Source organism: Cavia porcellus, unplaced genomic scaffold (assembly GCF_034190915.1).
Source record: "Cavia porcellus strain 051 isolate PalLab524CR breed Dunkin Hartley unplaced genomic scaffold, mCavPor4.1 scaffold_35, whole genome shotgun sequence".
Classification (NCBI taxonomy): Eukaryota; Metazoa; Chordata; class Mammalia; order Rodentia; family Caviidae; genus Cavia; species Cavia porcellus.
In genome coordinates this window covers 2300889-2445067 of record NW_026947518.1, presented here as the reverse complement: position 1 = coordinate 2445067, position 144179 = coordinate 2300889, and the positions used below count along the sequence as shown (strand labels likewise).

At 39.0% G+C, this 144179-nt stretch overlaps 1 pseudogene; it reads left to right on the top strand.

The window, feature by feature from the left end:
* The first annotated feature begins 41843 nt into the window (after positions 1-41843).
* LOC134474703 (zinc finger protein 709-like) lies at positions 41844-73870 on the top strand (annotated as a pseudogene).
* The last annotated feature ends 70309 nt before the right edge of the window (positions 73871-144179 follow it).

Here is a 144179-nt window from a genome sequence, read left to right as displayed (position 1 = left end):
TACTCTTTGGCAGCAACAGCAGGATTGGCAATTCCACCATCTCCCCACCACAGGAGATGTGTCTTTTGAGGGAAGACGGGAGCTCCATTAGTTATGTTCTTCGGATCTGGAAGACTATATATGACAGAGAGATTACATCTTGTCTCATTCCATTCAGCACATCCATTAACAAATTTGCCAAATGGTCCCCAAATAATATATCCATCAATATTTTTAGCAAACTTCCCCATACATTGTTGCCAAATTATAGGATTATAAGAAATATTATTATAAGTGAAATCAGGGCATACAGGATATGTGTTTTTATCAGACGCTGTTAAATGTTTCCAGGTAACATTAAAAGTTTGAGCAGCCAAAGCTTGAAGCCTTGTCCTTTTGCTGCCTGATTTTATTCCATGTTGAATCTAATACTGCCATCCCAGAGGGATGCAAGGTGGTTCCCCAATACAAATGGGCTTTAGATTGCCATAATAAGTAAAGTTGAACAATGTTCCATCATCCTGATTATGGGGCGTTAAATCGGCCCACGGTGCTGACAAAATTTTTCTTGCTGTTGTATATAGTAATATATCAATAGTTCCCCACACTACAGGTTCCAGTAAAGGGGGATTTGGAATATAAGCCCAATAAGAATGTTGGGGTACCTCAGTCCCCGATGCAATGGTGAGTAAGGCACATAAAGCTAAAACAAATTTTCAGGGTTTAAAGGCTTCCCTGCTTGAAGGACAAGCCGTTGTCCCTCCAGAGTTAACTTTTTTAATTGTCCCCATGTAGGGATAGGATTTAAATTTGGTTGCCGTGAATGGCGGCGGGAATTTCTTAGCTGTGATCTGGCCATGGCGGCAATAGGGACAGGTTCATTATCTTCATCCTCTAGCTGGTTTCGAGCTCGCCTCAGAGGATATGGTTCCTCGGGGAGTTTCCTCCGGGATTGGCGAAGAGGGCCTTGAGGCGTGGATCTTGATCCATCATCCAGGGACCCATTGTTGAATTCCATGTTCTGTGGAGATATAACCAAAACCTCTCCCCTTATAAAGCAATGTACCCTTCTCCCATTCTGCCTCTGGGGCTGTTTTAGTCCAAATAGGTTCATTAATCACATATGGTTGTTGCTGCTGTTCAAAATGTCTTTCAGCCCTTGTTAATATTTCACCTTGTGGTAAATTGAGAAAATTTAAAATAAACAGTACCTGATGCAGCAATGTTTTTGGACTGTTTTGCAATTTAAACAGTATTGGTATCTGAATATCCTCCTGACTCCTCCTTTTTAATTTTTTAATTTGTAACTTAAGAGTGCCATGTGCCCTTTCAACAATAGCTTGACCCTGGGGATTATATTCAATCCCTGTGACATGAATGATATTATGGAGATCACAAAATTGGTTAAATGTTCTGCTAATATAAGCGGGTCCATTATCTGTTTTGATTTTAGAGGGAATTCTCATAACTGCAAAAGTCTCCAATAAATGTATAATAACATTTTTAGTGGATGCTCCCTGTTGGGCAGTGGCCCATAGAAATGAAGAATAAGTATCAATAGTTACATGCACATAAGAAAGCCAGCCAAAAGAGGGCACATGTGTAACAACCATTTGCCATAACTCATTGGGTTGAGTTCCTCTAGGATTAACACCAGAGGGAATGATTCTTAAATGTAACAGCCTACAAATAGGGCAGGCTTTTACAATTTGTTTAGCTTCTGTAAAGGGTATCTTATATTTAAAATGTAAATGTCCAGCATTCGCATGATTAAATTGATGTTCTTCTGTGGGTGTGGCAAACATAACTAAAGAATCTACTGCTCTATTACCTGATACTAATGGCCCAGGTAACTGAGAATGAGAACGTAAATGAGTAATAAAATAAGAATGGTTTCTTTTTTGAATATGTGTTTGTAAATTTTGAAATAGAAATAGCAAATTAGGCTTATTGGAATACAACACTGCTGAATAAATATTTGCCACCACACCAACAGAATAAGCTGAATCAGCTATAATATTAATGGGTTGATCAGGGAAATCCAAAAACACTTGCAATATAGCAAAAAGTTCATTTTGTTGTACAGAATTAAAATTTGTCTGACATACCCAATAAGATTTCTGAGTCCAATAAGCACTTTTCTTTTTTGATCCGTCTGTAAAGATTGTTAAAGCATGAGGGATTGGCTGTGTAGCTAATAGAGTATTGACCACAAATTGTTGATGTTTAAAGAAATCCCACAATTTACCTTTGGGAAAATGATATGAAAAAGTTCCCATATAATCTGCCAAGGCCATCTGTAAAGTCTCAGTTATTGAAATTAGATTTTTCCATTGTTCCTTAGTTAAAGGGATGATAATATTATCTAAAACTTGTCCTATCAAAGTTATGGAGTGAGCTCTACCATTCATGATTAAGGAGGCAATGATATCTACATAAGGCATAACATTTTCATGCTGTTTAGTTCTAGCAAAAACCCATTCAACTGGCATAGCATTCTGACCCAAGACTGCAGAGGGATATTGAAAAGTATTAATAATATATAAAGTTAGAGGCAATTGAGGATCAATCCTAATTAAAAAGGCATCCTTAATTCGTTGTTCTACAAATTGTAATTCCTGCTCTGCTTCTGTTGTTAATGTGGAAAGGCTAGATGGGTCTGAAGAGCCCTGTAAAGTAGCAAACCAATGCTGTAATGTATGAGTAGGAATACCTAGTGTGGGACGGAGCCAATTAATGTCCCCTAGTAAACGTTGAAAATCATTTAAAGTAGATAATTTATCTCTTTGAATGGTCAGGGTAAAGGGCCAAACTCACACACAAATCTCTCTGTACACAACCAGGTTACTTTAAACAAATGTAAATTAATTGTCATTTTAGTTTTTTTTTTTTTTTTTTTTTTTTTTTTTTTAGCTCTTTAGCGGAGAATAGAGGCACCTAGCAGTGATTAACAGCCCTTGTTAGCTTGTTTTAGCACGGCTTTTGTAGTTTGTAGAGGGCAACAATGGTTAACATATCAATTAGGTGAGATTTTTGTAATTCTTTACAGAGGAGAGTGTTGTTCAACATATCAATTAGGTCACTTAACATATCAGTTAGGGAAAAAGGGGTAAAACAAACACGTTTAGTAAGCCACTTTACAGGTTTGTTATAATACACATATAACGAAGCTATTTTCTTAGAGTACAACGTTTTCCATTCATGAGGAGCAAAATTTCTATAATGATCTGACACCGCTAATAACATCTCTCTAGTATAATGAGCTTGAGGGCCATAGAGTGTCATGGCCTTTTTTAATTTTACTAAATCATCTATATTAAATCCTTCCCATCTAGGGGGAAGTGCCACTCAATCCGCATGTTGTAGCCTAATAATAGGGAAAGCAAAGACAGAATTTAACGATATACCATACATAGAGAGTGAATGCTTAAGAATTTTTAAGAAAGGTGAAGAAGAAGATTGTCCCAATTCCCCGTAATAAAAATATACACTCACCTCTCCTAAGCGACCATCGGGGTCCCTGTTTCGGGCACCACTTGTCGTGAGTGTCTAGTGCACTTGGAACCCCGGGAGGAGGCACACACACACTCACGAAATCAGGACACGGGGGATGCAGAGCAGAGAAAACAGCAATTGCAACTGCATGCTGTGCTTTATTTTTCGGCTCTTATATAGTGAACCGGGTCAACTCACAGTGCACCGACGATTATCTTGAAATAGCATTCTTTGTGCCATGCTTTGTGACAAACTACAATGTTTATCTAAACTATCTAAGTGAAGCAAACAAGCATAACCGATTCTTCTTGCCCCAATAACCCAGGAGGAACTCCATTAGCCCAAGAATGTTTTTAATTATATTTGTTTTTTCTAGCCACCTGAAGGTTGGCCACTTCCTACTAGCTCTGTAAACACAGCCTAGTCACACATCATGAGAAAAGAGGGGAGAACCTTTTCTCCTCTTGGGCAGACTTTCCTACCCAGTCTCTGTTCCCATGCCGGGGCTGACATTATCATAGACTATGAGGGCGCCAGACTCCTTAGGCGACACCACAGGAAAGAACCTAACGAAGAAAGTTTAAGGACTTACATATTGAAAATTATAGTACTTTGGAAAAGGATATTGAAGAGATTATCATAAATAGAAAAGTATTCCTTGCCAATTCTGGGAATTGTCTTTTCACTCTGTTAGTGATTTCTTTTGATGTAGAAATATTTGTTAATATGATGGGATCCCAGTGGTTGATTCTTTAAAATTTGTATTTTGTTCATGAAGCCTCATTAGTATTTCTGTTTTAATATTTAGATCTTTAATCTAGTTTGACTTTTGTTTGTTTCATAGTGATAGACATATCTCCAGTTTAAGTCTTCAGTATGAGAAAAGTCATTTTCTTCAGCACCATTTATTGAAGAGGCTATCTCTCTTCCAGTGAACATGTTTGGCTCCTTTGTCAAACACAAAGTAGCAGAGTGTATTTGTATTGCAAATACAGAGTGTATTGCATCTTCTAGTCTTTTTGGTAGATTCTTACGTTTGTTTTTCCACCAGAACTATGCTGATTTTCTAATAGTAGATTTCTAGTATAATAGCAAGTCAAGAATTGTGATGCTTCCTGACTTGCCTTTGTTGCCCAGCAATGTCTTTGGCAATCTAGAGCACTTCTGTTTCCAGATGAATTTTAGAAATGTTGTCTCTACATTTGTGAGCTATCCTAGTGGTATTTTGGTGGGCAATGCATTACATCTATATCACAGTTTGCAATAAGATTTTTTGAGTTTTCTCCATATCCTTGAAGATAGTTTTACTGGTCCCTTATACTCACCAGATGAACATAATAGGTATGATCTTAAGAGTTTCAAACTTTTGAGTTCTTCTTCTCAAGGATATCCACAATAATAGGATATTTTTTTCTGTTTGTTTGAGACAGGATTTCCCCATGCAGTTCAGGCTGACTGTGGACTCACTTCCTAGTCCAATCAATTCTAATTGATTATCCTACCTCAGCCTCCCAAGGTCTGGGATTACAGGTGTGCACATAAAACTTGAAAGAATTCTTGGTGTTATTTGAAACCCGAAGAAACAGTTATAAGATACACATGTATTCATTAACTGCCATTCCCTTAAAGGAAAATTGTTCAACATAACACATAACATCATTGGAGTGTAGGGAATCAGAAGATGTGTTTCTATCTCTTATGAGCCAGGATACCAGGATAGACTACTGCAGAAAAAGGAGATGTCACAAGTAGGAATATGAATCAAATGTGAGCATTAGTATTAAGAATTCAGAGAGTATTTTATTTAAGGATGATGAGAAAAAGACCAGTGGAAAGCAATGAGAGTCCTGGTGAGCTTCGCTTGTCCTGACTATAGATCACGCTTTACTTATAAGGATGAACATCATAAACAGTGAAATATTCAAACATTATGTGCTTTTGACCCTAAAAAATACTGAGACTTGGCACTGTAGCTCAGCTGTATTGTAGCTTGGCATAACAGATGCCATCTTGCACCCTGCATTTATCTAGTGCCCTGTATTTGATCCAGGAAAATGAAAAATCACTCAGGGTATAAGTTCCATGAGAAAAGCAAAACTAGCTGTACCCAAGTAAAAAAGTAACCTGCTAAAAAAAGAAGCAGGATACAGATGTCAACCAAAAATTAACTTAAGATTCTAGCTAAATTGTTTCCAATGGGATGTCTTCTGTGATTCTCTCTTTTCAAAATGCCTAACTTCCCAGTTCAGAGCCAATTGTTTAGATTCTGAAATGCAGAAGGAGGTTTGTATAAAAGTGGTTTTGAGCTCAAATATTTAAATTCCAAATTTATCCTCTGGATGCTTGGATTCCTATATTGTTGTTCACAAACTCCCCTCAAGAAGCAGAAAGATTACTGACAGAAGCAAACCTCTGGATTAAATGTCAGTGCCCCTGAAATGAAAGAATAATGTTGAAAAGGGGGGAAGAAAATGACCAACACCATGTGTTATGATGCCTACCTCTATTCCACAGCATTAAAGAGGCTGAAACAGGAGAATGGCCATGTATTCAAGGACAGTCTAACCTACGCAGTGAGGGAAAGGCCAGCCAGAACTACAAAATGAGACTACATCTTTAAAAACAAAATAAAATAAAAATTAAAAAATTAAAAAATCAAGGGAGAGAGAAAGACTACTAAAGGAAAACAAAAATAATAGAGCTGAATGAAAGATGACCTAAATTGGCAATTATGGAATGATGTTGCAGCGGACAGCTGGCCATGTAGTGGCATCCTGGTAGCTGTGACAAATACAGAGTTAGGAATGGTAGCTATTGTGCTATAGCACAACAGTGATCTCCTTCCTCCAATAAATCTGCAATTTGTTAGAATGAAGAGGTCCAAAAACTCATCGAAATCTTAAACTCAGAGCAAGCACGTAGCTTCATACAAAGGCTTTCGAACATTACTTTGACCACTAAGCTCAAAACCCAGCCCAACATCTTCAGATTCTATATATGACTATTACCAATGTTTAATTTACTATTGACATATTTAATTAAAGCTCTTGTTGATCTACATCTTTACAAATGAAGCTATTTTCTTTTTCTGCAGTTTAAAACACTGTTTTTTTTTTTTTTTTTTTTTTTAGGAACAGGGGATGAAACTCACAACTTAGCACTTCCCAGGCAGGTGCTTCTGCCTGCTGAGCTAAACCCCTGGCCTTTATTGAATAACATTTTATTAAATGTATAAGCATCACATTATCCAGTCAAATGGTATTGTGATTTTACTACAGGAGGTCAAAGTAGAGAAAAATTGATATACAGTCAGAGAGAAATTGGAACCTCAAAGGAGTCAACATAAAAAACTAAACACAACAATCCCTCTACAGGCTCAGCTGAAGAAAGCCAGACATAAAGGTGAAGATTGCAGTGACCATGTCTACATGCCTCCTGAAGAGAAAAACAATAGCTTGAAATGTACTACAGTTACCACTACTTCCTCCAGGAAGTCCAAATAGGCATCAATACCATATTCAATGATCAGAACAACTGGACTATTGTTCCCACAAAATGCCTTTGCTCTTTCAACATACTTTTTCTGGGTGACTTCTTCCCAGGTTAAGTAATATTAGTTAAGCCACTCACTACAAGCTTATAGGTTGGTTGTAGTTTGGGACTCACACTGTAGCCACATTGTGACTTTGCTGCATAAATGATCCCTGACGATAGGTCTGGGATTTAAACACTGAAGAGCAGTCCTGAAAATCCAGGGCTATTCTTCTCTCTTTTTTTCCCAGAAAACTTTTTGAACTTCTTTTGGTTTGTGACTTCATTCCTTAATGTTGTGAGCCAACAAACTTGGTGCATTTGACATCAAACAGGGCAAGATTATATTTGTCCTATTTACATTTGAATATCAAACATCTGCTAAATGTTCCAAAACCTTTGCATGAAGCTACTTGCTTGATCTGCATTTTTAAAGACATATTTTGTCTTGAGGCCTGGCCCATAACAAGAGGTATCTGTCTCACCCATAGCTGCAAGGTGTCTGGGATTCTGTCTCCCTGGCTATATATTTCTAACTAACTCAGCTGCCTGTAGCAACAGGGCTGGGCCCTCAAAGGAGCCAGAAAATAAGTTCAGATTGTTTGTAGCATTGGAAGAGACAATCACCTACTGCTGTGGGCCAAAAATCAAAAGAAAAGGCAAGGAAATGCAACCAAGTGCTAAGAACCCACAGGCCAAATAGTTCTCTGGTCACCCTGAGGAACATCAAGAGTCACCATCCCAACCCCCTACAGGATGTGTCCCTGCTCTTAAAAAGGCCCACTTAGTATGTGACTTGCTCTCCCATTTGCTCCCAATTTAATCAATTTTACCTGAGTAATTAACCATATTGGTTGACCACAGTCCTTTCCCACCTTATGCTAATCTTCAAAATTCCTATTTTTCCCCTCCTGTGACCCATCTGACCTCATGGTTTAACTCTGTACAAGCTCCTCAGAAAGACAGAGTCTTTGGCAACCCACTCAGGACCCTTTCTGTCTCTCAGAATCTTTCCTTCTCCTAATAAATATGTTCCATTCTTAAACTCGATCATTCCTAAAATTCATTCTTTAAATTTAGAGAACACAAACTCATACCAGACATATAGTAGGTAAGGAGTTTCATTACCCTATACCATTAACATGAGCCAAATTAACATGACTATACTATATAAGGTCTGAAATTTGCTCCTTCTCCTGCAGTTTTAAGTGATTAATGCAAATCACAGTGATTGTAGTCCTGGCAATATCTAAAATAGTATACATCAGTCATTATAAAAGTTAAATAATTTGTTTGAGTGTATTATTTAGCAAGATCTAGACATTGCCATTACAGTAGGTTATATCGTATTTAAGAGAAGATTCACCTATAATTGTTCAGAAAAGTTTCTACATTATTGGCTGATTGAACAATTTTTCATTAGAAAAACTGTATTTTTGTCAATTTCTAGAAGGCTTCTATTATATTATTGAAAGCTGTCTGTAGGTCTCTAGGACCTTGGTTGTATTTTGATGCATATTTGTGTTTTGAAATTTATATGAAGATTTATTTTTATCTTAGGATTAAACTTACTGCATTGACACTGATAGAGTGAAGCAACAGCCCACTGCATTAATTTCCATTGGGTCCTCGTGGCATTTAACAAGCGAATTACTGAAGAGCTAAATTAGCTTCATACATACACAAGAATCAGTACTGTTACTGAAAGAGCTTTGGCTGAGACAGGACACTGTAGCCAGTGAGGCAGAACCAAGGAGCTCCTATCTCCCCCACCCCTAGGAATTTACCTGTGACTCCAACTTCCCTGCACCTAGGAATTTACCTATGGTGCCAAACAAAGACCAATGGACTACTTATGCATCCCTAATGCCCACTCAGGTTCCACTCTAAACCGAGGTTCCGTATATGCCCCCATGCCACGAGTCCATGAGAGACAAAGCCAGACTTCATTGGTCAGGGTGTTTTTGTTTTCTCTCCTTGCATTCTCAGAATAAAGGCCTCTTTTGTTTTATACTTCTCATCTTTTGGACGTACTGTATAATCTTATCAGTTAGGATTTTGTGGCCCAATAGAGAAGCAGAATATAACTAAAAGTAAAAGTGTCCTTTCTATTTAAAGAATGTGGAGGGGAGCCTACAGCCACCAAGGGTTTGCCTTTTTTTCTGACTGATTATGGGATTATGGGGTATATGTGAAATTTTGCTCTATGTGGTGCCTGGCACTGACATTGATGTCATGCAAGGAGCTGATAGGAATTTTCTTTGGGCCCCTGGGAAAGGAACGAGGAAGTTGCATTCAGGGAAAAATAGAGGAATTAGCCATATGGGTAAACATGGCTAATTTGAACTTTAACCCTGATGAACTACCACCATGATGTCCTGTAATTTATTCTAGGGCAAAACTCTTTCAAGTACATCCTTCAGTTTGAATTACAAAATGAAAATAAAGAATTTTTGCTATTTGTCTTCTTCCACAGTTAGTGTTAAACAATTCACAAGAAAAGTTTTTAGTCATTTCCTTAATGCATTGTACAAGTAAACAAAACTACAGATCAGTTCACTTTCAGAAAACAGAAGCAGCACTTAAGGCAAGGATAATGAAAGGGTTTTGGCCCAGACAGGACTCTGTAGCCAGGAAAGCCACAACCGGAAGCAGGAAGCCCCATCTCGCCCACCCCTAGGAAGTTACCTGTGACGCCATCTTCCCGCCCCTGGAAATTTGCATATGGCGCCAAACCTAGGACCAGTGGGCTACCTGTGTATCCCTAATGCCTGCCTTTGGTTCAACCCCAAACTGAGGCTATTTACAGGCCCCCACACCATGTGTCCGCCAGAGAGATCGCCGGACGCCAGCAGTGGGGGTGCCGGTCATCTCTCTCCGTGTTCTCAGAATAAAGGCCACTTTTCATTATATATTTCTCATCTTTTGTTAATATTATTCATCTTTTGGAAATAACTCTAGCAGATAAAGCCCTTCAGTCCAAGTGTCCCTTAAGAGATGAGATTAACATTTAAGAATACAATCATCTACTGATTTCTCTGACTTCAAGAAAAAGAAAAATTTATAGTGGTATTGCTATAGGGGAATGAAACTCCCGGTCTACTATGCTGGTATGAGTTTGTGTTCTCTGAAATAAAAAAATGACTTTTAGGAACAACAAAAGTCAAGATAATATAATGATTTGGAGAAAGACAGCTGTAGGAGAGAGCAGATTCATCATGAGGGGGTTGGCAAAGACTGTCTTTTCCAAGGAATTTTATAGAGTAAAATCATGTGGTGAGATGGGTTTAAGTTGGAGAAAACTGGGAACTCAAAATGCAGATGGGCATAAGATGGGACAGATCTATGGTTGTCAATAAGAGAAATAGTCCAGGTAAAGTTAATTGAATTGGAAACAAATGGGGAAGGGAGTCACATAGAAAGCAGGCATTCTTAGGCAGCAGTGAATCTTCCCTTAGGAGGTTGGGAGGGTGACTCTTGATAGGAACTAATTACAATATCAGTCTTTAGGATATGGAACATTTATTTGAATGGTGACTCCAGACTTCCTCAGAGTGCTAGGGAACTATTTAGAATATCAGTCCTTAGAGTATGGATGAATTTGTTGATTTTCTGTCTTGAGGCTTGGCCCATAGCAGGAGCTGTCCATTGTTGTAACCTAGTTCTAACCAATGGACCCACTTTCTGTTCTGTATGTGCCATTTCAATAGAGATTAAAATTCCATCTGCAGTAAAGACTTAAATTTCAGCTCCTTGTAAATCCGCCTCTCCTCCCTATTCTTTTTAGATTAAGTAAACTTTAAGTTTCAGTTTCCTGTATCCCCCACCCCCCTTCAGCCTACCTGCAATACAATGTGCTGTCTTTTAGAAAAGTTTAACTACAAGGAAGTTATCAAACTGGGACAAAGTTTGCAACATTCCTGTGGTTTTTGGGTTTAAAACCCAACCTATTTAGCTGCAAGGCTGGCAGTCTCCAAATTGGCTCCTGGAGATTGCATTGCCAGGCCTGGCCTAAAATAAAGCCTTTGCTCCCCAAATTTTAATTTCTTGCTTCCTTGGGTTTTATTCCGGAGTCCAAACTGTCACATCCATCTTATACATAGGTGCAAGGTATCTGGGTTTCTGCATGGGCTCCTTGGAGGACCTAGCCCTGTCTCACTGCCAATAGGATTTAACTAACTCAGCTTCCCATAACAGTATTTTTCTGAAAATTGAATACAGATGTCTTGTGCTCTGGGTGAATGATCTGGGGATGACAGTGTGCAATGTATATACCAGTGTTGCCCCCTGATTCACATGTTCTGAAATTTAGTTTTAGTTCATTTTTTCTTTTTATCCTTGAAATAAAATGGATTTGGAAATGAAAAGCCTGAAGTAAAGCCCTTTGGTACCCATATTCCTCTGTGTAACTGATATCAACATTGTAGAAGACAGCCAGCTCAAGAAGTCTCTGACTACAGTCTATCATTTGGGATCCTCTCTTTCAGGAAGGAGTTCCTTTGCCGGTTTATTTTTGACTCAGAATGAGGGCAGTAGAGCAGCAGTCAATCAGTGATGAAGAGGCAGGCTATATGAAATGTCCAATTAGGCAAGCCATGACAGATGGTCTCTTGGGTCTCTTCCATTGTCTAGGCATTATTTACCTGTTTGGAGCACAAAACTGGGAGCAGAATACTTGCTGCATATCATTTCCTGGTTTTGAAGTCCTGTGGCCAGATTAGCAAAGAACCTGGGAGACCCTCTAGCTACAGAATGGTGAAGCTTTGGATGGGAGGCCAGAAATAGGGTGGAATTGGGAGAAACAAGTCACACGTGTTTAGAAGCAGTTCTGGTATCTGTAGACACAGGTATTTAGACAGCTTCAGCTCCTGATGTATTCTAGCATTGGCTTCGGGTCATCTACTGTCCCTTTGTACTCCTGCTGGGAGTAAGCATGATTTTGTGTCCCCAGAACCCTTACCTAACTATGATAGCACCAGACTGGAGTATCATCTTTGAAATTCTCTACTACCCTGGCACCTCCACTATAGGGGCAGAGGAAGGAGCTCGGGGAGACCCTGACTCTGATGCATTTTGTAGCTGGAGTTGCAGTACTGAGCTTGGTCTCTGTTCTCATTCCAGTTAGCAGCAATCTTTAGGTTCTAAAGTTTATAAATATCTGTAATGCAGGGCCTCATATCCACAACGGCTCTCCTTAAACTTGTGATTTTTTGTATTTATAGGGATCACCTAAAGTTATGGTATATTCTCACATATCCATCCTCATGACAGGTGTTGGCAAAAGTCCTAATAATTCAAAGATGTGTAGTGATGTGGCTCAGTGGAGGAAGGCTTCCCAAACACCTGGTGAACTCCTGTGAATTACACGGAACAATGCAAAGAATTTCTAAATATACTTTTTGTTAACCACCTGCTCATAGGCTATGTTTGTCAGAACAGTGATAGAAGTTTGAATTCTGACAAAAATGAAACGATTTAAAAGTGTTATCAAGTGCAGAGTAAAGTGTGCTTGCTAAGGACAAATTTAGAAAGGGCTGCCTGTTAGATCCTCATTGAAAAATTCCTAAATTGAGTCATTTGCATGAATGTATACAGGTGATATCATTCTGGATGGAAAAGAATATGGGTGTCATCTCTGAATTAACAGCTGATTTAATAGCTTGGTTGATATAGACATTGTTTAAATACGGAAATACTCTGCAATGGACTTTCCTAAGTGGTGTAAAGGAGACTCTCTAAATTGACATTGTGCAGGAATATCAATAGTTTAGTCGTAAAGGGTTTTCTGCTTAGGGGGGATCAGAAAAGTATGGAAAGGATGTGGAAGTCACTGGCAGGAAACAATGTGCCAATAGCAGGACATACAACAGAGAGCGTCCTCACTAAAAGTCAGGTATTCTTAGGGCAAGCATGAAGTTAAAGGTGGCTTAATTCTTTCTTCCTTGAGGTGAATAACACCAGCTCTGGCAACAATCATTATTCCACATCTCTGTAAACCCATGAATTCTGTGTTCTTCACTTGAGATCCAATTTTGATTATCTCTAATTATGACCCAGTGTCATGAAAGTGAAAGTTGAATTTTTTTTTGTACCAAGGATTGAATTCATGATCTCAAGCTTGTCAGTTAGGTTTTCATGCTGCTGAGCTAAATACCCAGCTCTGAAAGTGTTTTCTCTTTAACATGAATGATATCAACATTGTTCCTCAGAAAATGTTGAATATTGTGGAATTTTTCTATATTTCATGGCTATAATTTTTTAAAGCAAACCAAATGTGTCTTATGCAGTCACTTTTCAAGTTTCACATTGTCTGCAAGGTGTCTCAGTCAGGGTTTCTTTATTTGAGACAGCTCTGTAACTTAGGCTAGCTCCAAACTCAAGGCAGTTATCCTACATCAGCCTCCCAAGATATATTTATTATATCTGAATGTAAAGTAATCACTTGGAGAGACTGAGCTATAATTTGAAGCTTGTACCTGGTTTCATTGTTTATACATTTTTTACATACAGCAGTTTTCCATGAACATTTGAGTTATAATTTATGTACCATATTTGATGTTATTTATGTTTTGTTCTATGAAACCAAATTCAAATATCAAAATTCTGCTTAAGTATATTAAGAAAAAAGTACTCAGTGGCCTAAATGAGATTTGAAGAGATATCATTGGTAGTACATCAAAGGGATTGATGAGATATTTGTCTGTTTCTGTGCTTTATGGATGCTGGTCCTGCAGGCTCCCACTATAAGCTCTGCTTTAGAGAGAGTGAATAGGGACTCTTGCACTGACTCAGCACAAGAATCAGTGCTCCTATTTGGCTGTAGCATTAGCAATGAGTTCCAATCTAGTATTAACTTTGCTGTCTCAAAAAATGTGTATATACAAAAAATTAATGCATGAGACATGAAATTAAGATTTGAAGGAATCAGTCTCCATTCAGCTGTTTTGTTTGGATTTATTTGTTTAGTTTAGTTTTGTTTTATTGAGACAAGTTTTCTCTATGTACATTAGCTAGATTTGAACCCCTAACAGAGCTCACAATTGCCCTAACCTCAAAGCAGCAGTCCTGTTTCAGCCTCTTAAGTGTGGGGTTTATAGATATGTTATTTTTACCCCAGAAAATATTGAGGCTTGTAATTTAGCCGTGTTGTAGATTAGCATAATAGATGCCATTTTGAGCTTTGCATTTAAATGGTGCCCTATAGTTCACCAAGCAAAATGGAAAATCACTCAGGGTAGAAGTCCCAGGAGAAAAGCAAAATGAGCTGTACCCAATGAAAAAAATTAACCTGCTCAACAAAAGAAGGAGAATACAGTTATCATCCAAAAATTATTGTAAGATTCTAGATAAATGATTTCCAACAGGATATTTTGTGATTCTATCTTTTAAAACATCTGTAACTTTCCAGTTCAGAGCCTCTTGTTTAGATCCTGAAATGAGGATGGGAGTTCTGTATACAAGTGGTCCTGAGACCAGCTAATGAAATTTCACATTTCTCAGTTGGGTTGCTTGGCTTCCTATAACTCAACTCAAGCTGCAGAAACCTTTACTGACACAAGCAAACACCACAATTAAAAGGCAGTGCCACTAAAATGAAAGAATAATAGTGAAAAGGAGAGGAGAAAAAAGACAAATGCCATGTGTTATAATGCCCACTTCTTTTCCACAGCAATGAAGAGGCTGAAACAAGAGAATGGCCATATACTCAAGGACAGCCTTGAAGAGTTAAAACATTCAGGAAACCCCTCTTGCCTTGTCACTCGGTCAGAACCAGATGTTCTGAACTGATAGGGAAGTTGTGATCCGACGTCCCCAAAAATAAGAGCACTGTGAACTATCGACCCTGCAGACAGGATATGAGTTTTCAAAAACATCAAGCCACCTGCAGCAGATAGCTCACCCACCAGTAAACAAATGACACGACCCCTATTAACCAATGCCATCTGCTTCAGTAACCGATGCTTGCTTTCCGGTCTTCGGCTTTATATACTTTATATACTTTGCACTCCCCTATTCAGGGCTCTCTCTCTCCCACTCCCCTCTCCCACTGGAGTGCGGTCGGAGGGTCCCTCACATGCGCAGACAATAAAAACCCCTTGATTTTTCATGAGAGCTGGATCCTTGGGGACTTCTTCTCGACGGAGATCTTACAGCCTAACCTACAAGTGAGTGCAAGGCTGGCCAGAACTCCAAAGTGAGACTAGGTGTTTAAAACAAAAAACTAAAATGAAAAAAATAAACAACCAAGGAGAGAGAAAGACTATTCAAAGAAAAAAAAACAATAATAGAGCTGTGTGAAAGTTGACTTGTCTAAAATGGAAATTATTGAGTGATGCAACAGAGGAAAGAAATCCATGTAGTGGCATCCAGGAGGCTGTGACCAACACAGACTTAGGAATGGCACCTATTGTGCTACAGTGCAACAGTGATTCCTTCCTGCAATACATCTGCAATTCACTATACTGAGGACTTCTAAAAGTTCATGGAAATGTTAAATCCATGGCAAACAAGCCAGGCTTTGAAATCCAGGCTTTGAAACATGGCCTTTAGCAGACATTTCATATTCAAATTGAAATAAGAGAAATATAATCTTGCCCTGTTTGATGTCAAATGCACCAAGTTTAATGGCTCACAACATTGAAAAAGGAAGTCACAAACCAAAAGAAGTTCACAATTTTCTTAAAAAAAAAAAAAGAGAGAGAGAAGTATAGCCCTGAATTTTCAGGAGTGGTCTTCAGCATTTGGCCACAGACCTATTGTCAGGAGTCATTTATACAGGAAAGTCACAATGTGGGCACAGTGTGGGCCTCAAACTACAATCAACATATAAGCTTAAAGCTGCTTAACTAATATTATTCAGCAGGGGAACATTTCAGCCAGAAAATGTATGTGGAAAGAGCCAAGGCATTTTGTGGGAACAATAGTCCATTTGTTCTGGTCTTTGAGAATGGTAATTGAGGCCTATCTGAATTTCCTGGAGGAGGTGGTGGTAACTGTAGTACATTTCAAGCTGTTGTTTTTCTCTTCAGGAGCATGTAGACATGTTCACTGCATATTCACCTTCTGCATTTCTTCAGCTGTGCCTGTAGCAGTGACTGTTGTATTTAATTTTTTGCACTGACTCTCTGAGGTTCCAGTTCCTCTCTGATTGTATATCAATTTCTATCTACATTGACATCCTTCACTAAAATCACAATACTATTTGAATGAATAAAGTGATGTTTATACATTTAAAAATATTCATTAATATAGGCCAGGGATTTAGCTCAGCAGGCAGAAACACCTGCCTGGAAAGTGCTAGGTGGTTACTGTGATCCCTGATACCTAAAAAAAAAAAAAAAGTAATTTAAACTAAAAGGAAAGAAAATAATTTCATTTGTGAAAATGTAGGTTTAAAAAATTTATAACTAAATATGTAAATGGAAAATTAAACATTGTTAATAGTCATATTTAGTATCTAAAGTAGTTGGGGCTGGGGATTGAGCTCAGTGATACAGTGAGCTGCCTGAAGAGCACAAGGTCATGAGTTCAATCCCTCATAGAAAAAAATAATTCACAATTGTCAATGATGCAGTGCTATGAGCACATTTATTGAGACTGATACTTGTTAATTGATAGGCTCAATGTTTCTTTTGTGGTCTACGAAATACCTGCAGATTACATGGCAATTACCATGAATGATATACTGTCCCCTATAGGATTGCTATTTTCTGAATTGTTTTTATTTTTTGTTTTCCCACATACTTGAAAGTTGAAAATGTTGGCTGGTGCTAGGTAGAAAAACTGTGATAATCATTTTTTTTAATTTAATGATATATTTCCCTATATTCTTTAAGAACATTTTATTTGCTACAATTATTCCAAGTGAAATTGATAAACAATTCTTAATGTTACAGGCAGATGAGTTAGTTAGATATACAGGCAGCCATACCATGTTATAGTAGAATGAAATTCCTGACCTTCTATGTCTGTTATGAGTTTGTGTTCTCTAAAATGAAAGAATGAATTTTAGAAACAACAGAGGTGAAAAGCAGAATATATGTATTGAGAGAAAGAAGGTGAAAGTGTTTTGCCCTAAATAGGATATTTTGGCAGTGGAATGAGGAACCAGGAAACTTTTATCTTGAGATCACTTTCCCCTCCCCTATGCAACTTACCTGTGTACAGAAAAGAGTCTCAATCAAGCACGTGCATACAGCAATGCCACCTTTAAGCACCACCCAAATCAAAAACTATATTGTGCCCCACATATTTCCAGACGAAAAAGCCAGAACCCCAGTGGTCATGGGGTTGTCTCCCTGATTTTAGAATAAAGGCCTTTTTGACTTTATATTCGCTTCTTTACTACACCAAAAATCCTATTGGAAAGCTTCTGTCTGAGAGAAAGAGGAGGGGTTCTGAGCAGGCAGCAAAGGGCTCTGTCTTTTCTAGGGACTTTATAGAATAAAATCATGTGGTGAGATAGGTATAAAGTGGGTTAGATTACTGAGGTTAGTGAGGAGGTAAATTAGCACATTAGAGAAGCAGAATATAAGAAATGGAAAAGTGACCTTTTATTTAAAGAATGTGGAGAGGTTCCCACAGCCACCAAGGATTTGGATTCTTTTTTTCTGACTGACTATGTGGTTATGGGGTATATGTGACTTTTGACTGGATGTGGTGCTTGGACGCGACAGTGATGTCATGCAAGGAGCTGATGGAAATTTTCTTTAGGCCCCTGGGTAAGAAAGTGGAAGTTGTATCAAGGAGAAAAGAGGAAGTGGGCATATGAGTAAGCATCCCTGATTTCACCTTCTTCTACCTTGGACTACAACCATGAGGTCCTGTAATTGTTTCTAGGGCAAAATTCTTTCAAGTACATCCTTCGGTTTGAATGAAGAAATCAAAAAAAGAAATTTTGCTGTCTGTCTTCCTCCATGGCTGGTGGTAAACCATTCATAAGAAATATTTTGAGTCATTTCCTTAATGCATTGTTGATACCATAACAAAAAATTACAGGTCAGCTCACTTTCAGAAAACAGAAGCAGCACTTGAGGCAGGGATAAAGCCCTTCAATGCAAGTATCACTGGAATGGTGACATCAACGTTGTAGAATACAAACTACTGCTGATTTCTCTGACTTCAAGAAAGAGAAAAGTTTATACTGATATTGCTATAGGGGAATGAATTTCCCAGTCTACTATGTCTGATATGGGTTTGTGTTCTCCAAGGTCAAAGAATGAATTTTAGGAACAAAAGAGATTAAGGGAAAAATACACTTATTGAGAGAAATAAAGCTGCTTGAGAGACAGAAGGGTTTCTGAGGAGGGTGCCAAACACTGTTCTTTCTATGGAATTTATAGAGTAAAATCATGTGGGGAAATGAGTTTAAGGTGGGGAGAACTAGGAATTCACAATGCAGATGGGCATAAGATGGGACAGAGCTATGGTAGCCAATAAGATTATAAGTTCAGGTAAAGTTGATTAAATTGGGAACAAAGCGGGAAGGGAGTCACAAAGAAAGCACGCATTCTTAGGCAGCTGTGACTCTTCCCTTAGGGGTTTGGGAGGGTGACTCCTGAGTCGATCAGGATGATAGGAACTATTTAGAATGTTAGCCTATAAGATAAGGATACATTTCTTTGAATGGTGACTCCTGACTTCCTCAGAGGGCTATGGAACTATTTAGAATATCAATCCTTAGGATAGGCATGAATTTGCTTATCATTTGTCTTGAAACCAAATTTGTATTTCAAAATATTGCTTAATTATATTAAGAACAAAGTACTCAAATGAGATTTGAAGAGACATCATCTGTAGTCTATCAAAGGGATTGATGAGATATTTTTATTTTTTTTTTAATTTTGAAAGTGGTGAAATACAACAGAACAAGACAGAATAAGGCCACCTAAGATTATACAGTGAAATTGGTACAGAACTTCATGGCAGGTTAGTGGGATAATAATAATAGGTATCACAGTATATTTCATTATTTTATAATAGTTGTTCTTTCAATCACATATATCCAAATGAGATGAAATACAGAGCATTATAGAACTTATCAAAACAAAATATTGAATAAAGCAGTGCCATTATTCAGAATGGAGCAAAATAAAAATATTTGCCTTCCAAGAGATAGTAGAAGGAAGTCTCCCTTATTTGCTTTGGTTAACTTCCCAGGAGATGCTCCTTTTTCTGGTTCCCATTTGCTAACAGGAGGATGATAGGAGAAGAGGGGTTGGGGAAGTGTGATATTTGATTCTAGGCTGTGAATCAGTAGGTTCATTATTGCTTAGCAGGGAGACAGGCTGGTTGTTTGGTTTCACAGCGTCCTAAGTTCCAAAATGGCATGGATTTCAGGAGCTGCTGTTGGTTCTCCCCCTGAAGTGCCGCAGTCTGCCAAACCACCACTGCTTACCAGGGATGGCAGGTGCTTGCTTGGCTTCCAAGTGTCCTAAGTTCCAATATGGCATGGATCTCAGGAGCTGCTGATGGTTCTCCCCCTGGAAGGGCTGCATTATGCCAGACTGCCACAACTTAACAGGGAGGGGATGTGCTTGCTTGGTTTCCCAGTTGATTGATGAGATATTCATCTGCCTCTGTACTTTGTGGATGCTGGTCCTTCAGGCTTCTCACTGTGAGCTCTGCTTTAGAGACAGTACACAGGGAATCTTGCAGTGACTGAGCACAAGAATCAGTGCTCCTATTTGGCTCTTAAATTAGCAGTGTGTCGCAATCTAGCATCAAACTTGCTGTCTCCAAAAGTGTGTATATTCACACAATTAATGACCCAGACATGGAATTAAGATTTGAATGAATCAGTCTCCATTCAGCTGTTCTGTTTGGTGTTATTTGTTTAGGTTAGTTTGTTTTATAGAGACAAGCATTCTGTATGTATATCAGCTGGATTTGTACCCTGTATGGAGCCTAGAAATCTCCTGACCTCACCAAAGCCCCCTTCTCTCAGCTTTGTGAGTGCTGGGATTATAGATATAGACCAACACATTTTGCTTTTGATTCAGATCTGTAGGAGAGAATTTAAGATATCCCAAACCTGGTGTCTCAACTTTCTTTGAGGAAAATATGTATGATCCTTTAGGAGGTGGTGACCTTTGAGGATGTGGCTGTGAACTTCAGCAATGAGGAGTGGACTTTGCTGAGTACATCCCAAACAAAACTCTACAGAGATGTGATGGGCGAAATCTTTAGGAACTTGACCGTGATAGGTAAGCATGACATCTTTTTGTCACTCATGTTGTTAGAATGTTTGTTGCACATCACTGCTGTTCCATTAAAGGAATATGAAAATATTTTGAAAAATAGCTCAGATCTAGTCACATTATATCATAAATCTAAAAAAAATTCTATTAATTTGTATTTATTACTCTAATGAATCCTGGTATTTCTATGTCTACAATTCAGGAAGACTTCGGGATATCCAGGAAGCTGAAAAAGAATGCAAAATTTACTGGAGATACTTAAGGTAATTCGCACTCACAACGGGAAGCAAGGTTCCTGAGTAATTAGTTTGTGAGCAGAAAAATGACAGCCAAAGAAATGAGGCACCATTCAATTTAATGTCAGTAATATTCTCCCAAGATGTATAAGCCAGGGTATGTATAATAAGGGAATTAAATCACAAAAATGTATGACATTGCATATAGATGTGTGCAAAAGGCATACACTTTGAGTTATGACATTCTGCCTCCAGCTTTTCTATCCATATATACTTGCAAATACAACACATTCTTTATCTAACAATTGCTAAGATTGCAATAGAATTTGAAATAAAACTGAGTGCTCATGTTTCCAAGCCATGCTATAGAGAATCAGCCATTCTGATTAAAATTCTCAGTAGGCTGGTGGAATGTTAAGTGCATTCATTCTGAATATCAGTATGCAGTTATCTCTAGAAGTTGATCCCCTTATACTTGTCCTGGATATATTTTTAAAAACTCAAAATCCACATAAAATACAGATACATGCTTACTCATTTACAAAGCAGATCAAGTTATAAGAGACCAAGCCTTGAAGCAGCTTAGCAATCTATAACTGGATTTGTGGAGAAGGAAAATGTTAATAGACTCTCTATGGTTCTGCGTTCTTGTAAACCCAGCACCCTATGAATCAGATTTTGCAGAATGGCAAATTCAAGTTCAAACTTCACAGCTTAATAATCAGTGAAAATCTCTTAAAATAAATATAAAAGCTAGAGATTTTATGCTAATACCTGTTGTTCATTCCCAGCACGGAACATAAAAACATGTTACATAATGTCAAAAAATAAATAATATAATGTCATTTATGATAAGAAATGTGTGAGTCGTTCTCCCATCAATTCAGTGAAATAGCTCAGATATAAAGCCTAAAATGCCACAGGGTTTCTTTTAGATGAGAAACCAAAATATTAATTGTGGAATGAAATGAAAGAGATTGATAGAGAAAGGTAACACTAACTGTATGGAAATGGGAATTACAGGTTAAGGACAGAAAGGAGACTATGATTGAGAAATGTATCAGAATGATTTCTCTGTGATACACATATATACCCATGCCCAAAGTGAAGCTAAATGTTCTGCATTTCAAAAGGTACCAAATTTTAAGATTTCCAAATGTGTACTAGTGTTTTGGGAATGGTTGTTTTCAACATATCTTACAAGGCCATTCTGTTGCTTCATTGTCATAATTTCTTAGCAAGCATTAAAAGCAGAACTTCACGTTAATGTAGTCATTAACACAGAGACCCATTTCATTGTGATTTTTTTTTTAAATTTTATGTAAGGAAAGACTAAACAAAACAAAATAAGTAGAAATAATGTTACTTTCAAAGTGAAAATAAATGGTAAGAAATAACTAGTCGATGATTTCTTATGTGCTCATAGAAATAGTTAATCAAGATACAAAAGTGAAACATATGAAGTGGGGATTCAAACAGCGAGACTGCAAACAGTTTTGTTCAACTCTCCAACAAAAACTTAGTAATATGGTTATCAATCCTATATGTGATTTTTTTTCTTTACAGAAATGAAAAGCTAGGGAAATCCTATGGACATACACCTTGGAATCAATGTAAAGAAGTATTCCTTTGTACTGCAGAAGGTAATTTGAATGTGAAAGAAGCAGAAACACACAACAATGTTCAGATCCATAAAAAGTATTGCAGGGAAGGGAAACCCTATGTATGCAAGCAATGCGGGAAGGTTTTACCACACATGGAATTTGTAAGAAACACGAAAGAATTCACAGAGGAGAGAGACCCTACATATGTAAAGAGTGAGGGAAAGCTTTTACAACATGTACATATTGTTAAGCACATGAAAGTCTACACTCTGGAGACAAACGTTATAAATGCAAGCACTGTCAGAAAGCTTTCAGCATATGTACTTATTGTGCAATCCATGAAAAACTTCACAGGCAGAAATTGTATATATGTAAGAAATGTGGGAAAGCTTTTAGCAGTAACATTCATTGTCAAATACATGCAAGAATTCACACTGGTGAGAAACCATATGTATGTAAGCAATGTGGAAAAGGTTTCACCCAACCTGGAAATTGTAAGCAACATGATAGAATTCACACTGGAGAGAAACCCTATCTATGTAAAGACTGTGGGAAACCTTTTACCACACGTGGAGGGTATAAACAACATGAAAGAACTCACACTGGAGATAAACCCTATGTATGTAAGCAATATGGGAAAGCTTTTACCAAACACGGACATTGTAAGGAACATGAAAGAATTCACACTGGAGAGAAACCCTATGTGTGTAAGCAATGTGGGAAAGTTTTTACCCTACATGGACATTGTAAGCAACATGAAAGTTGACACTCAAGATTAATCCAGTGTATACAAGCATCGTGAGAATGGTTTGAGCACATGTACATATTGCATAATGCATGGAATCTTCACACTGGGCAAAAAAGTTATATATGTAAGGAATGTGGGAAAGGTTTCAGCAGAAACACTCATCATCCAATACATGAAAAAATTTACACTGTTGACAAACCCTATGTATGTGAAGAACATGAAAAAGCTTTCACCACACGTGGATATTTTAAAAGACATCAGTGACTTCACACTGGTGAGAAACCCTATGTATATAACAATGTGGCAAGCTTTTAATGCATACAGTCACTGCAAAACATGTGAAAGAATTCACACTGGGAAGAACCACTGGCTATGTAAGCAAGTGGAGACACTTTCAGCAGCCAGAGCCATGTATTTCACTTACATGAAGAAACTCACACAAGAGATAAATCCTATGTGTTATGGGAATCCTCTCAGCATACATGATCATTGTTACTTATCTGAAAGAGCTCACTGGGCTGAGATCATATGTGGATTAGTAATGTGCGATATATTAGCAATCCACATTTGTTGTTAAATACCTATTAAAAGCGTCACTGGTCAGACAGTTTAGATCTAAGTTTACTTTAAAATTCACTAGGACACCTGAAGAAATAATCACAAATTTTCCAGAAATGACAAATCTGAGGTGGAGCTCTCCTCAAGTGCACATGTTGTAAGGTTTTCAGTTAATCACTTGTACCTCTCTAGATTTTTTAAAGTGTCTTTATGCTTCAACATGGCATCTTGTAATTAAACATGTTAAACTGAAATGTGCTTTTCATTTTCAAGTATGGATAGTTACTGTTGTAGTCAGGGGTGTGCACAGAGAACAATTGGATCAAGACAAATGTTTATAATATTATTTTTATAATAGTCACCAGGAGTTAACACAGGAAACTGCAGGGAGTCTATCCACAATCTTTACATACATAGGGTTTCTTTCCAGTGTGAATTCTATCATGTTGCTTACAATTTCCAGGTTGGGTGAAACCTTTTCCACATTGCTTACATACATATGGTTTCTCGCCAGTGTGAATTCTTTCATGTATTTGACAATGAATGTTACTGCTAAAAGACATAGATTATTTAGTCAAGAGCCTAAACCCCATAGCAATGTCCCACATGACTCCAGATAAAAATCCAGAGCTCAGGACAATGCCTACTATTAGTCCAACTGGAGGTCCAGAGCACAAAAGAAGGATTCATGAACTGCCTTTTATGGATTTATGCTGGAAAGACTCAAGGGTCAGCGGTGGAACCTAGAAAGTCTATGCCAGCTGGATGATGGAGCTGTGCTAGTGGGATGAGTGTTCTATGCTGGAGCTGAGAAGTCAAACTCACAAGGAACAGGTCTATTCTGAAAGGCACCACAGCCTTCCTCAGTGACACAGAGACCCAGAGCTCCTCCGATGAGAAGCACAGTCGAGTACATGCCTGGAAGCAGTGTGATGAGCTCATTCTGGAGACCAAGCAGCACATGTCTTCCTATCCAAGCCCTTCCCAGCCAAGAAGTAATGGTCAGTGTGAGGACCAAGGCTTCTTCAGGAGAACCAACAGCTCAGACAGCAACTCGTAGGACAACCCACAATGCTTCCTTAATGCCTCAACCCTCCTCATCTCCCTTCTTCTCCTCATATTTATCCTGGCAACTTACCTCAGGTGGAACATCTTTGCTCAATGCCATGCTGATGTAATCCAACTGACATTAAGTTGACAGTTCTTAATGCAAAACAGTATCTATGTACTTAATGTTTTGTCTTTAAAACTTAATTTTCATATTTTGGTGAATTGTAATGTTTTTATTTAAAGAGAAAAAAACAGAAAAAAGGTAGAAATAACACTGAATTTCAAAAAAATTAACAAGAAATCTCTAGTTGATAAGTTACATATTGTCGTCTTAGAAATAGTTGTTCAAGTTAAAAAATTAAAGCATACAAAGTGGCATTCAAATAATGACACTGTGAACAGTGCTGCTCAATGATCCAATAAAAACTTAGTAATATGCTTATCTGTCCTACGTACTTATTTTTTAATTTAAGGAGGGTAAGATTAAACATGACAAAACAGTACAGAACAGTTCATAAGAAAACAAGTTAAAGAAACACAGATTTCAAAGCAGGTCCACTGGAGATGTTCACTGTTTATCTTGCTGTCTCTAGTTTTCTTTTAAATAGTTGTTCCCATATTCAAACACACTGAATATATACTGAACATTATAGAACTAATCAAATAATTACAGGATGATGTGGGCTTTTTTGGTCTTCAAGAACTGATTTTGGGGAAGTTGATAATAATTACAATAAGGCCTTTCACTCTCTTCATAGTAGCTGTCTTTATCTTTATGTATGCTGAAATTCAACATAAGAGACTAGACTACTGTCTTAGTTACTTTTTACTCATTGCTGAGACAAAATACCTGAAGCCCAAAGTTGGGAAAGGAAAGTTTTATTTCGTACAATTCTTTGAGGTTTCAGTCCACTCTTAGTTGGCTCCAAGACAGGCGGGCATGGCTGGACCACAGTTCATGGCAGCTGCCAACAGCAAGCTCAAGCCAGAAAAGAGAAAGAGACACCTTCCTGCCATTACATCACATCCTGGCTCCACCCCTTTGTGGGTGGAGCCCTGACACCATCAATCCAAGCACTAGACACTGAATGAATAACAAATGCACAATTCAAATTTATGAGGCCTGGGGTACACAGACATAAATCATGACAACTATTGTCACTCTGAACAGTGAATAATAGTATCCTGAGAAGGAGAAAGGTGAGGAATTGCCTAAAAAAAGAAGGCAGAAGGCATTGTTAAAAGTGTATCAGGATTTAAAAGCTACAGTAGATTTATTGCTCTGTTTAGTTTCATTATATTTTGTTCTGGTCTGTCTACTCATATTAGATTTGAGGGCACAAACATATAACCCAAAAATATCAGGTTATACCATGGTAACTATCCTTAATTTTTTATTAACTTAAACTGAAACCCTGTATTACTTACATTGTCTTACTATGACTGATCTTATTTGAAGCTGGTTTGTCTGCATGCTATTTGGCCTTGACTGATTTTATTCACATTTGGTATGCTTGCTGGTATCAAGTTTAAGAGTAGAGGCAACTACTCTGAAGATGACAAGATGTAAAAGATATGCATTGGGGTGCTGGGGATTTAGATCAGTGGCTTAAGCACCTGTCTGGCAAGTGTGAGATCGTGAGTTTGATCCCCAGTACCAAAAATATAAATAAATAAAAGATATCCATTCCAGGTTTGATTATTAACTGCTTTCACATCCTACAATGTCTTCAAAGTTGTTTTTATAAAAATAGCTATGCAATCTTATGCTTAACTATATAATGCTTGATAGTGTGGAAAATTCTATTGATAATAACAAGAGAAAGCATAGTAAATACTTTACATCACCCAATATTGTGGTCTTATATGTCTTTTTCATATCATGATTTTATACGAATTTGATTTGTTGTCTTGTTTTGATCTGTTTTTCCCAATAATACAAAAAGGATTGATATATACATAGAGATTCATACCTGGGAAGAATTTCTAACCTATTTATGGGAACAAGTTATATAATACATGATGTAATGAACAGATACTATGAAGAAAAGACACTAACAAGCCCAATGCAAATTCTGTTGCACTGTGATATAAAACTGAGCAATACTATTAATTAGTCTAGTCACTTATTTGTTGGTGAATTGTAATTTTAACACTGCATTTGCTTTAATCTTTTGATGCACATGCTTCACTTTCTCTTTCATAAATGATGCTTCTGAAGTGGATGCAAAATTTGGCATTGAGATATACATTTTTAAGGCTTGGAGCATGTGGTTTTGACAGTTGTGTTCTTTTCACATAACTTGCACATTAGTGAATGTTATGTTTTCCTTGTGGTGACGAGACAAGATATCTGCTGATTCCCTAACATCACTGCACATCATACCATGTACATTATGTTGGCTGATTTTCTTTCTCAGTGGTGCCAATATTTGTCATTTAACTAAACTGTTGTTTTTCTATCCATCAGAATTTTAGCTGTTATGTTTATATTGCATTTTTACTTTGCCAGTAATGTTTCTCCACATGTACCAAAGTAAACCATAGTACTGTGAATTTCTGATTGGCCCATACTGACATAACCATAACTTGTCTCTAATGGCACACCACAAAATATATTAATATCTCCAGAAATTATAAAATTTGGCATGATTTATGAGTAATGATATTTTGAAATCAATTTTCTTAAATGTAAAGGTGTTTTGGGGGAAAAGGTTGCTACTGGATGTATCATGCAAATGCCTTTATTTTAGTCCTTGATGCTGTGAATGCATTATATATTTTGTAATTATTACAGCTTTTTCCTAAAACACTGAAGTAATGGCATGAAGGGAAACCTAAATTTTGAGCTGTCAACACAGTAAAAAGTAAATTTGCTAAATTAAGATTCAGATTGTGTTCTGTTTTACTGAATTGTGCATTTATACAATGACATATCTCTTTTTTTATAAGGAACAGTGCCTGATGTTTATGGCATGTGCCGATTATCTTTAAACACATACACTGGGCCATGAGTCCCAGTTGGTTTCCTGTGGTTTTCACTTCCATTTTTACATTCATGTAATTTGTAAAGTGTTTAATGCAGTGTTGTTGAATTCAAAATGTGCTTAGGTTCCAATGGTATTATGTTTTGAAAATATGTGGTGTCAAGAAAACACAAGTGAGCATTTCATTAAATACCCCTAATCCAGTGAAGATAGCTTGCCCAAGTCTCAATTATCCTTGGAAGAATACATTACTCACCTGTTGTGTAATCATCACTAAAACTAAATCTATTTTGTACCTGAAGTACCTGACATACTTAATAAAGTAAAAGACACTGTAAACTACATTGTTAGCCTATATGTACAATAGCATGTGGCCAGATTCCTTGAAGCACATTTCTGCTTACCATCAATGGGAAAATTTGGAGTTTGCATTACAGCTAATAATAGAAGACTGAATCTGTAAGACATATAACCTGAGTACATGCACTTTCTCATTTCATCATGAAAGTAAATCTTGCTGGTCTTGTTGATGCATGCTTGTAATCCTAGTACCTAATGGAGCTTAAATTAGTGGAAGAGGAATTTGAGTAAAACCTACACAATTAGTGTGACCCTGTCTCAAAATATATCTTCAAGTTCTGCAGATGTAGCTTAATGCTTTAGATCTCTTTCCTTTCCTCCCCAGCATCAACATTTTTAAATACTCACAATTACACATCAATAGTTGTCCTTTTATCACTTGCCCGCCTAGAAGTTATCCCCAAGAATCACTTGGGAAGCACATTTGTTTATGGAGTGACCATCCTGAGCATCATTGGGGCAGTTGTCAATTTATCCCATTCATTCTTGTATTGAGTATAGTAGAAGTGTCACTTTTACATTACTTGTTATTTTATAAAAACTAAGAAAAAGTATGCAATTTTTGATCACTTTGTATTTAAATAATTGCATTGGTAAGGAGTTACCTATAAAGATTGGCTAATGGTGATTTCTTTAGTCCCAGCATCAGGAGAGAATGAGATGGGATGATCATGGCTTTGAAGCTGAATTTGGGTGTGAACTGCTAGATGATTTAGCAGAGTGTCAAGCCGTTGTTTTTATCCCTGCATTTGAAGTTTGAGGAAACAAGTAAGTTGAGGTCAAGAATAAAAATGTATGATAGAACAAAAGAATCACTACTGCAAATTGTGATTTTTCTTTCACTCAGGAAATGTACTTTTTATTGTAATTTGTGCAGCACTATCAAATATGCCTCTATTAGAGTAAAACAGTGAAACATGGAAGAGCCAGGCATTCCATGTTCTGAATGGAAACATTTTTTCTTAATGCTGTTGCTGCTGTTTTGTGTAGAAAATAAGATAGGGTGACAAAATGAGCAAAAAGGACTTTGTAAGATTTTAATCCTTCTGCATAAACATAGAAGGCACAAAAAAAGTCAAACAAAATTACAAAATAAACTACAAAATGAGAAAAATTTTACCTGTTACTCCCTGATAGCTAACATGTAAAACCAATAGGAACATGAAAGGAACACACATTTTTCAGCGTATGTACAACTTGCCAAGAAATACCTGAAGAACTATTGAGCATTTTTGCCCAATAGAGAAATTCAAATAGAGACATCATCTCATTGCAGAGAAAAGAAATCACCACAAGATCTAAGGAATGTACATGAGACTGCAGGAGTAAAGAAACTATTTAACCTTGTTGGTGGAAATGTAGGTAAGTAGTTCAACTACTACCAAAGTCAGTTTTTCAAATATTCAAAAGACTAAAATTAGTAATTCTCATTAGTGCAGTGCTTCCTTTAGTGGGTCTCTTCCTCAAAGAGTTAAGGACATATTGCAGTGATGCATGCAGATTCCTGTTACTGCAGCAATAGTCATTTTTCTATGGAGAGCAGCAGCAAGCACGGCTCCATCAACACCATATATCAATGATGAACAATAAATACTCACCAGTGTACTCCATTTGGTAAACGGTGTGATATTTTATTGTGAAATGGGCTGTAAGTTAGCTTTTCCTAGTAGACTATATATAGGTCAGTATAAACATGATAGTCATGCTAATGTCACAAGGCAATCACTAGTACACTATTATGTTCATTAGATTTGATATATTTATCTTTTTGAGGAAGCATGTTGCTATGAAGTCCAGGCTGGCTTTGAGATCACTTTATAAACCAGAGTGGTCTCAACAAGTCTCCTTCCTCAGTGTCTCAAGTAATGGGCTCCATGCACGAGCCACCAGGCCTACTTTAGATTTGGTATATTCAGTGTATTCAATATATTATACTTCAACTGTTTTTGTTGTTAAATTATTTCCACTATTTTACCTCCAGCATCTGGAGAAACCTCGGCCTTGTTGAGGTGGTGATGTGCATACCACCAGCCTCGTGACATTCTCTCTTGGGTTCAGTGCTGTCAGGGTACTGCAGTGAAACATAGGTGTACATAACTGCTTCTTTTTATACATTCCTTAGAAAAGATTTTTAAAATTTCCATGGAAAGTCAGAGGGTCAATTACCCTGACTACAGTTTCATTCAAATGACCACAGTTACGTAGTGTGTAGGACACACAGATAGAAACATATCACATATTTCGAGTGAGAGGTTTGTCAAAGCAAATGTGAAGACTACTTTGTGAAGGTTTGTGTTCCTGATTATTTCATTAGAATGAGCCTCGGGTTTTCTCACTGTTGTTTATGTGAAGCAGACCAGATGATCACTTTAATATATCAAGTGATATAAAGCCTGTTTAGATTTTAAGTATCTAAAGAACTGCTCTGGTGCTGTGGCCTGCTTAGTAATGATCAACTTGGATTATCCAGTGAATGAAGTCATCATGGTTTTGGGACAGAACATGCATTGACGGATTGTTTAAAACAGCATTAAGGGGAACTAGAGGGAAAGGAGCTGGGATGTTGATTCTCATGGTGAAGCTGGTAGCACTGGTTTTCCAGATATGAACTCAGCCATCATCATCATCATCATCATCATCATCATCATCATCATCAAAGAAGCTCAGGTCCTCATTATTGCTGTGCATGACTACTGTTCTCTATTGCCGATCTCTGGCTCTTATCTTGAGCTTCATGCCTTGGCTCCAGTAATGATCACTCAACTTTGTGGCATAGATTCTATGACCAAAGGAACAGAGTTTCTAGCTTCCAACACTGAACTTTGAGCCTTCCTAGGGTACTATCTTAACAGAGAATTTCATGACACATTGTAAGTGCCTCTAAGTCTCCAGGTAAACTTTTGATTGTCCTTGCCCTGGGCCTGAATTCTTCAGCTGTACTTGTGCTGGATATTGTCATAGCATTCAAGTACTCAGTTGGATTTTTTGGTCCCTAGTATCTGAAAAGCTCTATATCTCTCTAAATCTGACATTCTGAGGTAAATATTGTTAAATTATTTTATCAATTATAAGTTCCATGTTAAGTCTCTTTCCTCACAAACCCTGACTACAACAGATGGGAAAGGATAAGATGTGACATTTTTGAGACAGGAGAAATTTCTTTAGTTACCTAATGTTATATGTAATTTTTCTCTTGGAGAGAAACAAACCTATATCAATAGCTTGATTTTTCAGGACTGTTGATAGATTCTCCAGCAGTACCAAGCCATTACATTGTGTGTTGCATGGACAAGAAGTAGGTATGTTAGGAACCTGCATGGTGCTTCCAGTCACCTTAACATGAGCCTTTGTAGCCTATGCTGTCGGGCCTCTGTGTACCTAAATTGTCACTAAAGTATGCACTCACAGAGGCAGTAATTTTTCATTTGAAAATAATTTGCAAGTCTCTCAGGTCTTTTACTGATGTTCTGATGTGAAGAAAAATGTAGGATGCACAACCTGAGTTCCCAAAATAATTATGATAGCAGTATAGATTTATCCAAACTCATGAAAATTCATCTATATGCTGGCTTATTCCATCAAGAATTTGCCTTGAACCTAAGTGGCTCTGCAACATTTTACTAGACTTCTACAAGCACAAGAGAGATAAGTTTCTCAGAGGTTCAATCCTCCTTTTGGGTTCACATTTGGACAGTGCATAACAATGCCCTGTCTTTGTGCTCAGCAGAGCCTCATGTCTTTGCTCATGTCTACTACTTCTTCCATCAGTACTATTTTAACATTGTAGGGGTAACCTCCTTGTGTTATTCACACAACTGTAGGTAAAATGTCATTTCTTCAATTAAGTTAATGAGTTTCACATCACCTTTTCTCATTTGCTTACAGCATCTTTTACTTTTAATTTTTCATTATTATCACAATGGTGAGTTTCATACTCATTTGGTATGAAAATATTATGCATGCTGAGAAAGAGTATTGATCCAAAAGAAAAGTGTTACTCTGTCCTCACGATCTCATGGTTCAGACTGCCATATTCTCTTCTGGTGAGCATGGTGACTAAGCATGAATGTGATTAGATAGGGCAAATATCAGTTTTCAGTACAATAAAAAGGCTATGTCTGTGAGTGAGAGAAGGCAACATTGTTTGAATGAGACCTGAGTGATGTGCACTTGTGATTCATGCAGTTATTTGGAAACTTGTTGGAGCCATTGAAGCTGAGTACACATGCAGGGCTCTGGCATAGCCAGAGCATGATTGATCTGAGAATGAGCAGACACTAAGTGGGCATGATAGGTCATAGCTGAAGCCACCTGGAGACTTTCTGGATCATTTTCCTTAATTAGCATCATTTGTTGCTCTGAAGGTTCCTTAAAACCATCCCAAAACCCTGCTCAGGTTTCCTCCATTGTCCACTCAACTCTTTGCTTGTTCTGATTACATATGGGCTGCTCAGCATCAGTCAGCCAGCCAGCTAGAAGAGTTATGAGCTCTGCCAAGGATTCAATTCTCTTGCATCCCTAAAGATTGTGTTACTTGTTTCATTCTTTTGGGCCTTCACCATGCATGTGTTTGAGGGTTGGGGATCTAGGCATGGATACCAACAGCTTGCTACCTAAACAGGTACTCTGAAGTGAAGATGGCTGATGTGGATGGTGACTTATCATTGCTGTGCTCCTGGGGTAGAAAACTGCCCCAAAAGCATGTCTATTTCATTTTTTTTTGGAAAACCACCTCATTTTCTGAAAAAAAAAATCCCTTCACCTGTGAGGTCATGATGAATCCTATATCTGAAATGCAACAGAAACATAATACAGAACTGCTTTTCTTTAGGAAGGTGAGCCCTGTTACTTCCAGTGATATTTTGGTGCAGCTTTTGTGGGAATTCATGATCATTGTCTTTGAGGTGGGTGTGGTCAGTGTGAGAGATTGGGAAAAAAACAGGTAAACTGCTGCACTGAGGACCCTCGAGCTCTGATCTGTGTCTTGCACACCTGGTATCTTTGCTGAGGTGACATTCGCCACTGCCTCCACAAGATGCAAACCCTGTAAAATCTCTGGGAAACACCTTACCTTTTCTAACCCCCATGCAAAAGGTGGCTCAAGAAGCCAAACAACATGGGGAATTAACTGCTTGTCCTGTTTTGCATCAGTGACAAAAGCCACAATTTGAAGATTTTCAGTAACTGTTTAAAGAGTTAAAAGGGGCTGGGGATTAAGCTCAGTGGCATAAGCACCTGCCTGGCAACTTCAAGATTATAAATTGAATCTCGTCTTCCAAAAGAGAAAAATAAAAAAAGATAAATACCTATTAAAAGGCTGTCCGGAATATGGATATAAAAGTATTTTTGTAATTGGCATTATTGAGGGATATTAGTTATGGCTATGAAATGACCCCTTTGGAGTGGAAAGTCTTAATACATGCTATTGTCACTCAAACCCAACATCAGGTGTGGCTCTAAGAATATACTGATGTTGTGGACAAGCAAGCTACAAATAATTTAGATTGCAATATTGCTATAGGAATTACTGAATTATGGGGAGAGAGCTTTTTCAGAAATTTGCCAACAAATTCATTGCCACCCTCAGACTATTACCCTCAAATGGCTTAAATTGCTTTAAAGGCTTGAAAAATAATCCCTGAAGCAGTGCATACACAAGGTTCCTTTAGCACTGTTAAATAGGAGCCACTGAACCTTGCCTTAGCTTTATAGAATGATAAATTAAGCTAGTGAATGCCATGTGGACAACACAGCAGCAGTGTCTACCTTGTTAAAGCAATTAACATACAAAAATGCAAACCAGACTACAAAAATGCTTAGAAAGACATTTCTATAAACCTGACTCTACTTTGGAAATCCCTGATAAGTTTGATAAGGTCCCAACTACTTTTCATGATCCTCTACCTCCTGGGACAGCTGGCCTGGTTCTTTGCTGTTCACGTGCATCAAAAATAGGCACTTTTGTGATTCCTGATGTCATTGATACTGCTTATACAGGCATATTGTTGATTCAATTGTGATCTCTCTTACCCATTCAACTAAATGTTTCTGAATCTGTAGCTCAACTGTCTTGTCTTATGTCTCCTCTAAAGCTTGTCATGTTATTTGTGGAAATCAAGGATTTGACTGCAATTTGGTGTCTGCTGCTATTCCCATAGGAGATGCATGCCAAAGCCTCTCTTTAACTATTGACAATCTTTCCTTTTCATGTTTGCTACTGGAACTGATGTTTCTCTTTTACTTCACTAACTTGGGGATATTTTATTTCCATTGTCAATGCTATTCCCTCTCATCTCTTGAGATGTACTGGAACCTCTATAGTCCTTAGAATTGATTTAATCACTACTATCTTGCCACTTACCAAGGCTTACTTTTCTTTTTGCTGTCGTCTGCTGTTTCCTCTGCAAACACAGGGCTGTAGAATTAGTTCAGTTTCATGAATCCCTGCCTTGCAAGTGCAGTCATGATTTTGATCCATTGCTCTTTGAATCCCCACTTTTAAAAAAAATTAGTTAAAAGGAAAAAGAAACAAAACAAAACAAAACAAAACAAAGTGGTGTAAGGGTACACGTAATACAGACTACAAAAAAAAAGACACTAAGTAATCACCAGTTAATAGATTACACATTATCATCTTAGAGATAGTTGCTCAAGTCACAGTATCAAAGCATACAAAGTGGACATTGAAACAGTGAGACTGTAAACAGTTGACTTCAATGATCCAACCAAAAACATTAATATGGTCATCTATTTAACACCCCTAAACACACTTGCAGTTGTATCCTTTAGAGCACTTTTTTCCCTCTCTTTTTTACAAGACAATTTACACATTTTGGGTTTTATTACTCTTTAGTTCTTATTACTTTTTTTTTGGAAGAGAATAATGTCAAATATGGCAAAACAAAGCTGTCAGTCAAAACCAAAGATAGACATAGCACATGATGTAATAACAGAGTACAAGGTTATCAACAATTGTTACCATAATGCCTCTTGCTTCCTTAAAAAGAATTGTCTATCTCATTAGGTATTATAAAGTTGAACTAAACAGTGGAGAATAAGACCAATAAAACCTAAAGGTTGTAAACATTACAGGACTTCCAAAGGAGATAATAGTCAAATCAGAATGGGCATCTTAGTGAATCTTATTGCCTTCTAAGTAGTTGCCTATACCCTCAAACTTGATACTATCGTACAGAACGGAACAGAGTCTAATCTGTCAAAATAAGATAGTTGGAGTATTACAGGACTTCAAATCAAGTTAATAGGAAATCAAAAAGTTACTCTAATATTTCCTGCTAATTTCTTTTAAATTTTCCCCTTAATTAAAAAATCATAAAAAATAACTAAATAATTTTTTAATGAATAAGAGAGATTGAGATAAAAGAGGACTTAACAACATAACAATACAAGTCAAAGCATGACAGTTTCAGCAACCTAGTGCTTCAGCACAAATAACCCGACTTAATAGTAGTTACCATAGTGTCTGTCTTTTTCTTTGAAATATTTGAGTATAATTTCATATCCTATAGCTTCAAATATTTCCATATCAAGCATCCCAGAATAAAGCCATTCCAATTAATAAGTGAAAACTTTGTAAGCCTTCAAGGCCACATAATGGGGAATCATGTGAATCCCCACTTTATATAATCCACTCTTGTATCTTGAACACTTATTTGTAAGAGGACATTATGTAAACAACAACCAGTGATTTCTTATAGTTTCATTTGTCTTTGAAAGCATATATCTTTTCTTCCTGTTTTCTGTTTTGTTTAGTCTATTTTAAATAAAAAATAAGAAAAGAATATCTCTTCTCTTTGAACAATTAAAAAAGAAAAATGCACTTCCTGCACAGGTTTTACTATTCTCTTCATGGTGCTATTTACTTTAGGTCAGTTGTCTGTCCCAATGAGGCTGTTTTCTTCCCTGATTCAAATACATTCTTGCCAATATATACCTCTGACAAACTCTTTTGTATGATACAAAACTCCCCAAGACCCATGTGGGCGAGGGCTGATGCCTCTGTTGATCTGGGGAAGGGGCATCCTCTGTGTTTTTGCTAAGGCCTTGTGTGGATTTCTGCTAATTGTGTTTGCCCTGTATGGAATGAGTTGGCATCACAGGCTACAAAGTGCAATTCCACCATTTCAACTCTCCCTGAATCAGGACTTTGATCCTTTTTATAAGATCTCTGCTAGTTGGTCTAAAGCAAATCCAACTGGTTGATTCATAGTTGTAGATTTTAAATTTGTAAGAAGGTATTGTAATTTGGCTTGATTAAGGATATGCTTGAGTGCACTCCGAATTTGTAAGATGTTTATCAATCTGTCCATATATCAGTTGTCTGTATGCCCAGTCCGTTTTTAAGCAGTTGCTGGGAGTTGCTGAGCTAGTGATTGTTCACACCTGTAAAGAAGAAAGCAAAAATACTAATACAGGCATGCTCAATGGCACAGAACATCTGGGAAATACGCTGAGGGCATGGAATTCTTGAGGTGAACAGGTGTTCCAGCACTGGGAGCATGGGATTTAAGAGGGCAGGAGTTTAACAAAGAGGCATGGTACAAGTACATAAATGGCCTTTGGGGAACTTAAATATTCTCACAGACCCCAACAAGTTGTGTGCTGATTTCTGTGTTTGTTTGAATCCACACTGATCATCTGTCTGTTTGTCCATTTGTCGATTCTGTGAACAGTTGTTCCTTTCATTTTAAGCTCAGTAACTTTTCTCTTTTTCCAAGTTTGCATTGTTTGATCAAAGATATGTTTGGGTTGTGAATTTATGAAGCATGGTTTCACGTTGGTTTCCAGCTGCTCGAAATGTCACAAAGACTGGGTATATGAATGCAATATGTTGTTATTCATCACTGATTTATAGTCTCATTATTTAGAAATTATATTATTAGGATGAATAAACAAAGTCCTGCAGGAGAAAAGATGGTGATAGGTAACAGCAGACTACAGAGACTCTCTGATATGTCAACCTAGATTCCAAAAATAATACAGCATAGTGAGACCCAGTCAGAGGGAGACAGACCCTCCCAAGCCTGGAACAAATTAAGCTGAGAGAAACCATTTAAAAATACTGTCCCAGTTCTACTACTGAAGCAACTACAGTCTTGGTGCTGCCACTTGAACTTGCTGCCACTCCTACACTTGATCTCATGCAGCCAAGATTTATGGAACTACACAAAAGCTCATTAGTTTCATGTCACTGGAGATGCATTCACACTGAAGATGGGAGTCAGTGCTGTTAACTGACAGCTGAGCTGGCAGGGTGCCAGATGCTGCAGCCAGTGCGGGGAAGGAGTCAGGCAAGAGACTGAAGACACAGGGAGACCAGTTGCTCAGGAGGCAAAAGGCGATTTATTGAAGGGCTCCAGAGTTTTCATAATGTTTCAAGCAAAGAGCAGTACATGTCACTTCAGGACACTTTCTTGTGCATACATCAAAGGTAAACATGTTCTTGGGCCTGTGAGAAACTTCTATGTTGTGCAACCCAGGAGGTAAACATGTTCCTGGGTCCATGAGAAACTTCTTTTTTTTATGCTATTCCCAGGTTAATATCAGCGTGATGCTTTGCCTGGAAGCCTGAGGTTACTGCAGGATGAGGAACTGGTTGAGGTCCAGCTTCAGTGTGTGGTTTTCCATACCCGTTCACTGACAGACCCCTGGTTCCTGCTCCCAACAGCAGGGAACCCTGCATTGACCTGTGGTGAGTGACGGGAATAAACCCTTTCCATAGAGCTCCAAGCAATGACATTCTGGGATAGGGCAAATTGGCCAGAACAAGGGGCTGCGGTGACTTCAGTCAGCTTCTCCCTTCTCAAGTGGGATTGATGGGGAACACCTGACCTATGGCATGCCTAAGGCTGAGACTAATAGGCTAGCCCATACCAGCCCCGATGCCTGTAAGTTCAACTTAATGCAGTGAAGCCTTCAGCAGTCTGATTAATCCAGAGGGGCTGGCCCACCATAGGCTTCCCTGGTCTGTATCTACATAGTACACTGCACTTGGTGGGAACATACAATCAGCACTTCAGACAAACTGTAACTAACAAAGAAAGAACCTGGACCTCCCATATGCACCTATATGGAAGGAACAAAAAATAATAAGAGGAAGGAACAAGAAAGGGTTCCCATTCCCCAATCATGAGAACATGGATCCAGGAAAGGTAAATGCAAAGGAGAATGAAGACAGCAAACATGCAATATCAGACATGGCCCCAGTAGACATAAAGCAGTATCTTCAGGAATGCATAGATAATTTGAAAGGTGAAGTATTGAACTGAGTAAAGCAAGTTATAAATAGAATAATTTAAGAAATGCTAAGCACCTCTCAAGAAAAAACATGGAAAAAGAGAAGAAAACAAAAAAATGGGAGAATGTTTCATAGGAAAATAGAGAAAAGATAGAAGAAAGAAGCTGGTTCAAAGAGACAACCATGAATTTAAAAACTCCTTTGAAAGCTGGCAAAATTGACTGCAAGAAACTAAGGATAGATTATCCAAACTAGAGGAGAGGTTTGCACTGTGGGATCATGAAACGAAAAATTTCTTAAAAATGACAAGGAAACAAGTAGTAACAATACAAAGGCTAGATGATGACAAATGGATGTATAACTTAAGAATAATGAATGTGAATTAAGAAGCAGGAGTACAAACAAAGGAACTATGAATGCTATTCACAAAAATAAGGAAAACATCCCAAGCTTAGGAAAGGGAAAAGATACTCATGTGTATGAGGCATACAGAACTCCAGCCACCTAAACCAAACAGAACTACACATAGGCATATAATAATCAAGATCCCAGAAATCCAATATAAGAACAGAATATTAAAAGCTGTCAGACAAAAGAAATAGATCATTTATAAGGGAAAGTCCATCAGAATTACATCAGAGATCTCGGCACAAACCATCAAATCGAGAAGAAAATGGAGTGAATCATTCCAAGTTGTGAAAGAAAATAACCTATGGCCCAGATTGATGTATCCTGAAACATTTTCCTAGAAATTAATGGAGAAACAAGATGCTTCCAAGATAAAGAGGAACTGGGAAAATTAACAACCACCAATCCAGCCCTACAGAGAATACTATAGGACATTCAAAAGAGAAAGAAAATCACCAGGATTTCAGGAACAGTGGTAGAGAGGCCACAATGAATGGAGCAAAAAGCAAAGTGAAGAAGACAAATAGACAACTGATGACATAAAAAGAGAAGAGCAGAAATGAGACAGATAAGGTTGGATTTAATTTCTAATGCAGATGTTCTATATACACTAAATTAAGGAAAAAAAGAGAGAATCACAGGCAGAGTGGATCAAAAAATAGGGCCAAGCGAGATGATCTTTATAGGAAATATAATTGACCTGAGGAAGGGTATTTGGACCAAAATTGAATATGATAAAATAGAACTCGATGTGATAGGGAATGAGAGAGTAATAGGGGCAACTGGACCAGTATTTATGGGTAGGTTGGAAAGACAGGCTTTAATAAGTAAAAAAATACAAATAGAGATCAAGTCCAGGAGTGAGACAGTTCAGAAACACTTAGATAAATAGCAGGTTGCCCTCCACAATATAAAGCCAAGGGTGTTGGGGAGACCCAGAAATACACAGTACACCCTAGGGGAGTGAAAGGGGAAGAACAGTCTTTAAAAAGACAGAAGAAGATATTGCTATAAGTGTATCAGGAATTAAAATCCATATTACTTGTACCACTGTGCTTAGATAGAACTTATTCCATCCCAGTTTTTATACAAGCACTAGATCCGAGGGCACAGACAGCTATCCCAAAAATATCAGGATATAGTGCAGTAATCATCATTAATTTCCTGTTAACTTAAACCAGATCCCTCTATAACTTATACTGTTATATCATTACTGATTTTAGTTAAATCTGATTTGTTTGATTGCTTCTTGTTATTGCCTATTGTATTCAAAACCGTTAGGTTGGTAGTATTGTCAGAGGGTAGACAACTATACTGAAAATAGGAATTATTCATTATAATACCAATTCTGACTTGATTAATATCTGTTTTTGTAGCTCTACACTATCTACAAAGTTCTATATCTGTTAATACTGTTATGGAGTGATATATTCAATTATACTTTATCTGATGATATAGCCATTTTTATTGATGATAACAAGAGACAACACAGTAACCACACCTTCCTTGTACAGCAGTTTTATATATCTTTTTAGTTTTATGTATCTCTAGGATTATGTTTTGCTCTGTCCTTATTTGTTCTGTTTCTCCCTCTAATATATAAAGGATAGTAACACATGTTAAGATGCATGCTTCCATAAAACCTATCAACAATTTACCAGAACTTATGACACATGATGAAATGAACAAGTACTTTGAAGGAGAAAAAAAGGGACTACAGTACCCAGTGCTGATTCCATAGTGTTATGATGTGAAATCAAGCAATACTATTAATCTTCAATTAGAGTGGTTTTAATCTGCTTTGGTTTGTTTAAACTCAACAGAAATGAAGGTATGGATAAATACATACATGTTTAAGTGTATAGAATTGATTGCCATATTACTTAGTTTTTAATAGATAATTGAACAGAACTATTTGCAGTCTCCCTGTTTGAATTCCCATTTATATGTTCCACTTTTGTATCTTGAACAATTATTTGTAATAGGACAATATGTAAACACAAACTAGTGATTTATTAGTTTATTCTTTTCTTTGAATGTATGTACTATTTATGCCTGCTTTCTGTTTTGTTTTTTCTTTATTTAAATAAAAATAAATTTAAAAAGATAAATAAACAAAGTTCCTTAGCAGTGAGACTGAGGGACCAAGCTCTGATTGATAAATAAGAAAGCAACTGTCTGGTAACATTTTTAACCAGTTTTTGTCCATTGATTATAGACCTCAATGATCTCCAGAGCATTATAGGAGACACCTCAAATAAATTAATGAAATGTATTCCTAAATGTTCACATTGGTCATTATCAAGGGAAATAATACATATTTTTGGTTTGATGATGCCTATATAAAGGTTTCACATGGTTATGACAGTTGATTGTAATCAACTATATGATGTATTGCATATATTGGTAATTCTGGATGCATAAGACTCCATGATTGTAAAGTGGGGATTACTTATGGTAACAGATTTTTGTCTCATGTGCACACCTTTGCTGATAAAAAAGACTTGTGAGATTCACATTCAACTAAAGATCAATACGTTGTTCAATAATACACAAAAAACTTCTTGTGTATTAGATAAGGGTGATTGACTAAAAGGGATATTTTATGTCAAAACAGGAATTTAGATTATTAAAAGAATCTCATGATTGTCATGATGCAATACTATGTATGGTTCTGATTCCTGATATATTGTGTAAAATATGCAACTGTTAATACTGTAGGTATTCAAATGCTAAAATGTCCATGGATAGAAGAAAATAGGATTCATTTAATGTTCTAAGTTGTTTCATGTTTAGATAAAATAGTAATGTTAAACTTACTGCCTCTAATATACTATATTGTTACCAAAAACTTCTTTTGGATGTTTGACAACTAAGGTTCAGAAGCCAAAACTTAGAGAAAGTTATGGGCTAAATGGATAGCCAATATTTTGGCCCCAGGCCTTCAAGGGTGGTGGAGACCCAGGATATAAAATAACCTCTGATTGCATCATCCTAAGATATTCAGTTAGTCCCTGGTTGTCTCATCAAGAAGATGATGAGACCACAGAAGAAAGTCACCTTCAATGCAAGGTGTGCCTAAGAAGAGTCACCAGTAGAAAATCTCCCAAGCTTTCACAGAGAGCAATGTGGTCAAGCAATGATTGTGACTCTTCTAAGTGGCTGACACTGACAGAAGAGCCATGAGGTGTTATGCATGGTTCTAAGATAACTCCTGAGAAGACCCAAGTGACCTTGATAGGAAGTAAGTAACTGACTGCAGTTGTCATCGTTTATGCTTGTGTCCCGCAGGCCTCATATGTTTGCATTGTGCATTTGTGATGGTTCATTGTCTAGTACTTGGATTGATGGTGTCAGTGCTAAACCCACATTGGGGTGGAGCCAGGATGTAATTCAATGGCAGGAAGAAGGTGTGTCTTGCTTTTTGCTGGTTCCTGCTTGCTCTTTGCAGCCTCCATGAACTGTGGCCCAGCCATACCTGCCTGCCTTGGAGCCAACTGAGTGTGAACTGAAACCTGCAAAAACTGTAAGAAATAAACCTTTCCTTTCTCAAATTGGGTTTCACGTATTTTATCTCAGCAACAAGTAAAAAGTAATTAAGACAGAATTTGGTACCTAGGAGTGGGGTCATTTGCTGTGACTATACTTGACCATGTTTTTCGAGAGGCTTTGGAAAATGCTTGTGGGCAGAGTTTGGAAAAGTTTGGACATGTCGCCTGGATGGGTAGAGTTGGAGCAGCTTAAGCTGTTCTGCAGAGGGAATTCTGGTCAGAGCTCTGGAGACCAGAAGGCTGATATAGGGCCTGATGGTAAAGACCAGGCTTGGGAGGTTTTTGTTGGGAAGAAGGACTGCATTGGTTGTTGGACTCCACATGATGTGTGTTATGGTTTGGCAGAAGGTTTGTCTGCAAACCTCAAGGTTTGCTCCTGCCCAGAGCCTTTGCTGAGGCTTAGACAAAGGACAATGGCCTGATTAATCTTGAAAAAGAAATTAAAAAGCAATTAAACCTTGAGGCTGTGGCATGGCTATTGTTGGGGTCTTTTAGCCAGATTTATGTTGTATATCAAAAGCAAAGAGATCAGCAGGATAGTGTACAATGCTGGAAGTTTGGCCAGAAGGAAAATTCCAGGATGACTGTGCATTGCAAAGACAGAGTTGAGATTTTGATTCCTGAGGAGAAACGAGATAAGAAAATGGCCCCAGGGCATCATAAGAAGGTGGTCATCACCCTGTGCAGCCTCACTGCAAAAGTGAAAGAATTTGCTCAGAGGGAAAAGCTGCAGAGTGCCATGTTCCAGAAAGTCGAGAGAGGCCACTTGAGGTTCCAGAATGGTGGCAACTTAGAGAAGCTTTTCCTGACAAACAGGTAAACAGAGCCCTGCAATCCAGGCAACTGACCCCTATAGCCAAAAGACAGAAAAGCCTAGGTACTGCTCCAGTCAGCAGCAAACATTGGTGGCATCCACAAGGTGCTGATTTTAGGTGCAAGGAAAATGCACAAATTCTGAGGCAAGATGGCATCCACCTCACTTGCAAATTGCATGGGAGGCCAAAAAGTGTGCCCCTGAGAGGGCAATTTGTGAAGACATAAGGGTTAAGCCAAAGGTGTGGTGGAGACTGCAGAAGATTGGAAAAGGCAGGAATGTCGATGATTCAAGGGAAGCTGCAAAAAGAGAGAAGAGAAGATTTAAGAGAAAAGCTGTGGGAGTTAAAATCGCTGGAGTGCCATGGGGGTGGAATTACCCAAGCCTTTTGGAGATTGTAACCAGATTGCTTCTGATGCTGAACATGGAATTCTAGGATTTAATGTTCACCCTGCTGGACTTCTTTTGTTTCCAATGCTTTATATTCCCCTTCTTGTAACTTTTGGAATGGTAATGTTTACTTTGTGCCTTTGCATTTGAGAAATGTTTAACCTTGTTTCATTTGTACAGGAGTTACAGTTAAGAGTTTGCCTTAGATCTTGGAGGACATTGGCAATTGGACTGTTCAGCCATGCTGAAACATAGGACGTTGGCAGCTCTTGGAAGTGGACTAAATGTCTTTTGTATAATGGATGTACATGAGTCCTGGGGGCCAGGGGTGGAATGTCATCGTTTATGCCTGTGTCCCCCAAGCTTCATGAGTTTGCATTGTGCATTTGTGCTGGTTTATTGTGTAGTACAAGGATTGATGATGTTAGTGCTACACCCAGATAGGGGTGGAGCCAGAGTGTAATATAATGGCAGGAAGAAAGTGTGTCTTGCTTTTTGCTGGTTCCTGCTTGCTGTTTGCAGCTGCCATGAACTTCGGCCTAGCCAAGCACAACTGCCTTGGAGCCATCTGAGTGTGGACTGAAACCTCCAAAAGTTGAAGAAATAAACCTTTCCATTCTCAACTTGGGCTTCAGGTATTTTGTCTCAGAAACAAGTAAAAAGTAACTAAGACAGTAGTTAATGCAGGTCTCATGTTAGCTTGGCTTTGGATGTCCTTCAGAAAAGCCTGGCCTCTGAAGATATGGTGTAATGTAAAAGCTTGGCTGTGGGGGAAGCTCGGATCACTAACATCCTCTGACAATTGCTGGCTATACTGGTAAATGACTACTGTTATGAACTGATGGACTATGATGAGTTTAAATTGGAGTTCTCCTCAATGCTTCCCCACCTTAAGCTGGCTACCCATCCTGGGAGTCAACAAAACAAAAAAAGAGAGAGATGTTGGAAAGGGTTGAAGATGAATACATGTGCAGGGCTGCGGTGTGGCCTGGGCATGATTGAATTGAGAATGAGGAGACACCATAAGGAACAAGATAGACCACAGCTGAGGCCACCTGGAGACTTCCTGGGTAGTTTTTCTTAATTAGAATCATCTGTTGCTCTGTGGGTTCCTTGAGCCTCTCCCAGGGGCCTCATCAGGTTTTTACCATTGTCCACTCACTTCCTTGCTTGTTCTGATTAAATATGGGCTGCCTAGTGACAGGTGGCTGGCTGGTTAGCAGATTTATGAGTTCTAAAGAAGATTTCACTCTTCCTGTTGCCCTCAAGACAATGCCACTTTTCTGATTCTTTTGGTCCTTTGCTGTGCACTTTTTGGGGGGCTAGATATTTAGGCATAGGCCCCAACAGAAAATTAACTTTCAGATAGCATAACTATAATTTTCCTGAAAATTTTGTTGCATGTAAATTTTATTTACCTGTAGATGGAAGTGTTATTATCAACAAATATATTGCTAAGTTATCAACATATGCTACCTTATTAACATATGGAGGGGTATTATAGTGATTTCTCAGAAATCATGATTATACACCTCGTTACATCATTGTGAGTATTCTGCATAACTTTTCTAAGTCAGTACTTATACGTGAAATTGGTAGATAATAAAGGAGGCCTTCATCAACTTGCTAAGTACTATGTAACATGAGTCTCGGTGTTTCTAGCAGTTCATTTGTTTTAACCATGAATTCCTCACCAGATGCCAGTTATGCCTGCTTGAAAGAGAATGGATTGTACAGGAAATTACGTGGTTTTGATCTCCAAAGAATTTCTGGAGTCAAACTGAAACAGGTAAAAACTAAAAAACTTTTAGGGTTTTCATAGATTAAAAACTCATTTACATAATTAGTTGAAGAATGAGTTGATGCATTTGGAAGATTATTCAGAACATACAGCTAGCTGAATTATATTAGATATTTATTTCTTTACTTTTATACAGGTACAAAATACCTGACTTACAGAATTTAAAATAAATATATTCTTTATCTCATTGTTTCCATGAGAGAAGTTTGGTTTTGACTGTTTCCAAAGCATAAATATCTTGGAAAAAAGTGAAAAGGAAAAGGCAACTTTTTTATGAGGCCAAGGAGCCAGAGAACAGTTTCAGAACCTGAGAGGAAGGATCCAGGGACCAGATTTGGTACATGGGTCCCAACACACATGGCTACAGTGTATACATATAGAAGCGATCATAGTAATATCCTACAGATTTCTGAAGCCAAAAAGGTGTTAAAAAATGGATCACCAGGCTTTAGGAAATATACGACTTCTAGGAATGTTAAAATCCTGAACAGCTGAGTGCAGATTAGTGACAAGGGAACTATATGGCAAGGGGAACTTAGCGTGTGAAGTCCTCGGGTATCCGTGTCTCATCAGAAGGAAATGTTCAATTGGATTAGGAATTTTGTTCCATTTCAGCAATAATTGTCACCCCCATGCTTGGCAATATGATGACTTTCAGAATTCAGCATTTTTATGAGTCTGAATGAGTAGCAAGCTTGTCTTGGAGAACTGATGCTTGCTTTTATTTCATCTTTATCTGTTGCAGACCATTACTATCATTTAAATGTAATGTCTTCCCTTTACACAGTAACTGTGCTCCTTTTGTGTTCACATACTGGGTTTCTAGGTGGAAAATTAATAGAAATCAGTGAAAATCATTAAAATAAATTCTGCTGCCTCTAACACAGACTTCTGACTCTGTTCTGTTGTGTCCTGCCCTGGCCTGTTCTCAGAATATTTTCTGACATCAGGGGATTTTTTATTCCTGGAGGATTGAACCTGAATCCTGAAAACATTTGCAGCCCATTATGGAAAGAGTCCACTGATCCTTGAAATAAAGCAGGGGTAGCCGTGAAATGGCAGGGATTAATAAGAAATTTAGAGAAGACCTAACACCACCACTTCTCAAAATTTAATGAAATCAAATGGGAAATGGTACTACTCAATTCATTCCTGGAAGCAGGCATTACTCTGATACCGAAACCAGAGAACAATCCAAATAAGAAAGAGAATTACAGACCATTCTGCCTAGTGAACATTGAAGCAAAAATCCTCAATAAGATACGGGCAAACAGACTGCAGAATATCATTAAGAAGATTTTACAACATGATTAAGTGGAATTATTCCCTGGGATGCAGGGGTGGTTCAACATACATAAATCCATACTTATAATACACAGTATTGACCTATCCAAAAGCAAAAATCATTTGATCTTTTCAATAGATGCAGAAAAACATTTTGCCAAAGTCCATCACCTATTCATAATAAAAAACCTATAAAAATTGGGAGAGATGATCTTTATCTCAATCTGATAAAAGCCTTTTATTAAAAACCAACAGTCAACCTCATACTAAGTAGACAAAAACTGAAAGCTTTCAGTCTAAAATCAGGAACAAAACAAGGATGTCTACTGTCTCCACTCTTACTCAATATAGTCCTGGAAACTAGCTGGAGCAATTAGACAAGAGAAAGAAATAAAAGGTATAAAGATAGTAAAGGAAAATCTTAAACTATCATTATTTGCAGAAGACATGATACTCTACTTAGAAGACCCTAAAAATTCCACCAAAAGACTTCTAGTTTAAGAAGCAAATTCAGTAATATAGCTGGTTACAAAGGCAACACTCAACAATCAATAGACTTCTTAAACAAGAATAAAAAACTCATGGAAAGAGAAATCAAGGAAACAATAACTTTTACAATAGCATCCAACAAAATGAAATACTTTGGAATCAGTCTAACAAAGGATGTAATGACCTCTACACTGTAAACTACAGTACTCTCAACAAGGAGATTGAAGATGATATTCTAAAATGAAGAGCTATCCCATAGTCTTGGGTAGGGAAATTCAATATAGTGAAAATGACCAGACTTCCAAAGCTATTGTGCAGATTTAGTGCAATTCCAATCAAAACCCAGTAGCATATCTCAAAGAATTACACAAAATAAATCCTAAAATTCCACTGGAACCAGAAAAGACCTAGAGTAGCAAAGGTGATCCTGGGCAACAAAGAAAAGATACGGTTCATCAAAATCCCTGACTTGAAATTATAATATAAAGGTATTGTGATTTTTAAAAAAGGTGTGGTACTGACAAAAAACAAAACCAGACCCAAAGATCAAAGGAACAAATTAGAAGATGGAGAAAGAACCTCAGACCACTAAACTGTCTTATCTTTGACAAAGGTGCCAAACAGAGTCATTGGAAGAAAAGCAGCCTCTTTAATAAATGGTGCTGGAAAAACTGGCTCTATACGTTCTGAATATTATCTTTCAATGTGTATTAAGCTAAGATCAGAATAGATCAAAGATCTTATATTAAAACAGAAATATTAAATCTGCTGCAAGATAGAGTAAGTAAAATTCTTGAAGACATGGATGTAAGCAAAGACTTTATGAAGAAAACTTGGATTGCACAGCAAAAATCAAAGAGAATTAAGTGAGAATCTCACCCTACTGAAAAACTTTTTAACAGAAAGAGAAATCACTAACAGAGTGAAGAGAAGACAACCCACAACGTGGGAGAAAATGTTTGCCAACTGTTCCTCAGACAAAGTGTTACTATAATAGAGTATGGAAAAATAAAAATTTCAGTCTTCCCAGATTTAAAGACCCAATCCAAAAATGTGCATCTGAGGTGAAATACACAGTTCTCAGATGAAGAAATAGAAACAGCAAATAAATATGTGACAAATTGTTCTGCATCACTGGTCATTTTACAATTGCAAATTAAATAACACTGATATGTCACCTTGTCCCAGAAAACATGCCTACTGTCAAGAAATCAAACAATAATGAATGCTGGAGTGGTTGTGGGGGTAAAAGGAACCCTTCTCCATTGTTGGTGGTAAAGCAACCACTGTGGAAATCAGTGTGGAGATTCCACACAAACTAGGTCTACAGGTCTCACTCAACTCAGCTATTCAACTTCTGGGTATCTCCTCAAAAGAATAAAAATCATCATACCACAGTGATATATGTGCACCCATGTTTATAGCAGCACTGTTTGTGGTAGCTAGATCTTGGATGGAATGCATGACCTCTAGCTTGCCAGGCAGGCGCTTAAGCTAAATACCTGGACCACTTTTTTTTTTACTTTTTAACTTTCAAATAAAATGGGTTTGGGAGAAAAAACAAGGACTGAGGTAAACACTTTCAGTGCAAATACCCATCAGACGAGCTGAGTTCAACATTTCAGAAGACAGCCAGCTCCAGAAGCCTCCACCATCTTTCATTGGGGATCCACAGTTACAGGGTGGGTTTTTTTTTCTGTAATTATTCTTGGTGGGGAAGGCAGGCAGGAGAGCAGGAGCCAATCAGTGATGAAGAGGCCGGCTGTAAGAACTGTCCAATCAGGTGGGCCAAGGTAGGAGGTCTCTTCCGGTGTCATGGCATCGATTGCAAGGCCAGGGCAAAAAAGGGAGCACTAGATGTTTGCTAGACCACTGTTTTTTGCTTCTGTTCTCCGTGGACTGCTTAGAAAGAATGTGAGAGACCTCCAAATTACGCAATGGTGATGTTATGGGATGGGAGCAGTGAAATGGGGTGGAATTCGGTTGAGATCAGTTACAAGTGGTGAGAAGGGATTGGGGATTTACCTCAGCGGCATAAGTGCCTGCCTTGAAAGCAGGCAGTCATGAGTTTGATCCCCGGTACCGATAAAAAGGAAAAAGACAAAAAAAAAAAAAAACAAAAAAAAAAAACAGTGGTGAGAAGCAGCTGTGCTGTCTAGAGCCTGTGTGCTTAGCCTCAGACCCTGAGGTGCTCTAGTGCTAGCAGGGAGTCATCCTGTGTCCCTTTTACCTCTCGCTGGAGCCAGGACATTTCTGGGTCCCTAGAACTCTGTCGCCACCGTGATACCACCAGGCCACAATGTCATTTTTGAAATCGCCTGCTTCCCTTGCTCCTCCAACAGTCTGGACCCAGGACAGGGCATGAGGAGACTCTGATTCCGAAGTGTTTTCAAGCTGGGTGCAGCCGTAATAAGCTAGGTCTCTGCTCTCATTCCTGTCAGCAACAGATCTGAAAGCCAGAAGTTTATAAATGTCTGTGCTGCAGGACCTCATAGCCACAACTGCTCTCCTTAAACTTATGCATTTATGTATTTTGTGATCGCCTAAATTTATATTATGTTCTCATATTTCCATGCTCATGAAAGGTGGAGGCAAAGGTTCTGAGAATTCAAAGATGTGTAGTGATGTGCCTCAGTGGAGGAAGGCTCCCCAAACACCGGATGAACCCCTGTGTATTATACAGAACAATGCAAAGGATTTCTGAACATATTTGATGTGACACATGTGCTCATAGACGATGTTTGGGAGAACATTCATAGAGGTTTAAATTTTGAGAAAATGAAGCAGATATAAATGTGTCATCAAGGGCAGGGAAAAGTGTGTTTACTAAGGACAAATTCCAGAAAGGGCTGCCTGTTAAATTCTCCTTGAAAAATGCCTAAATTTAGTCATTTGCATAAACATATATATACACATGATATCCTTCTGAATGGAAAAGAATATGGGTGTCATATCTGAATTAAGAGGTGATTTAAAAATAGCTTGGTTGATCATATACATTGTTTAAATATGAAAATGCTCTGCAATGGACTTTACTAATTCATGTAAAGAGATGCCCTAAATTGAAATTGTGCAGGGATATCAGTAGTTAAGTCATGAAGGGTTTTCTGCTTAGGGTGGATCAGACAAGCTTGGAAAGGATGTGGAAGTGACTAGCAGGACACAGTGTGCCAATAGCAGGACATACAACAGAGAGGGTCTTCCCTGAAAGTCAGGTAGAACTTAGGGTAAGCATGAAGTTAAAGTTGGCTTATGATTTCTTCCTTGAGGTGAATAACACCAGCTCTGGTAAGAATCACTATACCACATCCTTGTCAACCCATGAATTCTTTGTTCTTCACTTGAGATCTAGTTTTGATTATCTCTAATTATGACCCAGTGTCATGAAGGTGAAATTTGAATTTTTTTTAACAGGGATCAAACTCATGATCTCAAGCTTGCTAGGTAGGTGTTCATGCTGCTGAGTTAAATACCCAGCTCTGAAAGTGTTTTCTGTATACTATTATGATATCAACATTGTTCCTCAGAAAATGTTGAATATTATGGAATTTTTCTATATTGTATGGATATAATTTTTAAAGCAAACCAAAGGTGTCCTATGCAGTCACTTTTCAAGTTTCACATTGTCTTTGAGGTGTCTCAGTCAGGGTTTCTATATTTCAGACAGCTCTGTAACTTAGGCTAGCCCCAAACTCTAGGAAGGTCTCCTGCATCAGCCTCCCAAGATGTATTTCTTATATCTGAATGGAGAGTGATCACTTGGTGATCACTTGGTGACACTGAGCTATAATTTGAAACTTGTACCTGGTTTCATTGTTTACACATTTTTTACATACAGCAGTTTTCAATGAACATGTGAGTTATTATTTATGTATCGTATTTGATGTTATTTATGTTTTGTTCTATGAATCCAAATTTAAATATCAAAATGCTGCTTAAGTATATTAAGAACAAAGGACTCAGTGGCCTAAATGAGATTTGAAGAGATATCATTGTTAGTACATCAAAGTGATTCATGAGATATTTGTCTGCCTCTGTGTTTATGGATGCTGGTCCTGCAGGCTTTCACTATGAGCTCTGCTTTAGAGACAGTGCACAGGGACTCTTGCAGTGAAACAGCATAAGAATCAGTGCTCCTATTTGGCTGTTATATTAGCTGTGAGTTGCAATATAGCATTAAATTCGCTGTCTCAAAAATGTGTATATACAAAAATTAATCCCCAAGATGTGGAATTAAGATTTAAAGAAATCGGGGCTGGGGATTTAGCTCAGCGGCATAAGCACCTGCCTTGCAAGCAGGCGGTCGTGAGTTCGATCCCTGGTACCGATAAAAATGAAAAAGACAAAAAAAAAAAAAGATTTAAAGAAATCATTCTCCATTCAGCTGTTTTGTTTGGTTTTATTTGTTTAGTTTAGTTTTGTTTTATTGAGACAAGTTTTCTCTATGTATATGGGCTAGATTTGAACCCTTTATGGAGCACAGAATTGCCCTAACCTCAAAGCAGCACTCCTATCTCAGTGTCTTGAGTATGGGATTATAGATACGTGTGCTTTTACCCTAAAAAATATTGAGACTTGTAACTTAGCTGTGTTGTAGGTTGGCTTAATAGATGCCATCTTGAGCTTTGCATTTAACTAGTGCCCTGTATTTCACTCAGAAAAATGGAAAATCACTCAGGGTATAAGTCCCAGGAGAAAAGCAAAATGAGCTGTACCCAAAGAAAAAAAATTATCCTGCTCAACGAAAGAAGCAGAATACAGTTGTCATTCAAAAATTATTATAAGATTCTAGTTAAATGATTTCCAACAGGATTTTTTTGTGATTCTATTTTTAAAACATCTCTAAATTTCCAGTTCAGAGCCTCTTGTTTAGATCTTGAAATGGGGTTAGGGTTTCTGTATACAAGTGGTGCTGAGCCCAGCTAATGAAATTCCACATTTCTCAATTGGTTTGCTTGGCTTCCTATATTATTGTTCACAAAATCACCTCGAACTGCAGAAAGCTTACTGACACAAGCAAAACTCAGGATTAAATGACCGTGCCCCTGAAGTGAAAGAATAGTTGTGAAAAGGAGAAGAGAAAAATACAAATGCCATGTGCTATGATGGCCACCTCTTTTCCCCAGTAATGAAGAAGCTGAAACAGGAGAATGGCCATGTATTCAAAGACAGCCTAACCTACATAGTGAGTGCAAGGCTGCCCAGGACTCCAAAGTGAGACTATGTCTTTAAATCAAAAAACTAAAATGAAAAAAAAAAAAAAAAAAAAAACAACCAATTAGACAGAAAGACTATTGAAAACAAACAATAATAGAGCTGAGTGAAATTTGACTTATGTAAAATGGGAATTATTGAATGATGCTGCAGAGGAAAGAAGGCCATGTAGTGGCATCCAGGAGGCAGTGACAAACACAGACTTAGGAATGGCACCTATTGTGCTACAGGACAACAGTGACCTCCTTCCTCCAATACATTTGCAGTTCATTAGACTGAGGACTTCTAAAAGCTCATTGAAATTTTAAACTCAGGGCAAACAAGCAGCTTGAAATTCTGGCTTTGGAACAATGCCTTTAGCAGACATTTCATATTTAAATTGAGATAAGAGAAATATAATCCTGCCCTTTTTGATATCAAGTGCATCAAGTTTTATGACTCACAACACTGAGAAATGAAGTCATAAACCAAAAAAATTTCAAAAATTTTCTTAGAAAAAAAGAGAGAAGAATAGCCCTGAATTGTCAGTAGTGGTCCTTGGTGTTTTGGCCATAGACCTGTTGTCAGGGGTCATTTATACAGGAAAGTCACAATGTGATTACAGTGTGGGTCTCAGACTACAATCAACCTATAAGCTTATAGCTGCTTAACTAATGTTATTCAACAAGGAACAAGTCAGCCAGAAAAGGTATGTGGAAAGAGCCAAGGCATTTTGTGGGAACAATAGTCCAGTTGTTCTGGTCATTGAGTATGGTAATTGATGCCTATCAGGACTTCCTGGAGGGGGTGGTGGTAACTGTAGTACATTTCAAGCTGTTGTTTTTCTCTTCAGTAGCATGTAGACCTAGTCACTGCATCTTCACATTCAGGTCGGCCTTTCTTCAACTGTGCCTGTAGCAGTGATTGTTGTATTTAGTATTTTGCATTGACTATTTGAGGTTCCAGTTCCTCTCTGATTGTATATCAATTTCTGTCTACCTTGACATCCTTTGCTAAAATCACAGTTCTGTTTGAATGAATACACTGAAATATTCATTAATACAGGCCAGGGATTTAGCTCAGGAGGCAGAAACGCCTGCCTGGAAAGTGTTATGTTTGATCCCTGGTACCTAAAAAAAAAAGTAATTTAAACCGCAAGGAAAGAAAATAATTTCATTTGTGAAAATGTAGGTTTACAAAATTTATAACTAAATATGTCAATGGCAAATTAAACATTGTTAATAGTCATATTTACTATCTAAAGTTGTTGGGTCTGGGGATTGAGCGGAGGTATACAAGGAGCTGCCTGGAGAGCAAAAGGTCATGAGTTCAATCCCTCATACAGAAAAAAAATCACAGTTGTCAATGATGCAGTGCTGTGAGCACATTTATTGAAATGGATACTTGGTATTTAATAGGCTCAATGTTTCTTTTATGGTCCATGAAATACCTGCAGATAACATGGCAATTTCAGTGAATGATATACTGTCCCTTATAGGATTGCTATTTTCTGAGTTGTTTTTATTTTTTCTTTTCCCACATACTTGAAAGTTGAAAATGTTGGCTGGTTCTAGGTGGAAAAACTGTGATAATCATTTTTTCAATTTAATGATATATTTCCCTATATTCATTAAGAACATTTTATTTGCTACAGTTACTCCAAATCAAATTGATAAACAATTCTTAAATTTACAGGCACCTGAGTTAGTTAGAAATAGAGGCAACCATACCATGATATAGTGGAATGAAATTCCTGAACTTCTTTGTCTGGTATGAGTTTGTGTTCTCTAAAATGCAAGAATGAATTTTAGGAACAACAGAGTTGAAGAGCAGAATATATTTATTGAAAGAAAGTGAAAGTATTTTGCTCTAAATAGGATATTTTGGAAGTGGGAGGTGGAACCAGAGGACTTTTACCTTGATGTCACTTTCCTCTCCCCTATTCAACCTACCTGTGGCCAGAAAAGTATCTCAATCAGGTACGTGCATATCAGCAATGCCAACTTTAAGCAGCACCCAAGTCAAAAACTATGTGTATGCTGCCCACACATTTCCAGAAAAGAAAGCCAGACCCCCAGTGGTCATGGGGTTCTCTCCATGGTCTTAGAATAAAGGCCATTTTGACTTTATATTCTCTTCTTTACTACACCAAAAATAATATCAGAAAGCTTCTGTCTAAGAGAAACAGGAGGGATTCTGAGACAGTAGCAAAGGACTCTGATTTTATACAATAAAATCATGTGGTGAGTGTGATAGCTTGGACCCCAGCATAAAACCCAAGGAACAAGAAATTAAAATTTGGGGAGCAAATACTTTATTTTAGGCCATGCCAGGTGATGCAATCTCAGGGAGCCAATTTGGAGATTGTGTGCCTTACAGCTAAAAAGGTTGTATTTTAAAGCTGAAAAACACAGGAATGTTGTGAACTTTGACCCAGTTTGATAACTTTCTTGGAGTTAAACATTTCTTAGGGACAGTACATTGTATTGCAGATAGGCTGAAGGGGGGGGGATTACAAGAAACTGAAACTTAAAGCTTTTATGGGAATGGAGACTTAACCTAAGAATGGGGAGGGGAGGGGAATTTACAAGGAGCTGAAACTTAAGTCTTTACTGGAGATGTAATTTTAATCTCTATTGAAATGGCGCATATAGAACAGGAAGGAGGCACATGGGTTAGAACTAAGTTACAACAGTGAGATAGGTTTAAAGTGGGTTAGATTACTGAGGTTACTGAGGAGGCAAATTAGCACAATAGAGAAGCAGAATATAAGAAATGTAAAAGTGGCCTTTTATTTAAACAATGTGGAGAGGAGCCCACAGCCACCAAGGGTTTGACTCCCCTCTCCCTGTACTAAATATGGGGTTTTGTGTTTGTGATAACTCAGACCCCGGGATAAAATCCAAGGAAGCAAGAAATTAAAGTTTAGGGAGCAAAGGTTTTATTTTAGGCCAGACCTGGCAAGAAGTCTCCGGGAGCCAATTTGGAGAATGGGCACCTGACAGAAATAAGTCAGGGCTTTTATCTTGTACATCAACAAACAGCTGCTGGTCACACAATGCAAGGAGGGGGATGGGGTGTGGCACACTACAAAACAGAAACATAGGTGCATTACATTTCATGGGAAGAGCAAAATTCGGGTAACAAACAAGTTTTCCTGTAAACAAGCAAGTTTAGATAATAAGAAATCCTGTTTTCCTCAGCAGAGACTAGAAGTCTGGCAGTGATTAACAATTTCTGTTAGCTTATCTTAGCATCACATGTGTTATTTGTAGAGCGCAAGAATGGTGAACATATCAACTAGGTATTTACAATTCTTTACACAGGAGAGCATTGATTAACATATTAATTAAGTCATCCAGAGGGGGAAGGGAAAAACACATAAACAGTAAGGCCAAGTTACAGGTATTGCTTTGATACAAAAATAATGAAGCTATTTTTCTAGAGTACAACAGAGGTATATGTGACTTTTGAGTGGATGTGGTGCTTGGAGGGGACATTGATGTCATGCAAGGAGCTGATGGGAATTTTCTTTAGGGCCCTGGGAAAGAAAGGGGAAGTTGTAATCAAGGAAAAAAGAGGAAGTGGCCATATGAGTAAGCATCCCTGATTTTGCCTTCTTCCACCTTGAACTACCACCATGAGGTTCTGTAATTGTTTCTAGGGAAAAACTCTTTCAAGTACATCCTTCAGTTTCAAGGAGAAAATCAAAACAACGAAGTTTTGCCACCTGTCTTCCTCTATGGCTGGTAGTAAACCATTCATAAGAAATACTGTTAGTCATTTCCTTAATGCATTGTAGATACCATGACCAAAATTACAGATCATTTCACTTTCAGAAAACAAAAGTAGCACTTAAAGTCAGTGATAAAACCCTTCAGTGCAAGCATCCCTGGAAAGTTGAGACCAACATTGTAGAATACAAACTACTACTGATTTATCTGACTTCAGGAAAGAGAAAATTTTATACTGATATTCTTATAGAGTAATGAATCTCCTGGTCTAATATGTCTGGTATGAGTTTGTGTTCTCTAAAGTCAAAGAATGAATTTTAGGAACAACAGAAATTAAGAGCACAATATACATATTGAGAGAAAGAAAGCTACCTGAGAGAGAGAAGGGGTCCTGAGCGGGATGCCAAACACTGTCCTTCTAGGGACCTTTATAGAGTAAAATCATGTGGTGAGATGAGTTTAAGGTGGGGAAAAATTGGAACTTATAATCCAGATGGGCATAAGATGGGACAGAGCTATGGTAGCCAATAAGATTATAAGTTCATGTAAAGTTAATTAAATTGGGAAAAAGGGGGAAAGGGAGTCACATAGAACGCAGGCATTCTTATGCAGCAGTGACTTTTCCCTTAGGGTTTTGGGAGGGTGACTCCTGAGTTCATCAGGATGATAGGAAATATTTAAAATGTCAGTCCTTAGGATAAGCATACTTTTCTTTGAATGGTGACTCCTGACCTCCTCAGAGTGCTATGGAACTATTTAGAATATCAGTCTTTAGGATATGGATGAATTTGCTTATCATTTGTCTTGAGACTTGGCCCATAGCATGAGGTGTCAGTCTTCCCCATAGTTGCACAGTATCTGGTCTCCTGCATGGACTCCTTGGAGGACCTAGCCCTGCCTTATGCCAATACTATTTAAATAACTCAGGTGCCTGTAACAGTACTGTTTGGATAATTGATTACAGATGTCTTGTGCTGTGGGTGAATAATCTGGGGATTACAGTGTGCAGTGTATATATCAGTGTTGCCCCCTGATTGACATGTTTTTAAATTTAATTTTAGTTGATGTGTTATTTTTTCACTGAAATAGAATGGATTTGAAAATTAAAAGCCTGAGGTAATGCTCTTCAGTACAAACACTCCTCTGGTCAAGCTGAAATCACCACTGTAGAAGAACGGCAGCTCCAGAAGTCTCTGCCCTACAGTCTATCATTTGGGATCCTCTCTTGCAGGGAGGGGTTTCTTTCCCTGTTGATTCTTGACTCAGAAGGAGAGCAGTAGAGCAGGAGTCAATCAGTGATGAAGGGGCAGGCTATGTGAACTGTCCAATTTTCAGGCCATTGCTTGCTGTGACTTTTGTCTCTTCTGGTGTCTCAGCATGATTTACCTTTTCTGAGTGTGATACTGGTAGCAAAACGCTTGCTGCATCTCATTTAGTACTTTTGATGTCCTGTGGCCTGATTAGCAAAGAACCTGAGAGATCCTGGAGCCATGAAATGGTGAGGTTGTGGATGGGAGCCCACAGTTAGGGTGGATTCGGTGAAACCAGTTACAAGTATGTAGAAGTAATTCCTGTGTCTGGAGCCTCAAGTATTTAGTTAGCTTCAGCTCCTGAGGTCCTCCAGCATTGGCCATGGGTCATTCACTCTCCCTTTTGCCTCTTGCTGTTGGCAAGGGTGATTTGGGGTCCCCAGAACTCTAGCTTCACTATTATAGCAGCAGAATCAAGTATCATCTTTGGAATTCACTGCTGGCCTAGAAACTCCACAATTTTAGGCATTGGAAGAAGCTTGAGAAGACCCTGACTATGATGCTTTTTGTAGCTTGTAGAGTACTAATGAGCTAGGTCTCTGCTCTCTATCCTCAGAGTAGAAGATCTGGAATGTCCAAAGTTTGTTAATGTCTGTAATGCAGGAACTCATTGCCACAATGGTTCCACTTAAACTTGGGCTTTTTTGTATTTATAGTGATCTCCTCAATTTATAGTATGTTCTCATATTTCCATCCTCATGACAGGTAGTCGCAAAGGTCCTGAGAATTCAGAGACGTGTAGTAGTGTGCCTCAGTGGAAAAAGGCTTCCCAAACAACTCATGAACTCCTGTGTATTATACAGATCAGTGCAAAATAATTTCTGAATATACTTAATTATTTAGGTGGCACCCTTGCTCACAGACTAGGTTTGTGAGCATAGCCATAGAGTTTTGAAGTCTGAGAAAAATGAAGCAAATATGAATGTGTTATCAAGGACAGGGTAAAAATTTGTGAAGGACGAATTCCAGAAAGGGCTACCTGTTAAATTCTCATCGAAAAATACTGAAATTCAGGCATTTGCATGCACATATACACGTGATATCCTTCTGAATGGAAAGGAATAGGTGTGTCATCTCTGAATTAAGAGCTGATTTAGTGTCTTGGTTGTTCATAGACAGTTTAAATATGGAAATGCTCTGCAATGTAATTTATGAAGTGGTGTAAAGGAGAAGTTCTAAACAGATATTTTGCAGTGATATCAATAGTTAGACATGAAGGGTTTCCTGCTGAGGATGGATCAGAGGAGTGTGGAAAGGATGTGCAAGTGACTGACAGAATTCAGGAAGCCAATAGCAGGACATACAACAGAGAGGGTCTTCACTGAAATTCAGGTAGTTCTTAGAGTAAGTGTGAAGTTAAAGTTGGGTTCTGATTGCTTCCTGGAGGTGATCAACACCAGCTCTGGCAACAATCAGTATTTCACATCCTTGTCAACCCATGAATTTTGTGTTCCATACTTGAGATCTAATTTGGATTATCTCTAATTATGCCCCCCAGTGTCATGAAGGTAAAATGTGCATTTTTTTTTTGTACCAAGGATCAAACTCATGACCTATGCTTTCCAGGCAGGTGTTCATGCCACTGAGCTAAATACCCAACTTTCTCTTTGTTGTATGGAAGATATCCACATTGTTTCTCATAAAGTGTTGAATATTGTTGGAATTTTTCCATATTGTATGGCTATAATTTTTAAAAACAAACTAAAGGTGTCTTATGCAGTCTCTTTTCAAGTTTCACTTTGTCTGTGGGGTGTCTCAGTCAGGGTTTCTCTACTTTAGACAGCTCTGTAACTTAGGATAGTCCCAAATTCAAGGAAGAAGTCCTTCACCAGCCTCACAAGATATATTCCTTATATCTGAATTGAAAGTGATCGCTTGGTGACAGTGAGCTATGTATTACAGCTTGGGCCTGGTTCCATTTTATATACTTATTTTTTTAAAAACAGCATTTTCCACTAACATTTGAGTTATTATTTGTGTACCATATTGGAGGTTATTTATGTTTTGTTCTATGAAACCAAATTCATGTTTCATAATGCTGCTGAAGTATATTAAGAACAAAGTACTCACTGGCCTAAATGAGATTTGAAGAGACATTCTCTGCAGCCTATCATGGTGATTGATGAGATTTTTTTTCCTTTTTTCAAATTTTGAAAGTGGTAACATAAACAGAACAAGGCAGAATAAGGCCAACTAAGATCATACAGTGAAATTGGTACACAACTTCACAACAGGTTACTGCGATTACAGTAATAGATATCACAGTATATTTTATTATCTTTATAATAGTTGTTCTTTCAAACATATATATCAAAATGAGATGAAACACAGAACATTATAGTACTTATCAAAGCAGAATTTTGAATAGAGCAATACCATTAATCAGAATAGAGTAAAACAGTAATAAAAATATTTGCCTTCAAAGAGATAATAGAAGGAATTTCCCCTTATTTGTTATGGTCTGCTTCCCAGGACACACTCAGATTTCTGTTCCCTATTTGCTAACAGGGGGTGACAGGAGAAGAGGGGTAGGGAAGTGGGATGTTTGATTCTAGGCCGTGCGTCAGTAGGTTCACTATTGCTTAGTAGGGAGACAGCTGGTTGTTTGGTTTCACAGCTTCCTAAGTTCCCACAAGGCGTGGATCTCAGGAGCTGCTGCTGGTTCACCCCCGGAAGGGCCACATTCTGCCAGACCACCACTGCTTAAGGGGGAGAAGTGGTGCTTGCTTGCCTTCCAAGTGTCCTAAATCCAGCATGGCATGGATCTCAGGAGCTGCTGCTGGTTTGCCTCCTGGATGGGCCACAGTCTGCCACACCGCCACCACTTACCAGGGAAGGGAGGTGCTTGCTTGGCTTCTCAGTTCATTGATGGGGTATTTATCTGTCTCTGTGCTTTGTGGATGCTGGTCCTGCAGGCTTCTCACTGTGATCTCTGCATTAGAGACAGTACACAGGGAATCTTGCAGTGACTCAGCACAAGAATCAGTGCTCCTATTTCACTGTTACAATAGCAGTGAGTTGCAATCTATCATCAAATTTGCTGTCTTCAAAAATGTGTATATATACAAAATTAATGACCAAGACATGGATTTAAATTTGAAGACATCAGTCTTCATTCAGCTGTTTTGTTTGGTTGTATTTGTTTAGTTTTGTTTTGTTTTATTGAGACAAGCTTTCTATATGTATATCAGCTGGATTTGAATACCCTATGGAGCCTAGAATTGCCCTGAATTCACTGAAACCATCCTGCCTCAGCCTTTTGAGTGCTGGCATTATAGATATATACCACCACACTTTGCTTTTGATTCAGATTTGTAGGAGAGAATTTAAGATATCCCAAACCTGGTGTCTCAACCTTCGTGTGAGAAATATATGTGTTGTCCTTTAGGATGTGACCTTTGAGGATATCGTTGTGAACTTCAGCCATGAGGAGTGGACTTTGCTGAGTCCATCCCAAAAGAATCTCTACAGAGATGTGATGGGCGAAACCTTTAGGAACATGACTGCAATAGGTAAGGACAAAATACTTTTGTCACTCATGCTGTCAGAATGTTGTATGTTGGTCATCATTGTTGTTTCATTAAACACAATGTGAAAATATTTTTTAAAATAACTCAGACCTGGACACATTATATCATAACTCTAAACAAAATCTATTAATTTGTATGTATTATTCTAATGAGCGCTGGTATTTCTACAATTCAGGAGGACTTGGGGATATCCAGGAAGCTGAAAAAGAATGCAAAATATACTGGAGATACTTAAGGTAATTCGCACTCATAAGGAGAAGGAATGTTCCTGAGTAACTAGTGAGTCAGCAGAAAAATACCGCCAAAGAAATGAGGCACCATTCAATTTATTGTCAGTAATATTCTCCGAAGACGTATAAGGAGTTATGACATTCTCCCTTCAGTTTTTCTACCCATATATACATGTAAATACAACACATTCATCATCTAAACATTACTAAGATTGCAATAGAATTTGAAATAAAATGGAGTTCTTGTGTTTCCAAACCATGCTCTAAAGAATCAGCCATTCTGACTAAAATTCTTAGAAGGCTGGTAGAATGTTAAGTGCACTCATTCTGAATATCAGTGTGCAGTTGTCTCTAGAAATTGATCCCATCATACTTGTCCTAGATATATTTTTAAAAATTCAAGATGCACTTAAAATACTGGTACATGCTTACTCTTTTACAAAGCAGATCAAGTTATAATAGATCAGGCCTTGAAGAAGCTTAGCTATCTATCACTGGATTTGTGGAGAAGGAAAATGTTAGTCAACTCTCTGTGATTGTGCATTCTTGTAAATCCAGCACACTAGGAATCAGATTTTGCAGAATGGCAAATTCAAGTTCAACCTTCATGGCTTAATGATCAGTGAAAATCTCTTAAAACATATTTAAAAAGCTATAGATTTTATGCTAATAGCTGTTGTTCATTCCCAGCATGGAAAAGAAAAAAATGTCTTATATAATGTCAAAAAATAAATAATATAATGTCATTTGCCATAAGAAATAGGTGGTTCTTTCTCCCATCAATTCGGTGAAATAGCTCAGCTATAAAACCTAAAAGTTCACAGGGTACCTTTTAGATGAGAAACCAAAATATAAATTGTGGAATGAAATGAAAGAGTTAATAGAGAAAAGTAAGACTGACCATATGGAAAAGGGAACTGCAGGTTAAGGACAGAAGGGAGATTGTGATGGGGAAACATATCAGAATGATCTGTATGTGATACACATATGTACCCATGCCGAAAGTGAAGCTAAAGATTCTGCATTTCAAAAGGTACCAAATTTTAAGATTTCCAAATGTGTACCAGTCTTTTGGGAATGGTTGTTTTCAACATGTCTTATAAGGCCATTCTGTTACTTCACGTTCAGAATTTCTTAGAAGGCATTAAAAACAGAACTTGACATTAATGCAGTCATAAAACTGAGACCCATTTCACTGTGAGTGTTTCTTTTTTTTATTTAATGTAAGAAAAGACTAAAAAAACCAAAATAAGTAGAAATGATACCACTTTCAAAGTGAAAATAAACAGTAAGAAATCTAAAGACAATGATTACATATGCTACTCAGAGAAATAGTTAATGAAATACAAAAGTGAAACATATGAAGTGGGGATTCAAACAGCGAGACTGCAAACAGTTTTGTTCAAATCTCCAATAAAAACTTAGTAATATGGTTATCAATCTGATATGTGATTTTTTTTTACAGAAATGACAAGCTAGGGAAATCCTATGGACATACATCTTGGAATCAGTGTAAAGAAGTATTCCCTTGTACTGCAGAAGGTAATGTGAATGTGAAAGAAGCAGAAACACACCACAATGTTCAGATCCATGAAAAATATTGCAGTGGAGAGAAATCCTATGTATGTCAGCAATGTGGAAAAGGTTTCACCAAATCTAGACATTGTAAGCAACATGACATAATTCACACTGGAGAGAAACCCTATGTATGTAAGAAATGTGGGAAGGCTTTTAACACATGGGGATATTTTAAGGAACATGAAAGAATTCACACTGGCGAGAAACCATATATATGTAAGCAATGTGGGAAAGCTTTTATCACACATGGACATTTTAAGGCACATGAAATAATTCACACTGGAGAGAAACCATATGTATGTAAGCACTGTGGGAAAGCTTTTACCCGACATGACCATTGTAAGCAACATGACATAATTCACACTGGAGAGAAACCCTATGTATGTAAGCAATGTGGGAAAGCTTTTAACACACAGGGAGATTGTAAGAAACATGAAAGAATTCACACTGGAGAGAAACCCTATGTATGTAAGGAATGTGGGAAAGCTTTTAACACAAGGGAATATTTTAAGAAACATGAAAGAATTCACACTGGAGAGAAACCCTATGTATGTAAGCAATGTGGCAAAGCTTTTAACACATGGACATTGTAAGAAACATGAAAGAATTCACACTGAAGAGAAACCCTATGTATGTAAGCAATGTGGCAAAGCTTTTAACACACAGGCAAGTTGTAAAATACATGAAAGAGTTCACACTGGAGAGAAACCCTATGTATGTAAGCAATGTGGGAAAGCTTTTATCACACATGGACATTGTAAGGCACATGAAATAATTCACACTGGAGTGAAACCATATATATGTAAGCAATGTGGGAAAGCTTTTAACACAAGCGGTGATTGTAAGAAACATGAAAGAATTCACACGGGTGAGAAACCCTATGTATGTAAGCAATGTGGGAAAGCTTTTATCACACCTGGACATTGTAAGGCACATGAAATAATTCACACTGGAGTGAAACCATACATATGTAAGCAATGTGGGAAAGCTTTTAACACAAGCGGTGATTGTAAGAAACATGAAAGAATTCACACGGGTGAGAAACCCTATGTATGTAAGCAATGTGGGAAAGCTTTTACCAAACACGGACATTGTAAGGAACATGAAAGAATTCACACTGGAGAGAAACAATATGTATGTTAGCAATGGGGGAAAGCTTTCAACACAAGGGGAGGTTGTAAGAAACATGAAAGAATTCACACTGGAGAGAAACATTATGTATGTAAGCAATGTGGGAAAGCTTTTAACACACGGACAGATTGCAAGAAACATGAAAGAATTCACACTGGAGAGAAACCTTATGTATGTAAGCAATGTGGGAAAGCTTTTAACACAAGGGGAGGTTGTAAGAAACATGAAAGAATTCACACTGGAGAGAAACCATATGTATGTAAGCAATGTGGAAAAGGTTTTACAAATTCTGGAAATTGTAAGAAACATGAAAGAATTCACACTGGAGAGAAAACATATGTATAAGCAATGTGGGAAAGTTTTTACCCTACATGGACATTGTAAGCAACATGAAAGTTCACATTCAAGATAAAACCAGTGTATATAAGCATCATGAGAATGATTTGAGCACACATACATATTGCATAATGCATGAAAATCTTCACGCTTGGCAGAAAAATTATATATGTAAGGAATGTGGGAAAGGTTTCAGCAGAAATGCTCATTGTCCAATACATGAAAAAAATTACACTGTTGAGAAAGCCTGTGTATGTGAAGAATGTGGGAAAGCTTTCACCACACATGGATACTGTAAAATACATCAATGACTTCACACTGGTGAGAAACCCAATGTATATAACAATGTGGTAAAGCTTTTACTGCATACAGTCATTGCAAAACACATGAAAGAATTCACACTGGGAAGAACCAACGGCTATGTAAGCAAATGGAGACACTCTCAGCAGCCAGATTGTAAGTGAAATACATGAAAAAACTCACACTAGAGATAAATCTTATGTATTATGGGAATACTCTCAGCACACATGATCATTGTTACATATCTGAAAAAACTCACTGGGTAGAGATCCTATGTGGATTAACAATGTGAGAAATATGGCAATCCATGTTTGTTGTTAAATACATAGAAAAAGTATCGCTCCTCAGACAGTTTAGATCTAAGTTTACTTTTAAAATCCCAAGGAGACCTGAAGAAATAACCAATACAGAAGTTTGATGTGAATATATCTTCATAAATTTTCCAGAAATGACAAATCTGTGGTGGAGCTCTACTAGAGTGCACATGTTGTATGGTTTTCAGTTAACCACTTGTACCTATTTAGATTTTTTAAAATGTCTTGGTACTTAAACATGATATCTTGTAATTAAACATGGTAAACTGAAATGGGCTTTTAACTTTCAAGTATGGATAGTTTCTATGTACTTAATATTTTGTCTTTAAAATTGAATTTTTATGTTTTTTGGTAAATTGCAATGTTTATTTAAAGAGATAAAACAGAAAAAAGTGTAAAAATAATACAGAATTTCAGAAAATTAAACAATAAGAAATCACTAGTTGATTAGTTACATATTTTCATCTTAGGAGTAGTTGTTCAAGTTACAAAATAAAGCGTACAAAGTGATATTCAAATAATGACACTGCGAACAGTTCACCTCAATGATCCAACAAAAACTTATTAAAATGCTTATCTGTCCTTCACACTTGTTTTATTTCTTAAAGAGGGTAAGATTAAACATGACAAAACAGAACAGAACAGTTCATAAGAAAACAAGTTAAGGAAACACAGATTTCAAAGCACGTCCACTGGAGATTCACTGTCTATCTTACTGTCTCTAGTTTTCTTCCAAATAGTTGTCCCCATCTAGAATGCATTGCATATATACTGAAGGTCATAGAACTAATCAAATAATTACAGGATGATGTAGGCTTTTTCAGTCTTCAAACTGATTTTGGGGAAGTCGATAATGACTACCACAATGTCTCTCATTCTCTTCAGAGTAGCTGTCTTTATATTTGTGTATGCTGAAATTGAACATCAGAGAATAGACTAATATCACTCTCAACAGTGAATAATAGCATCCTGAGAAGGAAAAGGTGAGGAATTGCCTAAAAAAAGAAGGCAGAGGGCATTGTTAAAAGTGTATCAGGATTTAAATGTTACCATAGACTTATTGCTCTGATTAGTTTGATTATATTTTGTTCCAGCCTGTCTACTCATATTACATTTGAGGGCACAGAGAGATAACACAAAAAATAGCAGGTTATACCATGGTAACTATCCTTAATTACCTATTAACTTAAACTGAAACCCTGTATTACTTGCATTGTCTTCTATGACTGATCTTCTTTGAAGCTGGTTTGTTTGAATGCTATTTGGCCTTGACTGATTTTATTCACATTTGGTATGCTTGCTTGTACCAAGTCCAAGATTAGAGGCAACTACTGTGAAGGTGACAAGATGTAAAATATGTACTTTGGGGAGCAGGGGATTTAGCTCAGTGGCATAAGAACCTGCCTGGCAAATGTGAGGTCGTGAGTTTGATCTCCAGTACCAAAAATAATTTAATAAAAGATATCCATTCCAGGTTTGATTATTTTTTTATTTAAAGAGAAAAAAGAAAGGAAATAAAAAAAACAAAGCATTAAAAGTGTATAAATAATACAGAATTTCAAGAAAAGTAATACAGTAAGAAATCACTGGTTAATAGGTTACATATTTTCATCTTAGAAACAGTTGTCCAAATTATACAATTAAAGCATATAAAGTGGACATTCATACAGTGAGATTGCAGACAGTTCCATTCAATGATCCAACAAAAGCTCAGTAATATGGCTTTCCATCCTACACACTCAAACATGCAGTTATATCCCTTAGACCACCTTCATTTCCTCTCTTTTTTATAATAACAATTACAGTTTTTGTGTTTTTTTACTGCCACAGTTCTAATTACTTTTTTTTTTGAAGAGAATAAAACCTAACATGACTAAAAAAAAAAAAAAAAGATTCGGTTAGAACAGAAGGATGGGCATAGTACATGATGCAAAAATAGAATATCAGGTGATCAAAAATGGTTATGAGTGTGCCTCTTGCTATTTTTAAAAAGAGTTGCCCATCTCATCAGATATAATAGGATTGATCAAAACAGTACAGAACAAGACCAATAAAACCTACACTGGAGACCTTACAGTATTTCAAAACAAGATAATAGTCAAACCATAATGGGCATGATAGTAAATCTTATTGCCTTCATAGTGGCTGCCTATACCCTCAAATTTGATACTATCAAACAATACAGAATTCAGTAAAATCAGGCAGAAAAGGATGGGGAGAGCAATAGTGGGGTTCAAATCAGGTTAATAAGAAAACAAAAATGTTACTATAATATATCCTGCTATTTTTAAATTTAGTTTTCCCTTAATTGAAAAAAATTAAGAAAACATAGATTAATTTTTGAAAAAGAGTGGAGATTGAGATAAAAGAGGACATTGTAATAGAACAACACAGGTCAGAACCAAACAATATAAGCATCATTGTGTTTCACCCCCAAATAATCTAACATGATATTAGTCACCATAGTGCCTCTTTCCTAGAATTATTTGAGTATAACTTCGTGTACTGTAGCATCAAGCATATCAAGACAGTGTGAAGGCATTCAAGAGAATGAAAGAATTACAGTGTACTTAGAACCAGTTAACAGAAAATGAAAAATGGTTTCTATATTATCTCTTTGCCTGTAAAAATTTTGTTTATACTATCGCATATAGTAAAATATAGAAAGATACAACATGTTAAAACCAGTGGAAACAGATGTACAACAGCTTGATGGGACTTTGAAACAATATGCTATTAAATCAGCACTAGCTTTTTGATGTGTTGTTTTCTTCAGAATAGCTATTTGTACTATCACTGATACTAAAATCGAGCAACCCAGGTTAAAACCATTGCACTTAATGAGTGAAAACATATGGATTCAAACCAATATGATTGGGAATCATAGTTACCACATACTTCTATGTATTCTTATCACTTTTTACACTAGGGAAAATATTCGGTATTTATACATCTGACTTTGATTTATTTCACTTATGAGTATGGTCTCAAGCTGTGTCCATTTACTTACATCTCAATGTGATCATTCTTTATAGCTGAGTAGTACTCCATTGTATAAAAATACCACAACTTTTTATCCATTCCTCAGTTGATGGACAATTAAGTTGTTTCCAAGATCTGGCTATTACAAATTGTGTGGTTATAAACATGGGTGCACATATATCTCTGTGGTATGATTATTTCAGTTCTTCTGGGAATATGCCTAGAAATGGAATAGGTGGGTCAAAAGGTGCTTCCAGTCCCAGCTTTCTGAATAATCTCCAGACTGACCTTGTCAATGGTTTCACTAGTCTACACTCCCACCAACAGTGCAGGAGAGATCCTTTTACCCCACAGCCTCTCCAGCATTTATTGCTGGTTTTAATGATCTCAGCCATTCTTTCAGGAATGAGATGAAATCACACGGTGGTTTTAAATTGCATTTCTCTAATGACCATTGATGGTGAACATTTTTTCATGTATTTATTTGCCATTTGTATTTCTTCATCTGAAAATTGTTTATTCATCTCAGATGGCCATTTTTGGATTGGGTCTTTGAATTTTGGGGCTCAGATTTTCTTTTAATTCTTTACGTGTTTTAGACAGAAGTCCTTTGTCTGAGGGGCAGTTCACTAAGATGTTTTTCCCAGTTTTGGGTTTTTTTTTTTTCACTATGCTGGAGATTTCTTTTGATGTGCAGAAATTTTTTAATGAGGCCATCCCAATTATTGACTCTGAGAAGTATTTCCCATGTGGTTTGAGTTCTGTTCATGAATTCTCTACCTCCTCCTATGTCTTCAGGGTTTTTACCCAATTTGTCTTCCAATAGATTTAGTGTTTCTGTTTTAATATTTAGATCTTTGATCCATTTAGATTTTATTTTAGTACATGGTAATAGGAATGGGTCTTACTTTTAGTTTTGGGCATAGGGAGGGCCAGTTTTTCACCACTATTTATTACAGAGACTGTCTTCCAGTGAACATGTTTGGCCTCTTTATCAAAGATAAGGTGGTTGTGTATGTTTGTAGTTTTGTTGTATCTTCTAATCCATTCCACTGATCTTTGGCTCAGTTTTGGTTCCAGTACCATGTTGATTTTACTACAGTTGCTTTGTAATATAACTTCAAGTCAGGGATTGTGATACCTCCTGGCTTGCCTTTGCTACTTTTAACTGTCCTTGCTGTTCTAGGTTTCTTCTCACTCCAGATGAATTTTAGGGGTGATTTCTCAATTTCTATGAGGTATGTTGATTTTTTTAATCGGGATTGCATTGACTCTGTATAAAATTTTTGTGAAAATGGCCATTTTCACAATATTTATTCTTCCTATCCATGAGCAAGGGATGTCTTTCCATTTTCTGAGATCATCTTCAGTTTCATCTTTCAGGGTGTTATAATTTTCCCTGTATAGGTCTTTTACTTCTTTCATGAGAGTAATTCCTAAATATTTCATTTTTTTAGTTGCTAGTGTGAAGGGTGTGGTCTCTTATTTGTCTCTCTGTAGTTTTGCTGTTAGTGTACAGGAATGCTATTGACTTTTGAGCATTGATTCTGTATCCAGCTACATTACTGAATTTATTATAACTAGGAGTCTTTCAATGGAGCTTCGGGGATCTTCTATATAAAGTGTCATGTCATCTGCAAATACTTATAATTTAACTTCTTCTTTTCCTATCTTTAAGCCTTTGATTTCTCTCTCTTGTCTAATTGCTCTGCGCAGTATTTCCAGTACTATATTAAATAGGAGTGGTGTTAAGGGACATCCTTGTATTGTCCCTGATTTTAAAGTAAATATCTTCAATTTTTGGCCATTTAGTATGATACTGACTGTTGATTTGTCATAGGCAGCCTTAATTATATTGAGGTAAAGACCATCTATTCCAATTTTCTGTAAGGTTCTTATCATAAATGAATGTTGGACCTTATCAAAAGCTTTTTCTGCATCTATAGATATGATCATGTGATTCTTACCTTTGGGTTTATTGATATAGTGTATTACATTTATTGATTTACATATATTAAACCATCCCTGCCTGCCTGGGATGATTCCCACTTGGTCGTGGTGTATGATCTTGATGATTTGCTGCATCCTGTTTGCCAATATTTTATTGAAGATTTTTGCATCTGTGTTCATTAGGGAGATTGGTCTGTAGTTCTCTTTTTCAGTTGGGTCCTTCTCTGGTTTTGGTACTAGAGTAATATTTGCTTCTAGGAACAATTTAGGAAGGATTGCTTTCCTTTCAATATCATTGCAGATTTTGAGAATTGTTGGCATTAGGTCTTTTTTTTTTTATTTCTTGTAGAATTCTGCAGTGAATCCATCTGGGCCGGGGCTCTTCTTTGTAGGTAAATATTTAATTTCATCTTTAATTTCATTAATAGAAATTGGGTTATTCAGTAGTTTTACATCTTCATTACCTAGCTTTGGTACTTCGTATGCTTCCAGGAATCTGTTTATTTCCTCTGTGTTATCAAACCTTTGAGAGTAGAGGTTTTCAAAATAGGTGTGAACTTCTGTATTTCTCTAGGGTCTGCAGTAATTTCACCTCTTTCATTCTTTATTGCATGAATTTGAACTTTTTGTTCCCTTTTTAAAATAAGGTTGTTTAGGGGCTTATCAATTTTATTTATTCTTTCAAAGAACCAGCTCTTTGATTCGTTGATTTTTTTTTGGATTGTTTTTTTTAGTTTCTATTGCATTGATTTATGTTCTGATTTTTAAAATTTCTTCTCTTCTTTTGGCTTTGTGCTTGACTTGCTCTTCTTTTTCTAGATGTTTGAGGTGTAACATCAGGTTATTTATTTGTATTCATTCTGTTTTCCTAATGTGGGAACTCAGTGCAATAAATTTTCCTCTGAGAACAGCTTTCATTGCATCCCTCAGATTTCAGTAAGTTGCCTTTGTGTTTCCATTTGTTTGTAGGTATTGTTTAATTTCTTCTTTAATTTCCCCTGTGACGCACTGATTATGCAAGAGTGTGTTATTCAGTTTCCATGTGTTTGTGGGATTTTTGCAGTATCTTTTATCATTAATTTCTATAGCATGCAAGGGATAATTTTGACACTTTTGCATTTTAAATACATTCTATGAATTAATATATGGTCTATTTTAAAGAATGATCCATGTACTGCTGAGAAGAATGTGTATTCTGTTGTGGTTGGGTGGAATACTCAGTATATGTCTATTAAGTCCATTTGTTCAAAGGTGCGATTCAGTTCTTTTATTTCTTTGTTGATTTTCTGTCTGGTTGATCTGTCCATTGATATCCATGGTGTGTTAAGGTCTCCTGTTACAATTGTGTTACTGCTAATTTGGTTTTTCATTTCTGTTAGTACTTGTTTTATATACTGGGTGCTCTGGAGTTTGGTGCATATATATTTAAGATAACAACCTATTCCTCTTGGAGTTTTCCCCTAACCAGTGTGTAGTGACCTTCTATATCCCTTCTGATCATTACTGGCTTGAAGTTTATATTGTCAGCAAATGGAATAGCTACCCCTGCTTTTTTGGGGGTTTCTGTTGCATGAAGTATTGTTTTCTATCCTTTGACTTTTAGTCTGTGAATATCCTTTTGCATTAGATGGGGTTCTTGGAAACAGCATATCATTGGATTTTGTTTCTTGATTTATTCTGTCAGTCTGTTTCTTTTAATTGGTGCATTGAAACCATTTACATTAATGGTTAGAACTGTTGTATATTGGTTTATTGTTGACATGTTATCTTTTTGCTGTTGCAACTTTATCTTTCTGCTCTGTTTAATTGTCTGCTTTGTTAATGGCTTTTTCGTAAATGTATCCAGGCTCTCTCAGTATTCTCTGCAGGGTTGGATTGGTGATCATGAAGTTTTTCAGCTGTTCTTTGTAATGGAAGTATCTTATTTCTCCATCAATTTTGAAGGACAGTTCTGCAGGGTACATCAGGGTAGGTTGGAAATAATTTTCCTTCACAATCTGAAATACTTCACTAAGTTCTTCTTGACTTTATTCTTTGTGCTGAGAAGTCTACTGTGATTCTGATAGGTTTTCCATTATAGGTGATCTGTCTCTTCTCTCTGACAGCTTTTAATATTCTATGCTTTTGTTCAATTTCTGTGATGGTCACTGTTATATGGGTGTAAATTTATTTTGGTTATGGCTATTTGGAGTTCTATATGCTTCATTGACTTTGATATCAGTTTCCAATCTCATGTTTGGGAATTTTTCAGCTATTACTTCTCTAAATATCCTCTTGACATCCTTTATGTTGTCCTTCTTTTTCATTTATCCCTATCAATCTTATGTTGTTCTGTTTTGCATCACCTTGCAGTGGTTGAATAGTTATTTCCTGATTTCTTGTGTTATTTTAAAAAGATCTTTCTTTTCCTGTTCACTGGCTGCAATTTTGTCTTTGAGGTCTGAGATTCTATCTTCACATTCATTGAGGCAGTTTTTACAACTTTCAATGGAGTTTTTGATTTCCTGTATATCACTTTGCATCTGCTTTATGCATTCCATTTGTTTCTTATAGAGTTCATCCAGGGATTCTGTCTTTTGTTTAGTTCCTCCAATTTTTTAACTGTGTCTTCTTAGATATGTTCAGAATCTCCTTCATTTCTTTTAACATTTCTTCTTTTACCTACAAGATTATTTCTAGTTTGAATTCCTTTAATGCTTCCCAAAGTTGCTTCTTTATTTCAGTTACTATTATTTCAGGTATTTCAGTTATGTGGAATGTGTTTTCTTCTATGCACATGGCTCCTAGGCTTTTTTGGGATGGGATGGATGTTTGAGATTGCATTTTGGACTTTTGTTCTGTCATTTTGCTGTATTTTCAAGCTTCAAGTGTCGTTCCAAGTGAGGGAGCGAGTTCACCCAGACTGGGCCAGGATTCCATGCCTTGGCTGAACTTGCTGGCAAGGTAGGGAGTTCCCCCAGACTGGAATTGGAATCTGTACCTTGGCCCCACTCGCTAGTCTCGGCAGGAATCCGCGGGCTGGTCCCCAGGTAAGGAAGTGTTACCCCAGACTGGGAAAGGATTCTGTGCCTTGGCCCAACTCCCTGGTTCCAATTCGCTTGTCCCAAATCACTGGGCCTAGTGGGCAACTATGGGCTGGTCCCCAGGTGAGGAAGGGAGTTCCCCCAGACTGGGATGGGATTCTGTACCTCAGCCTGACTTGCTGGTCTTGGCAGGAAATCATGGGCTCTACATCAGGTTGGATTATTGACTGCTTTCACATCCTACAATGTCTTCAAAGTTGTGTTTTTATAAAAAATACCTATATAATGTTATGCTTAATTATATAGTTCCTGATGATGTGGACAATTCTACTGAAAATTATAAGAGAAAGCATAGTAAGTACTGTATATCACCTAATATTGTGGTCTTATATGTCTCTTTCATATCTTGATTTTCTAGGAATTTGTTTTGTTGTCTTATTTTGAGCTGTTTTCCCCCATAACACAGAAAGGATAGATATACACATAGAGATTCACACATGGGAAGAATTTCTAACCTATTTATTGGAACAAATAACATAATGCATAATGTAATGAACAGATACTCTGAAGAAGAAGTGATACTAAGAAACCCAATGCTTATTCTGTAACATTATGATATAAAATTGAGCAATACTATTATTCACTGTGCAGAGTGATATTAGTCTAGTCTCTTATTTTTTTGGGAATTGTAATTTTAACACGGCATTGCTTTAATCTTTTGATGCACATGCTTTATTTTCTCTTTCATAAATGATGATTCTGAAGTTGATGCAATATTTGGCCTTAAGATATACATTTGTAGAGGCTTGGAATATGTGTTTTTGACAAAGTTGTGTTCTTTTCACATAACTTGTACATTAATGAATGTTATGTATTACATGTTGTGACGAGATCAGATACCTGCTGATTTCCTAACATCACTGGGTATCATACCACGTACATTATGTTGCCTGATTTTCTTTTTCAGTGGAGCCAAAATTTGTCATTTACGTAAACCTTTGTTTTTCTAACAATCAGAATTTTACTTGTTATGTTTACATTACATCTTTTTTGGATAGCAAGGTTTCCCCGCTCATACCAAATGTAAACCATACTACTATGAATTTCTGATTGTGCCACACTGACAGAATCATAACTTGTCTCCAATAGCACATCACAATATATATATCAATATCTCCAGAAATTATAAAACTTGGCATGATTTATGAGTAACCATACTTTGAAATCAATTTTTCTTAATTGTTGAGTTGTTTTGGTTTAAAAGGTTGTTATTGGATGTATCATGCAAAAGCCTTTATTTTATTCCTTGATGCTGTGAAAGCATTATATATTTTGTAATTATTACTGTTTTTTCCTAAAATACTGAAGTAATGGCGTAAAGAGAAACCTAAATTTTGAGCTGTCAACACAGTAAAAAGTAAATTTGCTAAATTAAGATTCAGATTGTGTCCTGTTTTACTGAATTGTGCATTTATACAGTGGCATATCACTTTATTTATAAAGACCAGTGCATGATGTTTGTAGTGTGTACTGATTATCTTTAAACACATACACTGTGCCATTAGTCCCAGTTGGTTTCCTGTGGCCTGTGGTTTTCACTTCCATTTTAACATTCATGTAAGGTGTAACGTGTTTAATGCAGTGTTGTTGAATACAAAATCTGCTTAGGAATTATGTTGTTAAAAACTGTGGTGTCATGAAAACACAAGTGAACATTGCAGTAAATACCCCTAATCCAGTGAAGACAGCTTGCCCAAGTCTCAATTATCCTTGGGAAAATAAATTACTCACCTCTTATGTAATCACCACTAAAACTATATCTATTTTGTACCTGAAGAACCTGATATACTTCACAAAGTAAAAGACACTGTGAAGTACATTGTCAGCCTCTATGCACTACAGCATGTGGCCAGATCCCCTACAGCATATTTCTGCTTACCATCAATGGGAATATTTGGAATTTGTATTACAGCTAATAATAGAATGCTGAATCTGTAAGACATATATCCTGAGTACATGCACTTTCTCATTTTATGATGAAAGTAAATCTTGCTGGTCCTTTTGATGCATGTTTGTAATCCTAACACCTCAGGGGGCTCAAATTTGTGGAAGAGGAAGTTGAGTCTAACCTACACAATTAGAGTGACCTTGTCTCAAAATATATCTTCAAGTTCTGCAGATGTAGCTTAATGCTTGAGATCTCCTACCTTTCTTCCCCAGTATCAACATTTTTTAATACTCACAATTGCACATCAGTAGTTGTCCTTTTATTGGTTGGCCACCTAGCAGTTATCCCAGAGAATCACTTGGGGAGCACATTTGTTTATGCAGTGACCATCCTGAGCATCATTTGGGCAGTTGTCAATTTAACCCATTCATTCTTGTATTGAATACAGTAGAATTGTCACTTTCATATTCCTTGTTATTTTACAAAAACTAACAATAAGTATGCAATTTTTGATCATTTTGTATTTAAATAATTGCATTGGTAAGGAGTTACCTATAAAGATTAGGCTAAAGATGATTTCTTTAGTCCCAGCATCAGGAGAGAATGAGATGGGATGATCATGGCTTTTAAGCTGACTTTGGGAGGCAATTGCTAGATGATTTAGCAGAGTGTGAAGCAGTTTTTTTTATGCCTACATTTGAAGTTCAAGGAAACAAGTAAGTTGAGGTCAAGAATTAAAATGTATGATAGGACAAAAGAATCACTACTGCAAATTGTGATTTTTCTTTTACTCAGGAAGTGTGCTATTTTTGGTAATTTGTGCAGCAGTCTCAAATATGCCTCTATTGGAGTAAAACATAGTGAAACATGAAAGAGCCAGACATTTCATGTTCTGAATGTAGAGGTAGTAAAAAACATTTTTTAATACTATTGCTGCTGTTTTGTGTAGAAAATAAGATAGGGTGACAAAACAAGCAAAAAGGACTTTGTAAGATTTTTGTCCTCCTGCATAAACATAGAAGCCACAAAAAAGTCAAACCAAAAGGATGAAGAAATAAAGGATTAAAGAAGAAATAAAGAATGAAATAAAGGATGAAGAATGAGAGAAATTTTGCCTATTACTCCCTGACAGCTAACATGTAAAACCAATAGGAACGTGAAAGGAACACACACTTTTTTACAATATGTACAAATTGTCAAGAAATAGTTGAAGAAATATTGAGCATTTTTGCACACGGTACTCTGCTGGACTCCGTGACTCTGAGTGGCTTGTGGCCGAGTATAGTGACACCTGTCCTGGGCTTCCTCCTGCCTCTGTGTGCCAGAAGGCTGGGGACAGTGAGCCCTATCCTTTAATGCCCTTGTCATTTGGAATTTGCCAGCAATCATCCTAAAGGCTCTGGGATGAGTGAACCATTTTTTCAGCCATTCTCACATGGACTACCTATGCGGGATCCTGAGGCTGGGGTCTCATGTCCTGGGAAAGCAGCCTAACCTGCTCCCTGCTCACTGTCTTGAGCCAACTGTCTGTGAAGACCAACTGTCACCAGACCAAGGTGCCTGGTGACCTGAGCCTTCAGAGTTCTGTTTGGACCTATCACCAAGGAAGTGAGGTCATGCACTGGGGTTCATAGTTTGGCCTTCCTCTGTGATATCACCTTTCTTTTTGTTGTAAAACAAATTTATGTCCTCCTTAGAAACAACAAGTTAAAATGCTAGAGAACTGTGTATACTTTTAGACTTTGCTGCACTTTGAAGATTTTAATGCAGCAAACATGTAGATGCTTCACATGTGTCAGGCTGGGTGCCAAACACAAAGGTCCATCCAAAGAGTCCATTGTCTCGGAGGATGAAACACACATTGTCTTCTGTTAAAGATTTGTCAAATGTTAGGATGACTTCCTTTCCTGGGCTCATGTTAGTTTCATTTCAATTCCATTAGGAAGCAGACTAGCCATAAAAATTTTACCAAACAATGTGAAGGTCTCATGTTATAAACCCCATATATCCAGGGGAGGAGGATTCATAGCCAGTTTTACTCTCATGTGTTTAGGAATGATTATTTATTCATCCTTAGACATTCAACTCAGCTATACACTGTAGTGCTCCAAACTCTGACCTCCAGGGAGGGGGGACAGCAGGTGGTGAGTACAAGGGAGGTGACATCATCACCACATACTGATGAAGGACACATGTACATCACTCCTGGGGAACTTGTCTCCTAGCTGCTACTGTCACTTCATTTACTCCCCTCCCAATCAGACCATGGGCTTTGTGCTCCTGATGGGTAGTTTCCTAGAGGTGATGGTGCTGAACCTTTTCAGTTGCAATACTCTTTGGTTGGTCTTCTTGAAGCAGTGTTTCCATGCTGGGCTCTCTCTTTGTTGCCAACACCCACTATTATGTGGCTGAACCAAGCACATGAACCTGTCACCCATCTTGTGATTGCCACTTTTTATGTTTTTGTGTTGGACTTCAAAAGGGAGCTGCCACATCCATTGTTACACAAGCGTTTGAGTGGATACTGACATTTATTTCAAAGAAAATGCATTGTATTGCTGGTGTATGGATAACTTAGAAATTCTTACTGTATCTTTGGAAGCAGATGTTTAAAGCAGAGTTATGTGGTTCCTTTTTTATTTTGTTTTGTGATATTATGCTATACTATATTATGCTCTGTTATGTTATATTATGTTATATGTTGGTGTAGATTTTGAAAGTCCTTCGGAGTGTTTTTAGTACTTTCTGATTTGGTTTTGTATAACCAACCTGATGAACTTTTAGAATATCAAAAACTTTGAGGAGTTTTGTTTTGGAGAAAATTTAAAGAGGAAAACACAATCAGAGATGTTGGTGCACACCTGTCATTTCTGGATTCTGAAGGCTGAGGCAGAAATTTTGTGGTGAGTTTGAGGTCATCCTGGGCTACAAGGGAAGATCAAGGCCAGACTGAACTGCATAGCAAAACCCTGTCTGAAGAAAAAAGGAAAGAAGAAAGAGAGCAAAAAAATGATTAAAATGAAAAGTCAAAAATCAACTTTCTAGTGAGAAATCTTTGTGAGGTTTTCTTGCATGTGTAGTTTAGTCAGCACACCTAGCATAAGGTTTACCATCATGGAGACATTGATGTGCTTCCTGGTGTTTGTACTCTTTCAATTTTTAAATGCTTTTTACTTAGATGACTGCAGATATGCTGCTAAATATATCCTTTTAGGATTTGGGTAGGTCAGTATGAAGAGATTTTGATCATTCAGCTTTTTTTTCTGTCCTAAATTTATATTTAGTACCAGAATTTGAGCAAAGGATTACTATTTTAATTTGAAATAGTAATAAGAATCACATAAAAACACACTTTTTAAGTCTATAAAGAGATAAAATAAGTAAGATTAATAGTGATTAATGTACCTTGTTTAGTGACTTCTGAGATTTCTTAAAGATCAATATTTTCATACATTTGTATAAGCTTTGGTTTGGTACAAATTTTAAGACATGGTCTCACTAATTTTCTAAATGTCCCAGGCTAGGCTTAAACCTTTCCTCATCATTCCTCCCTCTCGCAGAGTGCTGGGATTACAGGTGTATATTATCCTGAGTTGGCAATTGGTAGCAATGTTGTGTATTCATGCAATAAAATGTTTGGCTTTGGTCTTCAGACACTTTGTAGAAGGAGTCACTCTAGTTAAGCTGTCTGCCACCTTCCTAGCCTGCAGCTTCTTTCACAGTGTGTAGGACTTAAAATCACATTAACACTGTTAGTAGATAGCTGTATTCAGCAGGCACTTCAGAAGATCACTCCAAATGCCTTCTCCTTTAGGATTGAGGCTTTGTGTCTTTGAAGCATATTCTCTTTTTCTTTGCTCCCTCATGGAATTTGATGATTTTTTGAAGTCAAATCGCAAGAAAGGTGGGAAGGTTAAAGCTACTTGGGGCACACTCCCCTCCAGAAGGCCATGCCAGTGTAAAAATTTATTTAACCTCCTGGTGTCAGTTGCAGGGTTTTTTTGTTGTTGTTGTTCAATTTCTAGGATTTGAATACAGAGCTTTGCATTGGCTTCTTTGTCTTCACCTTTTAACACTTTTCTTGTTTTAATCCAGGTCCTTAATAAATGGCTAAATTGCTGAGGCTCCCTTTAATTTGTGATGTTCCTGACTCAGCCTTCTAGACTGCTAGGATTACAAGCCACACTACCAGACCCGGTCTCATCATAGTGTTGTTAAAAACTTATTGGCTGAGCAAGGAATGGTGAAAATGCCTGTAATGCCTGTACTCAAGTGGCTGAGGCAGCAGGGTTCCTGGGAGTTCCAGACAAGCCTGCAACATATTCTGAGTTCAGCTCAGGCTACAATGACACAGGGAGACCCTGACTATAAAATGAAAATGACAAAATAGGAAAGGAAAGGAAAGGAGAAACAAAATGAAATTCCTAGTGATTTTGTCACTTGGTGTGCATCTGGGCAAGCTGTTTTAGTCTGTGGTCCTTTTCTTCCAGTGTAAAACCCTTTTGACTACTGTTACTTTAAAGTACCTGGAAACTAGTATTTTGATCCCTCTACTTTTAATGTTCTTTCTATGGCTATAGGATGACTCTTTGTACTTCCTTGTGAATTTTCATATATTTTTTATGTTTCTAGGAAAATGGCACTGATATTTTGACAGGAATGGCACTGAAACCCCTGGTTGCTCTGGGTAGCATATACATTATAACATGAATTCTTCCCATCCCTCATCACAGTATGGCCTTTCTTCTGTTAGTGCTCTTCTACTTATTGCATTCCCAGAAGATGTGAGTTTGCTTCCATCTCACCTAATCATTAGTTATTTTTGATTATTTGTGAAATGAATTGTGTTCTTTGTATTTGACGCTACAATTTGTCTGTAGTATGTAGTAATGAATTGATTAGGGCATGTTGCTCATGTATCCTGCAATTTAAGTGATTGTGAATTTGTTCTATAAGGTTGTGAATAGAGTTTAAATTTCTTATACAAAATGCTGCACCCCCAGGAGAACTGTAACAACAATTAATTCTTCCCTTGTGATTTGGAAGGCTTTGCTTTCTCTTTCTGGATTAAATTCTATGGCCAGGACTTCGAGTACTGTATTTTGTAAAGAGTTGCAAGCCTTGTCTCCTTCATGACCTCAGAAGCTAAGCTTGCAGCTTGTCAGCCTCTGAGCACCATGTCAAGGATGGAGCTTGCCATGCTGTGCTGAGGTCCATTCCTCCTACTTATAGTCTATGAATGATTTTTATCATGAAAAAATGGTGAACTTTTGAGGTTCTCAAAGCTGTTTTTCCAAATCTCTTCAGGGGTTAGCTGTGCTTTATGCTGTGAATGTGGTAAGCGACACTTAATAGTTTGTGTGAGAGGGAACATTCTTTCACCACTGAGATTGAGCCCAGTGTTGATCGTGTTGGTTAATTTTGAACATGCTGGTGAGTTAATGTGGCAAACATTTAGCTGAATACTTTTTTGTATGTTTGTTAGGAATATTAGCCAACAGAGTGTTTTCATTTATTTTATTTTTAACACATTGTGGTCTGGCTCCATTCTCAGGATGACTTGTCACTTAAAATAAGTTGGTGGTGGTTTTTTCTCCAACTTGATGGAAGAATTGAAAAACAATCAGTATTCATTCTTTATCACATACTGGATAAAATTCACCAGTGCACTTATTGTGTCCCAGCTTTGTTGTTGTTATTAAGCAGCTGTGATGTTTATCCATTGCCTGTGATCCTTATTGCTCTGTTCATCAGACTGTTTCCTTCTGATGTGTGTGGTTCGGTGACATCAATGGACACCACATATCCTTTGAGGGTCATGTCTCATTTTATTTATGGATGCTACCATTTACTTTTGTATCTTCAAACTATCTCCATAATGTATAATTTTGTGAGTAACTGCTTTCAGTTACTCAGATTTAAGCACACTCTTGCAGGGTTTGGTTACTGCTGGAGGAAACTGGGGCTGGTGAGGGCCTGGTCTCTTATGTAAGGCTTTGTACCTTGACCTGCCTGCAGTGCCTCCATATCCTGGCCTGCACCCTGTAAACACCTGTCCTGCTCCATAGCTACGGTGATTCCACATGTGGCAGTTCAGATCTGCACCTGGGTGGAAAACATTCAGTCAATTTGAGTTCTGTAACAGACTGACTTTCTCATACAGAGCTCCCCTGAGTGAGACAGGGGGCCTCAGGCATGTAGGGAGGAGCTCTGCAACCATTCCACCTCTCTCCTGTCCAGCGTGCAGTGTGTGATGCTTTCCTTAGAACTCACTGACGGATGAGGCAGCCTAGACTGGGCCTTTTTTAGGCATGATTCATGCTAGGTGCCATATTGTTCTGCACCTCTGCTTGGACCATCTCTCTGACTACAGATCTCCACAGATATCTGAGCAGAATCAGTCTTCCTCTACCAGGCTCTAACTCTATGCTGAGGCTTCAGGTGAAATATCTGCGACCCTCCAATTCATCTTATATACATTTTACCTGGAAATTCCACTTCTAAGTGTCATTATAAAAAATGAGATTGATAGACACCATATTCTCTTCTTAATCAGTTAAGGTGTGGACAGTTAGAAACCATGAATGTTCCACAGCACAGCTGCTGAGTTAATTATAAATGACAGCCACTGAAAATTCTGAAAGAAGGCCATGTCCCTGATCGTTCCTGAGATGGAAAAGAGCTTTTGTCCTGGCCTCACTCCACCCAGCAGTGAAGAGACACATGCCTGCACAGCAGGTGAGGACAGGAGAGAGGAGCTGGTCAATGGCAGACCTCTCATCCTGGGAGGGATGCCTTTGGGGTTTTTCCATTGCATTATTTATAGTGCTCCACTCAATATTACTGCTTTCCTGTTCAGTTCACTTAAGAATAAATAATTGGTATTTTCTTGAATATGTGAGTGGAAATGGATGACTTAATTTTCTTTTATCTGTAATGTAGGATAAGCATATAGAAGAACATTCAAGCATCACTTTATAGATATATAACATAAGGACTCTTTTTTATTCAGAAAGGCAACACATCATTCATGACTAACTTTTAAACCCCCAACACATAAAGCCATGTGAATCCCGTTGTGGTGGGTGTCCTGCCCTCCCTACCTGAGAAGTCACTGTGTTCATCTGTGTCTGGTCGAGGACACCCAGAATCTTCTTCAGAGTCTCTTTTTCCAGCAAGGAGGACTTGAATCTTCCTGTGCTCAGGCCAAGCAGGGAGTGTGCAGCATGCAGAGGAGCCCAGCACCTCCTGCCTTACACCCATTTCCACCACTGCATCCATGCTGCAGCCCTGCAGGCCCAATAAGGCAGAGCCACCAGGGTGCAGCAAAGACTCTGCCACCTCAGCCCCAGGGGCCTCAACTCCTGGGTCCTGGCCTCAGCCTCCACCAGGTTCCAGGCTCTGCCCTTACATAGTGGTTGGACTTACATAGTGGGCCAGACACACCATCAGTGTCTTGGGGCTAAATCGATTTTACACAGTGACCCTTCCATTCCACAAATTTTGATTCTTTCCTTTCTAAATGAGGCTGAGGCATTGGAGACAAAATGCCACACATTAGCATTACTTTTTGTTTTCCTTTCTTTTCCCTGCTTTTCTTCTTCTTCTTCTTCTTCTTCTTCTTCTTCTTCTTCTTCTTCTTCTTCTTCTTCTTCTTCTTCTTCTTCTTCTTCATCTCGTCATCTTTGTCTTTGTCCTTGTCTTGGACTTCTTAGTCTTCTTCTTGGTTTATTTGTTGCTTTAAGCATATATTTAGAGGTGCATTTTGCCAAAAACCTTTCTTTGTCTTTTCACTTTCCATTTAACTGAAGTTTTTATAGATCTCTGCTGCAGTTCTAATTGTATGTGTTTGAATGCTCAGAATCCATTCTGTGGCTTGGTAGAATGAGGGAAGTAAAGCAGAAGCTGAACTTGGGGAAGTTTCTGTGCATTTTAGCATATCGTAGAACAACCCCTGACTCATGGCTTTTTACCTCGAAAATATGGACTTCAGTAGCAAGTGAGTCTGCCACAGACAAAATGAGTTTTCTGTATGTATTTCAAACAATCTCATTTTCCCTGAACTTGTGAAGCACATGGTATAGGTTTCTTATGGCCAATCTGAAAAATTATTTCCAGTACATGAAAGCCTGCCACTAGTCCTGAAATCATGACAGAACTTTCTTGTAAACATATAGTCTGATCCATACCCTGGTGGACAGAAGCTAAGAGAGTCAGAGATGGCTGGCACAGATAGAAACACCTCAAAATTGTCAACTACCAGTCACAACAAGCAGGAACCACGTTGCTGAGCTTTCACTGTTGGGTGATGGAATTGTGTGGTGGGTTTTGCACTAGGTTTTCTGAGGCAGCTCAGTAAATCTAGGTTGCTGCCTGGATCCCCCTTCCTGCAGTGCAATACAGAAAGTCATGAACATGCATCATTTATTTGAAAATTTCTATTGCTTTTATGAAACCTGTATTCATGAGAGTCCACATCTCTGCCATAGCAGACCCACCCATGTGCATTACCACCATAACTTATAAAGGTTTAGTTTATTTATATAAAATGCAGAGTGATGTTCTCAGCCTTTATTTTCCATACTGGTGCATTTCTTGAAGGGAAGTCATCAGTCATTCTTGAAGGTAAGCTAAATGATTTAGTTTGAGTAAACTTCAAGTATGTTGCTGTGCTTCTGTGTGATGTCCTTGCTGCCAGACATGAGGAAGGCAATGAGTGGGATCTGCTGCAGGTTTAGCTCCAGAGGGACACACTTTGCACAGCTGTGTCAGGCAGGGCTCTCCATCACCTGAGTGGCCATCCTGGTATCCAAATACCCTTGCCCGGTGCTGTCCCTGGCTTTGGGAGGTGCTGGATTGCAGTGGAGATGCCCAGTGTACTGGCTGGCCCTGGGGAAACCTTGTCATGCCATGAGTTTGTCATCCTTATCCCTGCACCTCTGTGGCCCTGGGCCCAGGGCAAGGTTCCCCCCAGCTGCAGTGAACAGCATCGTCCAGACAGCTCTCCTGTGTGTATTCTATGTGGAGGCTAGCAAGGGTCCGAGTTCATTCCCGCTTTAAAAAGTACTGTGAATCAAACTCTTGAAAATTTGTGCAGCATTCTGTGTGGGAGAAAACTCTATTCTTAGTCCTAGGAGTTCTGGGGAAGGCTGTTTAGAGCTCTGATGGGAGATGCAAGATAGGGCTGTGCTCTGCCCACCATGTCCTTCCCATTGTTGTTCAGCATCTGCCTTAAAATGTGTCAGTGGATGGGGAAACAGCACATTTCAGGGATGTGTGCCTCCATGTATCAGGTTTAGGAGGCTCAATGTTTTGTGTGCTTGTTGGCCATGTCTGGTGATTCCCTTTGAGTTAGAAGAATTTGCCATTTCCCTCACAAAATGGACTCTTGAAACCTCTTTCACACTTGTAATAAAAACCATCTATCTGACTATTGGTTGTAAAGAAAGGTTTCCTGTTGTGGTTTTTGCATTATTGTTGTTTTTCAAATGCTATGAATCAGCCCTTTGTAGCTCCCTTTGTATCACTGAAATCCCGGAAAACATTTTCAGAAATGAAAAGATCAGTACATAAACAATGGTCTCTACATTTTCCCTATAGCCTTTTTTTCTCTAGGATTTTCTCTTCTTTCAAAGAGCAGTAGCAGCCAGTCTCCTCCAGGAATATTTGGCCAAACAGAATCTGATGGACTGATATGAAAGACCCAGGATAGTAAATCACAGTGAGAGAAAGGTCAGCACTGGGTGGTAACTACAAACAGAGAACAGGGGTATGGATGGGTCCAACACTCCACAGAAAGCTGGAACTCAACAGATGTGAAGATTGTACCAATTGACGATGTGCTTACGTGTGACTCAACTGAACATGTGGAAACTAATGAAATCTTAACTTAAAATTATCTTACAATTTAGTGTTTCAAAGAAATATAGATTTAAGAGTAGAAATGAAAACTGAGAGAAATAAAAGAGGTAAACAGAAGGGGAAGCAAAGGGCAGGTGCTTTGCAGGACTTGAGCCCTAAGTGGAACTCAGGACACCTGCCATGGAGCCAGCGACAGACTTGCCTTGGAATTCTAGCAGACTGGGTATCTGCCGTTTATTTTCAGGTTGATCCCAGAGCTGGTGAGGTCATTGGAGGTGGAGCTGGCACAAGATCTGTAAGTAGACCTTGAGCTCAGTCCAGTACCAGCCCTGCTTTAGAAAAATCCCCAACAGTTCTTGCTCCTTGCAAGGCCCAAAGCCTCCCAGGGCCTGTCAGGGACAGCTCTGTGCACAAATGCACCCCAGGAAAACTTCCCATTCTCCCTCACCCCACTCTTGCATGCCTCTGTGTTGCAGGAGGCCCCAAGTCTGAGAGTCTTTCTCCCTCTAAAGTGCCCCGTGTCCTCCTCAGAAACCAACAGACCCAGACCAATTCCTTCTCACTGTAGTTCTCATTTTCAGTGAGCTATGCTTGGCCCAACTCAATCAGATTAGGTCGGGCTGGTTGTCCCACCTTGCTCAGCAGCACCTGCCAGGAGCCAAGAAGAGAAACTCTGATCCTGAGGAGGACAGGTGTAAGCAGCACTACAGGTCTGGCCTCCCTCCGAAACAGCCCTCCAAGGGTATCCTGTGTGCTAACCATAATCAGCCCTCACTTGCTGTCAGAGGTCCCTGGACAGTGCTGTTACCATCTGTCCTCCTCTCTACAGGAAGCCTGAAATGCATCTCCCTTTTCCACCCTTGTGGCCTGTTGCCTCTGTGAGAAATCGAGTGGAGTTTGCAAGGTTACTCTAATCATGGGTGCTCCACAGGGTGCTGCTGTAACTATCTGAGAAGTGAGTGGACAGTGGGAGTGCATCCTGTCTGCTTTTGCTTCACCTTCAGTTCATATACTGATGCATCACCCCATTCTGTGTGCCTTTGTGAGTCTCCCTTTCCCCTATTTTATGTCCATATGTACAGAGGCGAAGAAGTTAGGCACATTCACCGTAATGTGAGTCATACATGGTTTACTCTCCAGGGTGACTGTGTGGCCTTCATAACAGGGAAGCACAAAGACCAGTGTTTGTATCTGCTCTGGTCATTACATCATGGTCAATGCCTGGTACACTGATGATTTAAGGCACCCACCAGCTCCCTCCATGATGTCTGTGTGGAACTGGGTCATCTGGCATGCCCCAGAGATTCTTGCTCTGGATACCATGGAAGCACATGGAATGACTGCCCAGTGTCCTTCAGAGTGAAGACAACTGCTCCACCCAAATGATGGATCCTTGGCAGGAGGCAAAGCTTCCCGAGAGGAAAGGAAAAACTGCAATGAAGCCAGGGTCCCCGGTAGGAGAAGACCTAGTTTTAGACCCAACTCCTCCTTCCTACTTCCCTTGTCAGCTTAGAAAAGACACCATGCCTCTCAGGTCCTTTCCAGTGTGTCTCCCTGAGCTATGGAGGTCATATTGGCATCTGCTTCCTAGGGACATCATCAGAGGTGAGAGATGACAGTTTTAAATTTGTGGGCTGGTGTCATGTGTACACAGTGTACAGAATTAGAGGTGAAATCCATGAAAGGTTGGGAGGGAGGTGAACACATTTCACACAGGCCTAGATCCTTCTGTATGGTGGTGTAAATGACATTCACCTCCTGGACATGTTTCTCTGGTGTCATTGTGAGGGGAGATCAGCCATCATTTTGTTCCCAAACATCTCAATTTCTTTTATGTATTGGTTCTGTGGCCTCAAATCAGGACCTCACACAGGCTAAGCAAGCAGTACACCCCCAAATCTACCAGCACTGTGCCTACATTCACACCTGTGTGAGTCAGTACACCCATGGCCAGGATGCTCAATGGCTGACAGCTCAATTTCTGATGGCCACATCCTGGTTAGCCCATTCCTTGACCATAGGTCACTGGTAGTGAATTTTGTTCTGGTTTCTATTAGCCAGGCTGAAATTTAGCCCAGGTCCTCGTGCATGATAGGCAAGTACTCTATCCTGAGCTCTCTCCCCAATTCCTTGATGTTCTTAATAACATAACATGGCAGATGTGATGGGATGTGACTATCTAGGTTCACACATAAAATGCCTGTGACCAACCTCCTGATCTCTCCCTCCTCTGTTTTTCCTTACTTTCTCTCTGTTTTTTTTTCTTCTTCTCTATATCTCTATCTCTGCATCTTCCCTGAGGAGAGGCTGACTCTTTGCAGAGAAAAAGAGTAAGAGACAGAGCAAACATCAGACTTCCATCCTAAACTTGTTCCTGCCTATTAGCAAGAGAGAGAGTCTGAGAACAGATTCTGCCATAGATGTGCTTCCACTGATCCTGCAGCCTGATCAGGAGAAACTGTGGTGGATCCCCCAGCATAACCTGAATTCCTAACCCATAGAACCTGAGAGAACTGAAGTTTACCTGTTGTACCTAAGTTTGCAGCCACGCATTCATCAGTGGTCATTGATGTGCTATATCAGATGTGAGGTTCTGCCCCCACCCCTGTCTCTTGCCCACTCCTCCCCTCCCTTATTCTCGCCAGGCGCTCTGTTCTCTCTTCTCATCTCTTTCTTGACTAAAAATTTTGACTTTGAATCTCTAAATGGTTGGTCCTCTGTCTTCTGCCACACAGACTCAGCTCTGTACAACTTTAGGACCTGCATGTCTCAGGATCAGGCATCAGTTCCATCTCAGTGAGGCTGTTCAGATGCCCCTATGTAGTGACCTTGGCCTCTGTGTGCCCTTGCTTTATTGGGATATAGTGCTGGGTCTTCTCTTCCACTACATTCTGCGGTGGTTTGTCCCTCTCCTCCAGCCTTCCACCTTCTGGGTGGCCAAAGACATATTGTCCTTTTCTGTGTTGGTGCCAGCCTCGTTCAGCCCAGGAATAAGGTGATAGTTTGAGGCACATAGATTGAATGAATCAAATCACTTTTCCTGTGAGCAACCCTGTGAGTGCCCATGGAATCACTGTGTGTTTGTGTGTGTGTGTGCGCGCGCGCTTGCGCGCATGTGCACATATGTTTGTATCCCTTGGGATGCTGCTTGAAATCAGTCCCACATGTTTAGGCTCAGGTCCCAGGAGCTTGGGGGCTGCTTTTCTAATGCTGTTGGGAGTAGGCTGGTTCCTGTGCTAGGAGGTTTTTTTCCATTGGACTTCTCCCCTATCCTCTTCACTCTGCCCATGTCCTGTGCCTTGGGCCTGGCATTGTCCCTCTCTGGGCACTGGTTCTGAAATGTCCATCGGGAGTGCAATAACACACATAGTCCTTTACTGTGGAGATTCTAGCATGCTTGGGGGTGAGGGTCACATGAGGCTCTCTTCACTTGAGCATTGCCCCCATCCACATCTGCCTGTAATTTGATACCATCCCTACTGAGGCCATCATCTTCAGGTTACCTCACATTTCCATTGTCGCATGCAGTCCATTGGGCAGGGCAGGGCAAGGCCTGGACTTAGAACTCACCACTCAATGTCACTGATCCTTGCCCCAAGCCTGTGGCACTTTATATGCCCACTTGGTTCAAAGACCATGGGAAAACTTTCTATCATCCATCAAATTCAGGAGCTATACCTTAGCTCACACTGGGGCATCCATGTGCTCAGCTTTTTCTTTGTGGGAAACCCAGTGGCTGCTGAATCAGGGACCTAACCTCTCTTGCTGTGCAGGCCCCAGTGGCAGCCAGGACTTGGGGGAATAACTTCAGCCTGGAGCATTCATAGCGTGGAGCAATCAATCAACTGGCCTCTGCAAAGGCTACAAGGCTTTATACCATGACACAGCAGATCTCTGATTGAAGACCACACCCCAGCCCCTGAGGAGTCCTGCAGAGCTCTTGGCTCCCCACCATCTACCACAGCCTGGCCAGGAGCCTGGTGGATTCGAGTTCTTGGCTGGTTTTTACTACCTGGGACCTGACGCCAGTGCTGTTTCCCAGTGCTCATTTCTCCCACTTGTTTGCCTCCTTGACCATTTTAATACTTTTCTTATGTACACAAGGCCTCTTTATTCTTAATTGGGCTGTGTTCATGTGTCTTGCTCTTTGACTGAACTACTGGGTAAGAACTGAAACATATAGGTGGTGACATGCTGAGCCAGACTTTATGCAAATTTACTCTGTCCAGAGAAGAGGACAAAGGCAACCATATTCATGACATTGCATGGAAATAAACCACAGAGGAATTCAATGGACATGCTGCCTGCAACACTGCACTTTCTATACTGGGTTATAGACTTTCCTTGGAACCACACACTACCTCAAATTTTAATGGTTGTATTACAATTATGATACTTTACTTTAGTGATTTTTTTTCCTGTTAAGCACTCATAAATTAAAATTAATAATTTATCATTGAAAATATCTAAAATATAAACATGAGTGTGACACTCCCATGGTGCTGCTCTGTAACAAAAGAAAGTGTGTTAATCTCCTTCATATGAAATAGACATGAAATGACCTACATGTAATTAAACGTGCAGCAGTTTTGATGTGTATACGTCTATAAAGCCAGGAACATAATTAAGAAAACAAAGAATTCTAAGAATTACAAAAAATTCCTGAATTCTTTTTCTAAGCCCTGCCAAGAGTCCATGAATACATGAATGAGAAATCGATACAATCTGTCTGGATTTTCCCTTCTCAGACAATGCGAGATTAAACAGTTACTTACAGCAGGGTAAGGCAGAGGAGAAACATAACTGCAATGATGTGGAAAAGGTAGGACAGGTAAATTGCAAGGACATAGAATGAGTGGTGGCCAGGATCTAGTAGGAAGGAAAATAAAAGAAAATATATTTGGGTAGTGAGTTGATGAAAATTTTCTGGAAGAGGACACTGGTGAAGGTTTCACAAAATGGAGAAGGCACTAAATTGTACCAAACTCATCAACTGAAGCAAGAATAAACCCTTAAATTTCATTTACAGTGATCCTATCACTGGCAGCCCAGAATAGAATAATAATAAATAGAATAATAAGTAAATCTGGAAGAGAGGGGAATGGCAGGTGTGGGTCAAGAGCTGGCTGCAGGTAAAGGTCGAGAGATGACTCCTGCTGGAGAGCCACCAGGAGATCCAGCTCTGAAGCTGTGGAGAAAGGAAAATATGTGCCTGTTCTTGCTGTGGGGCCAGAGCTGGTGAGGGAGCTGTAGGGGGAGCTAGCATGAGCTCTGCTTGTGCAAATCCAGCATGCACTGGAATTGCCTCTGCAGTTGCAGAAGAAGAAAACATCACTGACTTTCCAGCGACTTCTCAGGGCCAAACCTTCCCACTGCATGTCAGAGGCAGCTGTGTGCATGAACACAGCCCCAGTAAAGCCTCCCAGACTGCATCTCCACACTGACTGCTGAGGGGCTCATGTTCCTGTGTCTCCCATCCTCTGGGCACATTGCTGAGTTCCCTAGCACATTGCATCTCAAGGCCACAACCCACACCCAGGGCTCCTTACCCTGTGACTTAGGTACCAGGGTCTTAGGAGGCTCCAGCTGGTCCATGAGAAGCTTGGCCTGGGGATCCACCTTGGAGTTCATTTCCAGTGAGGAGTCAAGGACAGGAGATGCAGACTTGGAGCAAACAGGGCACTAGCAAAGCGAGAGGTCTGGCCTTTCTTCTAACACTACCTACACAGGTTACCTTAGGGAGGAGCACATGGGTCTCTAGTCCAGCAAGTTCAGTGTCCACTCTCACCTTCTCCCAATTACAGTGTGGGCCTTGGGATCCCTGAGAGGCTGACAGAATGCTCCATGGGAAACAGCCCTTGCTTAGTGGTATGACACCACTCCCTTCTTTAGGGAAACATGACACAGTTTCTCCCTGCCCTTCACCCCTGCAAGTCAGCTCAAAGGCAATGACTGATATCTGCCATGTCTTTGCACTCAAGGGCTCAGGGCTGGTGCTGCATGAATATCTATGAAGTGAGGATTCATCGATATCTATCCCAACTTTCTGCATTGTCTAGGTCAGGCAAAGATCTGCTGCCCATTTCTCTTGGTCTCTGTAGAATTCCTCCTACGTGGTCTGTAACCTCTTCTAAGGGAGGCCTTGGACACAGAAAGACTTCCTTGAGGTAAACCATATCTGTTCTGCTGCCAATGCTGACTCTGTGGCCTCCAAAGAACATCAAAACTCAAAAGGGCAGTGGTTGCACCTGTTCTGCTTACAAGATCAAAGATAATACTCAGAAAAGTGTCTTCACACAGGGTGTCTTCATGTGTATTTTGGCTTGATGACACGCATCCACTTTGCAATGATACCTGTGGGCATGGACAGTTTGCCATCCCTAAGAATTCCTGCCCTGAGCATACCCTGAAAACCCTAGAGTGACTCTCCAATCTCCTTTCCAAAGAACAGAACAGTTTTCACCATGTGTGTGTCAGTGAGGGGGGTGGAAGGTCATCCGTGGGAATCAGGACAGCCTCTATAGCAGGTCTTCATGGGGCCAAGGCCACAGCTAATCTCTTGCCATGGAGCCCCCATTTCATCTGCAGTGACCCTGCACTCTGGATCCACTCAGCACCCCAGAGTTCCGTGTTGTAAACCAAGTCTGAGGTGCTTGCACATGGCCAGGACTTGAATACACACGTGGCCAAGTAACACTGGCTGCTCAGGTGAGAACTTACCTTCCCTGTATCTGAGCTAGTCCTGGACTCATTGTCTCTGAGTGGCTGATAGTTGAGCCTAGGGATGTGTGTTCTGGGCTTCCTCTTATCTCTGGGTGCCTCTGGGTGCCTCTGGGTGCCTCTGTGTGCCAATGAGTCCTGGCCTGAGCTGCTGACAGCTGGGTGTTTCCAGTTGAGCTTCCTGAAGTATCTGGACCAAGTGAACCATCCTCTCCATATGTTCCCACGTGGTTCCCTGACACGGGGTCCTGATGTGGGTCACTAGCCCTGGGAAAGCAGTGTAGCATGTTCCTTGTTCACTCTCTCAAGTCAGCCATCTATGAAGACCAACTATCACCAGACCACAGTGCCTGGTGACCAGAGCCTTCAGAGTTCTGTTTGGACTTGTCACCAAGGAAGTGAGGTCATATGCTGGGGTCAACAGTTGAGGCTCCCCCTCTGATGCCTCCTTTGTTTTTATTGTGAGCTAATCTGTGTCTTCATTAGAAATATCAAGTTAGCAAACTAGCAAAATGTGTGTGTTTTTAGACTTTTCCATCCAAAAGATCCTTTCCCTTGAGGATGAGGTGCACAGTTTCTTCATTTAGAGATTCCTCAAATTTTATTTTGACTGTCTTTTCTGGACTTAGGTTAGTTTCATTTCATTATCACTAAGGAGCATGGAGATGTTCCCAGAATGCCCACAATAATTTTATTTGAAGGATATGAAATGTTTCATATGAAGGATATGAAATGTTTATAACACCCATGTGTCCAGGAAAGGAGGATTCATAGCACGTTTTACTCTCACATGCCTATGAATTATCATTTCATCCTTAGATGTTTACCTCAGCCACACACTGTAGTGCTCCATACTCTGACCTCCTTTGAGGAGGGACAGCAGGTGATGAGGGCAAGGGGAGGCTTTGCAAGACTGTGGACATCATCACACCATGCTGATGAAGGACACATGGGCATCCCTCCTGGGGAATTTGTCTCCTAGTCACTGTTTTCACTTCCTGTTCTCCCATCCCAAACAGACTATGGACTTTGTCTCCCTGCTGGGTAGTTTGCCTTTCTTAGAGGTGATGGCGCTGAGCCTGTTCAGTCTTGATGCTCTTGGTTGGTCTCCTTCAAGCAGTGTCTCTGTGCTGGGCCCTCCATGTACTGCTGCTTATTGGTGTTGGAGCTACCACATACTCTCATGGGGGTGAACCTGCCAACTGAAACTTGTTCATGCATCTGTCACCCATCTACTGATCCCATTTGTTCTGTTTCTGGGTTGGAAAAGCCAGCTGCAACAGCCATTCTTATACACGGTCTTGAGCGGACATTGACTTTTATTTCAAAGAAAAAGTACTTAGATGTGAAATTGCCAGATTATATGTCTTGTGTATGATTAGCTTAAAAACTGTTAAGGTACACTTGAAAGCATTTTTTAAAATTAGATTTAGATGGTTGTTTTCTTTTTGGTACTGAGGATTGAACTTATGACCTCAGGTTTGCCAAGTGGGCGCTTATACTACTGAACTAAACCTCCAAACCTGTTTTTTTTAAATTTTGTTTTGCTTTGTTTTGTTGTGTCTTTTAGGCTATAATATGTTATGTTATGTTACACTGTGTTTAGTGTTGGTGAGGATTTTGAGTCTCCTTCAGTGCATTTTCAGTGCTTTCTGATTTCATTTTGTATAACTCACTTGATAAACTATGACATATCACATAATCAAGGGTAATTTAACTTTGGAAAAAATTTAAAAAGTAAGTGAGCGCCAGGTTTGGTAGTAAACATCTCTAAGGCCAGAAGTTACAAGTCTGAGGCAGCAAGATTGCTGTGAGTTGAGGTCAGCCTGGACTACAATGTGAGTTCAATGAAAGCCTAAACTTCATAGCAAGATCCTGTCTCAAAAATAAGTAAATAAATCAAAATAAAAGATACATTAAAAAGCTTTAAAAAGACACAAAAGTCATCTATAAATCAATAAATCAAATATTGATGAATTTTTCTTACATATGTACTTTATTCAGCACACTGAGCATTATGTTTACCATGAGGTAGACATTGATCTACTGCCAAGAATTTGAACTGTTTCAATTTTTTTGACCTTATAACTGAGATGAATGTAGATATGCTACTGAATGTACACTCAGGATTTGGAGAGCATAATATAAAGAGAACTTAATGGTTCTTTTTATTTTTGTACTAATTTTATATATGGAAGTAGGATTTTTGCAAAGGATTACTGTTTTTGGAAAGACTTTCTTGTCTTATTTTAATGTAACTCAAGTACATATTAATAAGGTCCACATAAAAGATGCTATTGTTAAATCTGTAAAAGGATAAAATACAGAAAAATAATGAGAGAATAACATTGGCTACTGTATTGTGCACAATGATTTCTTGGATTTCTTAATAATCTATATTTTCATACGTTTTTAAAATTGTTAATGTTTTTACAAATTTTAAAGCATGATCTCACTAAGATTGTGAGTTTCCCAGGCCAGGCTTAAATCTTTCCTTATTCAATCTCCTTCCCCCTCCCAGAGTGCTAGTATTGCAGGTGTACATTATCTTGAGTTGGCAATCAGCAATAATTTTGTGCATTCATAGAATGAAATAATTTGCTTTGATCTTTAGACACTTTGCAGAAAGAGTGGATCTACGTAAGCTATCTACCACCTTCCTCACTGGCAGTTTCTCTAACAGTGAGTAGGACAGAAAATCCCATTAACACTGTTGGTAGATTCTCTGCTTTGTAACTGTGGTCATCATGCACTTCAGAATATTACTGCAAATGCCTTCTGCACTGGGACTGAGGCTTGGTGTCCTTGAAGCACATTCAGTATTTTTTTATCCTTCATGGATTTGATGATTGTTTGAAGTCAAACCCCAAGAAAGGTGTGAAAGTTAAAGCTACTTGGGTAACACTGCCCTCCAGAAGGCCAGGAGAGTGTAAAATATTATTTTCTCTACCATCGGGCTTTCCAAGTTTTTTGTTTTGCATTCAATTTCTACAGATTGAATACTGAAGTTTGCACTTAGCTCCATGACCTTTCACATTTAAAATTCTTTTTATTTTCATCCAGGTTCTTGATGAGTGGCTATATTGCTGAGGCTGTCTTTAAATTTGTGGTGTTGCTGCCTCAGCCTTCCAGATTGCTGGCATTACAAGCACACCACCAGACCTCGTTTCATCATCGTGTTGTTAAAAACTTATTGGGTGAGCAAAGAATGGTGAAAATGCCTGCAATGCCTGCACTCAAGAGGCTGAGGCAGCAGGATTCCTGGAAGTTCCAGACAAGCCTGCAAAGCACTCTGAGTTCAGCTTGGGCCAGAGCTACACAGGAAGACCTTGACCAAAAAAAAAAAAAAAAAAAAAAAAAAAAAAAAAAAAAAAAAAAAAAAAAGAAAAGAAAAGAAAAGAAAAAAAAGAAATAAAACTAAAGAAAAATGGAAGCAAATTAAAGCAGAGGGAAGGGAGGAAGGGAAGAGAGGATAGGAGAGGAGAGGAGAAGAGCAGAGAGGAGAGGAGAGGAGAGGAGAGGAGAGGAGAGGAGAGGAGAGGAGAGGAGAGGACCCAAGAAGCAAAGCTTGCAGCTTGTCAGCCTCTGAGCAGGATGTCAGTGATGGGCTTGTCATTTGTGTTCTTTGCTGTGCTGAGATTCATTCCTCCTACACATGGTGTATGAATGGTTCCTATCATGAAAGGATGGTGACCTTTTTAATTTCTCAAAGTGATTTTTCCAAATCTCTTGAGGGGTCCATTGTGCCTCATGCTGTGAATGTGGCAAGTGATACTGAATGATTTGTGCAAGTGGAACCATTCTAGCACCACTTAGGGTGAACCCAGGGTTTATTGTGGTGTTTGACTTTTGCATGTGCTGGTGAATTTAGTTGATGAGCATTTAGTTGAATATTTTTGTGTATGTTAAGAATATTGGCCATTAGAGTATTACCATTTTTTAATGCATTATGGTCTGGCTTTGTTATCAGGTGACTTCATCATCTACAAGGAGTTGGGGGTGGTTCCCTTCCCTTGAAAAACCTGAAAAATGATTAGTATTTCTTCTTTTTCAAAATTTTATTTTGATGGTAGTAAAATACAGCAGAGCAAGACAGAACAAACAAGTGGAAACAATGCAGTGAAATTGGTACAGAACTTCACAACAGGGTACCATAACAAGTAAGAGGTACCATAGTACATCTCGTTATCTTCACAATATTTTTCCACTCAATAAGTTATAGCATAATCAAACCAAAAAAACATTTAAAAACAAGTCAGAAGAGAATATTGAACAGAGCAAAACAATCATAACAAAGCAAAAGATTACAAACAACATTTGTATTCAAACAGAAGATAGAAGGAAATCCCCCATATTTTCTATATTGCAGACAGTCATATTTCCAAGAGATGCTCAGAACTCCGCCTCCTGTTGCTAACCAGGGGCTGAGCAACTGGGATGTATGTTTCTCAGTCCATGCACCAGTAGGCTCACTGGAAATGGTGGCTGGTTCTCCTCCTGGATCCCACCAGGGGTGCTTTCCAGGAAAGCCTGAGAATTTTTTTATTGTTCAACTGCCTAAGTCCCAACATACCTAGATTCATTATTTGTTCTTTATTATACACTTGATAGAAATCAGCTGGGCTTTTATCATATCCTGGCATTTGTTATTGTTATTAAGCAGTTATGATTGTTGACCCATTGCCTGTGTTTGTTATAGCTCTGTGAAAGGTGTGTTTTCTCCTGAGGGTGTGGGTCAGGGACACCAAAGTAGATCATGTACCCATTAAGGGTCATGTCTCATTTTACTTAAGGATAAAACCATTTACTTTTGTATCTTCAAACTTCCCCTACAATATATATTTTTGTGAGTAATCTGTTAAGTTATTTAGTCTTTTAATGCTCATTGTTGCAGGGTGTAGTTACTCCTGGAGGAGACTGGGGCAGGCTAGGGTCAGGTCTCTTATTTCAGGCTTTTTGTCCTTAACTGCCTGAGAAGTGTCCCCACCTCCTCACTTGCTCCCTGTAAACACCTGTCCTGCTCCACAGTTGTGGTGATCCACATGCTGCAGTTGAGATCTCAACTGGGTGGAAGACATTCAGTCAAGGTGGGCTCTGTAACAGGATGAACTCATACAGAGCTCCCCTGAGTGAGACGGGGGTCTCAGGCCTGCAGGGAGGAGCTCTGGCAGCAGGGCCATTCCCAGTCCTCTCTTATCCAGCAAGCAGTGTGTGCTGCTTTGCTGAGAAGCTGACTGATGGATCAGAAGGCCTGGACCTGGGAATTTCTTGACCATGATTCTCTACTAGGTACGCTGGAGTCCTCCAAATCTGCCTGGTCCATCTTCCCCGGACATCAGATCTCCACAGAGACCTGAGCATCCCTGGGCTTCTCCTTCTAGGCTCCAACTCTAGGTCTAGTGTGAATTCAAAGACCATAAAATTGAATTTGCATATGTTTAACCTGTAAATTCCACTTCTAATGCCTCATTATAATAAAATGAGATTGAGAGACACCTGTAATCTCTTCTTCCTCAATTATGAGTGTGGATAATTAGAAGCCATGAATGTGTCAGAGCAGAGCTGCTGAGTCAATTATAAAATTACCATCACAGAAAATGCTGAAAGAACTTCTTGTCCTAGGCCACTGAAAATGTGGAAAGAAGGCCTATTCATGGGCTATGTCTCCATTCCTACCTGAAATGATAGAAGAGCTCATGGCCTGGCCTCTCTCCACCCAGCAGTGACGAGATACAAACCAAAATCACAGACAAGAACAAGAAAGAGGACCTCCTGGAGGGCAGCCCACTGATCCTGGGAGGGATGCCTTTGTGGAGTTTTTCCCATTTTCCATTCCATTGCATTATTTATAGTATTCTATTCAATATTACTTTTGTTCAATTCAGTTAGTATTTAATAGTGGCTAATTTCTTGAATAGGTTTGTGAAAATGGATGATATAATTTCATTATATATAATGAAAGTTATGCACAATACAGACACTTCGAATACAACTGTATATATAAAATAAGGAGGCTTGATATTTAGCAAGCCAACACATCTGTCATGACTAACTTTTAAAAACTCCAACACATAAATCCATGAGCATTCCTCTGTGGTGTGTGTTGCTGCCCTCCCTACCTCAGAAGCCATCGTGCTCACCTGTGCTTGCTACTGCAAGGGACAGAAAGAGTTTTTCTTCAGAGTGTATTTTTCCAGCAAGGAATTCCTGAACCTTCCTGCCTTCAGGCAGAGAAGGGAGTGTGCAGCATGCAAAGGAGCCCAGCACTCTTCACTGCCTTACACCCCTTAACCCCACCACATCCATGCTGCATCCCTGCAGGCACGGGAAGGCAGAGCAGCCAGAATGCATCAAAGACTCTGCCACCTCAGGCCCAGGGACCTCAGTTATGGGGTCCTGGTCTCAGGCTCCACCAGGATTTAGGTGCTACCATGCATTCATCCTGCTTAGTGGGCTGGGCACACACTCTGCCCCTTAGGGAAGGAAGACCACTCACACAGTGACCCTTACAGCCTTCAAATTTTGCTTCTCTTCTTTCTGACTGAGGCTGTGGCATTTTAACAAAACACAGCATTGCCATTACATTTCTTTTTCTTCTCCTTTTTTTCCTGGTTTCTCTGTTTATTTAAGCATATGTTTAGAACTGCATTTTGCAAAAGAAAAACATTTCCTTGTCTTTTCACTCCTCACTTAACAGAAAATTTTAGAGATTTCTAATGTAGTTCAAACTCTATGTGCTTGAATGCTGAGAATCCACTCTTCAGCTTGATAGAATGAGGGAAGCAAAGCAGAAACTGAACTTGGGGACATTTCTGTGCCTTCCAGCATTTTGTACAGCAAACCTTGACTCATGCCTGTTTACCTACAAAATATGGGCTTCCGTACTAACTGAATCTGTCAATGACAAATGAGTTTCCTGCACTTACTTCAAACAATCTCATTTGCCCTCAGCTGGCTAAGCACATTGTGTAAGGTTTATTATGCCTAAACTTGAAAAATAATTTCCAGTAAACCAAAGGCTGCCACCCATCCTGAAATCATGATGGGATTTTATGTAAATACAGTCTGATCCACATCTTGGCAGCCATGAGCTGAGAGAGGTGGAGATGGCTTATGCAGGTAGAAACACCTCAAAAGTTTCAACCAGCAGCAGCATCAAGCAGGGAGCAGAGCTGCTGAGTCTTCACAGTTGCATGATGGAATCATCTGGTGGGTTTTGCGCTGGGTTTACTGAGGTGGTAGATCTAGGTTGCTGCTGGGATTTTCCTTCCTATAGTGCAGTGCCAAAAGGAAGTCATGTACATGCAGCATTTATTTGGAGTTTTTCTTTTGCAGTTGTGAAACATGCATGCAGGGGATTTCACACCTCTGCCATAGCAGACCAACAAATGAGCATTATTTTTAGGACTTGTAAAGGGTCAGTTTATTTATACACAATGCAGAATGCTGTTCTCAGCCTTGTTTTACTCAGACTTGTGCATTTTCAATCATTTCTTCAAAAGAAGCTCAGCAATTTAGTCTGAGAAAACTTCAGTTTTGTTGCTTTGATTCTGTGTGAAGTCCTTGCTGACAGACCTGAAACAGGAAGTGAGGTGGACCTGCTGGAGGTTCAGCTCCAGAATAATACTCTTGGCTCAGCTGTGTCAGGCAGGGCTGACCCTCACCTGACTGGCCACTCTGGCATCCAAATGCCCTTGCCCAGTGTTGGCCCTGGGTTTGGGAAGCACTTGTTTGCAGTATAAACTCCCAGGGCACTGGCTGAACTTTGGAAAACCTTACTGTGCCATGAGCTTTTCACACCTAGACCTGCACAACTATGACTTAGGGCACAGCTCTCTCCAACAGCCATGCACAGCATCCTCCAAACAGCTCTTAGGTGCATGCTGTATGTGGACGATAGGAAGGGTCCCAGTTCCTTCCTGCTTCAAACAGTACTGTGAATCAAACTCTTGAAAATAAATCTTGAAAATTTTTGCAGCGTTCTATGTTGGAGAAATCTCTCTTCTTAGTCCTATGAGGTCTAGGGATGGCTCTATATAGCTGTGATGGGTGATGTGGGACAGGATTCTGCTCTGTCCCCCATGTTCTTTCCAGTGCTGTTCAGCTCCTGCCTTAAAATGTGCCATTGGATGGGGATACAGCACATCTCAGGGAGTTATGCCTGTGTGAATCAACTTTGGGAGGCTGAGTGTTTTCTGCCCCTGTTGGCTACAGGTAGTGATTTCCTTTCGAATTACAAGACTTTCTCACTTCTCTCACAAAATGGACTAGTGAGACCTCTTTTACTTGGGCAATTCAAACCCCGGGAAGGTGAAGTACTTTCATCACCAATCACAGCACTAAACAATGAACCAATCACAGTTGCTAGGTTTAGCTACCTCTGTGACTTCATGAGGCTTTGGAGGGACACCCAGATACAAACCATTACACCTTCTAAAGTAAATCCTCTGAAGATGCCTGTGCTCTGGACTAGCAGATAATAACTTGCCTTATTCCAGGTATTTATCTTATTTATTTTATTTTATTAATTTATTTTTTGAGACTCTCACTGTGTAGTTCAGACTGGCCTTCAATTCACTGTGTAAACTTGGTGTAAAACTTGGTGTAAACCAATTCACTATGTAAACCTAGAACTTGAGATGATCCTTCTGTCTCCCCCCTAAGTGCTGGGATTAAAGGCATGTACCATCACGTCCAGCTATTGTTTGTTAAGTTGTATTTATTGGTTTACTTGAGACTTCTCAATTTATTTATCCTTGTTATTCTTCATTATACAATAATCCTAATAAATGTGATGAAATTCAAGACAAACCTAAACAACTTAGCAATTTAGCAAGGCCCTGTCTGGAAATAAATTATGATAAAACTACCAAGGCACTGCATTTAATCCCTAGCACTGTCAAAAATAAATAAATCTATAAATAAATAAATAAAACTTCTTGTAAATAAATCTATAAATAAACAAAACTGCTTAGAAAGAAATTATAAATAAATAAAATTGCTTGTAAGTAAATCTATCAGTAAACAAAATCTATGATGGATAGCTCAGATGAAAAGTGTTTTAGAAGCAATTTTATTTCATTATAATTGACATACAATGAACTTTAAGGTTTAAAGTACAAAATTAGATGGATCTTGACATGTGCCAGAGATATAGCTCAGTGGCAAAGTAATCCCTTGCAAGCACACGTTCCTGAATTTGGTTCCTAAATACTAAAAATAAAACAAAACTAAAATTGAAAAACAAACAAAGATCCCCTAGGAATCTTGACATACATGAGCCCCTTGAAAACCATCACTCAATGGTGATGTGTATGTCATGTTCAAATTTTCCTTATGGTTCTTTTCAAATACTTCTTTCTATCCTAAGCAATGCATCTGCTTTTTGTCTCTGGGAATCACTTTGTATTTTCTAGAGGTGACAGGTCTGTAACCACCCACTATACACAGTGCTTTTGTTTTTGTTTTGGCGGGGAGCTGGTAGAATTTTTTCAATCCTCATAACCATGTGAGGTTTCCCGTGTGCTGCTCCTTGTCTGTGGCTGAGCCATCACATCCCACTGTATGGATGAACCACAGATCCTCATGTGTTCATCAGCTGAGGCCCTGTGTATTGTTTCCAGTTTTGATCTTAAAAATAAAGTTGCTGCAGTCATTCTTGTGTTTGAATAGCTGTAGCATTCATTTCCCTGGGGAAGGCACTTAGTGTGAAGTGAATATTTTGTGCCTTGAATGTTAACTGTCTTTCAGAGTAGTTGTTCAAAATTAAGATTTCTGGCTCTTCCTGTGAGTATTTTTAAGCCCTGTTCTTATGTTTTTCACTCTTTTTGAGGTGATTTCATAAAATTTACCTAAGGAAAGGTTATTTCTATTACATAAAATTCAGCATTTTTGACTTTGGGTAGAATTTTAAAGGTGTAAAAAACCCCAAAATACTGTATATATGCACATATGTAAATCACCTATAATTTTAACATCACAAAACTTCTGCCATGTGGTGATTAATCTTCATTGTCAACTTGATGGGCTTGAGAGCTGTCCAGAGATTAGTAAAGTGTTCTTCTGGGCTTGTCTGTATGGGTCATGGAGGAGTGACCCTAGGTACACCATCTGGTCTCTGGCCCCTTCCTCCCTGGCACTGTCCCGCCACTCTGCTTCCTGGCCATCATGGACTGAGCAGCATTGCTCCATCACACCCTCCTGTTGTGGTGTCCCTGCATTGGAACCAGGCAGGAATGAATCCCCTGAAAACATAAGGCTTCTCCTCTTCCCAGTTGTGGGTCTTGGATTCTGTGTCCTACTAATGTGAAAACTTGACCAGGACAATTGTTTTTATGTTTACATATGTGCTTCAACCTACACAGCTTTTATAGAATTTACCAAATTTTACCATTCCTTTCAGGTCAGATGTGGGAATTGTTTTCAATTTTTTTACCCATTTAAATGAACTGTGTACAAATGTACTGTTAAATGTATTCATGATTTAGAACTTTTGTGACTAATAAATGATTGTCAAAAGTAAATATTTACTTATTTATATGCTTCCATTTGTATAAATATCCAGAACAGGCAAATCCTTAGAAAGCACAATAGTGGTTCATGGCTGAGCGTAGGGAATGGAGAATGACAGTTTAATGAACCTAGGTTATCACTGGGGATGGTGGAAGTGTTCTTTAACAGGCATGGTGAGGGTCTCACAGCCCTTAATGCATGAAATGCCACTGGTCTGTGTGTTCCAGGGTAGATGCTGAATTTTAGATTGAATTTTGCCTTTATAAAGAAAAAGAGCAGATGAGGAGTCTCTTTACCCCCACCACAGACGTGTACAGTGGGAGCCTACTGAGGACAGCACTGGTCATGGAGACCTTTCCCAAATGCTTCTTCTACTCCCTTTGCTTGGAATGAAGCACTCAGAGACATGTTACTGAGTGTAGGTGAAGAATCAGATGTGCATGATCAGGAGACAAGAAATTTTAACTGTAGGTTCTGTCCTTTGTGTGATATATGGGATGTGTGTTATGATCAGGACACAGGAGTTATTACTCCTCAAAAAGTGAACAAGGTATCACAAAATTGTCCCTGAATCCTCTCATCTCTTCTGTCCAATTTACCATCTCCTATCTACTGTCTAAAATATGTTAAAATATGCACAACACAAAATCCACTAATTTTGTCAGTGACAAGTTCAGTGAGTTAAGAACATTTACCTTTTGAAATTATAAGCACCATCCTGCTCCAAAACTCTATTTCCAAACTGAAACTGTGAGCCCTCCTAACAATAGCATCTTTTCCCTTCCTTGAACTCCTGGTAACACCATTCTACTGTCTGTCTCCAAGTATTGGACTCTTCTGGGCCATCACATATTTGGAATCACATTTTCCTTTTCTCTCCATTTTATTTCACTTAACATAATAATGCAGGATGTATATATACCACCTTTTGTTCATCCACCCTTTGGGGGGTGTTTCCATGTTTTGGCTCTTAGAAATAATGGGAATGCAAGTATCTGCTTGAGCTCCTGATTTATGTTAAGCTGTATATGTATATTTAGAATTGTTGAATCATAGGATAATTCTATAGAATTTGGAGAGGACAGCTATGTTGTTCCCTACAGCAGCCAGTCCATTTTACAACCACACCAACAGCACACGAAGTTTGGGTTTCTCGCTGAGATCCTCTGGCCCAGGGAGCAGTTACAGAATCTAACCAAGCTGCTGGCACTGATCCTTGGTCTGGGGAGCCTCAGATTACACTCCACTGGACTGATTCGTGTGACACATGGGGCAGTAGGAACAAAGAGGGGCTGGACCCACACCCAAGTTAGGGTCAGTTCTGCAGTAATGTGAACTCTTTAAGGACTGTCCCCTTCTGAACCATGGAAACCAGTAGCCTGGTGATGCACACCTTGCAGCTTCCCACTCCTCAGTGAATCCCAGATGCCCAAAAAGCTAGCTTTTGCAGTGTGAGTGTGGATGCTCCACTTTCTGTTTTTTAGTGGAAAGAGCTAGATGAATCAGCTGTTGCCTCTACAAGGGCAGCAGAGCTCTGATTGGCTGTGTTCCAAAATAAGTTGCTGACTCTCACATTTCCCAGGGAACTGATGTTCAGGATGGGGTCTGCCTTGGGGGAGCTGGAGGAAAGAGACCCTGTTTGAATGCCCTGTCCATGCCTGGGACCCCAGTGAGTGCCAGAGGCCAGACAGGAGACCTGTGCATGGAATCCTCACCCTTCAGGCCTCCTGGATCAGTTAGGGGAAACATTTTAGAGAACAAGGGCCCATACTGCAAGCCAAAACCCACTTATTTATTGCACTGCCTACACTGCAACTAGATCTGAATACTGAATTGAAGTTTTAGTTTAGAAAAAACTGCTCATCCATTGACATATTTTGCTTGAGAGAAAAACACAATCACAAAGCTTTCAATGATACAACCTTTTAGAAAAGTGAAGGTTTGCATTTGGTATGCTTTCACATAATTAATGTTTTCTTGCTGTTGCATGCACACTGATAGTTTGTCAAAGGCTGGCTCATACTGCATTCATTTCAGAGCAACACATGCAATACTCAAGTCATCTTTTGGTCTGTTTCATGTATCAAATTTAATATAATTCAAAGCTGAAAACAGTGGCCCAAAAGCATAAGATGATCCACAGTAACAAATGCAATCCCCAGTGTTTTCATTGACTTAATGTTTTTTTGTCTTTTCGAGACAGAGTCTCACTATACAGTTCAAGATGGCAATCAACCTGTGAGGAGAAGAGACCAGCCAGGAGAATGAAGGTGAGAAACACGGAGCCATGAGAAGAAAGACATCTGCAACTACATGAAGCAGGTCATAATGTAATGGCTTTGTGAATGAGTCAGTGTGTAAATCTCGCAAACATAAAGATAAATGAAAAAGTCAGACCCTCAAAAAACACAAACTGTAAGAGTACATATATGGATATAAATGAACATGCATATGTATAACTGATAAAAACAGGACAAACTAATCTCTGGATAGGATTTATCTTTGGGAAGGAGAGGAGAAGCAGCAAGAAAAGAGCAAAAAATTGAATTTTCATTTCATTTATGAAAACTCATTGAATTCAACATTTTCCTTTATTATTCCTTGTTACCAAAGCTGCACTTTCCTTGCTGCCTTCCTACAAAACTTGTTAAAGTTGACTCGCTGCTCCGCCGTCACCTCCTGGCCATTCTGTGAACTACAATGCTGGACTAGAGAGGGGTCCTGGTGCAGCTGGGCTGAGTGACAGGGATGCTGGTTAATACTTTTTGCAGAGGACAAAGCCAGCCAACAAACCAAGCCCGGTCACTGTGCAAACATCACTTTAGGGACCTTGTGCAAACAGCATCTCTCTAAGCCAAACCCGCATGTGCAGACAAATGGAGTGGACAAAGTCATCAACCTAATCACCTTCCTCTGGTTGCCATCTCTCCTGTGTACCCCAGATCTCACCTATGACTGTAGTTTAGAGTCATCAATACGATAAGATGTCTTTCTCACATGCTATATCATATAAAACCCTACATCCTTGATAAAAGAAATGTATTTGATATACCGTGTGGTTAGCAATAATTAAATTCAATGCCATATAAAAACTTTGTGTACATTTACTTAGATTTTACACTTTAGGCAAAATTTAGATTTTTTAACAGACATCTGTAGAAATCTAATAAATTTAGGATAGAGCATTAATGAAAAAAAAATATATATATATATAGTTATTAACCAATACAATTATATATTATTTATGCAATAACAAAATGCTTATTTAATAAATTCCTGTAGATGTAGATCAAACTTTAAGTACCATGACCAACTTTAAAGAGATGTTGAAATATTTTACTGTTGTTTAACCTTTAGATGTACACTGTGTGACAGAGAGCACTTGTTATTTTTGCATGTTCTAAACATATGCAGTCTTAACTCTGTACCTGCGATTCTCCTGATCTCAACAAAAATTGTCCTGCGATGGGGACAGAACAACTAACCATGGAAGCAGTAGGCAGCTACATCCAGGGCTTTTCTTGACTTAGTTCATTCAGGAAATTGCCACAGTCTTCTGTGCCACCACTTTGGGCACAGTTTGTGTTGTCAAGAACTTTCTCATAATATAGGAACCTTCCTGAAAGAGGCAGGTGCCACTGTGAGGGGTTCAGCACTGGAGAACAGAGAACTCCACATGCACCTAGGAAAATTAGGGATGTACAGCTGCAGGCCAGGGTCAGGTCAGGGAGCTGACAACACTAAGAGTGAGCAGCAGATGGAAGGGAGCTGTTTCCTGACAGCCTAAAGGAATGCTTGCAGAGGGAAAGCCAAGCTGAACAGGCATGAGCTGCATGATGGTGGAGGATGAGGAGTCAATCGGATGTTAAGGGTGATGATACATCAGGGATGGAGGCTTGTGGCCAACTGCCTTAGCAAGACACTTGCTAAAACTGGATAATGCAGATATGAACACAGAAGCCAAAAATGAACTCAGAGTGAGGAAGATGAAATAAATATAGGTGAAAAATTAAAACAACACTGAGATTCCACCTCACCCTGAAAAGAATGTCTATGTCAAGAAATCAACCAATAAGAAATGCTAGAGGTGTTGTGGGCAAAAAGGAAGATTCTCCCTGCTGGTGGGGGCATAGACTGGTGCATCCACTGTGGAAATCTGTGTGGAGATTCCTCAAAAAACTAGGATTGCTGGACCCATTTGACCCAGATATGGATAAAAGATTAACTTAAACTAGATTAAATTTTGGTCACCCCAGGGACTTTGTGCTATACTAGGCCATATGAATGTTTGTTCTGGAGGAAGTTTTACAAATGCATTGTGTTTAAGGTAAAGAATGCAGAACCCGGAGTCTCAAGGGAATGCTGCTGGGACAGCACAATTTGGTTTGCAAAGATGTGTCCAGAGGACTGGTAAATGTGAAGGCCAGGCATAGCCAGAGATGGTTCCTGGGAAATCCCAGCTTCAGGATACAAATGTATCCAAAGTTACAATGTCTTTTTTTCCTTCCAAGAAACTCACTGAAAAAAAATCCACTGTCTTCAAGATAAAATAAGGCCTTACACTGGGCCTTCTTTTGCCTTTTACCTAGAAAATGGGCCATTTCCCTTTGCCTGTAACTTGAGCCCCTGCCTTCTATAGATTCACAAATTCCACAGATTTCCATCCCCCATAACACAGAAGCTGCCCAGCCCTAGACCATAATGGGCCTCATTCTCTGAGCACCTGCACTCCTCTGACTGCCTGCATCTTTGAATCTGCTTACTAAATTTATCTGAGGCTCTCATAGGGATACATAGCAATTCTCCTCCATGACAAGACTGGAACCTCTGCACCAGGCCCAGGATGAGTGGAGGCCCCCATCTCCTCTTTGTGGAGACTTCTCCGACACTGTCAGGTGACCAGAGGATCCTGACTAGGGTTTGGGCAAGGAGAGAATAATTGTGAGACACGAATGCAAGTGATACATGTCACTACCCACTAGAAGCCTTAAGAGTCAGGGCTGTGAAAGACAATAAAACAAAATCAGGAAAGCTAAGACTTTCTGAGTTAAGTCAGGAAATGGCTACAGGACAGTATGCAAACCCGCTGAAGGTGAAACTGAAAGATGTTCCGTAGACTTAGAGAACAAATGAACATGATCACCTCCTCCTCCAACACCTCTCACCCAGGAACATCCTTGTTAACTAACAGTCAGATGCACATGTGACTCAGGAGTCTGTGTAATCATGGAGCTGTCTCTGAAAATAACTCTGGGAATCCTCTACAACAAACTTCACTGCATTTGTTTTATGGGGCTTCCTTGAGGGGGTGCACCCGAATTGCAACACGGTTTCCCATGTACCATTTCTTTAGTACTTGACATTGAATAATTAGTAAAAATTCTTTTTGCTCTCCTGTAGAAGTGCAGTGTCCCACTGAGGGGAAGGAAGTGCAGGCGATGTGAGTTGGACACCACTGTTGGCCCCTGAGTGATGCACACATGAGAAATGCTTCTTGTTTGTGTGTGTCAGGCTTTGGATTGTAATTGTCCCTCAGCAATCCTTGTGGTAGAGGTTTGGTCATCAGCCTGTGGCACCACTGGGAGGACAACATGCAAGAATGTAAACATAACAACATATACAGAGGCTGGACGATAAAGACACAACTCTCCCTGCCTGCTGCCTGCTGGTGCTGATGTGCTGAGGACTGCCTCCCTGATGTCTTTGGGGACTTCACAAGCAATTTACCCTTATCCTCCTCCTCTCTGATAGATGTAAAGGCAAGGGAGTAAAGTTCCTACCAGCAAGGAGGGGGTTCTGAGTAGGATATCCATGAGGGAGCCTTTATCTAGAAGATGTTAACGAGTTTAGAAAAGAGCTACCTTATGGAAGACTACCTACTTTTCAGGGTTCAATCTATGTATTGTTGTGGGGAACCACTCAGACTGCTTCACAGTTCAGGGACATCTAAAGACAACTGAGGACATGACCCTGCTTGTCTGTACAGGCACACAGTGGGGTACAGTTATGTAACCATGACTTAGCACAGGTGAACTCATATGAACAGATTAGAGTACTACACAAGAATGTAAACATGAGATAACAACCTGTGTAAGAATTATACATCAAGAACAGTGGTTTTCTGCTCTGTTCCACTCTGCCTATCACTGTTGCTGATGTCTTCAACATGTACATTCTCTAATTTTGTTACCTCACGCAACAAAATCTTTGCTGAGTCCACAAAACAGGCCAACAAGTGTTCACACAGTGCCCATGCACAGCCCATGTACCCTTCAGCCAATGTCATGCATAATCATGCTCTTGACAGGTCCCAAAAAACTGCAGGACAATCAGCAGATGTTTTTGTAAGGTCCCTGGAAGGTCTCAACTCGTCAGGCTCCATTTTGGATTTTCTGACTCCATTTTGAGGCTGCTGTCCTTAATGCCTGGTAGAATTCTAATTCCTATTTCACTGATTCCTGTTACAGTGATGTAAACCTAAATTAATCACCCTGGAACCACATCTACAATAAATCATTAACAGGAAAATGGAGGCTAAAAAATGTACCAAAGATAGTTACCTCTCTACATAGAAAAAGAGCAAATATTTCTAATTTTTCTCCTTGTTTGTTGTACTTTTTGAAATATGTAAATATTACCATAATTACCAAAACAATGATTGAGAGACAAACAGAAAAAGAAAAATTAGAGGATTCAGTGATGAAACTTCAAAGCTCCCCAGCATGGTGACCTGATTTGGGCTTCTGATGACTCCTACTGCAGGACTACCCATTGTCCTCTTGTTTTCCTTAGGGAAACAAGAGCCTTGTTCTTCATCTTTGATGGCCAAAGATGCAAGGCTGAAAAGATGCTGCAAAACAGTTTCCCCTGGCCACCTCTAACTCATGAACACCAGGGAAATGCTGTTTCTCTCTTCCATTCTCTATACTGCTGCTAACATAAGTGATCATTTGTAAGTGAGAAAACTAAGTGTGAAAAAGTGAGCAGATCTGTTAAAGTTCATTTCTACAATAAGAGAGTCAGCATGCAGACCCTGTTCCTTTTGTCTGGCAGCTACCACTCTGCCATATGAAGGCAGGGGATCTTTTTGCTATAGTACATTGCTTGGTGCAAGGGGAACTTCTATCATTTAGCTTCTTAGCCTTGGGTCTCTTGATTCATGTTCCACATGCAAGTGTCTGAGCCTTGAATATGGCCAATGATGTTTTCCCAGCAATCACTGCACTCCTATTACCTGAAACTCCCCTCCCCCAGGTGCATGGGATTAGCAAGGGATTATGCAACATATGCAATAGTATATAAATGTCCACATGCTTTAAAATTTGTTCAATCTCTTTTCCTTTTTACACATGATAATTATTGATGCATACTAGTTGTATAGAGTAAGGGGATTCATTATGATATTTTCATATATACATATACTGTGTATTGGTCTTTTGTCAACCCCTCTCCTATCATCTTGCTCTCTTCTAACTCTGCTCCCAGGCTTCTATAGCCCCTCTTCTACTTTATTTTTTAGTTTTCACATATGAGGAAAAACATGCAATATTTGTCTGTCTGAATTATTTTGTTTAACATGATATCCTCCACTTCCTGAATTTTTCTGCATATGACTGGATTTCATTCTTTTTTATGGTTCAATAGGGTGTGTGTGTTTGTGTGTGTGTGTGTGTGTGTGTGTGTGTGTGTGTGTGTGTCTGTGCCTGCATGTGTGCACATGTGCATGCCACTTTTGCTTCGCCCATTCTCTTGCTGACACATACCTAGACTGATTGCTTGCCTTGGTTATTGTGAATAGTGCCTCTTTTGCCCCTATCTTGCTCATTAGCCATTGTTGTATAACAAAGCATTCCCAAACTCAGTGCCTTATTGCAAAATTTTATAACTGGCACCCAATATTCTGGTTTTACTAGGCTCAGTCGGGTAGTTACAGTGTCCTGTCAAATAACTTTAGACAGCTTGGGGCTAAAACTACAGTACATTCCCATGGCCTAAAGTCCAGCAATAAGAAAGGGAGGACTGGAATGTATTTTGAGAGTAGAGCACTTGTCTAGCATGCAGGAGGTCCTGACTTCCATGCCCAGCATGAGATTGTATAACAGCTTACAACTGATTTTTAAGACCATAGGGAGAATGGAACATGGATAGAGGAGCATTATTTGCTATCATAAAGCAAAATGAATGACAAGCTTAGTGCCTACAGAGAGGAAAACTGATGAGACCTCATTTCACTGCAGAGCCTTGGAAGCAGTGAAATTCTGTGTGATACAAATCTATAATTGTGTGCAATGCTGGTTTTCTTTCTGTCAACAAGAGCACACCATTCTTGTGTCAGGCATTGAGTTGGGTATTGAGAAACACTGATTACCAGTTGTGTGAGTTACTCTTCATTGGTTGTTGAGACAAAATACCTGACACCTAACATGCAAGGAGGAAAGGTTTATTTCTTACAGGACAGAGGTTTCAGTCCATACTCAGTTGGCTCCAAGGCAAAGTGACATGGTTGAGGGGAAGCAGTTAATTGTGGCTGCAAACAGCAAGCATGAAGAGCAAAAGAGAGAGACATGCTGTCTTCCATCCAGTACACTGTATGCTGGCTCCACTCCTGGGCAGGTGTAGCACTCATAACACCAATCTGAGTGCTAGACAATGAACCAATCAGAAATACTGGATTTGGCCACATTCATTATTGCATGATGCTTGGGAGGGGCACTGACATAAACTATGACACCAGTAGAGGCAAAGAAACTGCTCTCATACTCTCAGCATGAAGCTTATGGTCTACTGAGGTAAGGGGATATTTATCAAATCACTATCCAAGTATAGGCTGAAAATTCCTAATCTGAAATCTGAAGTCTGAAATGCTTCAAAATCCAAAACTTTTGAGTACTGATGTAGTGCCAAATTGAGAAATTCCACAAAAAGAAATTTTATTTCAAACACAGAATATTATTTAATTAAGATTACTGGTACATTTTAGATGTAAATAATGATCATGTTGATCGTGGGAAATTTGTACCGTACATGATATGCATCTTTTTTTTCTCCATTCCCCTACCTTTCCTTCAACTCCCTTCCCCTCCTTATTTATGGAAGGCTGGTTTCCTTCTTTTCTCATCATTTTTTCATTTCCCTTCTTCCTTTCTCCCTCCTCCATCAATAATTCCCCATCTCATTAGAAAATGTTCAAATATCTATTTTATTTTAGTCCTTATCTACATTTTCAGTTTCCCACACCAGAGAAACAACACAATACACATGTTAACCACAAAATTAATACAAATATTGTATAAAATTATCTTCAGGCTCTGAGTATGAAGTATATATGAACTATAAATAAATTTCATGTTTAGACTTGGGTCCCATCCTAAAGACAACTTATTATGTCTATGCAAGTTCTCCAATAAATAAAAAAATATCAGAAATTCAAAACACTTCTTGTCCCAATCATTTTGTATAAATGACACTGAATATACAGATGTTTAATTAATAACCTCAAGGAAGAAGTACAAGGGCTGATCAAAATATACAGCTAAGATTCAAATTCTTTAAATTTATTACAATAAGAGATACATACTCATTAATCCTCCTTAAAAACACATTCTGAAAATAAATTAAATAAAATACACCTCCTTGCTTCAAACACACTTCTCAATTTGTTCTTGCAATTTTTGGAGATGTTTGGAAGTCCTCTTTTGTGAGTATCTTTACAAATTGAGATAAAAATATAGTGAGTGCTGCTGCTGAGTGCCATCCAATGGAAAGAATGGCTCACATATACACTATGGTGTGTCCTTATTCACCAATTTACCAGATCTGGACCCTGTGACTTCTGACTCTTCTCCAAAATCAAAATGATCATGAAAGGTAAACAGTTTGAACTGCTTCAAACATTGAGGCAGCCACAACAGCAAAACTAAAGATCCTTATAAGAGGACTTCCAGAACTGATTCAGAAAAAAATGCCAAGAATGATGGAATAAGTGCATTCAAATGAAGGGAGAACTGGGTGTGGTGGTGCATACCTGTAAACTCAGCACCTGGGAGGCTAAGGCAGCAAAATCTGAGACTAGCTTGGGCGACACAGTGAGTTCAAGGCCAGCCTGAACTCCAAAGAAAATCCTGTCTCAAAAAACTAACAGCCAACAAGCAAAGAACAACTAGGGGATTGTTTTATCACAGTTTTTGTTTGTGTGTAGATTACTAACTCATTGAAGATGGAAGACCTTCCCTGTGTGTGGTGGGCAACCAATAGTCCCGCATCCTGGAGGCAGTAAAAAGGGAAAGGAGAAAGTCCTAGCTTCTGACTCTTCAGAAGAGTTTGAGTCCTTACCATCGACTTAGGTGTCATTTCCATATTCATAGCGCAGATTCTTCTGCTTTCTGCTACAGACTCTCCCAGGACTCTGCTATGAGCTCCAGGTCTTAGACTTATGTGTTGATCTTTTGCATCTCCAATGAGCACCTGGCCCTTTTGTTTTTCTTCTCCACCTGACTCTGCAGATGGCCTTCCTAAGCCTCCTTTGTAAATCCCTATCTGTCACAAACACACACAAATTAAATCTGATCCTCTAGTGCACCCTGACACAAACTGCCTCTAGCTACCTGTGCAACCTCCCCTGAACAATTTCATGCCTCACTCATGTGAAAAATCCAAAGCAGAACTGCAGCGGTGCTGTGCTAATTATGGGTTAGTTAACAGAGATGTTGGTGTTGGCCCCATTGGGTTAAAATTCTGTCCACTGCTTTGTTATTGGAAAGGGTATTTAATGTTGGTGTTTAGGCTCACACAGCTATGAAAATGAAGATAATTCCTAACTCACACTCTTGTAAGAATTAACGTATGTAAAGCGTTTCAAAGGGGCCCTGGCCTAACACCTATAAGTGCTACATATGCTTATTAATATGTTATATTAACATGTAAAGATACTTTTTTTTAATCGGTACCGGGATCGAACTCACTACCGCCTACTTGCAAGGCAGGTGCTTATGCTGCTGAGCTAAATCCCCAGCCCCCATCTAAAGATACTTTTAAGATATAAAGAAATCAGGCGATGGATACCGAAAGCACTCAATTCTCTGTAATAAAAGGACAACAACACAAATAACAATTGTATCTGAGCACTTGCTATATGCTAGGAACCATGGGAAGATCTCTTCTTTGGATGTTCATAGTAGTACCAAGAGATGAGTATTGCCTTTCATAACGCTTTGTTTTTTTAATGGAAAAAAAAAACCCACAATATTTCAAAGCGAAATAATAGGAGAATAACAATACTGGAATCTGAGGCTCCCAGAAGAGAAGCAGTGTGCCTAAGGTGTCAGGCCTGGGAAGATTTGAGTCCAGACATCCATAAATTCCAAGCCTCAGACTCAGTCCACTGCTCTGCTCCCTGTCATAGCAGGCCTGGGGCTCAGAGTTCCCACAAGCCTTATCAGAGCCCTGCAGCCACACCTCCCTTCAGCCTGACCCAACCCCCAATGCCACGCCCCCTTCCTCATTCTCCCCCACAGGAGGACTATATACCTATTGGGCCCCAACTTTCTGGCCACGCCCCTTGCCCCGCCTCCCAAGCGGCTGAGCCCCACCGCTGGCCTCAAGCGAAGATTACACTCCACCTGGCCCAACCTGCGCGTGCCGCGCCCACGGACTGTCCCTCGCCTTGCGCCTGCACATCCCACTCAGTCCCGGGCTGGCCCTGGCCTCGCCCTCACAGTGGATGCCTGTCTTGTGCTCGGAGTCGTCATTTTGCCGCTAGAGAAGCCCTCTGGAGACCTGAATGCTCTTTCTTCAGTGGCCTAGCCTGCGGTGGGGCGGGGCCTGGGGTCTGGGCCAGGTAGGCTGGTGGGAGCCGGCTGTGAGCAGCGGCGCGGCCCGGTGGCCCCGAGGTTAGCGGGCGCATTTTCCTCGCGGGGAGTCCTGCCGGCGGGGTCGCGGGCCCAGGGCGGCGGGCGCGGCTCTGGGGGCGACCCGGCCTCAGCCCGCAAGGCCCCTCTCTCCCTTCCTCCCTCCTCTCCTTCAGGGGTCGCCACAGCTAGGCCTGGCGCGCAGGCCAGAGTCCCTGGTCCCTGCCAGGCGCTGCTGGGAGCCCAGCCCTGGTGTGGGACCTTTGGGAGGTGGCTCAGGTCTCACATGGCCTTTGCTGTCACTGAGCTTGGCTGTGCTGAGCCGGGGACATTTACCCCCAAAACGACGATTTCATTTCACTCCGAGATCTTCCCTGCAGAGACTGAGAGAAGACCAAGATATTACAGTAAGATAGCAGTTATTATTCTACCTGCACATGGTTTTAGCTCACGTCCCTTCCATTGATAAGGGGTTTCTGCTTCTTTTAATATTGGTGCCACTTGGGTGTTTAGCTTTTGTGAGCAGACTGAATGCAGCATGAGGCTTTGACAACAAGGCAAAGTGTGATCAGTAGGGTTTAAAAATTTAAATCCACAAATAAAAATAATTCACACACATTGTTGAACCCTGCTACAGAATATCCACCTTGCCCATATTCGGCTGTCTATAACCACTACTACCCAGTTCTGCTCATATCATTTATATATTTGCATAGTGTTGAATATTTATATTATATGCATAGGTAGAGGTTTATTTAGTTATCCTGTTACTGACCATGTACAAAAGTCTAGTTCCTCTTAGAAAAATTGCATTGAGCATATATCAGCTTTTGGGGGGATAAATTCCAGAATTTGAAAATACTAATTCAGAGTTCTCTGTTCTTTCCCTGACACTTGGCACGAACTGGTGCCTAAACAACCCATGTTAACATCTTTCAAAGACTAGGTATTTGTCCAATTATCTTGGAAAATTTGGAGTTCAGCGAGATGTTGAGTCATTTTCTGTGCAGGCTGAGAGGCAGGCCACACAACCTACTGTAGGATTTTGTTTTTAAGTCATGTAACATGTTCATGTTTTTGTTTTAATTGACTATTCTGTTTTGTTTCATTTGGTTTTATTCTCTTTAAAATAAAAAATAAAAAAAATTTTCTTGCTGGGCATGGTGGTTCATGCCTGTAATTGTAGCACTCTGGAGAGTTAGACAGGGGCATCACAGGGAATGCCAGGCTAGCCTGAAATACTGGATGAGTTCAAGGTCAAGCTGCAGTACATAGAAGGATCTTGTCTCAGAACAAAACAACCCCTTTTTCATCTTTTCTTATTTTAATGTAGCATAAGTAGATACTAATAAAGAAAATATGAAAACACTTTTATAAATAGATTAAATTTTTCATACCATGCAGTTTATATACTATGAAACTATAATATACTTTATATAACTATATAATATGAAACAGCATAGTAGTTTCATACTATGCAATTTTCATGCTATGCAGTTTATATACTATGTTCCATTATCCTGGGGATTTCTGCAGGAGCTATATGGCTGTGCAATTTTTAAAAAAAATTTTTTTTTAAAGTTTTGAGACAGGGTCTAAATAATTCACTCAATTCCCCGGGTTGGATTTAAATTCGTGGTCTTCCTTCCTTAACCTCCCAGATTGCTGGGAATCTACAGGCTATCATTATTTAGAAATTAGCAATCATTATATATGTTTATGGGATAAAATGTGCCTTTGATCTGTGGCTCCTTTGTAGTAAGAATCAATCTAGTTAATGTGTCTACCACCTTCCAACCTACAAATTCTTTCACAGTGACTGCAAATCTCACTGTTTAGCAGTTTTGAAAGTTATCCTTCTTATTAACTGTGGTCACCATGCGGTTTAGTAGAGAGTTGAAAATTTGTTCTCCACCGTGCCCTAGATTTTGTATTCTTAGGAGAACATCTTCCTTTCCCCGTCCCTCATGGAATTGATCATATTAAAAATCAGAGTGCCCAAGAAAAGGTGTGAAGGTACTTGGGGCACATTGCTCTTCAGAACGACCAGGCAGTGGTACTCTGTAGCACCTCACCTTGCTCCCAGTTTTTATTTATTTATTTTTTATTCTTTAACTCAGTTCTGGGAATTGAATGCAGGGCTGGTTTAGTTACTTTTTCCTGGTTGCAGAGACAACATATCTGATGCCAAATGTTGGTAAATGAAAGGATTATTTCTTACAGTTTTTGGAGGTATCAGTCCATACTCAGTTGGCTCCAAGGTAGGCTGGCATAGTAGGGCCACAGTTTATGGCTGCTGCAAACAGCAAGGAGGAAACAGGCAAAAGAGCAAGACACGCCTTCTTTCTGCCATTACATCACATCCTGGCTCCACCCCTAGGTCAGTGTAGCACTCACACGCCCAGTCCAAGGGATAAACAATGAACCAGTCACAAATGCATAATATAAACGCATGAGGCCTGGGGCCACAGACATAAATTGTGACAAGGACCTTGCACTGAACTAGACTAACTTCTGTTTTTAAAATTCTTTTTTATTTTGAGCCAGGGTCACCACAAGGAACTACAGTGCTGAGACAACATTCTTGGTCTTAGCTTCTTACATGTCTATGTGTGGATGCAACTTGATTTCATATTGGAAACTACTAGGAGGTGAAGTGGCTCTGAGCAGGATTTAAATTTTACTAATTGGCTTTCTATGTTTAGCTGTGAATCTGTCCTAGGCCCAGGCCCCTTGCCAGGAGACGGGAGCTGATTCATAGTAAGTGAACCTCTATGAATCACAGGTCCTGACTGAGGCTTGTAGTGGCTTTTGAGGCCAGAGATACCTCAAAAGGTAAGATAAGGCCACAGCTGTGGACAGTCTGGCTCCAACCCCAATTAACTAGGTAGAGACTGCAGCTGCAAAGATTACTCCTACAGTCTCACTTCTACCATGTCTTCATGATAAGACAGTGCTACTGAATTGACTTGATTTATTACTTGGAGACATCCTTGAAGTGACTCCCAAGGTCCTGCTCATTGCTTGTACTTTCCTCAGTTTCTCTGCCCTTTGTCCTTGGTACTAATATAAGTGGACTGACACAAAGAATCCTTTGTCTTTACCCTCATAGTGGAGCCCTACAAATCATATAATTTCTCACTTTTTATTTAACCTCCACCATAAACTAGTTTGGGAGATCCAAGATATAGGACAGTACCCCATAATGTCAGAGACATTTCACTTTGAAATCTGAGATCCTTGTTCTCACATTCATGTATTATTTCACGATCAGATTCCATGGCTTTTTTCCCTGTGGACCCAGAGGGAACAACCTCAGCATCCCCCCAGCTTTCCCTGCTTCCTGTGGCCCACACTGATGCCCCACACCCTTTATGTGGAAGATAGAGGTGGTCCCATTTCCTTCCTGCTTCAAAAAGCTGTGAATCAAACTCCTGAAAAGAAATCTCGCAAAGTTGTGCAGCGCTCTGTAAGTCATAAACCTCTATTTTAACCCTCCCAGGTCCAGGGACACTTGTGTAGTGCTCTGATGGGAGCTGCCAGAAGGGGCTGGGCTCTGCCCCCCTTGTTCCCCCAGTGCTGTTCAGCACCTGTCTTTAAACCTTCCATCCGATGGAGACATAGCACCTATCAGGGATGTGTGCCTGCATGAATCAGCTTTGGAAGCTGAGTGTTTTCTGCCCTTGTTGGCCACCTGTGGTGATTCCCTTTTGATTTATAAGAATTTTTTATCTCTCACAGAATGGACTCATGACACCTCTTTTCCACCTGTATCACAAACCATCTGTCTGACTATGGCTTGTAAGGAAAGGTATCTTGTTGTAGTTTCTACATTATTCTTTTTTCTGTTTTTCAAATGCAATGAATCAGACCTCTCTAGCTCCCTTCTATCATTGAAGTCATGGGAACACTTTTCCAACATGAAAAGATGAGTAGATACAAAATGCTCTCTACATTTTCCTGATAGAATTGTCTACCTGGGGTTTTCTCTTCTATCAAAGAGCAACATCAGCCACTGTCTTTCAGTAAAATTTGACTGAACATCATCTGATAAATGATTATTAAAAACCCAGAGTACTAAATCACAGTTAGAAAAAGGTCAGAGGTGGGTGGGGTATAGCAGGAGAGGACAGGGGTATGGGTAATTCCAGTACTGAGCACAGAGCTGGAAATCAACAGATGTGGAAATTGTACAAATAGATGTTGTACTTATATGCTACTGAATTGAACATAGTGAAACTAATGGTATCTTAACTTTTAAGGTAAATTGTACTAGAAGTTAATGTCTAGAAGAATTAGAGACTTAGGAGTAGAAATGTAAACTGAAAATAATACAAGATGTAAAAGGAGAGGGGTAAGGAAAGGCAGGTGCTTTGCAGGATGGGCCCTAAGTGGAGCTCAGGATGCTTGCTGTGGAGCCAGTAAAAGCCTCAGCTCTAGAATTCCTCAAGGCAGCCTGGTCTTAGTTTTCACTTTGATCCCAAAGCTGGTGAGGTCACTGGAGATGGATCTAGCATAAACTCTGCATGTGGGGCTTGAGCTCACTTAGCTACTACCCTGTGACAGCAGAAGGAGAAAAATCACCAACTATCCTTGTTCCTTGCAGGCCCTAGAACTTCCCAGTGCCTGTCACAGACAGTTCTGTGCCCAAATCCACCCCAGGAAAGCTTCCCATTCTTCTTTGACCCACTCACTTCTGCATGTCTCAGTGTTGCAGGAGGCCCCAAATCTTGGAGTCTTTGTCTGTGTAAAGTGTCCCATGCACTCCCCAGAGGCCCACAGACCCAGGACAAACCCTTTTGACTTCAGTTCTCATTTTCAGTGAGCTCAGGTTGGTCCAACTCAACTGGGCATCTTATAGATTTGGACATCAACCTACTGCTGCAGTTACAGAGCCCTGCCCCAGCCTTTTCTTTGCCTTGTGTGGGTTAGTGCTGGCCCAGGTGGTCCTCACGTGCTGACAGAAGTCCCTAATACTGCTATGACCACCTGCCCTCCCTTCTTCAGGTAAGCCTAACATAAACCTCCCTTTCCAACCCTTGTGGCCTTTTGTCTCTGAGCAAGAGTGGTGTCTGCAGTGTTACTCTATTCATGGTCACTCTACAGGGGTGCTGTACTATATATACGTGCAAAGTGAGTGGACAGAGAGTGTGGGTTCTGTCTGCCTTTCCTCCATCTTCAGTTTATATAATGATGCATCACCACATTTTGTGTGCCTTAGAGGAAATCCCCTTACCCTATTATGTGTTCACATGTACATAGGCCAGGAAGTTAGGCACATTCACAGTAATGTGGGTATTACATGGTGTTCTCTCCAAGGTGACTGTGTGGCCTGCACAACATTAAAGCACAAGACAACAGTGTTTATGTTTAATCTGGTCATTACATCTGTCAGAGCCTAGTAAATTGATAATTAAATGCACCCACCAGCTTCCTGCATGATTTCTGTGTGGACCATGATATCTCACAGAAATTCCTGCTCTAGATAATAGGGAATCCCATGGAATGACTCTCCGTTGTCCTTCACAATAAACAACAGCTTTTTCACTCAAGTGATGGATCCTTGGGCGGAGGCAAGGCTTTCCCAAGGCTAAGAAAAAACAGCAGTGCAGGAAGTGTCTCACCTCTGAGGCAAAAGTCAGGGATTTGGATAGAACTTGTTTTTCTGGTTTCCTATGTCAACCTCGACAAGACACCATGTCTCACATTGGGACCTTCCCAATGTGTTAGTGTGCTCTATGGAGCTCATCCTGACATCTGCCACCTGGGAACATTATCAGTGGTGTGAGATGACATTTGTAAGATCTGTGGGCTGGTGTCACATATACCTAGAGCAGAGATTTAGAAGTGAAATCCAGGAAAGGGTAGGATGGAGGTGGAACACAGTGCACACAATGCTGGCTCCTGCTGTGTGGTGGTAGAAATGAGACTCATCTCCTGGACATGTTTCCCTGGTGGCTTCATGAGGGTGTGGAAATGCATTGATTCAGCCATCCTTATTTTCCCTAAGCATCTCAATTTCTTCTATGTATTGGTGCTGTGGCCTCTAATCAGGACCTCATACAGGCTGAGCAAGCACTGTGGATGGAGCTACATCCCCATATCTAAGTCCATAGCTCCAATATTCATATCTGTGTGAGCCACCAGGCCTATGGCCTGTGCTCCTACTCAGTAGCTGAAAGTTCATCTTGTGATGGCCATATCCTGAGTAGCCTGTTCCATATATTATGGTCCTAACTTTGTGGCTTATTATTAATATTATTATTTTAATTTTGCATTAGCAGTGCTGAAATTGAGCCCACGGCTTCATGCATGGTAAGCAAGTATTGTATCATGAGCTCTCTCCCCATTTCCTGACTCACTTTTAAATAACTGAATATGGCAGAGGTTATTTGATGGTAGTACTAAGGTTCACACAAAATAACTGTGACCAATCTCCTGATATTTTCCTTTGTTCTACCCAGTATTTTTTTTTTTGGTCCCTCTCTGGATCTCTGCCTTCAAAGAAGTCACTGCTATCTCTGTTGCTTCCCTGAGGAGAGGCTGATGGACCTTGAGTGAGAAAAGGGAAAACAGACAGAGGAGTCATTAGGCTTTTGTCCTGAGTCCTTCCTGTTGACAAAGGACAAAGCCTGAGAGTAAATTTGGCCCTAGTGGCATGTTCACTGAGTACGTAGCTCTGTGCACCAAGCTACTATTGTAACAGCCACAGAAAAGCCTCCTGGATTCCTGATCCACAGCAACTCTTGATAGAACAGAGCATTATCTCATGTATCAGATAGGCACAGACTGACCTGCCTTGTATCTTTTAATATTTTGCAAATATGTGTAATGACTGGACAAAATTTGTCTTCTCTGCCTTCTTTCACCAATCAATCATTGTGAGCTTCCTGTACAATGTTTTTATATTTTTTATTAGAAGTTCAACTCATGGCTTGCTCTGGTTTCTTTATTCATTTAGATGTTATTGGATATTCACATTGTAATTTTCAGTTATTGAAAACAAACCTGATGTGAAGATCTTGTGAAATTCTCTTCATGACATAGAGAGGATGCACAGAATATTAAGGTAGTCATATGTGTTACTCTTAAATTAACAACCAAAATGATTTCTAAAATAAATATACCACTAGCAATGCAAAAGGAGTCTCCTTCCTCACCAGTACCAGTATACTTTGACCTAAAAAACAAAGTCAGCTCTTAGTGCTCTTCAATACATGAGCAGGGTTTTTCCTTGTGAGATGAATATTCACTTATCTGATTACTGATAATGTTAAGAGACATGTACAGACTGGGAAGGTTCCATATGACTCCCAAGGGCATGTTGAAGGCCTTCAGAAGTGATAGACATGTGGATCCCACAGAGGCCTTTGAATCACTGCAGGCTCCTGCTGAAGTCACACTGCATGACCCAGGGAGCTCTGCCTACTTCTGAGGTTAAGGCCCCATGACCAGGAAAGTCTCTGTGAGTTCCCTCAGACCTGCTACTTGACAGAAGGTGGATGTGGAGGAGCCCCTAGCCCAAGGAGGGGGACTTGAGGGACTGCTCCTCTCTACCCATGATATACATATACAATTTGTATAGCCCTGGAATATGGGAGCTGGCAAGACAATTGAGTTAAAATGTGAGTGAAACTGTCCCAACATGGGTGTTATAGCTATGGGAAAATGGGGCTGATAACACAAAGATGAGCCCACAGAAGATGTGCCAAATTTATTCCAGCCAGCTCTACCTCTATGTGACAAGTTCTACAGGATGTGAAAAGGGCAACCTGTAAGCAGATAAGCATACTTTAATTACTTGTTGAAAGCAGCAGCTGGGATCAGAGATGCCAGACCAGCAGGTGCTGATATGGAAAGCATGACCGCACCACGGGGACTGGGACCTGTTATCTATAATGTCTGGGGTTGGATAACAGGGAACTAAGGAGCATAACTGGATGCAGCCCCACTTTTATTCAACAGGTAAATGCAGCGTTGGAGCACCCCATTGTGGGGTGGATATGACTTCACCTGTGTAACTGTGTATCACTGAAAAATGATGCAGACATTTGGGTTGGTAACAAGCTCATTAGGGTGGTGCCCACTCATTGGCTTACTGTGGAAGCCTCTTAAGTCTGTGTCACCTAGGGCTGACTATAACTATCCTACACTGACCAGGACACCACCTGGGTATTCCCATGTATCCAGGACACCATCAAACCCATTATTATGGACACACTGCAATACTGTGAATCTGTTCTATACGTGCCAACATATTGTGCAGATGGCCTAGTGGTTTGCTCTAGTGGCTGTGTTGCTACCAAGGACAAAAGTCATGGACATAAATCCTTGTTAATGCAGGGCCCACGCCATTAACTTTACTTGCTGGGCTTGGTGTTGCTCATGGATGAAACTTCTCAAATGTGAAAGGTGGTTTTGCAAAACCACATGAGCCTTGATTTGGGAGCCACAGCCCAACAAGGTACTTGTGCCATCTTTCATTAGAATATGACATTTATATCTCTGATCAATAAAGATAGGAACAAGAGGCCTTAAAATAAATGGATGTTCACCTGAGACTCCCGGACTGCCACCACGGGTCTGCCCCACAACCCAGCAACCAAGGACATGCTGGACTGCCACTCAGGCCAACAAAGTCAGAAACTCCCCCACCTCCTGGGCCTAGTATTACAGTTGACCTTTGGCTCTGACCCTTTCTCCTAAAAACTTGGACTATAGTGGATTACCATGCTGGCTTGATGAAAGACTCAGGAACCCCTCACACAAACAGAAGCTGTGAGCAGGCTCCAGTCAGTGTGGTGACTGTACCCCTAAAATAGAGGTCTGCAGTGGGTAAATAGGAGCAGAAACAAAGCTCCCTCCAACTACAAGCCATTGGCAAACCTGGCAAGACAGTGAGTAACACTCCACACAGAGAACATCAGACAAGTTGAGGCGTGCACCAACAAGGCCTCCCCTAGCTTGGAGAAAATTAAAATGGCTTATAAAACACCCAGTGACACAATAGGACCTCAGCTGACACAAACACTATAGACAGGGAGATCTGGTGACCTGCAACAACCTGAAGACATAGAAATAGCAGGAACTAAGAGTTTTCCTAGATCTATTCTTTTAGGCTAGTTAGTCCAGGAAGAATGTAGGAGTCACAAAACAGGCCCTGCGTGAGGAATTCGGGTGACTGGCTCTCTTCTTCATTTTGTTACCCAGCAATTGCACAACAATCAACCACACAGTAGGGCCCTAAAATTCACACTGTGTTGAGATTGGAAGACCAAATATGTACCCAAAGGATGAAAATGACAAGGTCAATTGGAAAAATGCAATCTCAAACATCTAGCCAATCAGGAACAAGTACAGGTAACACTGAAATAGAGCATCTTAAAGTCATATACCAGAAATCTTTGGAAAGAGCAACTGAAGTAAAGAGAGAAACCCATGAGGCTATAGCAGAAATCAAATTAGAAAGATTGTCCCATGTAAAGACAGAAATCCTAACCTTATTAAACTAGTTGCACAACATAGCTAGAGAAGAAATAGATTTAAAAAAACAGAAGAGCATGGGAAATTGAAACTTTGAATGAAAAGTGTAGAAAATAAGAAGAATCCATGAAACAAGTGCAAGGAAATATCCAAGACGAAAAACTATTGAAAGCTGGTAAAGCTGTTTTAAAAAGCTGAGGATAGCTTGAGGACAGTGTCATACATAGTGTCATGATAGGGTAGAACTTCTAAAAACAGAGCAACATGAAATAACAGTTCAGTAGCTTCAAGATGATGTGAAGAGAAACATAACAGTAACAGACATCAGTGAAGGCACACGACTTGATGCTGACATAACTAAACTATTCAGAGAAGTAATAGTAGTAAATTTCCCAAAGGCGGTAAAAGTCTGATATACAAGAATGTGATGCATACAGACTGTCAAACAGTCACAACCAACATAAATCTACACCCAGATATATAATAATTAAGATCTGAGACATAGAGCATAGAAACAGAATACTGAAAGCTGTTGGGGAAAAAAACACAACTCACCTATTAAGGAAAGCCTAAGAATCGCAGCAGAATATTCAGCACAAATCTTCAGGGTAAGGATCAGCTTGGTGTGAAGTATTTCATGCCCTACAAGAAAACAACTTTTGCCCAGACTGACGTATCCAGCAAAACTTTTATTTAAATTTAATGGAGAAACAAGATAGTTCCATGATAAAGAACAACTGAAGAAATTTATGTCCACCAAACCAATCCTAGAAAGAATACTGAAAGACATGCTAGATAGAGATAAAAATGACCCCAATCTCCAGAACAACAGAAAGAAACTACCAGGCTGGACAGAAAACTAAACAATGTAGGAAAGCAGGAAGCCAAAAACAGGAACACAATATCGCAAAGTCAAGTCAGTACATCTCAGTGATATCCATAAATGTAAATGGGCTCAACTCACCCATCAAAAGAAACAGATTGAAAGAATGGATCAAGAAATAGAATCCCACAGTATGCTGCATAAAAGAAACACATCTGACTCAAAAAAGAAACTCAGATTAAAAATTGATGCATGGAAAATAGTTTCCATGCAACAGGAAACCAGAAAATAGCAGGGGTAGCTATTATGTTTGCAGACAAAGTGAAGTTCATACCTAAAATGATTAAAAGAGTTAATGAAAGCCATTGCAAACTTGTATATGGAAAAATACAGCAGGAAGAACTAACAATTATAAGTATAAATGCACCAAATAGAGGAGCACCCAACTATGTATGACAAATCCTAATGGACAAGAAAAACTAAACAAACAAGAACACAATTGCAATAGGAGACCTTAACACCCCACTGTCACAAAGAGATAGATCAACTAGACAAAAAGTCAGCAAAGAAATAACAGAACTAAATCATACCTGTGAGTGAATGGACTTAGTGGATTTTTACATAGTATTGCAGTCAACCACATCAAAACATACATTCTTCTCAGCTCTACATGGGATATTCTTCAAAACAGACCATATATTATCCTATAACATATTTTTAAGTAAATACAAATGGAGAGAAATTATCCCATGCGTATTATGGGACCATAGTGCACTAAAATTGGAAATCAGTGTCAAAAAGTCTGCAAAACCTGGATAAATACATGGAAAGTAAATAACAACATTCTCAACAACCAGTATGTTACAGATGAAATAAAAGAAGAAATAAAACAATACTTATAATACAATAAAAATGCACAATAACATACCACAACCTATGGGACACAAAGCAATCCTAAGTGGGAAATATATAGTAATCAGTAGTCACATCAAGAAAATGGAATGAACACAAATAAATAACCTAATGCTACATCTCAAGCTTCCAGAAAAGGAAGAGAAAATCAAAGCCAACTTTCATAGAAGAGTGGAATTTCTAAAGATTAGAGAAGAAATTAATGAAATTGAAACCAAAAGAACAGTATAAAGAATAAATGAATCAATGAACTGGTTTTTTGAGAGAATAAAATTGATAAAAGTCTAGGCAATCTTATCAAGAAAAAACACACACAATAAGGACTAAAAAGAGAAATTACTATACGTTCCATGGAAATTTAAAACATCATGAACACCTACTTTGACCATCTCTACTCACATAGGGTGGAAAACAGAAGAAATAGATTTCTAGAAACATGTGATCTATCAATGCTCAATCAAGAATATATACCAATTTTGAATAACCCAATATCAGCTAGTTTAATCAAAAACATGACTAAAAACTTACCAACAACGCAAAGCCCAGATCCTGCTGGATTCAGGAATGAATTCCATAAGAAATTGAGAGAATATCTGACTCCAATACTCCTTAAACTCTTCAATGAAATTGAAAAAGAAGCAGTCCTCCCTAACTCATTGTTAGAAGCAAGTGTCACTCTGACATCAAAACCAGAGCGTGATTCAACTCAATAGCAGAATTATAGACTAATCCCACTAATAAACATTGATGCAAAGATTCTCAATAAAATATAGGCAAATAGAATGTAGCAAATCATCAAGAAGATTATACAACATAACCAAGAAGGATTTATTCCAGGAATGCAGGCATGGTTCCACATACACAAGTCAATGAATGTAATACACCACATCAACAGAGCCAAAAATAAAAATTGTGTAATCATTGTAATGCATGCAGAAAAAGCTTCTGATAACATACAACACCTGTTCATGTTAAAAACCCTACAGTACTCAGAATAGATGCTATGTTCCACAATGTCATAAAGACCATTTATTGCAAACCTACAGTCAGTGTTATACTAAATGGACAAAAACTGAAAGCCTTCACACTAAAATCAGGAAAAAGACAATGATGTCCACTATCACCACTCCTAGTCAATATAATTCTGGAAATATTAGCCAGAGCAATCAGACAAGAGGGAGAAATAAAAGGAACAAAAATAGGGAAAGAAGAAGTTAAATTATCATTATTTGCAGATGACATGATACTCTATGTAGAAGACCCCAAAAACTCAATTGAAAGACTACTAGAGATAACAAATAAATTCAACAAATTTAGTAGAATAGCTGGATACAGAGTCAACATTCACAAATCAATAACATCCCTGTACACAAAAAACTCGATGAGAGAGAAATTACAGAACTCTAGCCTTTCACAATAGCATCTAAAAAAATGAAATAATTAGAAATCAACCTAGGAATGTAAAAGTCCTGTATGCTGAAAATTATACTACTCTGATAATGGAGATTCAAGAAGATATTGGAAAATAGAAGGATATTTCTTGCTCTTGATTAGAAGTGCCAATATTGTGAAAATGGCCATACTCCCAAAACTGTTATGTAGATTCAATGAAATCCCAATCAAAATATCATTAACATACCTTCATATCTAGAGAAAATATTTCTGAAATTCATCTGGTAACAGAAAAAATTGAGAATAACAAAAGCATTTCTGGGCAACAATTGAAAGACAGGAGGCATCTCAATTCCTAACTTGAAACTCTACTACAAAGCCACAGTAATAAAATCAGCATGGTACTGGCAGAGAAATAGAGCCGAGGATCAATGGAACAGATTAGAAGATGTAAACACTACTACAAAGACACAGACCAACCTTATATTTGTCAAAGGGGCTAACCATGTTCACTGGAAAAATATAGCCTCTTTAATAAGTGGTGTTAATATTGATATTACATACCAATGACTGAAACTAGAACCATACCTATGACCATACACTAAACTAAAGTCAAAGTGGATCAAGGATCTTTTTTTTTTAATTTTTATTTAAGAGGAAAAAAGAAAAACACAAATCAAAACAAAGCGGTATAAGGTTACACATAATAGAGAACTACAAAAAAAAACATAACAGTAAGAAATCACCTGTTAGTAGATTAAATATTATCATCTTGGAAATAGTTGCTCAAATCACAGTATCAAAGAATACAAAGTAGACATTCAAACAGAGAGACTGCAAACAGCTGTGTTCAATGATCCAAAAACATTAATATAGTCAGCTATTTAACACCCCTAAACATACTTGCTGTTATATCCATTAGAGCTCTTTTTTTTTTCCTCCCTCTCTTTTATACAACAAACTTTACACATTTTGGATTTTATTACTCCTTAGTTCTTATTACTTTTTTGGGGGGGAGAGAATAAAGTCAAATATGGCAAAACAAAGCTGTCAGTCAAAACCAAGGATAGACATAGCACATGATGTAGAACAGAGTACAAGGTTATCAACAATGGTTATCAACGTTGTCTCTTGTTTCCTTAAAAAGAATTGTCTATCTCATTAGATATTATAAAGTTGGACAAAACAGTAGAGAACAAGACCAATAAAACTGAGGCATTGTAAACATTACAGGACTTCCAAAGGAGACAATAGTCAAACCAGAATGGGCATCTTAGTGAATCTTATTGCCTTCAAAGTAGTTGCCTATACCCTCAAACTTGATACTATCACACAGAATGGAACAGAGTCTAATCAGTCAAAACAAGATCGTGGGAGTATTACAGGACTTCAAAACAAGTTAATAGGAAATCAAAAAGTTACTATTATATATCCTAATTTTTAAAAATTTTCCCCTTAATTAAAATAAACATAAGAAATAACTAAATAATTTTTTTAAAGAATAAGGGAGAGATTGAGCTAAAACAGGACATAACAATATAACAATAGAGGTCAAAGCATGACTGTTTCAGCAACCTCGTGCTTCATCACCAAATAACCCGATTTAATAGTAGCTACCATAGTGTCTGTCTTTTTCCTTGAAATATGTGGATAAAACTTCATATACTATAGCTTCAAATATTTCCATATCAAGAAGCAGAGAATAAAGCCTTTCTAATTAATAAGTGAAAATTTTATAAGGCTTCAAGGCCACATATTGGGGAATCATGATTACCACATATTTTTATATATTTGAATCATTACTTACATTAGGGAAACTATTCAGTATTCATACATGCGAGATTGATTTATTTCACTTATGAGTATGGTCTCAAGCTGCGCCCATTTATTGATAAATATCTCAATGTGATCCTTCTTTATAGCTGAATAATACTCCATTGTATAGAAATACCACAACATTTTTATCCATTCCTCAGTTGATGGACACGGGTTGTTTCCAAGATCTGGCGATTACAAATTGTGCTGCTATAAACATAGGTGCACATATATCACTGTGGTATGATGCTTTCAGTTCTTCTGGGAATATGCCTAGAAGTGGAATAGCTGGAATAAATGGAATTTCCAATCCCAACTTTTTGAGAAATCTCCAGAGAGACCTCCACAAAGGCTGTACCAGTCTACAATCCCACCAACAGTGCAGGAGAGTTCCTTTTTTCCCCACAGCCTCTCCAGCATTTGTTGTCGGTTTTCTTGATCCTGGCCATTCTTTCAGGAGTGAGATGGTATCTCAGTGTGGTTTTAATTTGCATTTCTCTAATGACCAATGATGATGAGCATTTTTTCATGTATTTATTTGCCATTTGCATTTCTTCATCTGAGAATTGCGTATTCATCTCAGATGCCCATTTTTGGATTGGATCTTTGAATTTTGGAGGTCTGAATTTCTTTAATTCTTTATATGTTTTAGACAAGATGCCCTTGTCTGAGAGAGAGTTCACTAAAATCTTTTCCCAGTTTGTGGGTTTTCTTTTCACTATGCTGGAGATTTCTTTTGACATGCAGAAACTTTTTAATAAGAAGTGGTCCCAGTTATTGATTCTTGGAAGTATTTCCCGTGCGGTTTGAGTCCTGTTCATGAATTCTCTACCTACTCCTATGTCTCCAAGGTTTCTACCCAATTTGTCTTCCAATAGATTTAGTGTTTCTGTTTTAATATTCAGATCTTTGACCTATTTAGGTTTTAATTTAGTACATGGTGATAGACATGGGTCTAGCTTTAGTTTTCGGCAAATGGAGAACCAGTTTTTCCAGCACCATTTATTAAAGAGACTGTCGTTCTTCCAGTGAACCTGCTTGGATCCTTTATCAAAGATAAGGTGGTTGAGTGTGTTTGTAGTTGTGGTTGTATCTTCTAATCTATTCCATTGATCTTCAGCTCTGTTTTGATTCCAATACCATGTTGATTTTACTACTGTTGCTTTGTAGTATAGTATCAAGTCAGGGATTGTGATGCCTCCTGCTTTGTCTTTGCTGCTTAGAATTGCCTTTGCAATTCTAGGTCTCTTCTGGTTCCAGATGAAATTTAGGAGTGATTTCTCTAGATCTATAAGGTATGTTGATGGTATTTCTATTGGGATTGCATTGAATCTGTATAACAGTTTTGGGAGAATGGCCATCTTCACAATGTTTGTTCTTCCTATCCATGAGCAAGGGATGTCTTTCCATTTTCTGAGATCATCTTCAGTTTCCTTTTTCAGTGTATTATAGTTTTCACTGTATAAGTCTTTCACTTCTTTTGTAAGAGTAATTCCTAAATATTTCATTTTTTTGCTTGCTAATGTGAATAGTCCAGTTTCTCTTATTTCCCTCTCTGTGATTTTGTTGTTTGTGTATAGGAATGCTATTGATTTCTGAGTATTGATTTTGTATCCAGCCACATTACTGAATTTATTTATTGTATCTAAGAGTATTTCAATGGAGTTTAGGGGGTCTTCTATGTAGAGTATCATGTCATATTCAAACAATGATAACTTAACTTCTTCTTTTCCTATCTTTACCCCTTTCATTTCTCTTTCTTGCCTAATTGCTCTGGCTAGTACTTCCAGTACTATATTAAATAGGAGTGGTGATAAAGGACATCCTTGTCTTGTGCCTGATTTTAAAGTAAAGGCTTTCAATTTTTGGTCAATTAGTATGATGCTGGCTGTTGGTTTGTCATAAATATCCTTTATTATATTGAGGTAAAGACCATCTATTCCAATTTTCTGTAAAGTTTTTATCATGAGTAAATGTTGGACCTTATCGAAGGCTTTTTCTGCATCTATAGAAATGATCATGTGATTCTTATTTTCGGCTTTATTGATATGGTGGATTACATTTATTGATTTGCGTATGTTGAACCATCCTTGCATTCCTGGGATGAATCCCACTTGGTCATGGTGTATAATCTTCTTGATGATTTGCTGGATCCTATTTGCCAATATTTTATTGAGGATTTTTGCATCTGTGTTCATTAGGGAGATCGGTCTATAGTTCTCTTTTATAGTTGGGTCTTTCTCAGGTTTTGGTACTAGAGTAATATTTGCTTCCAGGAATGACTTAGGAAGGATTGCTTCCCTTTCAATTTCATTGAATAGTTTGAGGAGTGTCGGCATTAGGTCTTCTTTGTATTTCTTGTAGAATTCTGCAGTGAATCCATCTGGGCCTGGGCTCTTCTTGGTGGGTAAGGACTTAATTACATTTTCAATTTCAGTAACAGAGATTGGGTTATTCAACAGTTTTACATCCTCTTGATCTAGCTTTGATACTTCATATGCTTCTAAGAATCTGTCTATTTCTTCTGTGTTATCAAACTTTTGAGAGTAGAGGTTTTCGAAATAGGTGTTGATGATCTTCTGTATTTCTATTGGGTCTGTAGTGATTTCTCCTTTTTCATTTCTTATTGCATGAATTTGAGCTTTTTCTTCCCTTTTTTTAATAAGGTTGTCTAGGGGCTTATCGATTTTATTTATTCTTTCAAAGAACCAACTCTTTGATTCGTTGATTCTTTGGATTGTTTTCTTAGTCTCTATTGCATTGATTTCTACTCTGATTTTTATAATTTCCTCTTTTCTTTTGGCTTTGGGCTTGACTTGCTCTTCTTTTTCTAGCTGTTTGAGGTATAGCATCAAGTTATTTATTTGTATTCGTTCTGTTTTCCTGATGTGGGAACTCAGTGCAATAAATTTTCCTCTCAGGACGGCTTTCATTGCATCCCACAGATTCCGGTAAGTTGTATCTGCATTTTCATTTTCTTTTAGGTATTGTTTAATTTCTTCTGTGATTACTCTCTTGATTACTTGATTACTTGATTACTCTCTTGATTTCTTCTCTTGAATACTCAAGAGTGTGTTATTCAGTTTCCATGAGTTTGTGGGATTTTTGCAGTATCCTTTATCATTAATTTCTAATTTCAGAGCTCTATGATCCGATAACATGCAAGGGATGATTTCAGCTCTTTTGCACTTGTTTAAATATGTTCTGTGAGCTAATATATGGTCTATTTTAGAAAATGATCCATGTACTGCTGAGAAGAATGTGTATTCTGATGTTGTTGGGTGGAACATTCTGTATATGTCTATCAAGCCCATTTGTTCACAGGTCTGATTCAGTTCTGTTATTTCTTTGCTCATTTTCTGTCTGGTTGATCTGTTCCTTGGTGTCAGTGGTGTATTAAGGTCTCCTGTTACAATTGTGTTACTGATAATTTGAGTTTTCATTTCTGTTAATAATTGTTTTATATAACTGGGTGCTCTGGAGTTTGGTGCGTATATATTTAAGATAGTTATCTCTTCCTCTTGGAGTTTTCCCCTTACGAGTATGTAGTGACCTTCTTTGTCCTTTATGGTCATTGTTGGTTTAAAGTTCACGTTGTCTGCAAACAGAATGGCTACTCCTGCCTTTTTTTGGATTCCTGCTGCATGAAGTATTGTTTTCCATCCTTTGACTTTCAGTCTGTGAGTATCCTTCTGGGTTAGATGGGTTTCCTGTAAACAGCATATGGTTGCATTTTGTTTCTTGATCCGTTCTGCTAGTCTGTTTCTTTTGATTGGTGCATTGAGACCATTTACATTAATGGTTATTACTGTTAAATGCTGGTTAATTGTAGGAATCTTATCTCTCTGCTGTTGCATCTTTATCTTTCTGTTCTGTTTAATTATTTGCTTTGCTTAGTGGTTTTTTCCTTTGTGTATCTAAACTGTCTTTCAATATTTTTTGCAGGGTTGGTTTGGTGTTCATGAAGTTCTTCAGCTGTTCTTTGTCATGGAAGTATCGTATTTCACCATCTATTTTGAATGATAGTTTTGCAGGATATATCAGTCTAGGTTGGAAATCATTTTGCTTTAGGATCTGGAATACTTCACCCCATGCTCTTCTTGACTTTATTGTTTGTGATGAGAAGTCTGCTGTGATTCTGATAGGTTTTCCTTTATAAGTGATCTGTCTTTTCTCTCTGACAAATATTAATAATCTATTCTTGTGTTGGATTTCTGAGATGGTGATTATTATATGACTGGTTGTAGTTTTATTTTGGTTATGACTATTTCGAGTTCTATATGCTTCACTGATCCTGATGTCAGTTTCTGATCTCATGCTTGGGAAATTTTCAGCTATTACTTCTCTAAATATCCTCTTGATATCCTTTATGTTGTCTCCTTCTTTTTCATTAATCCCTATCATTCTTATGTTATTCTTCTTTGCATCGTCTTGCAGTTGTTGAATTGTTGTTTCCTGATTCCTTGTTATTTTTAAAAGAACTTTCCTTTCCTGTTCACTAGCTGCAATCCTGTCTTCAAGGTCTGAAATTCTATCTTCACTTTCATTAAGGCGGTTTTTGCAACTTTCAATGGAGTTTTTTATTTCCTGTATATCTCTGTGCATCTGCATTATGTATTCTGTTTGTTTCTTATATTGCTTATCTAGGGATTCTATCTTTTTTTTAGTTCCTCCAATTTTTTATCTGTGTTTTATTTAGATATATTTAGAATCTCTTTCATTTCTTTTATCATTTCTTCTTTTATCTGGGAGATTATTTCGAGTTTGAATTTCTTTAAAGCTTCCTGAATTTGCTTGTCAACTTCAGTAGCTATTGTGTCCGATATATGAGGTGGATGGGATATATTTTCATCTAAATACATTCCTCCTAGGGTTTCCTGAGATGGGCTGGAGGTTTGAGGTTGTAATTTGGTCTTTCGTTTTGTCATTTTCCTATATTTCTGTGTTTCAAATGTTATTTGAAAGCTTCCTCAGGATCTGTTGAAAATCCCCTTCTATGTTTGCAGCTACTGAGACTCTGGCACCACGCTACCCCAAGCCATTGGGCCTGCAGAACCAATGGCCCTCCTCTGCTTGTTCAGAACTCCGCAGTTCCAGACAAGCTGGGCCTCAGGAACACTGTGCGCCCACTTGCCCCTTGGAAGCTCCACAGCTCTTCAATCGCAGCCAGGTTAGGGTACTCACCACTGCGGTGCCTCAGGAGCCTGTGATCCCTCCCTTCTTGCAGAGATATCCACAGTCCTCCAGAGAAAGGAAGGTGCGGCAGCAAAACAGGCTTGGCTCGGGGGATAGTGTGGGCCCACCCACCAGTCGGAAGCTCAGCAGACCTCCAAGTGCAGCCAGGATGGGGAGGCGGATGTAGTGGTCTCTAACCCGCTGCTCCACTTCACTGCACCCGGAAGCCTGGGGGGTCCAGAACAGTCTGAGATTTGGGCAGAGTGTGCTGAGCACTTACCACAAGCCGAGGTGCCTCAGGAACCTGTGATCCCTCCCTGCTTGCAGAGATATTCAGTACTCCAGACAAAGGAAGGGGCTTCTGCAGGCACTCCAGATCCGCCCAGCTCCTCCTCTAGGATCTTAATATTAAAAAAGAAACAAAAATCTACTGGAGGACAAGGTAGGTAGAAATATTGGAGACATAGGAGGAGGCAGAGAATTCATGAATAAAACACAGCCACATGAGAAATACTTTAAAGATCAACAACAGGGATCTCATTTTATTAAAAAGTTTTTGTAGTTAAATATATATCAAGCAAAGTGAAAAAAAAACCCACAGAGTCAGAAAGAATCTGGATATAAGACACAGGACTTAAATGCAGAACATGTAAAGAACTGAAAATCCCCCAAATTCAAAGTCCCTTTCCAAAAATGAGCATCAGAGGTGAGCACACAGTTCTCAGATGAAGATATACAAATGGAAAATAAATATATACAAAACCTGTTCATGATAATGCCCTACAATAACTTAGAATATATACTATGTACCTCAACTTCATAAGTACCATGTATGACAAACCTATAGCCAATTTTATACTAAATGGACAAAACTGAAAGGCTTCCCACTAAAATCAGGAACAAGACAAGGATGTCCACTATCATGACTGCCATTCAATACACTTCTGGAAATACTAGCCAGAGAAATCAGACACAAGTGAGAAATAAAACGAATAAAAGTAGGAAAAGAAGAAGTTAAATTATTATTATTTGAAGACATGATACTCTGCATAGAAGACACCAAAAACTCCATTGAAAGACTACTAGAGATAATAAACAAATTCAGCAGCATAGTTGGATACAAAGTCAACACTCAAAAATCAATAGCATTCCTACACACAAACAAAAATCTTCATGAGAGAAAAAGTATGGAAATATAGCCTTTCATAGTAGCATCTAAAAAAATGAAATACTTAGGAATCAACTTAACTAAGAATGTAATAGACCTATATGTTAAAAATTATACTACTCTGAAAATGGAGGTTCAAGAGAATTTTGGATAATGGAAGGATATTCCTCTTGGTTAGGAAGAACCAACATTGAGAAAATGGACATACTTCCAAAACTGTTACACAGATTCAATGTAATCCCATCAAAATATCATTAATAAACTTTACAGATCTAGAGAAAATATTTCTAAAAATTCATCTGATAACAGAAATCTAGAATAACAAAGATGATTCTGGGCAACAAGAGCAAGACAGAAGGCACCTCAATTCCTGACTTGAAACAATATTACAAAGCCACTGTAATAAAATCAGCATGGTACTGGCAGAGAAATAGAGCCAAGGATCAATGGAACAGATTAGAAGACACAAACACTACTACAAAGACACAGACCCACCTTATATTTGTCAAAGGGGCTAAACATGTTCACTGGAAAAAGATAGCCTCTTTAATGAATGATGTTGGAAACATTGAGTTTACATGCCAAAGACTGAAACTACACCCATAACTATCTCCATACACTAAACTTAAGTCCAAGTGGATCAAGGATCTAGGATCAAGGATCAAGGATCAAGGATCTAATATTAAAAAAGAAACAAAAGGAGGACAAGGTAGATAGAAATCTTGGAGACATAGGAGTAGACAGAGAATTCATGGATAAAATGCATAGTGCATGGAAAATATTTCAAAGAATCAACAACTGGATCTCATAATACCAAAAGTTTTTATATTTCAAAAGAAATCAGACAACTGAAAAAAAAACTCACAGACTGAGAAAGCATCTGGATATAAGACACAGGACTTAAATGCAGAACATATCAAGAATTGAAAAACATCAAAGACCCTTTCCAAAAATGAGCATCAGAGATGAGCACACAGTTCTAAGCTGAAGATATACAAATGGCAAACAAATATATGAAGAAATGTTCACCATAACTGGTCATTTGATAAATGCAAATTAAGACAACAATGAAGTTTCATTTTACTCCGAGGAGAATAGCTGCCATCAAAAAATAAACTGAAACAAATGTTGGTGAGCATGAAGAGAAAAAGGAACTCCACTTTTAGTGGGAATGCAGACTGGTGAAAGCACTATCAAAATCAATGTGGAAATTCCTCAAAAAACTAGGATGGAACTTTCATTTAATCCAGCTGTTCCACCCCTGGGTATTTTCCCAGAAAAATTGAAAATATCATGTCACAGTGATATATGTGCACCCATATGTGGAGCACAGTTGTGATAGCTAAATCTTGGAAACAGCCAAACTGCCCATCAACTGCAAGTGGATGAAAAAATTGTATTTTTACACAATGGAATGCTACTCAGCTATAGAAAAGAATGATCTTGAGGCCTTTATAGGTAAACGAAGGTAACTTGAGAATATCCTCATTAGTCAAATAAGTAAGACTCACATTAGGGGGCATGGGATTTAGCTCAGTGGCATAGGTACCTGCCTTGCAAGCAGGCAATCGTGAGTTTGATCCCTGGTACTGGAAAAAAAAAAGACTCACATTAGAAAATGTCACATTGTCTCTCTAGTGTAAAAAATAATAAAAACTGACACAGTAATGGGACCCAAGAAAATTTAATAGATATTATAAAAAAGAAAGTAAGAAAAATACTCTAAAGGATATAACGGTATGTATAGTATGTAAGATAGATGACCATATTACTAAATTTCTGTTAGATCATTGAACAGGAAGGTTTGCACTGTCAATGTTTCAGTGTTCAAGGACTTTTTATGCTTTGTTTTTGTAACTTTAACAACTATTTTTAAGACAACATTATGTAATGTATCAACTAGTGATTTTATGATGTTAATTTTTTTGAATTCTATATTCTATACCTTTTTGCTCTTTGTATTTTGTTTCTTTTAATTTTGTTTTCTTTCTTTAAATAAAAAAATTTTAAAAATGAAATAAAACAAATGGACCTGGAGTTTTGTGCCTTTGATTCCTTGAAGCAGGACCTGCTCATGCAGTGGTGGGAATCCTTGGGATCCACCTAGCTTTGCATGGCCATAGGCTGCACTGCGGTGGGATTAGTGGTATTATGCTGTACATTTACTCTTGATGTGTTCATTGTGTGCATGAGTCCATCCTATGGGTCACTTACAATAAGCACATTTTCCCTGACTTTTTAGTTGGTGGAATGAGAAAAACCACCGCACATTGTTTCAATACCAAAGGTATGAGGACCTGTATGGACCTCACTCAACCGACTGGCATGTGCACACCATGGACAGAGTTATATAAGCATGAGGTAACATAGACAGCCATGAATGTGCTCAGGTTTATGACAGTACGCAAGCAATAATGCCTGAGGATGACTGATACATACAGGCTGGATAACAAAGATGCTTGCTTACTACCGTTGCTAATGTTGGCTCTGTGTGGTTTCTTCTCCCTAGGGATTTTACCCACTAAAATACCCACTCATCTCCTTAACTCTGAGAAAATATCATACCACAGACTCAGGGCACTTTACTACCCCACAAAACTAAACTCCCTGTGCCCTTTTCCAAGCCATGCATCACATCCTAAAGCCCAATTCTCTGTTGGGATACAGCTTAAGAATGTAGACTGAGTTTTATGCCTGTGTCTTGGTGATCACTTCCTAAACCCTGTGATTGACATTTGCCCCACTTCTATACCTCCTCTGTAACCCACAGGGCATTAATGTTAGCAAATGTTCTGACCTGGAAGTGGAACGCGGCTACAGGTGAGCCTTGGGCCTTCTCCTTTCCAGGTGCTGTCCACTCCTGAGGGGCCCAGAGATATACCAATAACAGGGTGATGACAATTGCAGGCCTTATAACATGGTCATTTGGTCTTGGGACAGAACAGAGATGTACTGTAACAGTTGGGAAGAATTTGTCCCCATACACAGTTGGGCTTGGGCACCCTTATTTCCCTTCCTTCCAATGCGTGGTCCAGATCTCAGGGTCCTGCTTCAAGGTCTGGTGCACACAGCTTTTGTTCCCTGGCCAGATCCAATTCTGCTCATCCTACAGGAGCTATTTCAAAGTTACTGTTTCTACTTGGATTGTGCCAGACAGGAGCATCTGCATTTGTCTCCCCACATATCCAGATACACATGCATCACATGACAACTCACAGTTTAGATCAGCTCCTTAGATGCTCTACAGATTAGAGTTTCCAGACTGATCTTGAAACTTCTATTCTAAGCACCATGTCCTGAGAACTTCTAGAGCTGGGAGCCAACATTAAGGGCTTAATTATCCTGTTATTGACCATGTATACAAGTCTAGTTCTTCTTAGAAAAACTGCATTGAGCATATATCTTTTTTCTTGGGATAAATTCCAGACATTGGAAATAGTAAATCAAACTTCTGTGGTCTTTCCCTGGTACTTGATATGAATTGTTTCTTACACAAGACATGTTAACAATAGACACCTTGCAATATTTAGGTATTTGCCCAATTATCTGGAGAAATTTGGAGTTCAGCAAGGTGTTGAGTCATTTTCTGTACCAGCTGAGAGGCCACCCAACTTACTGTTGGATTTTATTTTTAACTGATGTACCATGATCATCCTTTTGTTTTGATTCACTCTATTCTGTTTTATTTCATTTGGTTTTATCCTCTTGACAATTAAAAAAAAAACACTTTCTTGCAAGACATGGTGGTGCATGCCTGTAATCCCAGCACATGGGAGGGTTAGACTCGAGGATCACAGGGAGTTCAAGGCTAGCCTTAAATACTTGTCGAGTCAAGGTCAGCCTGCAGTACATAGGAATACCTTGTCTCAAAGGAAAATAAAACAAACAAACAAACAAACAATTTTTTCTTCTTTTTTATTTTAATGTAGCACAGGTAGATATTAATAAAGTATGAAAACACTTTTATAAATAGATTATTTTTTCATAACAGAATAGTGGTTAATACACTGTGTTCAATGATCACAGGGATTTCTGTATGAGCTATATGCCCAGGCATTTTAAAAATTTGTCGTTTTTTCTTAAAAATTTTGAGATAATCTCTAAATAATTTACTCAGCTCTCCAAGTTGGGTTTAAACTTGTGGTCCTCCTTCCTTACTCTCCCTGAGTGCTGGGAGTACAGGTATAGGATATCTTCCTTTGGTAATTCACAATAATTATGAATGTTTGTGGGGTAACATGTGCTTTTGATCTATGTCTCCTTTGTAGAAAGAATCAATCCAGTTAATGTGTCTACAACCTTACTAACCTGCAAATACTTTCACAGTGACTACAACTGCAAATCCCATTGTTTAACAGATTTGAAAGCTATCCTTATTAACAGTGGTCACAATGCAATTTAGTAATCATTGAAAATTTCTTCGCCATTGTTAATGAGACTTCGTATTCTTGGATGAAAATCCTCCTTTCCCCATCCTTCATGGAACTGATCATTCTTTAAAATCAAAGTGCCCAAGAAAGATGTGGAGGCTCAAGCTGCTTGGGGCACACTGCTCTCCAGAAAGACCAGGTGATGGTGATCTGCAGCCCTTCATCTTGCTCCCAACTTTTTTTTTCCTTAACTCAATTCTGGGAATTGAATGCAGGCCTGTGCACTGAACTGTTCTGTTTTTAAATTTCTTTTTTATTTTGAATCAGGGTTTGCATAAGTAAGTACACTGCTGAGACACAATTCTTGGGCATAGATACTTACATGTCTGTATGTGGACACACATTGATGTCAGAGACATTTCATTTTCAAAACCAAGATCCTCCATGCACACATCCTTCTCTCATGAGTGTATTACTTCATGATCAGATTCCTATTCCTCTTTCCTTGTGGGCCCAGAGAGACTGAGCTCAGCATCCCTGCAGCTTTCCCTGGTTCTCATGACCCACTCTGATGCCTTGAACTCTCTATGTGGAGTGTAGCGAGGCTCCCAGTTTCCTCCTGCTTCAAACAGTGCAGTGAACCACAGTCTTGAACAGAAAGCTTGAAAAGTTATACGGATCTCTGTGTGGGATAAATCTCTATTCTGAGCACTGCAAGGTCCGGGGACACCTGTGTAGAGCTGTGATGGGAGCTACTGGGCAGGGCTCTTCTCTGCACACCATGTTCTCCCCAGTGATGTTCAGCACTTGCCTTAAAACCCGCCATCAGATGGGGACACAGCACATATCAGGGATGTGTGCCTCCATGAATTAGCTTTGGGAAGCTCAGCATTTTCTACATTTGTTTACATGTGGTGATTCTCTTTTAAATTACAAGAAGTATTCATCTCTCACAGATGGATGCATGACACCTCTTGTCACATCTAATATAAACTATTTATCTGTCTGCTGCTTGTAAGCAAAGATTTCTTATTGTGGGTTCTACATTATTCTTGTTTCTGTTTTTCAAATGTAAGGAATCAGATCTTTCTCTCTCCCTTGTATCACTGAAATCATGGGAAAGCTTTTCCAACATGGAAAGATGAGTAGATACACAATAGTCTTTACATTTTACCTGTAAGCTTTGGTCTACCTGGGAGTTTGTCTTCTATTGAAGAGCAATAGCAGCCAGTGTCCTCTAGGAATATTTGGCCAAACATAATCTGATGCATGAATATTAAAGACCCAGAGTACTAAATCACAGGGTGAAAAAGTCAGAGTGGGTGGTGAGTAGCAAGAGAGTACAAGGATATGGAAGTGTCCCAAACTGAGCAGAGTCCTGGAACGCAATGGATATGGAAATTGTACAAATTAGTGATGTGATGAAGTGCTACTGAATTGAATATGTTGAAATGCATGATATCTTAACTTTTAATTAAAATTGCCTTAGAGTTTGATGTTGAGAATAATTATAGACATAGGAATAAAAATCAAAACTGAAAGAAATACAAGGGGAGGGATTTCAAGAGGATGGGAAGGGAAAAGCAGGTGCTTTGCAGGACTTGGCCCTAAGTGGAGTTCAAGACACCTGTCATGGCATGAGTAAAAGTGCCAGTTATGGAATTCCTTAAGACAGGGAGCCTGACCCTAATTTTCACTTTGATCCCAGAGCTGGTGAGGTCACTGGAGGTGCAGATGACCAATGCTCTGCAATTGGGACTTGAGGTTAGTCAGGTACCAGCCCTGCATCAGCAGAAGGAGAACAATCACCACTATCCTTGCTACTTGCAGGCCCCAGAACTTCCCAGTGCCTGTCACAGACAACTCTGTGCACAAAACCACCCCAGCAAAGTTTCTCATTCAGCTTTGACCAAATCATTTCTGCATGCCTCAGGGTTGCAGGATGTCCCAAGACTGGTAGTCTTTCTCCTTGTCAAGTGTCCCATGTACTCCTCAGAGGCCCACAGGCCAAAGCCAAAATCTTCTGAAGACAGTGCTTAGTTTCAGTGAGCTTAGGTTGGTCCAATTCAGCTGGGACACCTTGTAGAATTGGACACCAGCCTCCTGCTCCAGTTGCAGAGAGCCCAGCCTAGCCTTCTCTCTGCCTTGAATGGGACAGTGCTGAAGCCTTCCCCTGCTGATAGCAGTCCCTAAAAGTGCAGTGACCACCTGTCCTCCGTTCTTTATGAAAGCATGAAATCCATCTTCCTTTCCCACCCTCGTGGTGTTGTCTCTGTGAGAAAGAGAATGGTGTCTGCAGTGTTACTCTACTTGTGCTTACTCTACAGAGTTGGTGCACTGTAAATATCTGTGAAGTGAGTGGTCAGAGGGAGTTTGTTCTGCCTGCCATTCCTTCCTCTTCAGTTCATATAGTGATGCATCATTCCATTATGTGTGCCTTCTGGGGACACCTCTTCCCCTATTATGTGTTCATATATACAGAGGCCAGGAAGTTAGGCACATTCACAGTAAAGTGGGTAGTACCTGATCTGTTCTTTAGAGGGACTTGTGTCCTGGATAACATGGAATCACAAGAGAACAGGGGCTACATTTGTTCTGGTCATTGCATCATGGTCACAGCCTAGTAAATTGGTGGTTAAAGGCACTCACCAGCTCCTTTTATGATGTCTGTGTGAACCTGTGTCCTATGGTATCCCCCAGAGATTCCTGCTGTGGATACCTTGGAAGCCCATGAAATGAGTCTCCGGTGTCCTTCACAATGAAGAGAACAGCTTCACCCAAGTGACAGATCCATGGTAGGAAGCAAGGCTTCCTTCCCCAAGGCTAAGAAAAACCAGCAGTGCTGACAGGGTCACAGCTCTGAGGAGAAAGATCTGGGTTTAGACCCAAATCCTCCTCCTGACTTCCTGTGTAAACCTAGACAAGACACCATGCCTCAGGTCTTTCACAGAGTGTCCCCATGCACTATAGAGGTCATCCTGGCATCTACTTCCTAGGGACATTATCACTATTCTGAGATGACAATTGTAATGCCTGTTGGCTGGTGTCTTGTGTACATAGTGTACCGAATTAGACATTAAATCCCGGAACGGGTGCGATGAATGTGGAATACATTCCTGCCTGGTGGTAGAAATGACACTGACCTCCTGGACATATTCCCTGGTGATATTGTGAGGGGGCAGAAGTTCTTCAATTCAATCATCTTTATGTTCCCTAAGCATCACAATCTCTGCTATGTACTGGTGCTATGGAATCGAGTCAGGACCTCACACAGGCTATGCAAGCACTATGGATGGAGTTGCATCCACAAATCTTCTGGCATTGCTTCTACATTCACACCTGTGTGAATTAGCACTCCCATGACCTGACTCCTACTCAATAGCTAACAGCTGACCTTCTGATGCAACAAGCTAAGTAGCCCATTCCCTACATTATGGGCCTCACTTAGTGAATTTTATTATTATTATTATTATTATTAGTGTTGTCATTTTGCATTAAGAGCACTGAAATTGAGCCCAGGGCCTCATGCATGGTAAGCAAGTACTATATACTGACCTCTCTCCCCAGCTCCTGACTCACTCTTAAATAACTGACAATGGAAGACATCATGTGATGTAAATACTAAGATTCACGCATTAAAATAACTGTTATGCATCTTCTGTTCTTTCCCTCTTATGTTCTCTCTTACATTTTAATATTCATTTTTCTCCCTCTCTGGATCTCTGGCTATGGGGAAGCCACTGCGGTTTCTGAAGCTTGCCAGAGGAGAGGCGGATGAGCTTTGAGTGCGAAAAGGGAAAACAGTCCAAAAGGCATCAGACTTTTGCCTTGGGTCCTGCCTGTAGGCAAGAGACAGAGCCTGAGAGCAAATTTTGCCCTAGTGTCATCTCCCCTGAGCCTGTCTTCACAGAGATATGATGGTAGCAGACTCCTGGATTCCTGGTACACAGCAACTCTGAGAGAACAGAGTTTATCTCTTATATGAACTGACCTGTCTTCTATCACACATGTCTTGTCACATTTTCAAAATGTATGTAATGACTGGACAGAATTTGACCTCTCTGCCTTCTTTCACCAATCATAATCAATAAAGATTATGCACAGTGAGATTACTGTACAGTGTTTTCCTATGGATTTTCTTTAGTAGGTTCTCACTTCATGGTTTACTGTGGTTTGTTTATTCATTCAAATGGTTTTGGATATTCACATTGCACTTTTCAATTGTTGGAAACAAAGTTGAAGTGAATACCTTATAAAATTCTCTTCATGACATAGAAAGGATTGTACACACAGAATCCTAAGATAGTCAGATGAGTTAGCCTGAAATTAACTGCCAAAATGGTATCTGAAGTGAATGTACCACAAGCAAGACAGAAGAAATTTCCTTCGTGCACTTCCTCACCAATAGCAGTGTGTTTTGAACAAAAATGAAAGTCTCCTTTGTGCTCTTTAAAACATAAACAGGATTTCTCTTGTGGGATGAATATTCTCTTACCTGATAATTGACAATGATAGGAGGCATGTAGAAACTGGAAGGCATTCATGTGACTGCCAAGGGCATGTTGAAGGCCTTAGAAGTGATAGAATTGTGAGTCTGCTGGAAGACATGGAATCACAGCTGGCTCCTGTGGAAGTCACACTGCATGACCCAGGGAGTACTGACTTCTCCTGAAGTTAAGGCCCCATGACTAGGACAGTTCTTGTGAGAATTCCCTGGTATGGCATGACAGGCCTATGACTTGACAGAAGATGGAAGTGGAGGAGCCCCTAGCCCAAGGAGAGGGACTCAGGGGAATGTTCCTCTCTACCCATAGTACATGTGTACAATCTAGACAGCTTTGGAATATGGGAGCAGCCAAAAGAATTAAAGCAAAATGTGAGTGAAACAGTCCCACCATGGGTGTTTTACCTATGGGAAAATGACAAAAAGAAAAGGCAAAATGCAATCTCAAACATCTAGTCCATCAGGAGCAAGACCAACCAACATTGAAATAGAGGACTTTAAAAGTCATAAATCAGAAACTTGAAAAGATAGCAAATGAAGTAAAGAAAGAAATTCATGAAGCTGTAGAGTAAATCAAATTAGAAATAGTGTTTCATGTAAAGAAATAACAGAAGTAACAACTGTAGTAAACAAGGTTCTCAACATAGCTAGAGAAGAAATAGATAAAACAAAAAAATACAGGGGCATGGTGAATTGAAACTATGAATGAACAATGTAGAAAACAAGCAGAACCTATGAAACATATGCAAAGAGATATCCAAGCAACGAAAAAATATATTGAAAGCTGGCGAAGCCATTTAAATGTAGCTGAGGATAGAATTTCATAATTTGAGGACAGTATTGCAGGGAGTGATCATGAAAGTGTAGAACATATAAAAATAGCAAAGCATCATGAAATGGCAATCCAGCAGGTTCAACATGATGCCAAGAGAAGCAACGTAAGTCTAATAGACATCAGTGAAGATGCAGGAGTCAATGCAAATGACATAACTAAGCTATTCACATAAATAACAACAGAAAAATTTCCAAACATGAGGAAAATTCTGATATACAAAAAAGTGAGACACACAAAGTGCAAAACAGTCACAAGAAACATAAGTCTACGGTCAAACATATAATAATTAAGATCCCAGACATACAGCTTAAAAACAGAATAGTAAAACTGTTAGAGAAAAGACACAACTCAGCTGTCCAGGAAAGACTATGATTACTATTAAGGCAAACTTTTCAGCACAAACCTTCAGGTTAAAACGAGCTTGGAGTGAACAATTTCAAGCCCTAACAGAAAACAACTTTC